The sequence below is a fragment of the Glycine soja genome, chromosome 8 (genome assembly GCF_004193775.1).
Source record: "Glycine soja cultivar W05 chromosome 8, ASM419377v2, whole genome shotgun sequence".
In the NCBI taxonomy this organism is placed as follows: Eukaryota; Viridiplantae; Streptophyta; class Magnoliopsida; order Fabales; family Fabaceae; genus Glycine; species Glycine soja.
Genome location: NC_041009.1, coordinates 22,313,863 through 22,442,047, shown reverse-complemented (window position 1 = coordinate 22,442,047; position 128,185 = coordinate 22,313,863). Strand labels below are relative to the sequence as shown.

Below are 128,185 nucleotides of genomic sequence, written 5' to 3'. Positions count from 1 at the left end.
AAAAAATCAGAATATAATTTTAAATTTATTGTTCAAATCCAAAAGCCAGAAGATGTTATTGTAAGAAGGATTAGGATAGAAGGACCTAAAGTCAGAAATAATTTAGCTATTAAAAGATTAAAAAAATTGTATTGATTTTACTTTTTTATCCAAATTTCCTCATTTCTTATTATTTTTTCACCAACTCTTGTAATTTTGAATGTGTTTTAAAAAAATCACATAATTCTTTTAAATCTTATAAATTTATAAAGTCGTTTTAAATTCTTTAAATTCTTATGATATAAATTCATTAAAATTTAAATTATCATAAAAGTCTTATAAACATAACATTCTTATACTATCTTTAAAATTCACATGACTTTTTTATATTAAAATAGTCTTTTAAAATCCTAATCCAATGTATTCCTTTCTTTTTTCATAATTCATGGTACAAAGACTAATTTAATATTTTTCAAAAACACCAAAAGACTAATTTAATAAAAAAAAATACAGTACATGTTTTAAGTGTAATTTTATTTGTTCATGAAATAATATCATTGAAGTTATTTGTGTGTAAATTGTTTAGACTTCAATATTTTTTTTGGCAAATACAATCTTATCATGAATTTTGAGATTTTTTAATCATTTATGTGACAAGACACAATTTGATATGATAATCACACCTATTTTACAAAGGATCTTGAAAGCCTAATTTGTATCATTCTAAACCTAGATTGACATTTTCTATATTAATTTTAACTTATTTAATGAGTCTCGAACAAAAATATATTACAATAATAATTTTCTTACTTCATCGTTGCAATGATAGTTTAATCGCATTTAAAAACAATAACAATTCTCATCAACATTTACCTTGACTGAACCAGCCTACCCACAAAGACAAGGGAGGGGAGCGTGGTTAGACATATAGCTTTAATTTTTTTTATACCCTTTGTTTTGCTTATCATGCTTACTCCAATTCCTCCTTATAAGTGTTTGGTCTTCACGCTCCAGTGGAACCATCTCATCATATCATCCTCACTTAGCATTAGTTGGTGAGTGAACGGCAAGTCCAAGTTTTTTCTTGATTGGGAATTGATTTTATATTGGGAGGAGTCTACGCCAACCCTTTAGGCAAATTCTATTTTTGTCAATAACAAAAAGGCAACAAATAAAATACTTTACTCACTTATTTTGTTTCATTTACTACTACTATGTTAATAAATTGAAAAATAATAAACAAATTAGTAAATAGATCAAATATCTGTATAAACTACTCAATGATTTAATATATTTGTATTAAACAATTATTCTACTATTCAATAATTTTTAAATAAATAATTATTATATTTCCGTTCTTTTAAAATGATCAATATTCTGATAATCAAAGAATTTTAATTGTTTAAAATATAATTATTCAGTGATAGAAATATTTATTACTTTTTCTACTTTTATTGTTTGAAATTAAATCAAAAAAACAGTTTTAATTTATGTGTAGAATGAGTAAATATTTTATTAAAAAAATTCTTTGATAAAAATTAGAGTTTTAAATAATTGTAAAAGAAAAGAAAGTTAGTCCTTATCTAGTAGATCTGCGGATCTGTCCCTGCCTGTCAAGGTTCCCAAGAAACAAAAATCATAATTTGTATTGTCTAGGATCCACAAAATACATGTGGCACAATACTTAGCACTCAGATGTACACGTCAACCTTCTATATTAGCCTTGGCACATGAGGACAGATGCTCAGCCCTTAACAGTCGGGCTCTCAACGGACAGATTATCTCTAACCACTCAATTATTTGAATATATTATCCTCTCTTTATCTCTTGGTAGGTATTCAATTAACTTCAAAGCTATAGATTATATGTAAAGTACAATTATCTACTAGCAATTATCTCTAAGCTACATGTTATCTGTAACATTATCTATAAGCTACATTTATCTACTAGCTATTATCTACAAGCCGGTAATTATCTGCAATAGTTGTTACATCACTGTAATAGCCCCTATCAACAAGAACTTGCAGCTCCCTCTCCACACTATAAGTATCAATTGCCGTCGCACTTTTTCCATGAACACACACCTACTCACATACACATACATATACATACTCATTCATACTCATACTCTGCTAAATCACAAACTTACTTGAGTGTCAAAATCCTTTGTTTTGTAGGTCCCCCTTTTTTTCCTCCTAACAAAGGTCACTCTCAATCCAACGTGTGAAGTCCAGCAACCCACCATAGCCATGTTCGCCCTAACATGCACCCGCATTAGATTTTGATAAGTACATTTGGTGCCCACCATGGGGTCACAATAAAACATACCCCATAGTCTCTCTCTCTCTCTCTCTCTTTCTCTCTCTCTCTCTCTTTTCCACCCATGGTTAGCACGTAGTCTAGCCTCAAACACAAGATGTAACATCCCATTTTTCATAAACTAATTTAAAAAGAATTGTTATTTATGAATAAATAGAGTTTAAAAAAATGATCATGTTTTTATAAAGAAATAAATAATGAGAAATAATGATTTGAAGAAAAAAATATTTGATTTATTCATTTGATAGAGAATAAAATAGAGTTTCTTTTTATAAAATATTAAAAATAAATAAATAGAGTAATAATAAGTTGTGTTTACCCTAGGTATAAATAGCGATGTTAGGTCAGTTTTAGACTGACGATGTCTCTTCTTTCCCTCATTTTCATTTTCTCTCTTCTCCTCTCCAAACCCCTTTCCTTTTCCCGCAGTCCACAAAACCTGTCTTAGAAAAACAATGATCCCGGACTCATTCACCGTTGGATCGTCGTGAAATTTGAGTACCATGTTCGCAACCCAATTTAGAGCATTCTCAAATTCTCACCGTTGGGAATTGCAAAAACATGTCAGAGCTAAGAGAAATACCCTTCGCACCGTAGTTTTCTCTTTTCCCGCAAAAACCCAAAACGGTCTCAGTAAAACTATGATCCCGATTTCGTTAACCGTTGGATTTTCATGAAATTTGGATATGTTGTTCGAAATTCAATTGCGCACACTTTCACCGTTGGGATTTGCAATATAATATTTGTGGAGGGATAAAAAGGAATCTCATGAAGACAGTACAAGTGTAGGCTTCAATCTCTTCTCCGTCTCTCTGATGTTTGAGAATTCTATCGGAGCAGTCGAAGGAATAACTGGAGGAATCTCAAGGAACCGCTAGAAATGATGCTATCACTGTCGGAAGACACGTGAGTCCGCTTAGAGGTAAGGGATGAGTTTATCGCAATTGGGGGTTAGAATGAACGTGTGTAGGGATCCTTAGAGAACTAAATTTGGGTTTATTTTGGGATGTTTATTGAATTATAATTTTCTTTTTATGATTATAAATACAATATTATTGTGTTATATGTACCAATTGATGTCATGATGAGAATTGATTGATAAACTTGAGTGATCTTGATGTCTTTGTGTTTAACCCATGAATTTGATTAATTGATTTTGATATAATTGTGAGAAACTATTTCAAGGATTTTACACCCCATGTTGTGATAAAATCTTTTGTATAAATTGTTATGTTGAGGTTATGAAATGATGATTCAAACTGTGATTATGTGATAAATTGAACATGTGATGGATGACGAAATACATGTGTATTAAGATGAGATGTGTGTATTGAGTTGTGAACTATGAACTGTGCAATCACACAATTGTAAGACCCTTTAAGGGCGATGAGTATTGTGATGGGATCCATTGTGGGAACCCGACGAGTTAAAATGATTTTGAAAACAATTGAGTAGTTGTGTATATTGCATAGTTCATAAGTAAAGTGAATATGATTCATGAGATGTAATAACATGCTATTTTGAGATTATACCATTGTGATTGACATCGAGTGTATGTGATAAATTATGTATGTATGTGATTGAGATGTTGTGTGCATTGAGTATTAACTATGAATTGTACAATCACTCGACTATAAGTCCCTTTAAGGGCGACGAGTTAATGATAAGTCCCTTTAAGGGCGACGAGTTAATGCTAAGTCCCTTTAAGGGCGACGAGTTAATGTTAAGTTCCTTTTTGGGCGACGAGTTAATATAAAGTCCCTTTAAGGGCGACGAGTTAATGTTAAGTCCCTCTTAGGGAGACGAGTTAAAACTATTTTGAGAACAATTAATGAGTCGTGTGTTTTGTACAATTTATAGATAGAGTCTATATGCTAAAATGTTTTCTAGGTTGGACTTGAATCAGGAGGGAGAGGCCCTGACGGACTCTTCGGAGTGTAGGCCTTGGGGGTCACACGGTTTGAATGCTCCTTTAAGCCTATGTTGATCCCATATGGTTGGAGCATTCTCGCAAAACACTGTGACCCTGACTGGTCTCCCTATGATATTACCTTGTGAGAATGACTTGACTTACTAGTGTGTGGTTTATCTTGTCATGTACTCCTAGGCGCCCGACGAGGTTTTTCACTGACATGGTACCACATTGCATATAGGCTTGAGTCTTAGCATAATTGTTGCATACGCTTGCTAATTGTTTATTATGAAATTGATGTGTTATTATGTCTTGATCGGAGTATGTGATTCTTGTGTATTGTGATTGATGATTGAAAAGTGAATTTTGAATGACAAAGTGATGAAATAATGCGAGATATGCTAAGTAAATTGTATTTGGCTACTATATGTTGTCTTGTTTCTCTCTAGTAGTTAGGAATGTGATAACTCACTCCCGGTTTGTTGTTTGTGTTTGGATCTTGTGATGATCTTGAACTTTGTGTTTGGGGGAGCAGATGAATAGGTGGATGACTATGAAGAACCTCATGCTAGAGGACACGGGAACACAACGCTCTGATAGGATGTGACATTAGGATATAGGTTCTATATTAATTGTATGAAGCTTAGACGGCCTTGTTTGAGCCGAGATGACTTTATTATTTATTTGGACAAGTTTGAATATGATATAGAAGAAAGTGAATGTAAGCCTTTTACTCCTTTGAAAGGCTTGTATTTAAAAATGTTTTAAAAATACTTTTAATTAATATTTAAATTTTTATTCCTTTATTAGTATATATGTGAGGGGTAGAGGGTGTCACACAAGACCCCTTTCGAAGGGTCCAATCCTCCTCCGACAACCATGCTAGATATTGATACCCTCCAACAACTCCAAAACCGCATTGCAGAGATGGAGCGACGCCATAAGGAGGAGCTCAGAAAGCTAAATGCTTACCACGATCAACTCAAAGTTCGTGTGAGACACCCCAAGGGTGAGGAGCACTCTGCTCGCACATTGATTGAGTGCACTCAAGGGGAATCTCATTCCTAATGCACAGTCAACACTCAAGATGATCCAAGTCTCTCCCACATACACCATCCAGCAAGGTGAACTACTCGTCAACACCCATTTGTCGACCGCATCATGGAAGCTAACATACCCCTAGGTTGGAAACTACTTAAACTTGAGTGATATGATGGGACCACTGATCTAGATGAACATCTGGATTCTTTCCTCACCCAAGCAAATACGTACACCAATGACGATGTAATTTTGTCTTGTGTCTTCCCAACGCCCCTTAAAGGGGCAGCATTGACCTTGTACAACGGATTTCCCCCAAGGTCCATTGACAGCTTCAACACTCTTATTGAGTGCTTCAGTGCACAATATGCAACCAACTAGTCACATCGTATGACATCTGTCGCATTGGCTAGTCTGCAACAAACAAATGATGAATCTCTCTGGAAATTCATGGATAGGTTTGGATGCATTGTTGTCCAAATCCACAATCTCAACCCAGAGGTAGCATTACACTCCATGCTCCTCGCTCTAAGACCTGGTAAGTTTGCATACATTCTATGCAAAAAAACCTAGTAGCATGGACGAGTTGCGCAAACAAGTCAAAGGTTACATCTAGATGGAAAAGATGTCCAAGTTCAGGAACAAGGTGCGACAAGCTAGATAAAAGTGCGACAAGCGAGAATGAAGCACCAAGACCGACTCACACAAGTTAGACAAGAGGCACAAGTCGGACAAGCGCTAGCCTCTACCAAAAGGGCCCAGGTACGAGCATTACACACCCTTAACGACCTATCACACTACAATCCTTGATGAGGCTTTCAACTTGGAAGTACCCAGTAGGCTACCTTTGTCGTGTCTTCCTAGGACAGGGTTAGACATGACCAAATACTACAGGTACCATCACAGTATCGATCACAACATAGAAGATTGTTATGCCCAAAAAGACAAAATAGAAGAGCTCATACAAGCTGGGTACCTAACACAATTTGTTAAGAGGCCAAACAACCACCAAGTAGGAGTGAGACCTGAAGGACACCAAGAGGATCAACATAGAAATCAAGACATAGACAGAAGAAGAGACGAAGTAGAAGATCAAGGAAGATAGAGACACCACCAACAAGACACGATCGACAACATTTGCAAGAACGAGAAAAATGAACCCGCCTAGCAAATTAGAGGTGTAATCAACACCATTGCGAATGGATTCTCCTATAGAGGGTAGTCCAACCAGTCTCGCAAGCATCACCTTCATGATATCCAAGACATTGACTATACTGATACACCATCACCACGAAGTCTACCTCCTATCACTTTCACTGATAGAGACTTCAAGGGTATCAAACCCGTCAAGCAAGATGACCCCATGGTTGTCTCCATCATAATCGCCAACTTCATGGTGTCCAAGGTCCTCATTGACCAAGGCAACTCCACTAACATCTTATACTGGAAGAGATTCCAAAGACTTGAAGTTTCACCTGGCACTAGCCAGCCTCACGCTGGTCCACTCCTTGGCTTCACATGAGAATGAGTAGAGATTAGAGGCTACATCGACCTAATGACCACCTTCGGTCAAGGCCAACTCTCGAGGAGCTTTACAATCATTTAATCATTGATGCAAATGCCTCTTACTTTGCTTTGATTGGCAGGAAAACCCTCAATGAGCTCAGAGCCATTGTCTCCACACCGCATCTGAAGATGAAGTTCCCCACCTTGACGGAAGAAATCGTGAATGTCAAGGCTAATCAAAAGCAGGCATGTCAGTGCTACGCGAAAAGCCTGAGAGTGGCACCTTATCCTCGCACTTGGGAGTCTGCCAAGCCTCACCTCATAGCGGATGGTACCACTCAAGTCATGAGCGTGGACGAAGGGTCTCCAATCTGAGCCCTAATTGTTACCAAGCAAGCCTGGACAATGAATTCGATGTAGATCCGTGAGATAACACTCCTGACAGAGGCTCAAAGCCTATTGAAGAGCTCGTCAAGCTGCAGCTCAGACACAAACCTGGATAGTGCACGCAGCTCAGGAGGGACCTCACCAGCCATGAGCACAGACGCATAGTTGATATCCTACACAGGAACACAGACCTGTTCGCTTGGCCAAAAAATTTTAATACTTTTATTGTTGCTTATTATTGCTTTTTAATACTTTTTTTTTTTTGCATAATTATAGTGGTTTATACTTAGCCAAAAAAATGTTTACAACATTTGATATGAAAATTTTGTAATTCTTATATCTTCCTATTTGTCTTTCTTTGGCATTCCTTTTTCTTTTTGAGCTTTTACTGCTTGTCTTCTAAACTTCCAAGATTTTATCTTAGAGTTTTCTTTCTTCTTTGATCTCTTAAGTCAAGTTTGGATTTGTTTCATCTTTCACTTTGGATGCTCATTCAATAGAAATCTTTGGTTGATCTCAAAGGCTGAAGAAGAGTTAGAAAGTGGAAAAGACAAGAGTTCATTATAGAAAAAGTCTTATAAGTGTGAAACACGAGTGTTGAAGAGTGTAAACACTTAGTGAGTGATAAGGTCCAATATTTGTTTTTACTAACCTTTTCTTGCAGCAATGATTTCCAAAAGTGATAGTGATCCACCTTCTCGTTGATCTACTAAGCTAATGACTTCATTGGCTAAGTAAATGGATAAGTTGCAAAGAAATGTTGAGAGGAGGATAGGCAAGAGATTTGATGAGATACAAAGAAGCACTCAAGAGTTGAGTGGGAGAATGGAAGACATAGAGAGGAGGAGGCATCATCAGTCACTTTATTCTTCTCAAGGGAGTGATGATGGCTATGAAGAAGGTAGAAGGCATAGGCATAGGAGGAATAGGGATGGAATGGATGATCTGAAGCTCAAAATTCCCAAGTTCCTTGGTACTTATGATCTGGAGGCTTACTGTGATTGGGAGATGAAAGTGGACCAAATTTTCAATTGCAACAATTTTAGTGAAGAAAAGAAAATGCAATTGGCTAGCTTAGAATTTGAAGGATATGCATTGGTGTGGTGGAATCAAATCCAAGTGGATAGAAAAAGATTGAGAAGACATAGAGTGGACACTTGGGTAGTAATGAAGAGAATCATGAGGGAGAGATTTGTCCCACCTCACTATGTAAGGGAAATGCACAACAAATTACAAAGGCTCTATCAAGGAAGTAAAAGTTGATGATTATTACAAGGAGATGAAGATTTATTTGATAAGAGCAAACACTGAATAGACTAATGAGGCTACAATTGCTAGATTTTTGAATGGCTTGAATAGGGACATTCAAGATGTGTTGGAGCTTCAAAGATACAACAACATGGATGAACTTATACATAGGGTTGTGAAAGTGGAGCAACAATTGAAGAGGAAACAAATCTACAAGAAGACTTCTTACACTTATTCTTCTTGGAAGGATAAAGACACTTCCAAGAAGGAGGGCTCTTCTTCATAACATCTTGAAAGGAAGTCTTCAAGAGGTAATCCTACTTCTCCTACTCAACCCCTCTCAATAAAACTAGTTTCATTAAATGCTTTAAGTGTTTGGGAAAAGGGTCATATTGCATCTCAATGTCCTAACAAAAGGACCATGATTGTGTTGGAGAATGGAAAGGTGGATAGTGAGTCTTCTAGGAGTTCTCCTAGTTCTTTTAATGAAGGGGAGGATGATAGTTTTCTTCCACAAGAAGAGAAAGATCTTTGGATGGTAAGAAGACTTATGGGAGACATACAAAGATCGAGATGATACACATAGAGAAAACATTTTTCGTTCTAGATGTTTGGTGAATGGAAAGGTTTGTTCTCTAATCATTGATGGAAGTTGTACCAATGTGTCAAGGACTAGATTAGTAGAGAAGCTTGGGTTAAAAACCACCCCTCACCCTATGCCTTTTAAGTTGCAATGGTTGAGTGACAATGGTGAATTGGTTGTGGATAAACAAGTATTACTTACATTCTCCATTGGAAAGTATGTTGATGATGTGCTTTGTGATATGGTTCCCATGGAAGATAAACATTTGTTGCTTGGAAGACCTTGGCAATATGATAGAGATGTTGTTCACAATGGGGTCACCAATTGATATTCTTTCTTCCATAAAGGTAAAAAGGTAGTTCTCTCACCTTTGTCTCCAAGTGAGGTGTGTGAGGATCAAATAAAAATGAGATTGAAAAGAGAAAGAGAAAAGAAAATCAAAGAAGGAAAAAGTCCTTTGAGAGAGAAAAGACAAAAAGAAAAAAAAAAGCAAAAAGAGTAACAAGAAATAACAAAAGAAAAGAGAAAAAAAGAGTGAAAAACAATTAGTGATAAAAGAGAGTTTGTTCATCAAACCTAAGGAGGCAAAAAGAGTGGTGCTAGCTAGACAACCAATGTATTTACTCTTTCCAAATTACATGTGTTTGTCTTCTAGTGCCCTTGAGTTGCATCAAGGTTTTCATACACTCTTAAAGGAGTTTGAGGATGTCTTCCCACAACACATTCTACATGGCTTGCCTCCTTTAAGAGGAATTGAACATCAAATAGATCTTGTTCTGGGAGCTTCACTTCCTAATAGGGCCACCTATAGGAGTAATCCAGAAGAGAAAAGGAAATCCAAAAGCAAGTTGAATGTTTAATGCAAAGAGGATAGGTGAAAGAAAGCTTGAGCCCATGTGCAATGTCGGTCATCCTAGTCCCCAAGAAAGATGGCACGTGCAGGATGTGCACTGATTGTAGACCCATCAACAACATCACCGTGAGGTATAGACATCCTATCCCTAGACTTGATGATATGTTGGATGAACTTCATGGTTCTTATGTTTAATCCAAAATAGATTTGAAAAGTGGTTACCATCAAATTAGAATGAAAGAAGGTGATGAATGGAAAATCACTTTCAAAACTAAGTTTAGACTTTATGAGTGGTTGGTCATGCCTTTTGGCTTAACAAATGTAGCAAGCACTTTCATTCGACTCATGAATCATGTTTTGAGGCACTTTATTGGAAAATTTGTGATTGTTTACTTTGATTATATCTTTATTTATAGCTTAACAATGAATGACCACATATACCATGTTAAGAGTGTCTTAGAAGTGCTTAGACATGAAAAGTTGTTTGCTAATAGGGATAAATGCACATTTTGCACTAATTGAGTAGTGTTTCTAGGATTTTTTGTGAGTGTTAAGGGAGTCCAAGTGGATGATGAAAAAATTAAAGCTATTAGAGATTGGCCCATACCAAAAAATGTGAGTGATGTGAGGAGTTTCCATGGGTTGGCTAGTTTCTATAGGAGATTTGTCAGAGATTTTAGCACAATAGCATCTCCATTGAATGACATTATTAAGAAAAATGTGGAATTTAAGTGGGAGAGTGAACAAGAGAAAGCCTTTAAGTACATTAAAGGAAAAGTTGACAAATGCACCATTCTTGCTATACCAAATTTTTCAAAATCTTTTGAAATTGATGTGTTGCATCCAATGTTGGCGTAGGTGTTGTATTGTTACAAGAAGGTCACCCAATTACTTATTTTAGTGAGAAACTTAAGGTTGTCATCTTGAACTATTCCACCTATGACAAGGAACGCTGCACTTATTAAAGCTTTGCAAACTTGACAACACTACCTCCTTCCTAAAGAGTTTGTGATTCATAGTGACCATGAGTCACTCAAACATTTGAAAAGCCAAGGAAAGCTTAATAAGAGGCAAGCCAAATGGGTAGAGTTCTTGGAACAATTTCCTTATGTGATTAAACACAAGCAAGACAAGACTAATGTTGTGGCCGATGCACTTTCAAGGAGATATGCTCTAATTTCTATGCTTGAAACAAAGATGTTTGGATTTGATCACATAAAAGATTTTTATTCTCAAGACCATGACTTATCTAAATTGTTTGAGTTGTGTGAAAAGGGGCCTCATCAAGGTTTCTTTAGTCATAAAGGATACTTGTTTAAAAATAACAGATTGTGTTTGCCTAAATGTTCCTTGTGTGAACTCATGATTTGTGAAGGTCATAAATAAGGGTTAATTAGACATTTTGAAGTTAAAAAAACTTTGAACATTTTGTATGAACATTTCTTTTGGTCTAAAATGTAACATGATGTTATCAAGTTTTGTTCTAGTTGCATTGCGTGTCATAAGGCAAAGTCCAAAGTCATGCATCATGGTTTGTATACTCCATTGCCAATTCCTACCTCCCCTTGGACCGGCATTTCCAGGATTTTGTACGGTCTTCCAAGGTCCAAGAGGGGCAAGGATTCAATTTTTGTTGTCGTTGATAGATTTTCCAAGATGATACACTTCATTCCATGTCACAAAGTGGATGATTCTTGTCATGTGACAGATCTTTTCTTCAAAGAGGTAGTGCATCTTCATGGATTGCCTAGGAGCATTGTGTCAGATAGGGATTCCAAGTTTTTGAGCCATTTTTGGAAAACATTATAGGAAAAACTTGAAACCAAGCTTCTTTTCTCCACCACTTGCCATCCTCAAATCGATGGGCAAATCGAGGTAGTGAATAGAACACTCTCACAACTCCTAAGGTGTTTCATTAAAGGTAATTTGAAAACTTAGGAAGAGTGATTACCTCATGTCGAATTTGCCTATAATTAATAGGGTAACCAACTCTACCACTTCTTTTTCTCCTTTTGTGGTTGCTTATGATTTTAATCCTTTATCACCTCTTGATTTAATTCCTTTATCTAGTGATTCTTCTATTTTTAGTAAGGATGAGCTTTCTAGAGCCACTTTTGTTAAGGATCTTCATGAAAGGGTGAGAAATCAAATTTATAAGAAGATGCAACAATATGCATGTCAAGCAAACAAAGGGAGGAAGTCTATGGTATTCGAACCCGGAGATTGGGTTTGGGTACATCTAAGGAAGGATATGTTTCCTTCACAAAGAAAATCTAAACTCTAACCTAAGGGTGATGGACCTTTCAAGGTCCTTGAGAGGATTAATGACAATGCCTACAAGATTGACTTGCCAAGTACGTATGGGGTGAGTTCTACTTTCAATGTTATTGATCTTTCTTCTTGTGATGTAGGTGTCTTGGATGCACATCTGAGGATAGATTCTTCTCAAGAAGGAGAAGATGATAAAGGGCTATCCCAAGAGCATTATCCAATGACAGTTTCTTTTCAAGAAGGAGAGGATGATAGAGGGATATCCAAAAAGCACAAGAACCTAAAAGCACTTCATGAGTTGAAGGGTCCAATGACAAGGTCCAAATCCAAGCTTCTTTAAGAATAGATGACTAAGAGGATCAAGGATGGACTACTCATTAAAGGCAAAGGAGGAGAAAATCACAAGGAGATGAATTGGACCACATTGAAGATTGTTGAACAACTCGCTTAGCCGCACCAGCTCGCTAAGCATAATTCCAGCAATTGGGCTTAGCACGAATGTCTGGCTTGGTGCAATTCCAACTCGAGGAGGAATTGGGCTTAGCATAAATGTCTGGTTTATCGCAATTCCAACCCGAGGAGAAATTAAGCTTAGCATGAAGTGTCTGGCTTAGCCCAAACCTTCAGTGTGAATTTACAAAAATTCTTAATTTTTGTTTATTTGTGTAATGGGCTTGAACTTGATGTAAATAGGCCTTATTGGGGGCTTAGTTATCTTCTTAAGTCTAGATCTATGAATACTCATAAACTCTTAATTGTAGGTACTTTTTGCATAATTGAAATTAAGCTTGTGCTTAGAGAGAATTTAGCCTTTTCTTTGGTTTTTGACTGAAAACCAAATTCATTCTTATCAAGGAAGTTATTCCTTTATGGCGAATCCTTCTTTGGCTTATCAATTCTCTGCAAATCATAACATTGTTTTATTCATGTTCTCCATCTTCTCCATCTTTTATGTTTTCTATTATTGTTTCTTTGAATGCCAACAATGGTGTTTTTGAATTTGCATCTATAACGATATGAACCAAGTGTCCATGGCTTGGATTGCATCACAAAGGTTCAGGTTTCACAAGACGAACTACCATCAGACTGGTCGGCAAGACCTTCAATCAGGTGAAAATCATACTAACTCCTCACAACCATTAAGGCAGAAGCTCCATAGTTCAAGATGACCTATTACCAGACTAGTCAGCAAGACCTTCAACCAGGTGCAAATCAAACCAACTCCTCACAAGCATTAGGGGAGAAGCTCCACAAAGCAAAAAGAAGCACCACTAGATAAGTGACAAGACCTTTAATCAAATTGAAATCAAGCTTAAGATGATTTCATGTCATCTACTTCTTTATTTCACACAAGACCGTCAAGGCCTTGCTTCCCACACCACCAAGGTCTTGCTTCCTACGGCGTCAAGATTCCACTCATATCAAGGCAGTCTATTCATACTACCATAAGTAATGGAGCATTGCATAGACAAAGGAAACATACAAGACATAAAAACGGTGCAAAATTCGTCAAAGAAGGAAAACAAATGCATTATAAGAAAAATTGTCACAACTACATAGCCTATGTGGCCAAATTCTAAAACTAAAGAAAAACAAAGAAAAGGCAGCCTAAACATTGGCATCATCACCTTGCTCCTTAACATCTTGCTCCTCATCGACATCCTCCTCCTCAGCTGCAATATCTTCCTCGTCAAACAGAACACCATCCTTCACATCCTTGAAAGGGTCAAAATGACCCAAGTCTTCCTTAGAGAAGAACCCGACCTACTTGACGACTTTTTTAAAGCCATTTTCATGCTGCCCCACAGCCTTCTTCTTGTACATCAACAACCCTTCTTCAAGTTCCTTGCTGGCTTCCCTCTCCCTTGTCGCTCGCAACTCGAACTCCTCAATCCTGGACTTCGATTCCTTCAGCCAATCCTCGAGGGCTGCCACCACCTTGGCAAGCTCTTCCTTTTTTGTCGCAATGCCCTCCACCTGGCCAGCCAAGTTTTTTTCTCCTTCTAGAAGTCCTTACAGCATTCGAACAGTTCATCACCACCCAACCTAATGCGCAACAACTTGGCCAAAACACTGCAAATCTTGGAAGACAATTGGTGGTTCGACTTCATAGCTTCAGTGAAGGCAACGGTGGCACTGGCTACCTTAGGGCGCTCCATTCTCCAGACTGTGCGAGCAGTAGTCCTCCATTTGGCAACCTCCGCCTCCAAGGATGCCACTTTACTTAGCACCTCTTGGTGCCTTTGCCCATTTTTGTCAAAGATTTTCAAACTCCGCTGAAGAAATACCTTGGAAGAATTTGTGGCATGCTAGAACCCAGCTGACCGAATGATATTTTTTTCAAAGGCTGACACAAAGCCAACGAGGGTCTTTTGCTCAGGCTTGTACCCCATACCCACAAGGAATTAGCATCGCTCGAGGTGTAGATGTGGTCTAAGGAAAATGGGGGCGAGAAGATGAGGAAGGTAACATCGATGCCAACACGGTCGAGGTAGGAATCCAAGTAGTTGAAGAAGGAGGAGATGACATCTCGGGAGCACCACACTGGCACTCAGCAAGGGTGGACAGAGGAGTCACGACAGGACCAGCCAAAGCAGCTGGTGCATCGAGTTTAGCAATCAGAACAATCTCTTAAATAGGCGCAGCAGTAGGAGGTGGAGGAGCAGGAATAACAATCACAACAGGAGCAGGAGCCTTGACAGTCGATGAAGTCGAAGGCACATCTTACAAACTTGAAGAGCGAATCGAACCAAGCGTCAATCCTGTAGCTTGCCTCAGGGCACGAAGGCTAAAAAAAGCCATTTACTTCTTACGGCCTAACACCCTAGCACCATCATCTTGATTCCTCTTAGCCAAAACAAAGGAAGGATCATCGGGGGCGACCTCAGCAACACCAGCAATAGGGCCAACCTTGACAGCCAGTTGACCCCCTTCTCCAACAGCAGGAGCAACAGCAGACGAAGACATGGTTCCACTAGCAGGTCTGACCTGCTTCACAAGTGGCCTCTAAGGGAAGTCACTCATAATACCTGCAAGACAAGTAACAACAACACAAGAAAGTGTTAGTTCTGGTCGACACCTACCTCAGACACAAAAAAGGACAAGGTAAGGCAATTTACCGTCCAAGGCAGTGATGGGATCACTTGCCAAGGGAAGAGATAGAATGGCACGTGTGTCTAATGAGGTTGTAAGCTACTCCAAGATAGCCTTGTCGACCCTCTCCACAAGGGTCAACAGATCCTTGTCAAACGACTTCAACCTGGTGGGGTCAAACCGCCAATAGAACGGGAAGTGGGGCTCCTTGTCCCAGTTAAACATTAGTGGCAAACCATCAGCCACGACGTCAGTAGCCAGGACCTTGAAGAAATGGTCCTTGAAACGACAAAAGATGTTTGAGTCGAACTCAAACAACTTCTTGTACATGTTGTTCAAGGAGACCCAACCAAGAGTGACACATATGCAAGAGACACCTACAACAGCAGATGAAACATAACATTTATCTTCAATGCACTCTCCAACGTTCAGAAAATAACAGAGTTTCCAAATACATAGACTTCGCTCAATTGACATGTCAAACCTCGTCTACAAAACCAAAAGCATGTCCACCCTAAACAACTTGACAGAAGCAGCCCGGACAACACTTGTCCAGGCTCGGGGGCTTAACAAGCCTGATAGACCTGTAATTCTGATACCTATCCATGTTATCACTCTTGACACCAGATAACTCTTATCCACACTTGGGGGCTTGACCAACTCATCACCCTCCTACTTGCCAAGGCTATTACCCCCGACATCAAACAATATCCCTCGACATAAGACAATCTCCTTCAACACCGACTCAAAGCTTAGGGGGGCTTATGTACTGTTCAAGGTTCACAAAATACACGTGGCACATTATCAACACTTCTCCTGGCTCGGGGGCTTAACAAGCCTGATAGACCTGTAATTTTCACACCTATTGAGATTACCACTCTTGACACTGGACAACTCTTGTCCATAATTGGGGCTTGACCGACTCGTCACCCTTCTACTTGTCGAGGCTACTACCCCTGACATCAAACAATATCCCTCGACACAGGACAATCTCCTTTGACTCCAGCTAAGAGCTTAGGGGGGCTTATGTACTGTTCAGGGTCTACAAAATACACATGACACATTAACTAGTACTCAGATGTACACGTCAACCCTCCATGTCAGCCCTGACACAAGAGCATGGACACTCAACCCTTAGCAGTTGGGCTCTCAACAGATAGGTTATCTCTAACCACTCAATTATTTGAATATATTGTCATCTCTTTGTCTCTTGGCAAGTATTCAATTATCTACAAAGCTACACATTATATGCAAGGTATAGTTATCTACTAGCAATTATCTCTAAGATACATGTTATTTGTAACATTATCTATAAACTACCTTTATCTACTGGCTATTATCTACAAGCCAGTAATTATCTACAAGGGTTGTTACGTCACTATAACAATCCCTATCAACAAGGACCCGTAGCTCCCTCTACACACTATAAGTACTAGGTTCCCTCGTACTCTTTCCATGAACACACACTCGCTCACATATGCATACATATACATACACATTCATACTCTCTTAACTCAAGTACTTACTTGAGCATCAAAATCATTTGTTTTGCATGTTCCCCCTCTTGGCCTCCTAACAAAGGCCACTCTCAGTCTGATGTGCGAAGTCCGAGAGTCCACCTTAACCACATTCATCCTAACGTGCACCAACTCCAGATTTTGGTAAGTACACAATTTTTTTATCACTAAAGAAGATTAAAACTAATAATAAATATATCAACACTCACCTATATTTTATCATACTAGGTATATTGATAAAATTATAAGTAGATCAGCCTTACCATTAGTCCTTCAACTAATAACAATTTCTACAATAATTTTGTGTATTTCGCATTGAAATGTGACTATTCATTAATATCAATATGTTGGATCTAGTATGTGGCATCACTCTAATATCACGTATATTTTTCTCCTAATATATTATTATTACTTTATCAAAATCTCCATTATTAATCATTTTATCTTTTTATAGCTTCATCTTTGAATTTTGTTATTATGTGGTGGAGAAATAGAAGAAAAGATTGTTGTTAATCAGTGCTCTTAGGACACTGGTTAAAGAACTAAAAAAATAAAATATTTATTATAGAGATCATATGAGAGTGTAAACAAAATCATGAATAGTATATTTTTTGCATCTCAATAAAAATATTTATATATTTAGTTTCTTAATCAATGTCCCAAGGACACACTAATTAACATTTGCCAAAAGAAAATATGATCTAAATTTTGTTATCTAAATATTTACCTTTAGAGCATCTATCATGCATGATCGCTTAAATCAATTGGCTATCTTAATTTTGTGAACCTTACAATTTTATATAAATTTAAGCACTCAACACAAAATTTCACTCCAACTAAATGTTATAAAGATCAGACCAATCATTGACTTGGTGAAACTACTTGATTAATGGGTCAATGATTGAATTAATGAGTCACAAGTTATACTGTCTAGTATAAATTATAGGAATTAAAAGTATGGTATATTGCATTCTACCCTAACCCACCAATCACTAGCTCTAATGTTATCTTTAGAGGAACCATTACTAATTAATTTCTCTCTTTATAGCTTCATCTTTTAAATTTGTTAGGTAGTAGTTAAGAGATAAAAAGATATACAAATTGAAATTAGTTATCTAAAGATGGAAGTCAAATCTTCAAAATATTTGAATATTAACTTGCTAAACTTTTAAAATAGATATTCATTTAATTATTTCTTGAATTTACATTTAGAGGAACAATTATTCATGTGTCTAATAATTCTCCAATTTCTAACCCTTGTGATTCAGTTAAAAGGTGTATTGTCCTTCCATGGAAATTAAATGCAAGCAAACCACTCGAACAATTATTCATGTGTCTAATAATTCTCCAATTTCTAACCCTTGTGATTCAGTTAAAAGGTGTATTGTCCTTCCATGGAAATTAAATGCAAGCAAACCACTCGATCAATGAGTGACCACTTTATGTTGTCCTATATATTCTGAGTGACAATGAACATTTCCCTCAATTGAGAAAAAAAATCCAAATACTAGAAGTCTAGCACATCTCAAATGGCCTTCATTTTCAAGCTTCTCTCCTTCATTATCTTCCTTGATTTGATTTTCCAAGATAATAACTCATTTATGTATTCTCTTTTAGAGACAATCTTTTTTGAAAAATAGTTGGTCACTAAACATAAACACCTCTTTTAATAGGATTTCGACTCTTAATTTATCACGTTGTGAGAAGCTAATTTGTGTTGTTAAATCCAACCCGCCTTGATAATTAACATAACATACATATATATGTCACATAACTGATAACACTTTGTGCAAGCAATCAATTTTTTTATTTATTAATATTCATGGGTCATATTGCAGGTTTTGCAGCAGATTTCTCCATTGAGAGAGGATTTAGCATTAGCGAATCACAAACGTTAAACTGGGCACATGGCATGCCACAGTGGAAAGTGAGTGTCACTAACAAATGTGTGTGTGCTCAAACTGCAATGGATTTAAAAAAAAATTGCATCAATTTTGAGCCTTTCTGATAATGTATATGTCTTCTAAAAAATGATCAATTCTTTAGAACCGGTGAAACTATGAAGTTTTTGTATGCATGACTTCCTAAGTTTTCATTTCAACCCATTTTTTCTATAGGAGATTGTAATTAATCAAAGTATGAGGATAGCAATATTGTTTATTTGCTCAGATTTAATCAATAAAAACTACAAATTAAATGATTTTTATTATTTGTAAGTGAATATTTGCTTGCAATATTATTCTGTGAATACTGGGTAAGAAGTATTTCAAATGTAAAATTTATAATTTTTTAAAGTATTTTAAATATTTGAAATTATACACGTCCGAGGGGAACTAATCTTAAAGTGAATGAAACTGTTTGAAAATAAAGAAACTATAAAAACCAATATTTAAATCTTGCGAAGCTGAATAGATCAATCAATTATTTCGAAACACGTATGATGAAAATTAAACGTACTCCCGGCAATAGGCATGCCAAAATAACGTAAAAAGAATTAAGGGGAAGTTAAGTAACATAGCTCAGTTATTTATTAATTATGAATCTTTATTAGCATGTTTGTATATAGACTTAAATAGATAAAACTAAAAATTCTTTTGATTAGAAGTTCTCTGGATATAAAATAAATTACTTAAAAACGATTTCGTTGTCTCAAATCAAAATTCATGGAACAATGCGTATGAATTATGAATCATCAATTTATATATTATAAAAAAGTTTTTTTACGTTTATTTTTAATTCATAAAAATACACAATTATAGCAACTAAGAAAATAACGATAAGTATTTATTAACAACTATAAAATATATATCGTAAAATAGGATTTTGTCACTTATTAGATAGATGTCAAGTGACAACACCACGTTGATTCTTTTCTTGCAAAAATACTGCTAAAATATGTTATTTTATTTTTTGATTCATAAAAATACATAATTATAGTAAAAATAATTACTATGAGTATACATTTGAATTAAGAAAATTATGACCGATATATATTAATTAAGGTAGTTAAGATTATTTTAAATTATGATAATTAGATTAGAAAACCGGCTAGGCGGACATGGAGAGTATTCCCCCGCTCCCTAATCCCAGGGAGATTATTTTCTTCTGTTATTGGCTTCGTAGTTTTTGCAATCCCCAAAATTAAAAAAAAATATTAATTTTAAATTCTAAAACAAGTAAATTTAAAAAAGATTATTGTTCTTTTATTACTTGTTGTGTTTTAACGGTAATTGTGTATGCATTAATTGATCTATATACTATTTATAAAAGAGAATCCTCTGGAAATTCCTAAAATACTCCTGCTTAAAATTGTGACCATTGTCCATTTCTTTGGTTTTTTGGTCTTTTAGCCCTTTAATTTTCCACTCTTCTCCTTCTTACAGGTGTCTCATTTTACAGATTATGGCTTTTACACGTGTTTGATTTTGCATGTTGTGCATGTGCTAGCGTTTGCTTCTTTACGTGGTTTCTTGCATTTCATTCTTCATTCTTCAGTTTGCATTTTTTGCTTTTCATTTTTCCAGATACAGACTAGCTTTGGGTTCTCTTTGGTGTTGTTTTGATGTATGTTTTCTTACATTCGGTGTTAGCTTATGGTTTTTTGGCTTTTCTTTTCTTACATGCATATTACCTTTCCGGGTTTTGACTTTTGTTTCGGTGTTGTTTTCATGTTTGTTTTGTTACATGCATGCTATTTTTTCATTTTGCTCTATTGGACGATGTTTGGTTTGCATGTTTGGTTATTGTGTTTGTCTGTTGGTGGTACTTCTGCTGTTCTGTTTTGGTGCTATTTTCATGTGTGTTTTCTTACATGCATGTTAGCTTCTCATTTTTCTGTGTTGAAGGAGGTTTTGGATTTTTTCTTAGCTTATCGTGTTTCTCTTTTGATGGTGGTTTTGTTGTTTTTTTGCAGTATTATGGCACGTTCTCCAGACAAGATAAAGAGCATCGATGGCTCAAAAGAAACTCTTAAACTTAGTGTGAGGATCGGTGATCTATGGTTTATTGGCACGCCTAACAAATTTGAGCAAGCTGAGATAGTGTTTGTGGACTCCGATGTATGCTTCAATTTTGTGTTTTTTTTTTTGTAGATTTATTACTTATTACTTATTGTTTAGTTCATTGTGTTGTAACTTTAATGCAATCCAGGGTGATGAGATCCACGCTGTTTGTAAACAAGACCAATTAAAGTAAAAAAAGATGGACTTGAAAGAAAATTGTACTTATGTCATGCACAATTTTAGAGTGCTAAAAAACAATGGTCAGTACAGAGTGTGTGATCACCAATTTAAATTGGTGTTTATTGGGGTTACTGTTGTGAGGGAGTGTGTTCTAGAGGACATCCCTTTTAGAAAATACAGGTTTGCTGGATTTGCGAATGTTGTGGCTAGCCAGTTTGAACCTGGACTATTGGTTGGTATGTTAACTTATATTTTTGCAATTGAGTTTATTTTGAAAGTTTTTCTCTTTTTGGAATTAAATAACATTCCTTGATTTTCCTACTTGCTTTAGATGTTATTGGTGTTGTGGAGGAGGCTGTCTTTCGCCAAGTTTCAGGAAAAGGTAGAAGGGTAGTCTTTAAACTAAAGGACTTGAGGTAAAGTTCGATTCTTGGTAACAATTTGTGTCATATGCTTTGTCAAGTTGTGGCTATGATTACATTATTATTAACTGATTGTCTCATAACTATTTGTTTCTGATAGCCAGCAATTGCTATCTTGCACTTTGTGGGATGATTATTGCTTGCAGTTTTTTAAGTTCTTAGATGATTATGAAGGTGATGGCCCGATTACAGTTCTATTGACCCATTGTAGAATAAAGGAAGCGCAGGGTATATCCTTATCTTGAATTTATTGATTCCTCTGTTTATGCTATTGCATGTTATGGTTCTGTTTTTTTAAATGATTTAGGATCTTATCCCCCATCGGTCAGCAATTCTTTCAAGGCTTCAAAGTTAATTATTAACCAACCCGTGATGGAGATTCAAGAATTAAATGAACGGTATTTTTTGTATGTGTTATGTAATATATGTTGATCATTTTTTGTCTTATTTTTGTTGTTGATTCTATATTTGTAGGCTTGCAGAGTTGGGCATTGAGGCCCGGTCAGGTTTTAAATCCCATGATGAAGGGAGTACACAGCTTTCAGGTTCTATCCAATTATCATCAAAGGAATCATTCTTTGGCAAGGCTGAGGCAAAGACTATTGTTGACATTAATACCATCTCTGAAGTAATGATCTTATATAGATTTTAATTCTTTGCCCCGCACTATCTGAAGTTTTTTGATTTGATGTGTATGCTGTTTCACACAGGAAATTGTTTGTGTAACTGTTGGCACAATTACTAGGATTGTTCTGGACAATCATTCATGGTGTTATACAACTTGCATTCAATGCCATAAAAAAAGTGATGCAAAGATGACGCCCTTTACATCTACATGCGGCAAATACAATAAGGAAGTTGTGCTTAGGTCATTGTGATCTTTTAAAATGTTGTGTATTCTTCATACCTTCATCATTTTTTCACTATTGGTGCATATGGTAGCAGGTATAGGCTTAAGGTGATGATTGACCAGGGAAATGAAAGCACAAAATTCCTGCTTTGGGACCATGAATGCAGTGAATTAATTGGTCAATCAGTTGATGCAGTTAATAAGCTTAAAATTGAAGTGTGCTTTTGGATTCAAGAGTAACTCTTTATGTTTAATATGTTATTTTTTGTTTGTGTGATACAATTATTCTCTTTGGACAAGGATGGTGATGTTGATTTGAATGCTTCACCCCAAGCACTTGATAAGCTGCTGGGTTATGAACTTGCTTTCAAGATAAAGGTGCAACCCAAGTTCAGGAATTCTGCTGTTTTGAAGTGTTCAGCTGACTCAAGCTTAATAAATGCTGTGATGGATATGCTAGCTAATGCTAAGGTAATGTTCAATGCAAGTTATTTGACATTAACTATTGTGAAAACTATGTATTCTATTCATATTTATTTGTTTTGCATGAGTTGTGTTATCTTCAATGTATGTCTTATTCAGACATCTTCAAAAATGAATATCCCAGTTTCTGATTCCAATCATTCAGCCCAACATGAATCTGTGAGTTTTGAACACTGCTCTCGTTTTTTAATATGATCTTTCTTGCAATTCTTGCATTTTGACACTTCATGGCTTTCAACTTAGCATTCAACTTATTCATTGCTATTTGTATTATCCAGCAATCTATGTCTGTGACAGCAGACCATGATCCACTGCTTGGACTCCCCTTGACGCCTACAAAGCGACATGCATTTCATGATTGTGATGATGAAGCAAGGACCTCTCAAATTTCACCTGCACAGCTTTCATCCAACAAATTAAAAAAAATATGGCGCAATTTAGTGCATTTGGTTGTTTGCAAGTTATGTTGAACAATTTTTTTTGCCCTGCTATTTGTATATTGTAAATTGGCTCCTACCTTTAATTTTGTTGTGGTGGTGTTCCTTTAGAACTTTGATCACAACTTTTGTTTAAATTTGAATCCTATTTTGTATGCAAGTATTCTGGGATTTTAGTTTTGTGGTTTATCCGATGTCACCTTAACTATTGCACTATATTTCAAAATCCTTATTTGTTCAATTGTTAAAATAAATATCGACAAAGCATGGTTATATTAATGGTTATAAAGGCATGTTTCAAGAAACTCGACCTATGCAAATGTTATGAATTCAAATATATCGTGAGAGATAGAACAAGTAAGATTTGAAAATACAAATCAGAGATTGCTAGACAGAAAGTTCAGAAAACATGTTCTTCACAATCATGATAACTTAAAATTCAATTAAAGTTTTAGCGGGCCATTAAAGCATCTGATTTTAAGGTGTACATCCTTAATTGTCTCAGCACAAAGTATTCACAGGAAACAAATTAAAATATTAGAAATAATGACCACGAAATATTGATTACTAGGACAACTAAACCAGCATTCATATCTGATTAATTTTCTAACAGCAGAATATACACACCAAGACAAAAGTATCAGCTTTCGAGTCTTGAGAAACATGATCTTGGATCATCAATAATATGTAATTAAGTGTTTCTTTATTATCAATCATCGTTTAGCATGATTTGTTATTTTAGATGGCATTTTTTGCTTGATTTTACTTTGGCAAATGTAGAATCGGATATTTTATAAATTTACTCCATCTTTCATCATATGTCTCAATATGATGTACAATTAATAAGACAAGTAAAAAAACAATTTCTCTTTAGGTTGACATCCTAATTCTACCATGCATAACATTTTCCATATCACATTTCTTATAGATGGCGCCAAAGCATAGGTATAATAATGGTTATAAATGCATGTTTAATCATTTTAGTGCATTTAATTAGCTGTCAGCATTCATAATTTTAGTGTTTTTCCTTATGCTTACTGTTTATTACTTACTTTTAAGGTTTTAATGTGGTCATCAAAACCATGGCTATAATCATGGCTATACATGCATGTCTAATCATTTTTATCAAAGTATGATACATTTAACCAGCTGTCAACATTGATCATTTTAGTCAACAAGTCAAGTTATGTCTTGGTCCGAGTGGAATAGCATTTTTTTTCTGCATGTCCATGGACTTTTGCAATTTTAATTTACCATGTATTGTAACATTCAAACAAGAAATCACTAAAAAATTTATAATTCAGTCAAGATTAACAACAATCATCAAGAACATGGATAACCATGAGCATGCAAATCATAGTGATACAACACAAGCCATGACAAAGAAAAAAGGTATCAGGCAACACAAAGTTAATGATCAGGCTCAGAATATTGATTGTAAGCAATTCAAAATATTATCTTCCAAATTACAGTTAATAATTGTAATTAGTTTGTTGATTTACTAATACAATATCCACATTTTTTTCACACAAAGACAAGCAAGTTGTAAGGTGCATTCAATATTATGCGAATCCATTCCACATTAAATAAATTCCACTAAACTTAGATTTAATTCACTTTTTTAGTTAATATTCGTGATTCATCAGAGGATGAGAGTTTTGAATCAACACAAGGTACCAATCAAAATCTACTTTATCAAATTAATTTTCAACATTATAATGCTATAATCTAATCTAAATGCAATTTTCATAGGTTGTGCTTCAGTTTCTTCACCTGAAAATCAAAATTATATGTCCTCAGCTAATAAGCCTGCAATTAATAGAGAAGGTAACAACTAATATTCATAAACACTATGTTATTAGCTTACTGTCGAATATCTTGCACTGTACAAAACTACTTTTGTTTATCGTGTTCCATTTTACATGTTTTCCTAAAACATTTTCAATAACCAACCTCACTTTGCCATATGTCATTAAATTATTTCAGGATATTCTGATCTTGGTGACCAACTCATGCAGTGTAGCCACTGTAATGCAAATATGTGGTATGATGAAAGAGTCTCAAAAGATAAAAGAACTACAAATCCAAGATTCAGTTTATGTTGTGGAAGTGGCAAAGTTGAACTTCCATTGTTACAAAATCCACCTAAATATCTCTGCCAACTTTTGTATGATCATGATACATCTGATAGTAAAAATTACCAACAGCACATAAGGACATATAACATGATGCTTGCTTTGACTTCTGCTGGTATTAAGTTTGACAAATCAATTAATCATTCAAGAGGGCCTCCTACAATAAGAATTCAAGGTCAACAATGTCATAGAATAGGTAGCATGTTACCAATGCCTGGGAAAGAACCAAAATTTGCACAATTGTATATCTTTGACACAGAAAATGAAGTGCAGAATAGGATTAATACAATAAGGTAGTTAGTCTTTCATTGTTATTATTATAAATGCACAACATTGATCAACAATGTTACATTTAAATATAATTCAATTGTTTATTCTGCATTGCTAATCTTGCAATCATCATATATATAATTGTTTGCTTTGCTCAGCAGTTCACATAATCAAATCCAAGAGCACATTGTTTAACAACTTAGTGAGATGCTGGATGAATACAACGTGCATGCAAAAACTTTCAGGATGGCCAGAGATAGATTGCAAGATGCTCAAGTGGATAATATCAAGTTGAAATTGATTGCTAATCGTGAAAAAGATGGTCGTACATATAATGTACCTATTGTTCCTGAAGTTGCAGCACTAATAGTAGGCGATTTTGATGCAAATTCAAAAAGAGATATTATTATTGAAACTCAGCATGGACAACTACAAAAGATCCATGAATTACATTCTAGCTATCTAGCTCTACAATACCCCATCTTATTTCCTTACGGGGAAGATGGATATAGACCTGATATCCTACATAGCAGTCGATCAGATGGTAAGAAAAGGAAAAGAAATCGTCTTACAATGAGGGAGTGGCTTTCTTATAGGCTACAATGCAGATCAAATGAGTCCAAAACTTTGTTGAATTCTAGGAGACTATTCCTACAATTTGTTGTTGAGGGGTATACTATGGTTGAATCAGAAAGGCTTTCTTACATCAGAAATAAATAAAAAAAACTTCGAGTTGACAAGTTTTGTAGCTTACAACAGTCATTGGATGATGAAAGCACGAAAGGCCTAAATAAAGGTAAAAGAGTCATTTTGCCTTCAACTTTTGTTGGCAGTCCGCGCTATATGGATCAACTTTATTTTGATGGTATGGCCAAATGTAGTCATGTGGGCTTCCCAAATCTGTTTATTACTTTAACCTGCAATCCAAACTGGCCTGAAATCCATAGATTGCTGAATCCGTTGAATCTGAAAGCAACAAATAGACCAAACATAATCTCCAGAGTCTTCAAACTAAAGTATGAACAAATGCTTATGGACCTGACAAAGAATCACATGCTAGGGAAAGTTATTGCATGTAAGTTGATTCTAAGTTTGGTGAATTTATATTATGTGTGACATTGTTATTTTACACTGTCAATATTAACCACACTACCATATCTAATAACTTTAATTGATGTTTATTAACAGACTTACTAATAAATTGCAGATATGTATACAATAGAATTTCAAAAATGAGGGCTGCCTCATGTCCATTTGTTGCTTTTTTTTACATCCTGATAACAAATACCCATCCTTAGATGAAATTGATCAAATTATATCAGCAGAGATACCTTCACAGCAAGATGATCCAGAACTGTATTCATTAGTAAAAAACCATATGGTTCATGGTCCATGTGGAACTTTGAATCCTGGATCTCCATGCATGAAAGAAGGCAAGTGTAGTTGTTTCTATCATAAAATGTTCCAGACGCATACTGTTTTAGATGCTGATGGTTTTCCAGTCTATCGTAGAAGAAACAATGGTAATGCAATTGAGAAAAATGGTGTTATAATTGATAACAGGTATATTGTACCTTACAATCCAAGATTGCTTAGAAAATACCAAGCACATATCAATATTGAATGGTGTAACCAAAGCACTTCTATCAAATATATATTTAAGTACATCAACAAGGGATATAATAGAGTAACTGTTGTTTTGATTCATGAAGATAACGATCAAACTCAGAATGGTGGCACTCATAATGATGAGATCAAAGAATATCTATATTGCAGGTATTATTAAAACTTGATCTCTAATTTATCTGATCATCATTGTTATAACAACTACTTCTATCTTCCTAACAGATACATATGTCCCTGTGAATCTACTTGGAGAATCTTTGGATTTCCAATACATGGCAGAAAACCTGCTGTTGAAAGATTACGCTTCCATCTTCCAGGCCAACATAGTGTTCTCTATGAAGACCATGATGATATTGATGATGTATTGTCTAAGCCAAGTATCTCTGATTCAAAGTTTATTTCATGGATGAACACCAACCAAAATTCTGTTGAAGGGAGAAATCTTACTTATGCAGAATTTGTTTCTAAGTTTGTATACAATCAGAAGAAAAGATGTTGGCACCTTAGGAAGAAAGGCTACACCATTGGTAGATTACTATGGATTTCACCAATTACAGGGGAATTATTTTATTTAAGAATGATGCTTACTGTTTGTAAAGGACCTACCTCATTTGAGGATTTAAGAACAGTTGATAATGTTCAGTATCCTACATATAAAGAAGCATGTTTTGCTATGGGAATTTTTCAAGAAGATAAACAATTCATTGAGACAATCAAGGAAGCAAAAGACTGGGGTTCAGCACATTATATAAGAAAGCTATTTGTGTTGTTACTTTTAACTGCAACAATGTGCAAACCTGAACAAGTTTGGGACCAAACTTGGCATTGGATGGCTGATGACATTGTCTATAATTATAAAAAATCATCAACAAGTCCAGGTTAGTGCTAATTTCCCATCACACAAATCAATATTGATACGACACATAATTTAACTTTTTTCCCTTTTGTGTATTAGCATTACAGCTTAATGATAGAACTCTTCAAAATCTGGTCTTGCTTGAAATTGAAGAACTCCTGCAAGCAAATCAAAGATCGCTTAGAGACTATCCTTCAATGCCATATCCAGAGGATGCGAATTGTCCAGCTTATCTAGACAATAGCCTTATATTAGCTGAACTGAATTACAACAATCAAGAACTTAGATCAAAGTTTGAACATCTATTTTCTCACAAGACAGGTACATTAACTACAGAGCAATTTACCCCTCTGAAAATTATTATGTGCATTTCCTTCTTAGCTTTTCTCATCTATAAATTAGTATTTCAACTTCATTCATTTTTGTTTAAATCTAACACCACATATCGATAATTCCAGACGAACAAGCATCAATTTACAACCAGATTGTTGAAGCTGTTAATAAAGATGAAGGTGGTATGTTTTTTCTCTATGGATATGGAGGTACAGGAAAAACATACATTTGGAAAACACTTGCAATTTCACTGAGAGCTGACAATAAAATTGTAATAATGGTAGCCTCTAGCGGGATAGCTTCTCTGTTATTGCCTGGAGGTAGAACTGCACATTCAAAATTTAAAATTCCAATTTCAGTTTTTGAAGACTCAACTTGCAATATCCATCAAGGAACTCAATTAGCTTAACTATTAAATCAGACAAGTCTGATCATTTGGGATGAAGCACCCATGGCTCACAAATTCTATTTTGAGGCACTTGATCACAGTCTTAGAGATATCAAACACAACTCAAAGGACAATAAAATCTTTGGAGGTAAAGTCATGGTCTTTGGTGGAGATTTCCGGCAGATCCTGCCAGTCATTCCAAGAGGCAGCCACTCTGATATTGTTAACACAACAATTAATTCCTCTTATCTATGGGATCATTGTCAGATCTTGAGACTGACAAAAAACATGCGCTTACAAAACAACATGCAAGCAACAAATCAAGAAGAAACTGCAGCTTTTGCACAGTGGATTATAGATATAGGTGATGGTATTATTGGAGATGAAAATGATGGCTATGCTACTATTGAAATTCCACAGGAACTATTAATCACAAAATATAATGATCCTATTCATAGTATAATCAGCTCTACATTCCCAGATCTATCTCATCATTACAATGATCGTGAATACTTCCAAACCAGAGCAATATTAGCTTCTACAAATGAAACAGTACAACAAGTTAATGATTATATGCTTACAATGATACCAGGTGATCATATACTAAATTATCTTATTTTGTTTTTCATCTTTTAGTCAACTTTCCTAGATTTTACATTTTTGGTTGATGAATTTGATTTTTTATGTCTAAAATATTGATAGGTGAACAAATGGAATATCTAAGCTCTGATTCAGTTGACAAATCCGAAACCATTGAAAGTTGTCATTTCCGCTCACTCACAACTGAATTTCTGAATTCATTGACAACATCTGGCTTACCCAATCATTGTCTCAAACTCAAGATTGGAACACCAATAATGTTATTAAGGAACTCAGACCAAACTCAAGGGTTGTGTAACGGTACTAGGTTAATTATCACAAGACTAGCAAAACATGTTATTGCAGCTGACATAATTTCTGGGACAAATATCGGAGATCATGTTTATATCCCACGAATGTCTAGGTCACCTTCACAGTCACCATGACCTTTTAAGCTATTGAGGAGACAATTTCTGATAATGCTTTCTTATGCCATGACAATTAATAAATCCCAAGGACAATCCCTATCTTCAATTGGACTTTACTTGCCAAAACCAGTTTTTTCACATGGCCAATTATATGTTGCATTATCAAGGGTCAAGTCAAAGAAAGGACTTCGAATTTTAATACATGATCAGAAAAAAAAAATTACTTCAACCACCAATGTGGTTTTCAAAGAGGTCTTTACAAATATTAAAAGGTAAATCCAATTTATTTCTGATTGCAAATTTAATTCTAATCACAACTGTATTTGCTTCTTACTCATATGATCTTTGATATACAGTTAAAACATCATCAAATGAGCCAATCTATAATTCATTAATTTAAAAAAAACCAGTCTTCCGTTATGTAGTGCATTTTCTTATATGCTGCATTTTAAATTTTCATTCCTTTTCATGAACTCCAAATTAACCATTTCTTTCATGAATTGCATGAAAGAAAAAAAAATGCTTATCTCAATTTAAATACTACCATTCAACAAATGAATTCTATATGTTACTCTGCCTGTTTTCCTAGGATAATACACTTATTATTATTCTTTTAGTATAACCATTTATCTTTTGTTAGATAATCAATTGCCCTTGGAAAATATTATCTATGCCAAATCATTACCGACTTCAACATTAGACAGGTCATTCATCAGATAATGCAAATTGTATTTATAACAATAGAAAAAATTAACTTCCTTTTTGTTATATTCAACAATAAAAATACCTCTTCACCTGCCTCCACCACCACAGTCCTTCATACTTATCATTCTGTCAATGCTCCACAGTTCCCAAACCACTTAACTTGCCATCACTTACACCCCCCCCCCCCCGAAAAGCAATGACCCTTCCATCACCCACTACTTTACATCATCAAACCACGATTCCTTTCTCTACCACCTTCATTTCAACTCTAACCAAATCATTCTCTCAAAGCAACTAGCACCATGACTTTCACTTCATCGATTGCCTCAAGCAAGGTAAGCCCAAACCCAATACCTCACAGCATGTTCATTCATTTCCTGATTTTTTCCTTGCCTTTGCTTAGATTTTTCATCCATATCCCGAACCAAAATTCAACATCTTGCCATCTATATTTGTGACTTTTCGAATTGCAATTTAGGACAGACATATTGAACAATTTTACGTTTGAATCCACCATTGTCTCACTCAACTTTCTTTCCTGTGGCAAAGCCCTAATTCAATTTTCCCTGCTTCTACTTCATTTATTTGTACCCATTGTCTTAGGTTTCTTGCATACTACGTTATCATCTATCTTACTCTTTAGATATTAGTAACGTTTAAATCATATTTTTGCCCCCCACACTTTTTGCATTCATGTTGTGCTTTTATGGCAATGCATGTTCTATTTGGACATTTTGTTGATACTAATTCAAAAACCTGTTCCAGTGGTTCTGATGTTCTATTGTTAAATAGATAGTAAGAAATTTAAATATTAATTTAGTTTTCTTCATTGCTAACGAAAAAATTATCCAATAATTTTGAATGATGCTATTATATTGTCACTGTCAATGGACCCTAGGTAGCATGCCATCTAGAATAACATTTGAATCATGCATGTAGGAAAAAACAGCATATGCATATCCTGTGCGATTATGCCCCACCCTAAACAAAACAGAAACAAGATTAAGTTAAACCTTTTTAAGTGCCTATTAAATTTCGTAGCATTCTATTACCATTATTTCCAAGTATTGTATTAAGATTCTAAGTTGTTTGGTTATATACATCATCTGTTACATTGTTTTTATAATGCTGACTCTGCCCTTTCAAAGTTTCTTGCTTTTGGTCCTTAATTAGGGTTATGAAGTGTATTTTCTTATTTGTTCTATCGTATCATCTCTGATATACATCATCTGTTATATTCTCTTTATAATCTTGATTCTGCTCTTTCAAACTTTCTTGCTTTTGGCCTTTAATTCGAATCATGAAATGCATTTTCTTATCTGTTCGATCATATGATCTCTGATTAAGAACTTTTGTTGCTGCTATATTTGCTTTTGGTGCATTTTCTTATCTCTGTTTTATTTTCTTCAGCCATGGTTTGATCTTTGACTTTCGTTACTCTGCATGAATTATACATGTTCTGTATTGCTTATTTTCATGTCTTGCATCTAATTTCTTACGTGTTATATTATATGCATCTTCTCTTATCTTATTTTAATTATCCTAATTTAGAACTGTTAAATCCAATTACTACTACATTGTAGCAACACCCCAATTTAGACCTGCAGGCAATTAAATTGGTCGATATACATGTTTTTTAAATGCTAAGTCCACTTTTTTCTCATTGCACTGCAGTTGAGATTGTCTGCTATCAGACAGCCATTGATATTGCAATTTAAAGCTGCCTTCCATTGTGACAAGGTTAAATCAAAACCTTCCTTTCCATATTATATCCTTTGCTGCTTTTGATATTGTTTTTCCTTTTTTAAATACTTTTTTCCCCTTGTAGGACTCCATAGAAATACCAGGCTTTTATCAGCGCCAATGGCTACCAAATTATCCTGAAATTGTTGAATTTAAGTATGATGGGGAAACCTACGAAATTCAAGTCAGGCAACACAAGGGCAAACTTTACTTTGCTGATGGCCTAACAAGATTCAGGACAGAACTACAGATTTATGAATCTGTGATGATAAATTTCCTAGCCTGTGACCACCCCTCAAAATTTGACCTCCACTTCACTCCACCATTACACCAGTAGACATGCAAAAGGCACCGCGCATCAAGAAAACATATCTGGACATATGAAATCACCCAATCAATGCTAGGGGCACCATATCCACTGGTCAAATATTCATATCCATTTAAATCTTCTATACAAATATTAATTTCAATGCCTAACTCTTTTTTTTCCCTACAGCAACTTCCAGCCTCTGTCACACAATGCCTAATCCTCTGTGGAAATCACATGACAATTCTCTGAAGATTCGGACCTCCACTGCAATGGAATGTAGTTGTGCTCGACAAAGACATTGGTGATAAGTATGTCACTCTGCCTTGGTATAAATTCCTTCAAGAATGTGATTTTAGCCATGGAAACGAGCTCTCATTCTACTATAGGCGTGCTGACAAGATCTGGGAAGTTGTCATCAGGCGTGCAATTGATTGGGATGACAGTGATATAGATTAGGAAAACCTATGGTGTTATTTTGCAAAACAATGTTTGTTTATGTTTGTTTCCTACGTGTTTATATTTATCTTCAAACAATTTGACAATTGATCAACTCTACTATTTACAACTATTTAATATGAATGTTGATTCTTTTATTTTTTTACAATCTCTTTCTTTTTATTCTTCCATCGAAAATCATTTAGACAAAAGATCCGTACATGCGCACGACTTACCGACTAGTTAAGTATATTAAAAATATAGAACCAATTTTTAATATTTAAAATATAAGAGTAATTATGTAATTTCCTTGAGTGGGGGTGTGATCAGTCTCTAGGGAATATTTATTCTCACGGCAGTCCCACAGGAAAAAAATCCCCATCTACGGGCCCATATAGGACAATCCCCATGAGAATTCTCATTTACGGGTTCAAATTAACACCACATATATATCCCGCTTTTTCTATATTTTGCTTTTATTCCCTTTACATGTTTTATTCATCTTTTTTTTCCCCATTTATCAATTATCATATCAATCAAAATCAAGTACAATATTATTATTGTTGTAAAGGAAGGTTTTGTCAGATGACATTTGTTTATGACAAAATCTTCTTTTAAATAGTTTATATTAGTTGATTGACGCTTTCAGGGTAAGAAATAAAAGATAAAAATATACAAAAGAGAGAGGAAGTATTAAAAAAAAATAGAGTAAATTACAATCATCATTTTTTGGTTTATTTTTATTATATTAAATATTTTTATTTTTTTAATCCTATAAAAAATATTCTAATTATTAATTTTTTATTTTATTGGTTATCCTTTGATATTTTTCTTAGTTAATTGTAATGATAATTCCTATTGTTTGTTTTTATTACATTCATTACCTTTTTTTTTCATTACTTCTAGAGTAAATGTATGATTTTTTTTTAGTCATTTGAATTTTGACCATCTTTATTACTTTAATCTTTATGTTGTTTACTTATTTGACTTTTTTTATATAAGATTAATTTTATTTTGATGAAAAATAATTTTATGAATTCCAATTATTAAGTTATACTTCCGAGAGGAATTACACTTTAAAATGAATGAAGTTGTTCAAAACAAAGAAATTATAATAACCAATATTTAAATGTTGCAAAAAAAAAGTATAGATCAATTAATTATTTCAAAATACATAAAAAGATAGATTAATTATTTCGGAAACATACGCCAAGGCATGCCAAAATAACGTAAAAAACATTAAGAATTGTTGATGTAGTAGACCTCGATAACTCCAGTATCATATTTTTTATGAATATATAATCAATTATTTATTAATTATGAATTTTTTATTAAGGATATAAAACTTTAAATTTAAATATTTTAAATTATATAGAAATTAAAATAACTTTCCTAATTTCCAAACAAGAATAAGTTATTACTACATTTAATTGTATAAGAAGAGTTTAAAGAAATATTTGTAAATAAAAAAGTTGTGAAAAAAATGTATTATAAATTACATAGTCAAAGGCTTTCTAAATTTGACATCATCATAATATGTAGTAAAAAACTTTCCAAATAAAAACTTTTTATCATAATAGTCATAATTTAAATATTGAGGGTAAAATACTTTAAATTTTAATATTTTAAATTATATACAACTTTAAAAATCTTTCTTAATTTCCAAATAAAAATAAATTATTATTTTCTATGCACATTTATTTTTTTTTTACCAATCTATGCACATTTATTTGTATAAGAAATATTATATAAAAGAAAAGTTGGTATAAAATGTACTATGTATTGAATAGTAAAAAACTTTCAAAAATTGACATCAACATAATATTTACTCAATAATTTTACTGATTCTGCATTAATTTTCTAATACTTAGGGGCATTTGTTTTATGGATAATTTTTTTAGTCCCAATAATCTTATTCTTAAGAATAAAGTATGAAAATATTATTTCAGGTATTTAATAAAAAATGTGTTTGATTAACTATAAAATTAATTGAGAATATTTTTTATACTCTTGGGAATAATTAAGACATATATTTGGTTAAATTATTTTTTTTCCTAAAAATATATATTATAATTAATAAAATATTCATATGTTAAAAATGTTATTTTTTTGGTGAAACAAACCACTTTATTACAAAAGGAATGAATGACAAACAAATTATACTGGAAATGCTCCCAAGACAAAACTCATCTTATTACTCATTTACTTTTCATTAGATCTTAAACCAGTGGCGCACGGATTTTCTTTTCAATTATATATTTTTATATTTTATATTTGGATTTATATTTGTTAATATTTTAAATAAATATTTATAATTAAAATTATGTTAAATATAATTATATTAAAATTGAGAAAGTTGAATAATTATACTTTTAATTGAGAAAATCTTGTTCTCAAAATAATTAAACCTATTAAAATTTATTATAATTTATTACATGCTATTTTAATATGTTATTATTATTTTTCTCATTTTAAATGAATTCAAAAAGGGAACATTATTAATAATAATAAGTACACTGCTATTACCACTCTAGAACTATTTTATATTGATGATATACGATGGGTATGATGATGATTATTATTATTATTATTATTATTATTATTATTATTATTATTATTATTATTATTATTGTGTGATTTTTATATTATTTGTATTATATTCAATTTAATTAATTTTATAGGTGATCAACTATTTAATCTATCAACTTTAAAGGATTCTATTTATGATTATTATGGTGATATTATTATAAACTTAATTTATAAAAAATGTGTACTAATTATTATTAATTCCATCAATTTAATTTTTGTTAAAAGTAATTTTCAAGTATCTTAATATAATCTATTGTAACAATAATAAGGTCTTTTTTTGTCCTATTAAACCAAAAATATATATTATAAATTGAAGATTTAAAATGCAAATTAAATTATTGGATTTTGGTGTTGCTCTAAATGACAAAAACTAAAATGTATACATTATTTATACAATAGCAGTTAAAAGAAAAAAAATATGTGAAAAACTTGTCACAACCATGATAAAGATATAAGATAAAAGAACAATTAAATAACAAACACAGACACAGAAAATACTTAAGTTTTAAGATATTAAGACTAAACTATTTATTATTTTCTTTACACTTGAATCAAAAGTTGTTGAATAAGTAAAGGTCTTTCAATGTGATTAATTATAAATAAATTATCAATATAGACAGATGACATCGCTGTAACTTGAACATCAATATTAAAAAGCTACACTTGTTTAATTATATAGTTTTTTATATGATTTTAAAAAATAATTTACATATATGAGATTATTAAATTTTATTATATTATATAGTTTTGAATTTTAAACCTAGTTAAGTCATTAAATATTTTCCTAGTTAAGTTAATCTAATAACAATAACTAATTAACTAAAAATATAAATGAGATTATTATGCACGACAACCCTTTTCTATAAAACAGATGAAAAAAAGATAAATAAAAGAAATAATAAAGTATGATAAAAATAACAAAGAAGAAAAGATAAAAAAAAATAAATGTAAAGGAAAAAAAAGAGTAAAAAAAAAACAAATAAAATCCTCTGTCATTTAGCTAACGAAATATAGTGGGTATTTCATGCATAAAAAAAATACAGTGAGTATTTCAATTCAACTACATATTTCGTTGGGAGGGCTCATATTGTTTATGACCTTCTCCAAGTCTTGGGTTCTCAAAAATGGTATGAAGAACACGTAAAAAGAAGACATAGTAAAAACTCACTGCTTTCTGAAGGCGCTAAAAATTATGAGAGCCGGAAGTTAAAAATTAAAAATATTACATACATTCAAATAAAAAATCATGATTAAACCTAAAAATCCATTTATTTAAGAGATAAGTGTGGTTAGTTAAATTCATCCAACAAATAAAGAATATTTTTTTTCTTCTAAATTCAACTATGTATTTGCACACGTAAAACAAAAATATGAGATAAATAAGATGCAGATTTATATTAAAAAAAAATTCACCAAGATGAGGCAAAAAGATAAAAATAAGTATCCTTTTGTTTTTACCGAAAAGATGAGGCAAAAGATGATGAAATTCAACGTGTATAGCAATGTAACCTAAACAGCAATATAAACCAACAAAATCAACAAATTAGTGTAAAACTGAGAAACTTTTCTTCCAACCCCGGCATATCCATGTGAATAATATGAATAATAATTGGTGAAAGTGAAAAATCTATGTAGTTTTGAGTGGATGTGCAATCTTGTGAACAATAGTATAAGTTGTGTCACTAATGATGATGCTGAATTTATAAACTTTTATAAACTCATCTCAATCGTTGCTAAATCTCAATCGTTTTAAATTTAAATAAAAATATGTTATAAAATTTGAAGTAATTAAATTAAAAACATTTTGATGCAAAACAAAAACTGACAACTCTATAAAAAAAAACAGAATCTGACTATCCAAACTGACCATTAACACTGTTTTATTGCTAATTAATTACAATTACAAATAATTATCAAATGGAAGTTAAGATGCAAATAATAAACAAAACTTATTAAACCGAAAGACTATATTTTTTAGAGGAACCTAAAGACTATCATGTTGCACGTTTTCATATTTATTGTATATATATGTATATATTCACATTGATGTTTGATATTTTCTAAAAGAATTTGAATTTTATTTTATAGAATATTTTAAATCACTGCATAAATTATTAATAAATGGTATTAGATTTAATATATGTTTATTTTGATTATAAATAAAATTTTACTTGACATAAATACATATAAATTTCTTGATATGTAAATTATGTTGTAAATTTCTTAATATTTGACTTTGATATAACGGATAAAAAAGGAAAATAATATATGTTAATATGAATAGATATTTTAAATATGTATTAATTTATCATATATTTATATTAATAGATATTTTATATATGTTAATACAAACCTGTTTTGACATATATTTTATTTTATTTTTGTAAAAAAAAATATTTATTTTTTTTTAAAAAAAATTGAAAGCAAATTTGTTTTAATCTAATGATATTTTTCCCCTTTACATATAGTATATAGATAAATCTTAATTAATAGTATATATATGTATATTATTGTTGTTATTAGTATATTAAAAAAAATATAACATGAAATCAATGGATGTTGTAAGATTATAAAAAAAAATAAAATCTAACGGTTATAAAATATTCAAGCAGTTTCTCACAAAAAAATTAAATTGAATAAAATAATGGTTGTTGTTAAACTAATGACAAAATTCTAATGGTTCTAAAATGTTCAAGTAATTTTTTTTTTCAATTGTTAAATTAGTAAAATAAATCTAATGATTCCAAAATAGCTTTCTTTTTACAAAAAAAAAAAACATTTAATTAAATCAATGGTTGTTTTCATATTAAAATTTCAATCAAATGACCGATAAATGTTCAAATATCTTATACATCTACTGAATCAAATCAACGGTAGTTGTGAATGGATTATGAACCTATTTATCGAGTGACAATGAACACTTTCATCTATAGGAAAAACAAGGTTAAGTATACTATTACATCTCAAATTAATGGCTTTCAAGGTTCTCTTCCCTGTTATGCTTTTCCAAGCACAACACTTTTTACAAGCATTCAGTGTTTTCTTCTTCTTAACGTTTAATTCATTGCTTAATTTGCGGCTGATGCCGATTGCGTTCCCTTTGAGCCTCAAGGCCTTAGCATTTATCAATAAAAAACAGGAAACATGGTACAAGGCATGCCAGAGTGGAAAGTGATCATCACTAACAAATGTAGATGTTCTCAGTCACAACTCACAAGTCGAGTTTCTCTATGTATGAAATCATCTAACAATGCAGAACTGTAAAGACTTTTTATGAGAGAAGTGCTTGTTCATATAGCAACACAACCCTAGCGAATTGAACTCACTATCTCGGTTAATGCTAGCATGTTAAAAACAGGTTAGATTATCAACCAAAAGAAGATTTAGTAGCACATAATCTACCTTGTTAATTACTTTTTCATCTACTACGTTAGAAAATAAACCGTACACAACTGAACATTTTCCTATCACCCATCAACAAATCAAATAATAAGAATAAAATCTCCACGTGTAAGCTTTTGTCATAGTGTCATCTTTTTGCATGAGTTGCACTGGGCCTGAAACAACCAATATTGCACAATCCAACTGATCTCACCATGTCCCCAAAACTGCAGCAACAATATAGAAAATTTGTCAGAAACAACATTAGCACAACTGACATAAGCACATTGGAAATGGTTTGTAGCTGACCGGTCAATGCTATTTCTAGCTTTCTCAGGAATTTCTGCTCCATTGCATGCTTTCTCAGAGCGATCTACACTCTTTCTTGATTTATCTTTCTTATCTGGGCCAGCTCTTGACTTTTCTTTATGGTCTGTGCTTGTCCTAGGCTTTTCTTTGAAGTCAATACTTCGTCTCAAAGTCTCCCTTAGATCCATGCTGAGTCTAGGTTTCTCTCTAAAATCTGTGCTATTCCTTGGTCTGTCCAGTTGATCAGGAACAGGTCCAGATCCAGTTTTTTTATGCGATGACGTCTCAATAGCTGTGATAAATTTCTTGAGGTGCTTTATGTATTGAGGGTAAAGCTCCAGGTTACAATGATTTCCTCCTTTAATCCATAGGGGTTCATACTTTTGTTTGCAATGTTCCCAAAGTTGCTTCCCGTGGGAGTAATCTACTACATCATCAGCTGTTCCCTAAAAGATACATAAGCCAACACAAAAAAATACCATCTTACTATACGCTGATTGCATTAGGCTACTAGCATAGGCCTTTAACAAAACAGTTGACCAATTAAAAAAGTCTAACCCACCACCAAGTTCCCTGACATCAAATTTAACTATGTCAGCTAAATGTTCATTTAAATAAGGTGTGTCGCCATTTGATAGCCTAATTGAACATTATGTATGGCATATAAACCATGTTGATCCACTTTCCCTCTTATTTTAGTGCACACAACACAGAAAAAAAAATGGGCTTACATAATTTGGGTATTATGTTTCTCAATTGATTAAAAAATTGAATTGGATGTGAAAACTTGAATACATGAGAATGCTGTGTACGAATAATACCACTAATAGTATGGGAATCCCTATAGGCTATATAGATAGTTTATCAGCTTACAAAACAAAGGCTATGGATACTTCCATAGTAGTAGTTCCCACATGAAATATTCAAACTTGTTTCAAGTTATTCAAAATTTCCAATAACAAAATGTTGACAAACCAGTCCAGAATGCTGATAAAGATAGGAAACTTCATTTTATAAGAGAGCTAACCCAGATAATCACAAAATGAGTGAGCTAGAAAGCCTTACAATTTCTCATTGCATGAGGCAATTGGGAAGTTTAAGTTTGTGGATGTGGTTGTCAATGATATATTAAAGAATTACAGAGACATATTATTGCAAGCATGACAAATATGATAGTCAGTAGTCATCCATCTATCACTAAGGTGTATTTTATTAAGAAGGGAAAGGGAAACAGACAATTAGAGGCATGTATGTGTGGGTAATTAGGGGGTTGGTTTGGGAGAGTATTGTAACAACCTGATAGCTGGCAAGGGAGGAACGATCTGCCTCTGCCAGTGAAATGTATTAAACAGAGAGGAGAGAGGAAGGAGAGGGTAAGAAAGTTGAGTGTGCATAATCCTTATTTGATACTGATAATATCACAGCAACATCAGAAGAAGAAGGAACTCAGTCACATTTCATCAATAAAAAGTGTTACAAACTTCCAGTGCCAGTGTTCTGTCAATAGCACTTTGACATACTTGACACAATCACATAAATACTGTTTGAAAATTACAGATAGAAAGGCTCAGATGGACATCCAAAATGACAACAATCAAGAATTTCTAAGCAACTGAGAGAAATTTTAATCAGAATGGCTTCGAATATTTGATAGATCAATACAGCTGAATAAGTTCCATTCAATTTATTATTGATAATGATGAGGGTATGCATAGAAAGCAAAAGCAATATAGGCTAGTGTAAATGGGAGAGGGGATTCAACTCGGATTACAAATGAAAATATTTCTGTTTTGTACAATGGCACTTTTAATTTAATACTATTATATACTTAATAGAAAGAAGTATACTCACATGAATTACCAGAACTGGACAATTGACCAAGGGAATTTTATCAATGTTCTGCACAAAAAGCAGGAAAACATCATTAAATTGAAGCAATGGAAATATATATGTGTGAGACTCAAATTGAAGAATGTGATTGACCAATTTATTTAGCATTGATAGATAGAGATAAAAACCTTATAAATGTCAAACCAGTATGTCTTCTTGACAGGATAAATGACTCGAAGACCAGATAAGATGGGACTGTGGAGAATGACAGCCCTAAGGTTTGGTAAACGAGTAGCCAAATCTGTAGTGGGTCCACTACCGACAGATTGGCCATACAGAATAATGTCTTCCTCTTTCGCCCCATACATTTCTACCAGGCATTTATAAGCAGCTTCTATGTCTGCATACGTGTTCTGCTCACTAGGCTGTCCAAAAAATTTGCACGTTTTTCAACTCAATCTCATAATTATCTATACATCCTAGCTCAAAAAACATTAAAGGAATAATAGAATGATGTGAAAAAGAAATAGAGAACCATAGCATGCTTTATTAAAAAATGACTTTGTTTGTATAAGTTTGTTCAAACTCGTATATATTGAAAAATTAAAGAGTTTAATATGAAAAAAATTTAAGAGGTTAATTTTTATGCATAGTATACTTTTAAAAAATCAATCATATTGGTATTATTTTTAAGGTAGTTGTTGTAAAAATTAACAAACTTAGATGACAGTATAAAAATTCTTTACACGATCAGTGCATATACACAATTTGTTCATAATTAAATCTTTTTGTTCTATCCAAGAATAGCCATTCAACTGAAATCATCTACTTCCATTTTGGCTTTCCTTAAGTGAATCTGGGTTTTTTTCCTGCTAGTCAACAGCTCCTTCACCAAAGCAACAAAGTTTTTTTTCTTCTTCTTCAAACTCAAAAAATCCTTATTAATTGATATATATAGGTCATAGATTCTGCACTGTATAAATGGAGGAAAATTTTGCCATTTTTCCAAATTTTCTACATAAAGAGGATTCAAGCCATTTGATTGATATGACTATTTTATAATGAAAAAAAACTCAAAAAAATTGAAACCATTTCTGTAGTAAGAGTGGTAGAAAGAAGGGTAATTTCGGTATAAAAAAATAGTATTAGTCCCGGTATTTAAAAGTTCAAACATACTATTTTATATATTATCCGTAGAAAGAGTATTTCACTATGTCTAGACTCTAGACTTGAAAGCCGTATGATTAAGGGCCATGTTCTTTCAAAATCAAGTAAATCAAAAAATATAAAAACAGAGAAAAATTGCTTACCTTCCCAGAAGACTGGCCATACCCAGAATAGTCATAACTAGAAGAAGAAGAAAAATGAGAAATTGGAAGGATTAATAAAGAATGTGACATGAAATTAAAAGTAACAAAAAAGGAAGACGTAGTGAGTAGTGACCATAGGAGATTGAGTCGGAGGTGGAGACTGAGTTGGGAGAACAAGTCGTAGAGCTGACCCAGATCGGCGGCGTTGCCGTGGGAATAGAGCATGGTCAACGACGCGGAAGGGTTTCTAATGTACATGGCCACCACGCTGTTCCCTCGTCTCGTGCAAAGCTTCAATACGTCGACGTTTTCCCTAGTGGCCACCCCCGTCATCTTCAGCTTCCCCGTGACGTCATCCGCACCCACTCCGTACGACGGCGGATTGGGGGGGAAGAAAGCGAACTTGGCCGCCATAGACGACGTCACCGCCCCCATTATCAAATAATTGATGTTTATGGAGGCTGAAAGGGATTTGGATTGGCCTAACACGTGTCACTTTAGGGGGTAGTCTTCAGTGGCCACACTCACACACACTGTCTGGATGGACTAGTTTAAGACATGAATTACACAGGACGAAGAGTGATGCCAATATTAGATGGGTTATCCAATTGTAGAAACAAATCATTGATTCTCTTATTTATAGCTGGAATCATTCATATTTCATTCAAAATCTGTTATAATTATGTTTTTTTTTATTTATTTATCATGTAATTCTTCTATTTCAAAATTATTTAAAAAATTATTTCATATTTGACTTTTTAAAGTATATTTGAATAAGATATTTTAGTTCATTTTTTATTTTTTGTACTAGCTGAATTTTTTTTAAGTGTTTGATAAATGAATTCTTTTAATAACTTTTGATGTTTTTTAAAATATTATCTAAAGTCATATTTTTTTTAAACATTAATCTTTACTTTTTAGTTTTTTTATATTTTTTTATCTTTAAATTTTATTAGATTTTATTTTTAATATTTTTTTATCCTTTGTATAATTATACATTTTCTAATAATCTTTTTCAGCTAATTTTGTTAATATAATATTAATTATTTTCCCACTAATATCTCTAATAAGTATCATTTCAGTTTTTGATACAATATTAATAATATTAATACTATTAATATAATTTCTGCATGATAAAAAATATTAATATTAGTTTTATAAAATTACTATTCTTATTTATACATTTATTAATTTTCCCGACCCATGTAAAATAATTTAAAACAACATTTATATTTTGGAACGACGTTAGTATAAATCAATGCAAAATTGAAATTGGAATGGAAGGATATTGATGATATTTTCAAAATGCTACTCTTTTTTTGCTTTTCTTCAAATGTAAGGGTATTTTTGTGGGTCATTCATAGGTGAGTTCATCCCTCCTAATAATAATTTTGTCATGCACATTAGTCAAGATTTGAACCTCTAATATCATATTTAAGAAGTTTAAGTTACAACTACTTAAACCATTGATAAAATGCTTTGTTACTAAAGCCTATGTAATAGATGATCATCACATAGGAGAAATTTTGCTTTGATACTATATCATGCGTGTCTAATGGTTTGAAATATCCCCATTATACAGAAAATTAAATGGATTTCAAAATACACGCAACCAATATTAAAAGAATTTCAAATCAAAGCTTTGAATTGTTTCCCAATAATTGCCTTAAAATTTTATAGGGAAGGAAATGAATTTCGACCGGTTTAAGCTTTATTTTAAAAAATAGGTAAGATAAATTTTAAATATATTATTTATTTGATATAACTTACAATTTTTTCCTAATGATATAAGGAATGATGCTTGAATTAATAACAAAATAAGTTCATTTTCTATTTGCATCATGTGATTAAATGATTCTAATGAAATTTTATGAAACCACTATAATTCTTTATGAAAAGATACGTCTTGACTGACTATGATTCAATATAAAAGAGTATAATATAAAAGAACATAACTTTTTGATGAAGAGAAATGATTCTTAATTTTGAAAGATTATGATTCTTTAAAAGAGTATAGTTTGAAAGAGCACAACTCTTATGAAGATTGAAAATAATTACTCTTGATTGAGATACATAAACAAATGATTATGTCCTTTTATGGCAGAGTAAGCTTCTTCTTTACTTTCTCTATAAATATGATTGGAATGACAATAAACTTATTGATTTTTACATTTATCCATCAAAGTTGAGAAAGAAGAGAAGAACAATTCTATCCTAAAAAGATTCAAGGAAATGAAAAACAATAACTTCCAAAAAAAAAAAAGGCACTATTAACTTTGTCTCATTATTTTGGTGTCCTAATTTATAGTACAACTGTATTGCTATAGTATTTGATAATTTATGATTAAAGAAGTAATTAATAATAATATAAGCTACAATTAATATTTTAACCTAAAGTAATTTGATTTTTTAGGTGACAAAAAATAGTATTGTAATTTTAAGCTTTTGCCCCCACAATTATACGCTCCCATGAAGTCATAAAAAAAGTATATATGTTCAATCATACATTAATATTATGTTGCCAACTACTTGCCAAAATTGGACTCTTGCATCATAATGGTGTAATTTTTTTTTCAAAAATTAACCTAATGGGTATATTTTTTAAAAATTATAAAAATAGGTAAATGGTGATTTGAAATATAATTTTATTATCAAGAAATTTTGCTTCAAAGTATGATTTTGTTTTTCATAAAATTATTATACTAAAATCGTATATGCACCTAAGATATCAATTTTTTATTATTAAAAGTTGAAATCGATTTCAACATGCTTTTTTTTTAATTATTTTAAAAATAATATTTTAACATAATTTTGCTATAAATAAAAAACTAAAATCATATTTTATATTACGATTTGAGTTCTTAAAAACATATTTTCAACAAATAAAAAAAAAATCTTACTTTGATATGTAATTTTTTTATTGTGAAATTGTATATTAAAGTAAGATTTATCTATTTTTATAATTTTCTTAAAATTCTATCAATTTCCCAAATTAACTCCCAAATTTGGTTAAGGCATGGCCCACTTGGAAAGGTTAGCAACACTTTTTTTTTGTCGTGTTTTGTTTCAATCAGCACACAATCAAACAAAAAGTTCTTACATGATTGAGAATTCCAGCATAAACTTTTTCTTTATTTGGCAAGTATTTTACGAATTGTACCTATTTTTTTAAATATAAGAAAACATAATTTTAAAAATTACTAGTAAAATACTAATTAAAATATAAACTTTAAGTATTTTTATAATATTACAATTTTTTGAAAATGAGAATAAACCAAAATTATTCTACTACTCTGTTACAAGTATATTATTGCGTTTAATATGGATTAAAAACAAAACATTAATTAAACAATCAAGGTAATTATTTAAATAATTAAAAAATGAAAGGAAATTTAATTCTATATTAAAATTCGATAATTATGTATTACAGTATATAAAATAAAAATATATGTCTATATAAAAAATAAAAAAAATCTAGGAAAACTAAATCAAGAGCATCAAAGACAAATCTGTGTTTTCAAGGATCATCATGATTTTCAGGAATCTGGTTGGGATTCAACGGTAAGTATAGAGAGCCTTCATTAAAAATTTCCAAAGCAAATTAAATTAATTTGATACACATATACCTAACCAATATTTTGTAGATAATTTATTTGATGTCGTAATGGAGAAGTTATTTAAATTGATTGATTTCAAGGAACTTATTTCAGGGAACTTATTTAAAGGAGAAAACACGTAGAAAAAAAAAGGATAAATTTAACAAATATCTTTAGATCACTGCTTAAAAAAATTACAACTAATTTTATTAATAAGAGAAAAAAAAAGAGAAACATTTTTTAAATTATATTTAAAAAACTAATGCCGTTTTTATATTATTAACTCAATATAGTTTATTAAAATTAAATTTATAATATAATTACTCTATGAAGACTTGGTCAACTGTTACACCCTTAACCGTACTTACTAGTAATTCCTTTTTTTTTTAGAGAAACAAATAGAGTAGTTATAGGTGACCTGTAAAAGAAAGATTTCAAGAAACACTTAAACTAATGATAGTCTGAAATCATTATTTATAATAATCATAATAAGGAAGAGGTTCAGATCAAAGCAGAAACACAGAGAAGAAATCAAGACTAGGTGTTGAACAGATTGAACCTACATAATTTGATGTTTAAACAAATCATTTTAGGTTAATAAAGAGTATGTAGACAGTCATATTCAAGTTGAGCATTTTTTTAAACTACTACTAGTACTAACTAATTACTATTAACACAAAATTGACATAAATAATTTGACATTTAGATTCTTTAACTAAAGTCTAATATGCAGTAAAAAAACTAAAGTCTTAAATTCCATTATCAACTTAAACATGAAATTGTAATTAAAAATATCACTTAATTTCAGTGTGAAACTCACAACCTTAATTGGTACATCCTTTGTCCAATATGATTCTCCAACATTTAAAGATGTGGCAGCCAGGAAGTGTGCTACCATATCCCTCCTATCATTAGAAATTTTCAATACTCGAGAACAGAGAGAGAGAAAAAAAAATTATGATAGTGTAAAAGTCATAAAATAGTGTAAAAGTCATAAACTCTTGATGACTATCAATTTTAGTGAGTTAATTAAGTTTTTTTTAACAAATTTGAGATGTAAAATTGACTTGACCTCAATGGAAAAAAAAGGAAGAGAAACTAACAATTAAGCTGAGGAGGAATAATATGGTTGCGTTACTGCTATTGAATGAGAACATGATATATAATAATATACGCATCAATTGATCGATAAGGTAGTGAAACTAACCTGCTAAGTCTAATTCAAATATACAAATCAGGTGGGATAAAAGAATTTGGTTAACAAAATTGTCTAATACAAACTGGACTATCTGTTTTGCTTAAGTGGGCTTGTAGATCAGAATTCTTATCAGAAACACACCGTATTTAAACGTGGCAAGACCCAACACAATATTTATCAGGGTGTTGCTAGGTGCACTGAGTAGTATTACTGGTGCACCCAGTATTTTTCATTAATGCCTTTGACTTGTTGTTCCTTTTTAAGTTGTTTTTTCTGTTGTTTCTTTTATGCGTTTATGGTTTTGTGCTTCCCTTTCTCCCTTTCGTGTTGGTTTTCCATTGATGAAAGAGTTAACAGTTCGATGGAGGTGAAAGTATTACCGATCGGTGATTGTTGCGGTTGTTGGTTCATTTTCGTCGGAGGTACACCAAGTACGCTTTCTTGGCTGAGTGGTGATCCGTAAGCAGATTTTTCACATATGGATAATACGAATGAAGTTGATCCGTAAGTACGAAGTTCATCCGTATAAAGCATACGGATCAATTTCATCCGTATTGGTTTTTTGGTTTTTTTTAATTCTTTAAAGTTTTATTTTTTTTATTATTAATATGTTAAATTACTTATTTGGTCCCTATAGTTTCATGATTCATATATTTTTAGTCGCTAAAATTTGATAGTGGTTTTCTTAATTCCTATAGTTTACATTTTATTACAAATTATGAATTATTTATTTATTACAAATTATATATAGTATTAGTATATAATTTAATTATTTAGCTACAAATTAGTTATAAATTATCAATTATTTTTTATTACAAATTTTCTTGTGATAGATTAGTTACGAATTACTTGGTAGTGTTTATGAAGTCAATTTTATTGATAATATTAATCATATTTTGATGGTAAGGACTAAAATGGAATTAATTAATCATAGACATATTAATCATATTTTTATTGATAATATTAATCATATTAATCATAGACATTGCCATCTGGTGTGAGACCCCTAGCGATCCTTATGTAGTCTTTGATCACCTTGTGTATTTTTGTGCCTACAGTGACTTTCCTTAGGTTAAGCAGACGCTCCAACCTTTTTGTGATCGCTTGGCAAGCATCCTATCACATTCAAACACAACCCATATACAATTATAGTAACTAAAATAAATTACATTTAATAAAACATTAAAGCACGTCATCTTACCACTGTATGTCTAGACTGCTCTGTTGGACCTTGTGGCCTCAATAATCTTAAGAGGGATAGGCTTAGAATACAGAAGAAGCAACAACAATCAATTTAACAATGTTCTTTAAGCATGCAAGACACAATTGATTGCAACAAAATAAATAAGATAAGGGAAGAGAGAATGCAAACACAGTTTTATACTGGTTCGGCCACAACCCGTGCCTACGTTCAGTACTCAAGCAACCCACTTGAGATTTCCACTATCTTTGTAAAATCATTTACAAAGTCTGAACCACACAGGGACAACCCATCCCTTGTGTTCAGATGCTTTACAACAAGAGACTTACAGTCTCTTAACCAATCTCATTGAATAAGAAGAATAGAAGAAGAATTCTCTCTTCAAGAGAAGAATATTACAATGAAGATCATGCAAGAATCCTTATAGATTTTGCAAATGTTTGGCCAAGGATTTCTTTTGAGAGAGCATTTGACAATGAAGTTCTTTTGGAATCTCTCTCATTGTCTTTTGAGAGGATAAGACATTTTTGCCAAGCAAAACTTTGCATAAAATTCGTGTCCAAGTCACCTATTTATAGGCCTTTGATGGCCATTCACAAATCTAATGAAAAGATGTGATTTTGGCGATATTCCTTGAAAATCCTCTTTGGTAATCGATTACATAATTAGTGTAATCGATTACACAGTTGTTTTTCTTGAACAGTTGTGACCCTTCATTTAAAATTTGAATTTCCAACGTTCAGAGTTTCTGGTAATCGATTACATATGATGTGTAATCGATTACACACTTTCAAACCATTGGTAATCGATTACATGTATTGGTAATCGATTACATGTGCCTTGAATGACTTGAAACCTTTCATTGTGAGGCAAGGCTTGATCTTAAAGAAATCTTGAATCAAGGCTTTGTTTGTTGAAACAATCTTGTATTAATCTTGAAGCAAAATGAGCCTTGTTTGATTCTTCTTTTGACATCATCAAAATCATGTATACATACATTCACATTCTCCCCCTTTTTGATGATGACAAACATGTGATTTCTTCTCGACACCATCAAAGCTTGCATGATTTACATCTCCCCCTTTCTCAAGCAAATTCTTCTTGATATCATCAAAATCTTCATGATTTACATTCTCCCCCTTTTTGATGATGACAACCACCTGTAGGTTAGGAGCAACAACAAAGAAAAAATATCTATTTGCATATAGTTTACTCCCCCTTGGTTTTGCAATGATTGCTTATATGAGACAATTGAAGATTTCATATTTTTCATATATAAAAAGTTGTCTCATAAAACAATAGATAATTTTTTTTACTATTTTATCTTTTATCTTTCTCTCCCCCTTTGGCAACATCAAAAACAAATCATGAATAGAGAGGAAAAAGATGTTACCACTTGTTGCAATATATGAGAATCAAGTGATACCAAAAGGCATTAAAACAATCATTCAATATTAATAAAGCAAAAACAAGTACAATAACACATCAATCAAATTCAATCACAATCATCAAGGACAGTCTAAACTCAAGTAGAAAACAAGCATCAAAAGTAATCAATCAAAGACAAGTGACCTGTTGGTATCATTTGATATTACTTGTTGGGGTTGTTGATCAAGTGGCCTTTGTTTGTTGTCTCCATAAATCGCATATTCACTTTTCTTGGGGAGAAATGTGGCCTTCGTTTGTTGTCTCCATAAATCACATATTCATTTATCTTGGGGAGAAATATGAATAAACTTTGATGCATGTCATGTGTTTGGAGAAATTGCTATCAATGTATCGACTTTGCTCTTCTCCATTTTCATAGTCTTTCATCATGATATCCAAACTTATGATTTTCTTCTCTGAATCACTTGAATAATTTATGACATTATCTTCCCAAGTGATATATCCTTTCTTTTCTTTCTTCTCTTTGAAATTCATCTTGTCGGATTTTTCCATTTTTCTTTTAAACACAGGACAATTGAATCTCATGTGCCCAAGTTGATTGCACTCAGCATTTTGGGGCTAAAGAGGAACTTTCTTCTTTCTTCTTTCATCATCATCTTCTTTCTTCTCTAGTTTTTTTTTATGTAGTTGCATTTCTCTCTACCATTGTAGGAATAAATGAATCAAATTCAATGGCTTCCCATATCTTTAGATTTATGGCTTCTATAAAGATCTGCATTCGGGTTTTCCAATAATGATAACCCTCACCCTTGAACATAAGAGCCTATTCATAGAATTTCCCTCAGGAAATGAAAATTTGGATGAGGCCATATCTATTCTTGAAGTTTTTAAACTTTATACAAGAATCCTGCTCTGATACCACTTGTTGGACCTTGTGGCCTCAATAATCTTAAGAGGGATAGGCTTAGAATACAGAAGAAGCAACAACAATCAATTTAACAATGTTCTTTAAACATGCAAGACACAATTGATTGCAACAAAATAAATAAGATAAGGGAAGAGAGAATGCAAACACAGTTTTATACTGGTTCGGCCACAACCTGTGCCTACGTCCAGTACTCAAGCAACCCACTTGAGATTTCCACTATCTTTGTAAAATCCTTTACAAAGTCTGAACCACACAGGGACAACCCATCCCTTGTGTTCAGATGCTTTACAACAAGAGACTTACAGTCTCTTAACCAATCTCATTGAATAAGAATAATGGAAGAAGAATTCTCTCTTCAAGAGAAGAATATTACAATGAAGATCATGTAAGAATCCTTATAGATTTTGCAAATGTTTGGCCAAGGATTTCTTTTGAGAGAGCATTTGACAATGAAGTTCTTTTGGAATCTCTCTCATTGTCTTTTGAGAGGATAAGACATTTTTGCCAAGCAAAACTCTGCATAAAATTCGTGCCCAAGTCACCTATTTATAGGCCTTTGATGGCCATTCACAAATCTAATGAAAAGATGTGATTTTGGCGATATTCCTTGAAAATCCTCTTTGGTAATCGATTACATAATTAGTGTAATCGATTACACAGTTGTTTTTCTTGAACAGTTGTGACCCTTCATTTAAAATTTGAATTTCCAACGTTCAGAGTTTCTGGTAATCGATTACATATGATGTGTAATCGATTACACACTTTCAAACCATTGGTAATCGATTACATGTATTGGTAATCAATTACATGCGCCTTGAATGACTTGAAACCTTTCATTGTGAGGCAAGGCTTGATCTTGAAGAAATCTTGAATCAAGGCTTTGTTTGTTGAAACAATCTTGTATTAATCTTGAAGCAAAATGAGCCTTGTTTGATTCTTCTTTTGACATCATCAAAATCATGTATACATACATTCACATGCTCCACATCAGAAGGTGCATGTGAAGGTCCTGCTTCTGGTGCCACTAGGACCTCAGGGATATTTGGCTCCACATATATGTCATGTTGTGGCACAGGTGGATGTCTGGGCGGATCAACTGCCTATGTGGGTGTGATGAACGAATGAGAGATCTTGAAGAACCAATCCATGTAATCAGATGCACACTGTCTAGGCACAAGACAAATTTGCCTCCCTGCTGCTAGTTGGTCAGAGTAATGCATCCACCTGTCGTCAATATCTTCAAATGACAACCTGACACCCATAGTCTGTGGAGGAATGGTCTGAGCGTATTCAAATTGTCGCACCACCTTCTCTGGTCGGTGTGTGACCACAATGGGACCCCATCGAAGCTCACTGGAAAAACATGAAATGAGGTCAAATGCTCGAACTCCACGGTGCTCACCATAAGGCATCCTTCATACATCAGGAATCGTCAGTCCATCTATATGTGTCCATTAAGTTGATGCTAGGAATCCCTTCGAATAAGCCTTCATAGTAAGCCACCGACAGGCACGTGGTAATATCTCATCATAGTCTTGACGCACTCAGCAATAGAGGGAAAATGCTCATATATCCAAAACTACACACATTAGATCAAAATAAAACAAATGCCAAATTAACATATTAAAAACATAGTCCAATTTAACATATTAAAAACATAAATATTACCTGTAATAGAGTGATGTAACCAACAAGTTGTCGGTCGCCGCTCTTACAAGCATCATTCAAATGATTATACATATGCACTAGGGAGGCAGCTCCCCATGCATAGCTTCCACTCTGACTGAAGTCTCGGAAAGCGTATAAAAATACAACATGAACATGTGCTGCACTCTTGTTAGCAAAAAGAGTGCAACCTAACAAGTGCAGGAGATAGGCACGAGCTCCAACAGTCCAATGTCCGACCTCACATCTCCTCTAATTAATATCTCTTAGCCACGATAGACGTACGTATGCCCCATGACATTGTATTGTCTCAGCTCTAGCTTCCTCTCCCGAGACTTCAAGCAACTCCACCAACATCAACACTGCTTCGTCCACATGCAGAGGCTCGAAGCTATGGAAGGCGCCTATGATTGGAAGATGAAGCAGAGATGCCACATCATCCAGCGTGATGGTCAGCTCTCCAACAGGAAGATGGAAACTGCTAGTTTCCTTGTGTCACCTCTCCACTAAAGTGGATATAACTCCTCGATCTCCAGTGTCTACTGAACATGCGATCAAAGGACTTAATCCTGTGGCAATGACTAGCCCTTTAATTTCTGAAGTAGGCCTCCCATATTTATCAACCTTCCTTCCATGGAAGGATAAATTCAATTCAGGACATTCCTAAATTGAAGTATAAATGATTCGAAAATTTATAAACATAATAATTTAAATTATGAAAAAATTTAAATAATAAGAAATACTTAACAAATAACTTTACTTAAAAATTTAAAATACCTCTCAATTCCATATGCTTAGTGCAACATGGTCAGCATACTCAATCAGCACTGATGGGTCACGCGGCCCACCTGAGAATCCCTCAGCATCATCAATAGCAAACCCCTCAGCACCATCAATAGCTTTTGCACCATGTGCAGGTACGTCCTCAGTCATATCAGGAGCATCCTCAACAACAGGGGCAGCTTCCTGTTGCTTACGTGCGGATGCTGTAGGCCTTCGGCGCTAGGAAACATCATCTTAATCATGATGATCCTCTCTCCCCATGGCTCTGCCTATAACCCTACCTAGGACACGACCTAACCCTCTAGTTCTAACCATGATCTGCAAATCATGACGCACATGTATTTTTTTTTGTCAAATTCAATATTTACTAAATAACAATACGACTACATAACCCTAAATCCTCAACCCTAATCCAAGCACCCTAAACCCTAACAATTAAGCTCTACGCCCTAAACCCTAGCCATTACCCCTAACCCTAAACCCTAAACATCTACAAATTGTAAAACTACCAATAACATACGACCATATATGACTACCTAATTAAAACACAAAACACATAATTAAATAACATATGACTATTTTCATTCAAATAAATTAAACATAAATAAGAAAATGACTACATAACCCTAAACCCTACACCAAGCCCCCACATCCATAGACCCTAGCCCATGAGCACTAAGACCTAAACCCTAGCCCCTATCCCTAACCCTAAACCCTAAACATATACAAATTGTAAAACTACCAATAACATACAACCATATATGACTACCTAATTAAAATACAAAACACATAATTAAATAACATATGACTATTTTCATTCAAATAAATTAAACATAAATAAGAATACAACATAACCCTAACCCTAAACCCTTGCAGCTAAATCCTACACCAAGCCCCCACATCCCTAAACCCTAGCCTATGAGCACTAAGCCTCAAACCCTAGCCACTAACACTAAGCCCTAAACCCTAAACATCTACAAAATGTAAAACTACCAATAACATACGACCATATATGACTACATAATAAAAACACAAAATGCATAATTAAATAACATATCACTATTTTCATTCAAATATATTAAACATAAAAAACTAAAAAATTCAATTATTTACTATTAAACTTTAAAAGTATTTCATACCACCATGCAATCATACATATTATTTTTATAAACACAAAAGATACCTATTTTTAATACAAAACAAACAAATACAAATCCTGTTTAAAAACATTTTTCAAAACATAAATACAAATTTTTGCAAAAAAATAATTAAAACCTTCATACGGACGTATGACTCATACGGATGAAGTTACACTTACGGATTAACTTCATCCGTATGAATCATACGGATGAACTTCATCCGTATGAACGTTACAGATTAATTAACACTTACGGATGAACTTCATCTGTACCAATACAGAAAAGGAAATGCAAGCAACGCCATTAACGGAGATGTGAAGCTTACCTCGACGGTGGAAGACCAAAGCACAACAAAAGTCCTCAGTGCCTTGAATCACCAAATGCGACGCGAATGACGAACGGAGGAAGAAGAAGCTCGATCGGCGGCGGGAGGAGAAGAAAAACCAGGAGAAGGTGCTGCAGAAGAAAGAAGAAGCGTACGAAAAGAGACCCCTGATGTGCCACTTTTAAATTTTAAGTGAAGGACATTTTTGTCCTTTCACTTACCATGCTAGGTGCACCAACAATACTACTGGGTGCACCTAGCAACATCCTATTTATCATAGACGTGTAGAGCATACCAACCATGATATAATTAAAAAAAAAAAGAAGAGGGAGATGCATGATGTGCTCAATTATATCATTTGAGGCCTTGGCTGCATCCAACTTTGTTTGCTAGGTTGACAAATTAGAATATGATACATTATATTTATTTAGATAAAATTTTAAGAGAGACGGGGAGAGAGAATTTAATTTTATTTAATTCCTTGATGTTCTATTCAATTTACCGTTGAATGCAACTTCTTAGAGTGTCTTGCCTTTTCCGACTGGAAAGCTGGAACTTCACACAAAGGACAAAGCAAAGTAAATTTTGAAACAACTCCATGGCTTCAACCAATTACAGAAAAGGAATTTAAAACTTTCAAGGTTGAGGTTTAATTTCTTATACATATACATAATTTCTTTTACCTAACATCTAATTAACGTGTTTTTTCCATTAATAGATGACAGTTCTTTTAGTCTCTAAAGTTAGAAACATTAAATTTAAATTCATTCACTCTAGTGACTGAAAATTTCATCAAACTTAATAAAACAAAGACAAAATAAATTTAAAAATAAAAATAATGGACAATATAAGGGAGTTTGAAAAAACGAAGGAATAATGGGATTAAGTTTTCAGACTTATTATTTCTTGATTTATTTGGTCTCCTAGTCTTTTTAAGCCCAGCTCTTTGATTTCTGCTAGATCATTTCCATAAATTTTGATATTTACATCAAACTTATGCGTGAAATCCCTTTAAATTTCTACAAGTCGTCTTTAAATTTAATATGTTTTTCTCAAAGATTCAAATTAAACACAAAAATATAAGAGAGTCTAATGTATTCGAATTTAAATAAAATGTAAAATAACTGAAGTTATTTTTTTTGCTGATTTTTGTTGTTGCTGAGTTTTAAAATAACTGAAGTTAATTAACAATATTAATAAATGAAGCAAAAAACAATGTATAATTTATTGCACTTCAGAATCCTTAGTTACTTCCCTCACCCTCACAAGCAATGGAAATGTTTTATTTTTCTGTCACCCTCACAAGCCGAACCTTTCCACCTCTTTGGGCCCATAAAATTTCTCCAGTCTTGACGTTCCAACAATGTTCAATTTCCTTAATTTCCGTTTGTTAATTTTGAATTTTGATTCATAATAATGCATTACTAACAAAAAAACCTACCTAAAAGGTCTAGGTTTGAAAAAGGTTTCAATTTCAGTTGATAAAAACACAAGGGGGGCCATGGTCACAACAAAGAATAGGCAAACTCCATATTGAATTTTTCACCCCAAAAGATGTTGTCATAAATTATTTTCATTACATGAATGTAAACGTCTTGTGAATGGTTCAAATGAAGCTTAGAGTCTCATAAAAGTTTAGAAAAATTCAAATCGTTTGTATTTTATAATAATAAAATAAAATAAAAAATCTGGACGGCTTCTCTAAGTTTAACGTTGAGCAATGAAAAACATCAAGTTATTAGATTATCTATCAGAATGACCACCAACCAACAGTGGACCCCAACAACAACACCAGAACTCTGTATATTTTATAGTGATGTTTTTAGAAAAGGTTATGCTCCCTCTGATCACCAATTGTCCATCATTATAAGCCTCGGTGAATCTATATAAATTGAACCATAAATTGATAATCATAAACTCATCTTACATAAATTTCTGATTAACTTGATTGTCGTTCTAATTACTCGACAATAACTATAATTATGTATACACATTTTCTTCTTCATATTAACGTAAATTAAATTAAGAGCAACTGCATAAACCAATGAAAAAACAATTAATGAAAAATTACAAGTATAAATACCTATTTTGTCTTTTAAAAATAATATGATTTTAATTTCTATATATTTTCAATGTAAAACAAAATTTACATTATTAAACAATTAGAAATCCAGATAGTTATTCTGAAAATTAATAAACTTATTATACATATTAATTTTTTATTGAATGATAATATAAAAAAATAATTTTTTTACACTATTAATACATAAATTATTACTTTTAAATAATATTAGTGATATAGATAAACTATTATTTTTATTCCATGTTTAAATTCATATATAAAACCTATAAATTTTAGTTTCTACGCAATTTTTTGTGAAGATCTATCACTATTAAAAACAATTATATAATTTTTCCACCATAAAAAATGTTCTTTAAGTATTAACAATAGAATCAAACTAAAATATTTTTAATGCACAGAGTAAACCTTACAATTAGGGTCTAAATTCAAAATGAGTACTGTTATAGTTTAACTCCAAAATGATTAACGTAGAGCTGCTGACGTGGCGACAACGTAGGGGATAATATCGTGTATCCGTTCGCACCTAAACACAGCGAGGACTGAGATAAGTACCACATAGTAATCTTGAATTTTGTTGTTCCCTTTGTCAAATAGTGACAAAGTAAATCAAATCCAACCAGAGAGAGAGAAACAGACTCTAACCCGAACCTTGTCAGGCTGTTCCTTCTTCCAATCTTCATTCATATCAGATTCTCAATTCGTCAAGCTCTATCAATGGGAACTGCATGCTTCCAAAATCCGAGGTAATTGTCTGTCTTCACCCCCCCACCATAGCTACACTCTGCCTTTCTATGCTCTCTGCTTTAAAAAAATAATCTTTTTTCATTCGGTGATTTATATGTTCATCCGGGGTTTTGAAATCTTTATCATTTTAGATCTTGATCTAGGTATCAGAATTTTTATCTCTGGGGGTATCGGTGTTTGTAACAATTAGGTCTCTATGTTCTTTGGTTGGTGGGAGTATGGGATAGATGTCTGAATCTGAAATTGTGCTTGATTTGGGGGTTTTAAGGAATTAGAGGACATGGATTGTGTAGGGCATTCTTCTGAATCAAGGTCTGGAGTTTGTGTTGCCCAATCAGTAGAAAATGGAGGTTTTGGTGGAGGTGGGAGGTGCTGTAAGCAAGCTTCCCCTCCAAGGAGTGGTGGGTCTAGAAATACTAGTCCGATGAGCCGGGCCGGGTCCAGGAACACGAGCCCTTCACGGCAGAAGGTTGTTAAGACCAAGCCTAGGGGTTTGGATGAGGAAACACTTGCCACATTTGGTAAGGTAGTGCATGCTGATATTCAGATGGAGGATAATATATGGGCAATGTTGCCTGAGGACTTGTTGCATGAGATCTTAGCTAGAGTTCCCCCGTTTCTGATTTTCCGGCTTCGATTGGTTTGCAAACGGTGGAATTCGCTGCTACAGGATAGCAGTTTTCTCAAATTCCATTCCAGTGTCCCATCACATGGGCCGTGTCTCCTTACGTTTTGGAAGAACATGCAGACCCCCCAGTGTTCAGTCTTCAGCTTGCCACTGAAAGCTTGGTATAGAATACCTTTCACTTTTTTGCCACCGTGGGCATTCTGGTTGGTTGGCTCTTCTGGTGGGCTTGTTTGCTTTTCTGGGCATGATGGGCTAACGTTTAAGACCTTGGTGTGTAATCCCCTAACTCAAACTTGGAGGGCATTGCCTAGTATGCATTACAATCAACAAAGGCAACTGGTATTGGTTGTTGATCGGGTGGATCGGTCGTTTAAAGTGATAGCCACTAGTGATATTTACGGTGACAAGTCATTGCCAACTGAAGTTTATGACTCAAAGATAGACAGCTGGACAGTTCATCAGATTATGCCGGCGGTTAATCTCTGCTCTTCAAAAATGGCATATTGTGACTCCAGATTGTACTTGGAAACCCTTTCACCACTTGGTTTGATGATGTATAGACTAGACACAGGTCATTGGGAACATATTCCGGCTAAGTTCCCTCGATCTTTGTTGGATGGTTATTTGGTTGCTGGTACCCAGAAGCGTCTTTTTCTTGTTGGAAGGATTGGCCTTTATAGTACTCTACAGAGTATGAGAATTTGGGAATTGGATCATAACAAAATTACATGGGTGGAGATCAGTAGGATGCCCCCAAAGTATTTCCGTGCTTTATTGAGATTATCAGCGGAGAGATTTGAATGCTTCGGGCAGGATAATTTAATCTGCTTCACCTCTTGGAACCAAGGGAAGGGCCTTCTATATGACGTGGATAAAAAGATCTGGTCATGGATTGGTGGGTGTGCTCTGCAGTCATACAACAATCAAGTTTGTTTCTATGAGCCAAGGTTTGATGCTTCTATCTACTAAGCTAGAGTCTTATGGCATAATGTCAGTTGTACATCAACATTTACAAAACTGAAGATTACTAGTGATTTTCTTGATGTGTTTTCTTCGCAATGACATTCTCTCTGACCATTCATAATGTTATTTCCTCACAATGGGCTGATTTTGTTTATCAGTAAAATATCTTACTCACAAGCTGTAATGAACAGCATGCCTGACTGTGAATGCTGGTTCAGTTCCGTAGACAGATTTTTGTGAATGGAATTCAAGGTGAAACATAACGCAAGAGGTACTGTGACAGTGTGACAGGGATATGAAGCTGATGTACACTGCTGAAGGAAAGGTTAGAAACTTCTACATAAGGGTTTGAATGCTTAAAAGGGGGTATGCAGCTGATGATGTTTGGGGAACATTTTTTGGAGACATTATCATTTGGAAATGCTTAGGGCATTGAAATTGTGCATCAACTTTCACTGCTTTTCTGATCAATGGCGTACCAGTGTAATGTAACTGTTTTAAATCTTGTCTTGAAACATTGACCATATGTAACTTTCTCATGTAAATGGATTTTCCCAACTTTTTTTTTTGAAAAAGAGAACTCTTGAAGAAAATGGTTAACTTTATAGTTTTGTAATCTTGATCTTGATCATATTATATAAATTGATCTTGTTATTTCTCTGTACTGTTGTTCTAGTCTTGATGCCAATACAAAAACTGTTTCAAGTTGAGATGGGATATTCAAATGAATGCTAGAGCTACTATTTCTATCTGCCGTCCCTGTCTTCTGTTATGTTTTCATATTATGTCCACTCTCTCGCTCTCACCTATGTGCAGGGATTATTCACTCCACTGTTGCCAATCTTGTAGATTGATAGGAAAAGTTTAATGTGATCTAATGATACTGGTTGAAAGATGGAAATATCTATGGCTTATCTGAAGCTTTGTTCAGTTGATTTCCATCAGTAACTTTGTGCAAACAGATTAATGTATACCCATTTTGATTCTTTTATAAATTCATGCTAATAGCCAGGGTTTGTGGTTGTTTGCCCAGACTTTGATGTATGCCTTCCAATCATTAATTGGAAGGAATTAGATCTCAGTGATTTCTGCATTTAAGATAAATTGCTGATAGTTTATTTTAAATATTTTTTTGGCCTATCACCTATGGCTGGGGCTAAGTGCTCCTAACTGAGGTTTCAATAACTCAGCAATGTGGACGATAGTTGTAAACAGTTTTACTTAGAGCTGAGTGCATCACGGCAAATGATAGTTTTTGTGCAAATGGATAGAGTGATAAACTAGCTATTTTCCTGAGTACAATCCAGTTACCTGATAGATGCTTGCTAATCTGTGCCTGCTGCCAGGGACTGCATGTGAACTCCACTCCAACTGTTTTTGGGTTAATACCATAAAGTTTATGTGGTTAGAAAATTTCGTTCATGGCCATGTATAGTAGTTTGATTGATACCTTGAATGACTTCATGGCCATGCATAGTAGTTTGATTGATACCTTGAATGACTAGGTGATTACGAGTCTGATATTTGTTTCTTGCATTTGTAGTTATTAATATCACAGCATTGAGGTAAGTTGATGGTGTCAAATTGGTATCATAGTTTTATTGATACCTTGATGAGTTAGTGATTGCGAGTATGATCTTTTTGTTTCTTCCATTTATAGTTATTATTATTATCAACATGAGGTAAGTTGAGGGTATAAAATTGGTCACCTACATGGATAGATAAGCAGATAGATAATACTTTTTTTTTTTCCTGTACTAATTTTTTTCCATGGTGTAGTTTATATGCGTACGTTCAAGGATGTAAAATTATAATTTTCCTTTTCGTTCCTTATACTCCATCCAATAGGAACTTCAATCCTCTAGCCTTTTGAATGATCTATGTAGAATTTATGACCATTGTTGCAGGCAATCTGGAACTTCATACTCAAACAAAAGACTAGGCACTCAAGACCAATCCCTTAACAAGAGCCATGGCATTAACCACCACGTCCTTTATAATAATTTCGGCTTTTTTATAAATCGATGAGTGATGAAGAAATTCAAAAGGGCAAAGCATAGAAAGCACTTCCACATGTTAAGATTGTTTATATTATCATTTAATTACAAACTATATAATATATGATAAAATTGTTTATTTTTATTATAATTATAATTATAATGTTTTTTCCTCGATGCATTCTCTTCTGCCATCTCCATATCTGATACGATAAAAATAGTGTTGGTGATATTACAGCTGAAAACGAAAGGGGGGGAGGGGCATGGGTCCACTATAGAATGCCCTGGAAGGATCAGAAAACAGTTTTTTTTTTTTTTTTTGTTCTGTTTGCAATTTTATGATGGAACATGCCATTAACAGGAAGTAACTATTTTTAAAATTCGATTTAAATGGTGTAAGTGCACTACCATAATGTCTATGTTAATTAGGAGTATACCATAATGTCTATGTTAATTAGGAGTATATTATATGACGCTCTATTCCCCACCACTTACCAAAAATATCCATTTAAATAGGCTTTAAAGGGATAAGTTAAAGAAAGATAACTAATTCTTCTAAATATACTTATTCTACACTTTTAGAAAGCCTACACATTTGCTTCTCTAGCAAGATCAGGCAGCAAGGTTAAATTATATGCGAAAAAAACAAGTCAGTCAGGTGGCTCAATTGAATTTTAATTTGTAAATGATATATTATTTTTAGCGATCCCAAATTTATTGGACAAATTATGAATCTATTGTGAAATAATATGATCATCATATATGTACTAATATTAGGTTTTATAACAATGCTTTTAAAACTTCAGTAAAAAAAAACAATGCTTTTAAAACTTCAGTAAAAAAACAATGCTTTTATGAATTGAATAAAACATTAGTTCAAAGTTCAATGGTATAATTAAGGTCCAAACCATTTTAATAATAATCTATATTTATATACTATCTATAAAAGAGAACCCTCTGGAAATTTCTAAAATACCCCTGCCTAAGATTGTGATAGCTGTCCATTTCCTAGGTTTTTTGGTCTTTTAGCCCTTAATTTTCCACTATTTTGATGCTTACAGGTGTTTAATTTTGTTGATTGTGGTATTTACACGTGTTTTATTTTGCATGTTGTGCATGTGTTGACCTTTGCTTCTTTACGTGGTTTTTTGCATTTCATTCTTCATTCTTCAGTTTGTGTGTTTTTGCTTTTCATTTTACCAGATACAGACCAGCTTAATTTGGGTTCTGTTTGATGCTGTTTTGATGTATGTTTTGTTACATTCGATGTTAGCTTATGGTTTTCTGGCTTTTCTTTTCTTACATGCATATTACCTTTCGGGTTTTTGGCTTTTGTTTCTGTGCTGTTTTCATGTTTGTTTTGTTACATGCATGTTATTTTTTCATTTTGTTGTGTTGGATGATGTTTGGTTTGCATGTTTGGTTATCGTGTTTGTCTGTTCGTGGTACTTCTGTTGTTTTATTTTGGTGCTGTTTTCATGTGTGTTTTCTTACATGCATGTTAGCTTCTCATTTTTGTGCGTTGAACGAGGTTTTGGATTTTTTCTTAGCTTATCGTGTTTCTGTTTTGATGGTGGTTTTGTTTTTTTTTTTTTTTTGCAGTATTATGGCACGTTCTCCAGACAAGATAAAGAGCATCGATGGCTCAAAAGAAACTCTTAAAATTAGTGTGAGGATCAGTGATCTATGGTTTATTGGCACGCCTAACAAATCTGAGCAAGCTGAAATGATGTTTGTGGACTCCGATGCATGCTTCAATTTTGTGTTTTTCTTTTGTAGGTTTATTACTTATTACTCATTGTTCAGTTCATTGTGTTGTAACCTTAATGCAATCCAGGGTGATGAGATCCACGCTGTTTGTAAATAAGACCAATTGAAGTAAAAAAAAATGGACTTGAAAGAAAATTGTACTTATGTCATGCACAATTTTAAAGTGCTAAAAAACAATGGTCAGTACAGAGTGTGTGATCATCAATTTAAATTGGTGTTTATTGGGGTTACTGTTGTGAGGGAGTGTGTTCTAGGGGACATCCCTTTTAGAAAATACAGGTTTACTGGATTTGCAGATGTTGTGGCTGGCCAGTTTGAACGTGGACTATTGGTTGGTACGTTAACTTATATTTTTGCAATTGAGTTTATTTTGAAAGTTCTGTTCTTTTTGGAATTAAATAACATTCCCTGATTTTCCTACTTGCTTTAGATATTATTGGTGTGGTGGAGGAGGTTGTCTTTCAGCAAGTTTCAGGAAAAGGTAGAAGGGTAGTCTTCAAACTAAAGAACTTGAGGTAAAGTTCGATTCTTGATGACAATTTGTGTGATATGCTTTGTCAAGTTGTGGCTATGATTATATTATTATTAATAACTGATTGTCTCATAACTATTTGTTTCTGATAGCCAGCAATTGCTATCTTGCACTTTGTGGGATGATTATTGCTTGCAGTTTTTGAAGTTCTTAGATGATTATGAAGGTGATGGCCCAATTACAGTTCTATTGAGCCATTGTAGGATCAAGGAAGCGCAGGGTATATCCTCATCTTGAATTTATTGATTTCTCTGTTTATGCTATTGCATGTTATGGTTTTGTTTTTTAAATGATTTAGGATCTTATCCCGCATCGATCAACAATTCTTTCAAGGCTTCAAAGTTAATTATTAACCAGCCCATGATGGAGATTCAAGAATTCAATGAACAATATTTTTTGTATGTGTTATGCAATATATGTTGATCATTTTTTGTCTTATTTTTGTTGTTCATTGTATATTTGTAGGCTTGCAGAGTTGGGCATTGAGGCCCGGTCAGGTTTTAAATCCCATGGTGAAGGGAGTACACAACTTTCAGGTTCTATCCAATTATCATCAAAAGAATCATTCTTTGGCAAGGCTGAGGCAAAGACTATTGCTGACATTAACACCATCTCTGAAATAATGATCTTATATAGATTTTAATTCTTTGTCATGCATTATCTGAAGTTTTTTTATTTGATGTGTATGTTGTTTCACACAGGAAATTGTTTGTGTCACTGTTGGCATAATTACTAGGATTGTTCTGGACAATCATTCATGGTGTTATATAGCTTGCATTCAGTGCCATAAAAAAAGTGATGCAGAGATGGCGCCCTTTACATGTGCATGCGGCAAATACAATAAGGAAGTTGTGCTTAGGTGATTGTGATCTTTTAAAATGTTGTGTATTTTTCATGCCTTCATCATTTTTTTACTATTGGTGCATATGGTGGCAGGTATAGGCTTGAGCTGATGATCAACCAGGGAAATGAAAGCACAAAATTCCTGCTTTGGGACTGTGAATGCAGTGAATTAATTGGTCAATCAGCTGATGCAGTTAATCAGCTTGAAATTGAAGTGTGTTTTTGGATTCAACCGTAACTGTTTATGTTTGATATGTTATTTTTTGTTTGTGTAATACAATTATTCTCTTTGAACAAGGATGGTGATGTTGATTTGAATGCTTCACCCGAAGCACTTGATAAGCTGTTGGGTCATGAACTTGCTTTCAAGATAAAGGTGCAACCCAAGTTCAGGAATTCTGCTGTTTTGAAGTGTTCAACTGACTTGAGCTTAATAAATGCTGTGATGGATATGCTAGCTGATGTTGAGGTAATGTTCAATGCAAGTTATTTGACATTAACTATTGTGAAAAGTATGTATTCTATTCATATTTATTTGTTTTCCATGGGTTGTGTCATCTTCAATATATGTCTTATTTAGACATCTTCAAGAATGGATATCCCGGTTTCTAATTCCAATCATTCTGCTCAACATGAATCAGTGAGTTTTGATGACTGCTCTCATTTTTTAATATGATCTTTCTTGTAATTCTTGCATTTTGACACTTCATGACTTTCAACTTAGCATTCAACTTATTGATTGCCATTTGTTTTATCCAGCAATCCCTCTCTGTGACAGCAGATCATGATCCCCTGCTTGGACTCCCCTTGACGCCTACAAAGCGGCAAACATTTCAAGATTGTGATGATGAAGCAGGGACCTCTCAAATTTCACCTGCACAGCTTTCATCCAACAAATTAAAAAAAACATGGCACAATTTAGTGCATTTGGTTGTTTCCAAGTTGTGTTGAACAAATTTTTTTTCCTTGCTATTTTTATATTGTACATTGGCTCCTACCTTCTTTCTGTTGTGGTGGTGTTGCTTTAGAACTCTAATCAGAACTTTTGTTTAAATTTTAATCTTATTTTGTATGCGAGTATCCTGGCATTTTAGTTCTGTGGCTTATCTGATGTCACCTTAACTATTGCACTATATTTCAAAATCCTTATTTGTTCAATTGTTAAAATAAATATCGATAGACCATGCTTATATTAATGGTTATAAAGCCATCTTTGAAGAAATCGAGCTATGCAAATGTTATGAATTGAAATATATCGTGAGAGATAGAACAAGATTTGAAAATACAAATCAGAGATTGCCAGACAGAAAGTTCAGAAAACATGTTCTTCACAATCATGATAACTTAAAATTCAATTAAAGTTTTAACGGGCCGTTAAAGCATCTGATTTTAAGGTGTGCATCTTTAATTGTCTGAGCACAAAGTATTCACGGGAAACAAATTAAAATATTAGAAATAATGACCACGAAATATTGATCACTAGCACAACTAAATCAACATTCATATCTGATTAATTCATCTGATTTTAAGGTGTGCATCCTTAATTGTCTTAGCACAAAGTATTCACGGGAAACAAATAAAAATATTAGAAATGATGACCACGAAATATTGATCACTAGCACAACTAAATCAAGATTCATATCTGATTAATTTTCTAACAGCATAATATACACACCAAGACAAAAGTATCAGCTTTGGAGTCTTGAGAAACATGATCTTGGATCATCAATGATATGTAATTAAGTGTTTCGTTATTATCAATCATCGTTTAGCATGATTTGTTATTTTAGATACCATTTTTTGCTTGATTTTGCTTTCGAAAATGCAGAATCGGATATTTGATAAATTTACTCCATCTTTCATCATATGTCTCAATATGATGTACAATTAACAAGACAAGTAAAAAAACAATTTCTCTTTAACTTGACATCCTAATTCTGCCATGCATAACATTTTCGATATCACATTTCTTATCGATGGCGCCAAAGCATAGGTATAATAATGGTTATAAATGCAAGTCTAATAATTTTAGTGCATTTAATTAGCTGTCAGCATTCATAATTTTAGTGTTTTTCCTTATGCTTACTTTTGATTACTTACTTTTCAAGTTTTAATGTGGCCGTCAAAACCATCACTATAATCATGGCTATACATGCATGCCTAATCATTTTTATCAAAGTATGATCCATTTAACCAGGTGTCAACATTGATAATTTTAGTCAACAAGTCAAGTTATGTCTTGGTCCGAGTGGAATAGCATTTCTTTTCTGCATGTCCATAGACTTTTGCAATTTTAATTTTGCATGTATTGTAATATATTGAAACAAGAAGTCAGTAAAAATTTTATAACTCAGTCAAGATTAACAACAACCATCAAGAACATGGATAACCATGAGCATGCAAATCATCGTGATACAGCACAAGCCAGGATAAAGAATAAAGGTATCAGGAAGCACAAAGTTAATGATCAGGCTCAAAATATTGATTGTAAGCAATTCAAAATATTATGTTGCAAATTACAATTAATAATTTTAATTAGTTTGTTGATTTAGTAATACAATATCCACAATTTTTTTCACACAAGGACAAGCAAACTGTAAGGTGCATTCAATATTATGTGAATCCATTCCACATTAAATAAATTCCACTAAACTTAGATTTAATTCACTTTTTTTAGTTAATATTCGTGATTCATCAGAGGATGAGAGTTCTGAATCAACACAAGGTACCAATTAAAATTGACTTTATCAAATTAATTTTCAACATTATAATGCTATAATCTAATCTAAATGCAATTTTCATGGGCTGTGTTTTAGTTTCTTCACCTGAGAACCAAAATTATATGTCCTCAGCTAATGACCCCGCAATTAATAGAGAAGGTAACGATTAATATTCATAAACACTATGTTATTAGCTCACTGTCGAATATCTTTCACTGTACAAAACTGCTTTTGTTTATCGTGTTTCAATTTACATGTTTTCCTAAAACATTTTCAATGACCAACCTCACTTTGTCATATGTCATTAAATTATTTCAGGATATTCTGATCTTGGTGATCAGCTCATGCAGTGTAGTCACTGTAATGCAAATATGTGGTATGATGAAAGAGTCTCAAAAGATAAAAGAACTACAAATCCAAGATTCAGTTTATGTTGTGGAAATGGCAAAGTTGAACTTCCATTGTTACAGAATCCACCTAAATATCTCTACCAACTTTTGTATGATCATGGTACATCTGATAGTAAAAATTACCAATAGAACATAAGGACATATAACATGATGTTTGCCTTTACTTCTGCTGGTATTAAGTTTGACAAATCAATTAATCATTCAAGAGGACCTCCTACAATAAGAATTCAAGGTCAACCATGTCATAGAATAGATAGTATGTTACCAATGCCTGGGAAAGAACCAAAATTTGCAAAATTGTATATCTTTGACACAGAAAATGAAGTGCATAATAGGATTAATGCAATAAGGTAGTTAGTCTTTCATTATTATTATTATAAATGCACAACATTGATCAACAATCTTACATTTAAACAGAATTCAATTGTTTATTCTGCATTACTAATCTTGCAATCATCGTATATATAATTGTTTATTTTGGTCAGCAGTCCACATAATCAAATTCAAGAACACATTGTTTCACAACTTAGTGAGATGCTAGATGAATACAACGTGCATGCAAAAACTTTCAGGATGGCCAGAGATAGATTGCAAGATGTTCAAGTGAATAATATCAAGTTGAAATTGATTGCTAATCGTGAGAAAGATGGTCGTACATATAATGTACCTATTGTTCCTGAAGTTGCAGCACTAATAGTAGGCGATTTTGATGCAAATTCAAAAAGAGATATTATTATTGAAACTCAGCATGGACAACTACAAAGGATCCATGAATTACATTCTAGCTATCTAGCTCTACAATACCCTCTCTTATTTCCTTACGGGGAAGATGGATATAGACCTGATATTCTACATAGCAGTCGATCAGATGGTAAGAAAAGGAAAAGAAATCGTCTTACAATGAGAGAGTGGTTTTCTTATAGGCTACAATGCAAATAAAATGAATCTATAACTTTGTTGAATTCTAGGAGACTATTCCAACAATTTTTTGTTGACGGCTATACTATGGTTGAGTCAGAAAGGCTTTCTTACATTAGAAACAACCAAAAAAAACTTCTAGTTGACAAGTTTTGTAGCTTACAATAGTCATTGGATGATGGAAGTAGGAGAGGCCTAAATAAAGGTAAAAGAGTCATTTTGCCTTCAACTTTTGTTGGCAGTCCGCGCTATATGGATCAACTTTATTTTGATGGTATGGCCATATGTAGCCATGTGGGCTTCCCAAATCTGTTTATTACTTTAACCTGCAATCCAAACTAGTCTGAAATCCATAGACTGTTGAATCCGTTGAATCTAAAAGCAGCAGATAGGCCAGACATAATCTCCAGAGTCTTCAAACTAAAGTATGAACAAATGCTTATGGACCTGGCAAAGAATCACATGCTAGGCAAAGTTATTGCATGTAAGTTGATTCTAAGTTTGGTGAATTTATATTATGTGTGACATTGTTATTTTACACTGCCAATATTAATCACACAATCATATCTAATAACTTTTATTATTTTCTATTAACAGAATTACTAATAAACTGCAGATATGTATACAATAGAATTTCAAAAACGAGGGCTACCTCATGTCCATTTGTAGCTTTTTTTACATCCTGATAACAAATATCCATCCTCAGATGAAATTGATCAAATTATATTAGCAGAGATACCTTCACTGCAAGATGATCCAGAACTGTGTCATTAGTAAAAAACCATATGGTTCATGGTCCATGTGGAAGTCTGAATCCTAGATCTCCATGCATGAAAAAATGGCAAGTGTAGTCGTTTCTATCCTAAAATGTTCCAGCCGCATACTGTTTTAGATGCTGATGGTTTTCCAGTCTATCATAGAAGAAACAATGGTAATGCAATTGAGAAAAATGGTGTTATAATTGATAACAGGTATATTGTACCTTACAATCCAAGATTGCTCAGAAAATACCAAGCGCATATCAATATTGAATGGTGTTACCAAAGCACTTCTATCAAATATTTATTTAAGTACATCAACAAGGGATATGAAAGAGTGACTGTTGTTTTGATTGATGAAGATAACGATCAAACTGAGAATGGTGGCACTCATAATGATGAGATCAAAGAATATCTAGATTGCATGTATTGTTAAAACTTGATCTCTAATTTATCTGATCATCATTGTTATAACAACTAATTCTATCTTCCTAACAGATACATATGTCCCTGTGAATCTACTTGGAGAATCTTTGGATTTCCAATACATGGCAGAAAACCTGCTGTTGAAAGATTACACTTCCATCTTCCAGGCCAACATAGTGTTCTCTATGAAGACCATGATGATATTGATGATGTATTGTCTAAGCCAAGTATCTTTGATTCAAAGTTTATTTCATGGATGAACACCAACCAAAATTCTGTTGAAGGGAGAAATCTTACTTATGTAGAATTTGTTTCTAATTTTGTATACAATCAGAAGAAAAGATGTTGGCACCTTAGGAAGAAAGGCTATACCATTGGCAGATTACTATGGGTTCCACCAATTACAGGGGAATTATTTTATTTGAGAATGATGCTTATTGTTTGTAAAGGACCTACCTCATTTGAGGATTTAAGAACAGTTGATAATGTTGAGTATTCTACATATAAAGAAGCATGTTTTGCTATGGGATTTTTACAAGATGATAAAGAATTTATTGAGGCAATCAAGGAAGCAAAAGACTGGGGTTCAGCACATTATATAAGAAAGCTATTTGTGTTGTTACTTTTAACTGCAACAATGAGCAAACCTGAACAAGTTTGGGACCAAACTTGACATTGGATGGCTGATGACATTGTCTATAATTATAAAAAATCATCAACAAGTCCAGGTTAGTGCTAATTTCCCATCAGACAAATCAATATTGATACGGCACATAATTTGACTTTTTTCTCTTTTGTGTATTAGCATTGCAGCTTGATGATAGAACTCTTCAAAATTTGGTCTTGCTTGAAATTGAAGAACTGCTGCAAGCAAATCAAAGATCGCTTAGAGACTATCCTTTAATGTCATATCTAGAGGATGCAAATTGTCCAGCTTATCTAGACAATAGCCTTATATTAGCTGAACTGAACTACAACAATGAAGAACTTAGATCAGAGTTTGAACATCTATTTTCTCACAAGACAGGTACATTAAGTACAGAGCAATTTACCCCTCTGAAAATTATTATGTGCATTTCCTTCTTAGCTTTTCTCATCTATAAATTAGTATTTTAACTTCATTCATTTATCTTTAAATCTAACACCACATATCGATGATTCCAGATGAACAAGCTTCAATTTACAACCAGATTGTTGAAGCTGTTAATAAAGATGAAGGTGGTATGTTTTTTCTCTATGGATATGGAGGTACAGGAAAAACATACATTTGGAAAACACTTGCAAGTTCACTGAGAGCTGACAATAAAATTGTAATAATGGTAGCCTCTAGCGGCATAGCTTCTCTGCTATTGCCTGGAGGTAGAAATGCACGTTCAAAATTTAAAATTCCAGTTCCAATTTTTGAAGACTCAACTTGCAATATCCATCAAGGAACTCAATTAGCTGAACTATTAAATCAGACAAGTCTAATCATTTGGGATGAAGCACCCATGACTCACAAATTATGTTTTGAGGCACTTGATCACAGTCTTAGAGATATCATCAAACACAACTCAAAGGACAATAAAATCTTTGGAGGTAAAGTCATGGTCTTTGGTGGAGATTTCCGGTAGATCCCGCCAGTCATTCCAAGAGGCAGCCGCTCTGATATTGTTAACGCAACAATTAATTCCTCTTATCTATGGGATCACTGTCAGATCTTGAGACTGACAAAAAACATGCGTTTAAAAAACAACATGCAAGCAACAGATCAAGAAGAAACTGCAGCTTTTGCATAGTGGATTATAGATATTGGTGATGGTATTATTGGAGATGAAAATGATGGTTATGCTACTATTGAAATTCCACAGGAACTATTAATCACAGAATATAATGATCCTATTCATAGTATAATTAGCTCTACATTTCCAGATCTATCTCATCATGACAATGATCCTGAATACTTCCAAACCAGAGCAATATTAGCTTCCACAAATGAAGTAGTGCAACAAGTTAATGATTATATGCTTACAATGATACCGGGTAATCATATAGTAAATTATCTTATTCTGTTTTTCATCTTTTAATCAACTTTCCTGAATTTTACATTTTTGGTTTATGAATTTTCTTTTTTATGTCTAAAATATTGATAGGTGAACAAATGGAATATCTAAGCTCTGATTCAGCTGACAAATCCGAAACCATTGAAAGTTGTCATTTCCGCTCACTGACAATTGAATTTCTGAATTCATTGACAACATCTGGCTTACCCAATCACTGTCTCAAACTCAAGATTGGAACACCAATAATGCTATTAAGGAACTTAGACCAAACTCAAGGGTTGTGTAACGGTACTAGGTTAATTATCACAAGACTAGCAAAACATGTTATTGCAGCTGACATAATTTCTGGGACAAATATCGGAGATCATGTTTATATCCCACGAATGTCTATGTCGTCTTCACAGTCACCATGGCCTTTTAAACTATTGAGGAGACAATTTCCGATAATGCTTTCTTATGCCATGACAATTAATAAATCCCAAGGACAATCACTATCTTCAGTTGGACTTTACTTGCCAAAACCAGTTTTTTCACATGGCCAACTATATGTTGCATTATCAAGAGTCAAGTCAAAGAAAGGACTTCGAATTTTAATACATGATCAGGACAAAAAAAATGACTTCAACCACGAATGTGGTTTTCAAAGAGGTCTTTACAAATATTAGAAGGTAAATCCAATTTATTTCCAATTACAAATTTAATTCTAACCACAACTGAATTTGCTTCTTACTCATATGATCTTTGATATACAGTTAAAACATCATCAAATGAGCCAATCTATAATTCATTAATTTAAAAAAAAACCAGTCTTCCTTTATGGAGTGCATTTTCTTATTTGCTGCATTTTAAATTTTCATCCCTTTTCATGAACTCCAAATTAACCATTTCTTTCATGAATTGCACAAAAGAAAATAAAATGCTTATCTCAATTTAAATGCTACCATTCAACAAATGAATTCTATATGTTACTCTGCCTGTTTTCCTAGGATGATACACTTATTATTATTCTTTTAGTATAATCATTTATCTTTTCTTAGATAATCAATTGGCCTTGCAAAATATTATCTATGCCAAATCATTATCGACTTCAGCATTAGACAGGTCATTCATCTGATGATGCAAATTGTATTTATAACAATACAAAAAATTAACTTACTCTTTGTTATATTCAGCAATAAAAATACCTCTTCACCTGCCTCCACCACCACAATCTTTCATACTTATCATTCTGCCAATTCACGTCCAATCTTTGAACGAAACATTCAATGCTCCACAGTTCCCAAACCACTTAACTTGCCGTCACTTACACCCCCCCGAAAAGCAATGACCCTTCCATCACCCACTACTTTACATCATCAGACCACAGTTCATTTCTCTACCACCTTCATTTCAACTCTAACCAAATTATTCTCTCAAAGAGACTACCACCATGTTTCCTGCTTCATCGACTGCCTCAAGCAAGGTAAGCCTAAACCCAAACCTGACTGCATGTTCATTCATTTCCTGATTTTTCTCTTGCATTTGGTTACATTTTTCATCCATATCCCGAACCAAAATTCAACATCTTGCCATCTATGTTTTCTTAAGTTTTCGAATTCCAATTTAGGACAGACATATTGAACAATTCTGCATTTGAATCCATCATTGTCTCGCTCAACTTTCTTTCTTGTGGCAAAGCCCTAATTCAATTTTCCCTGCTTCTGCTTCATTTATTTGTGCCCATTGTGTTAGGTTTCTTGCATACTACGTTATCATCTATCTTACCCTTTAGATATTAGTAACGTTTAAATGTTATTTTTGTCCCTCACACTTTTTGCATTCATGTTGTGCTTTTATCGCAATCCATGTTCAATTTGGACATTTTGTTGATACTAATTCAAAAACCTATTCCAGTGATTCTGATGTTCTATTGTTAAATACATAGTAAGAAATTTAAATATTAATTTACTTTTGTTCATTGGTAACGAATCCAGAAAATTATTCAATAATTTTGAATGATGCTACTATATTGTCACTGTCAATGAACCCTAGGTAGCATGTCATCTAGAATAACATTTGACTCATGCATGTAGGAAAACACAGCCTATGCATATCCTGTGTGATTATACCCCATCCAAAACAAAACAAAAACAATATTAAGTTAAATCTTTTTAAATGCCTATTAAATTTCGTAGCATTCTATTACCATTATTTCCAACTATTGTATTAAGATTCTAAGTAGTTCAGTTATCTACACCATCTATTACATTGTTTTTATGATGCTGACTCTGCCCTTTCAAACTTTCTTGCTTTTGGTCCTTCATTACCATTATGAAGTGTATTTTCTTATTTGTTCGATCATATCATCTCTGATATACATCATCTATTATATTCTTTTTATAATCCTGATTCTGCTCTTTCAAACTTTCTTGCTTTTGGCCTTTAATTCGAATCATGAAATGCATTTTCTTATTTGTTCAATCATATGATCTCTGATTAAGAACTCTTGTTGCTATTGTATTTGCTTTTGCTGCATTTTATGATCTCTGCAATGTTTTGTATTCCTTATTTTCTTGTTTTGCATCTAATTTCCCGCGTCTTATATTATATGCATCTTCTCTTATCTTATTTTAATTATCCTAAATTAGAACTGTTAAATCCAATTACTACTACATTGCAGCAACACCCCAATTTAGACCTGCAGACAATTAAATTAGTCAATATACATGTTTTTTAAATGCTAAGTCCATTTTTTTTCTCATTGCACTGCAGTTGAGATTGCCTGCTATCAGACAACCATTGATATTGCAATTTAAAGCTGCCTTCCATTGTGACAAGGTTAAATCAAAACCTTCCTTTCCCTATTTTATCTTTTGTGCTTCTGATATTGTTTTTCCTTTTTTAAATACTTTTTCCCCATTGCAGGACGCCATAGAAATACCAGGCTTCTATCAACGCCAGTGGCTACCAAATTATCCTTAAATTGTTGAATTTAAGTATGATGGGAAAACCTACGAAATTCAAGTCAGACAACACAAAGGCAAACTTTACTTTGCTGATGGCCTAACAAGATTGAGGACAGAACTGCAGATTTATGAATCTGTCACGATAAATTTCCTGGCCTGCGACCACCCCTCAAAATTTGACCTCCACTTCACTCCACCATTAGACCAGCAGAAATGCAAAAGGCGTCGTGCAACAAGAAAACACATCTGGACATATGAAATCACCCAATCAATGCTAGGCGCACCATATCCACTGGTAAAATATTCATATCCATTTATATCTTCTATACAAATATTAATTTCAATGCCTAACTCTTTTTTTTTCCTACTGCAACTTTCAGCCTCTGTCACACAATGCCTAATCCACTGTGGTGATCATATGACAATTCTCAGAAGATTCGGACCTCCACTGCAATGGAATGTAGTTGTGCTTGACAAAGGCATCGGTGATAAGTATGTCACTCTCCCTTGGTATAAATTCCTTCAAGAAGGTGATTTTAGCCATGGAGACGAGCTCTCATTCTACTATAGGCGTGCTGAGAAGATCTAGGAGGTTGTCATCAGGTGTGCAATTGATTGGGATGATAGTGATATAGATTAGGAAAATCTGCAATGTTATTTTGCAAAACAATGTTTGTTTATGTTTATTTCCAACGTCTTTATATTTATCTTTGAACAATTTGACATTACAACTAATTTATATGAATGTTATTCCTTTTATCTTTTTACAATGTCTTTTTTTTATTTTTCAATCGAAAATCATTTAGACAAAAGACCCGTGCATGCGCACGGGTTATCGACTAGTAATAATAATAAAAGTCATAATAATAAACAAATAAATAAAATATTAAAGAAACATAATATTTTAACTTTATAATACAAAAAACTAAAATAAAAATATAAGTTTATAGGTTCTTAGTACACATAAAAGTTTAAATTAAATTTTATAATACTTAAAACCCTATACTTTTCATTACAAAACCAATAAACCTGAAAAAATGGATTATTTTGTGAAAGAATTTTTGGGTATATAAAAAGTGAGAGTTATACTTGTGAAAATTATCAAGTAATCATAAATAAAAAAATAAAAAGATAATCCAAAATTTTGTGAACAATACATAATAGAATTGGTTGATTCTCGGAAATATATAGATATCAAATGGGCTATATAAAACTAGCATGCCTAATAACTCATGTTGTGTGGTATTTCAAACATCTAAGTTTCAACTCTCTACTTGGTGACACAGGGTAGCAATTACCTTCAGTCGCATACTTCACTCATCAAAATGAGGTTAAATCTCTGAAGGAGAGGCATTAACAGTTTGACACTTAAGTTTGCAACATGTTATGTTTATAGAGAGGGTAATAAATGCGCAGATTGGTTGGCGAGACAGGACTCTACATCAATTACTCCTTTGGATACTTGGACATCTTGTAGACCTTCAACATCTTTTGTTAGCCAATGTGCTTAGGATTTCTATCTTGAGATTGTAATTTCTGTTTATTTTTTATATTCTACTGTTTAAAAAATGTCTAAATTTCAACATTATACATTATTAAATATTAATTATTAATAATAACAAATTTATATTTAAGATTAAAAGGAAAATGACAAATAATTTAAGTTGATTTTTCATTTTTTCAAAGAAAATAAATAAAATATTTTATGAAGCATTTTTCATTGACCTCCTGTAATTTTTTCTCTCTAGCTTTTACCAGTTTTTTTTTATTGATTTTTCAATGAACTAATTCTATAGTTTATCTGAACCAAAAACTTAATCAATTTTACCGTTTTTCCGACCAATTTAGTTATCATATCCAATAGTTGGCATTAGGAGCAGGAAGTGCCTTTTAAGGAAGCTTTTTCTGAAGGAATGCTCGATGAACTTCCAATATCCATTGCAGTAGAGTGAAGCAACTGCTGACAAAGATGACTACTAGTGTTTATTTTTGGAAGCACTGTGTCAGAGTTTGAATCAATATAAGAAGATATTTTCATTCGAGCAGGCCCTATTTTTATACTTTCTAAGAGTTATATATATATATATATATACCGTGGAATTAGTGATCAATATTTTTGACGAGCATTAGTGATCAATATGGGAAATAAGGTCTAGTCTTAGGGGAATCTTTTCTTGGGTTGTTAAATAATCCTCTTGTAGTGCTTCTAAATGCGATTTTGGTGGCATTGCATGTGCCTATGTTCTTTAAGGGTAAACAATTTTTCTTTTCTTTGAAAATTGAACTAATTTTAAACCCCCAGAAACAACAACCTAATTGGTTCACTCTTAAATTACAAGTCCCCAAACCTCAAAAGCTCCCCAAACATATGTAGGTTACAATGACCATGGTTATTCATATACCAGCAGTATAAAAAAATAAAACTTATTTTTTGGTACATAAGTTTCGGTTAATTAGTTTATTTAATTGTCATCACAATCACAATTATAAGTAGGGAAGAAATCTAGTTAAGTTAATTGATTATTGTAAAATTTTCGATATTTATATTCAATTTATACGAATACAAAAATTATAATTTATAGACAAAGCTTAATTTGTAAGATGTTATTTCTCTCTATACACCTGAAGAATTTTAAAGTGTGCACGTGTGTTAATTTCCTTAATCTTAGGTCCTCGATAAAAAAAACAAATAAAAAATAAAGAGGTTAATTATGCCTTATTTTATTGAGAAAATAACAAGTTTGTAAGTCTCACATAAATGTATTATTCGTTAGGAATACTTCTAGACCTCCGATATAGGAAATATGAAAAAAAATCACTTATATTTGAACTTTGAAACTATATAAAAATTAAAATATATATTTTTTGTTTTTGTCCAACATTTTCACAAACATTATTATGAGTTTAATTTTTTAAATTGTTTCAACTGATTAAGAGACTCCATTTGACATGTCATAAACCAACCCATGCGTGTGTATTTTTTTTTAAAATTATATTTGTACAAAGCAAGTATGCATACCACTTTTACATGTACATAATAATACACGCAGTGTATATATCATCATGTATCAATGCATTGCAATATATGTAGACAAGTACAATATTATGATTTGAAAACGTAAATTTTTATAGAAATGTGATATAAATATATTTTCAAATGTTTTAAAAATGGAGTGTCCCCCAATACCAACCGAAAAAGACAATGAACTTCAATGTGATTTCCTCTCGAAATAAGGCTTCCAACGGAAGATATATATAAATTAGAATATGCAACGTGCTTGGTGTCGGTGAATCTATTTTATATATAAACAGTTATTATTTATTTATTTATACTTGAGGATATTCACACTTCACTATTAGTAGCAAAGAAGCTCACGAGAGTTTTCTCCTAAAAAGGGAAATTGAAAAAGATGATAAAGAATAATTTCAACTAGATTCGTTTATTCTAATTTTAAAAATGTTTCTACAATTTTTTTACTAACATTTTATGAAAAAATTAATGAATATAATAAATATATGTAACATCTTAAAAATTAAAAAAAAAACATTTAATATTTTCTTTATAATAATGCGGTAGAAGAATTAGTAACAAGACCACTAGCTTTCAACTTAAAAACATTCAAAACAAACCGACTTTGGTCGTGAGTGGCACGCTGTTCTCAAAAAGAGACCACTAGCTTGAAGTTGGAGGTCACGCCCTCGTGTTCTTAAACTTTACTGTAACACAAGCTTGTTGTTTAATTAATGCATGCATTGGTTGTTAAAAAGGTTTTGTACATATCATATGACTTCGCAATTCCAGGCACATGCAAAATCAATAGCCCATGTTTCATAGGCTCTTAATTTGATGCTATATATCAAGCCATTTTGGGGAGTTATGTCCTTGCAATTCAACACCTTGTTATGTTATAAAATTTGTTTGTGACAATCCTTTTTCTTTTACTTCTTAATTTGCTTGGATTCTCATGGATATTGAGATTAATTTAGAGGACAGTGTTACATTCTTTGGCCTTCTTGTCATGAATAACATTTCAGAATTCTTTTAATTTAGCCAAATAATATATAGTATAATTCATGTAATCGATCTTAATTATTACAAAAGAATATGTGTGCATGACTTTATTTATTGTTGTTAAATTATTGTTATTCAACTGATTTGCAGTACTGGATCAAACTCTAACATTGACCTTCAAATTAATAAATCATTTTGTCTTCTTCTTGCCATGATGAACATTAATTTTGTCTTAAAAACCATCTTTGCAAGGAGCTACGCTACGATATTGTGGTCCTATGTTAATTGAACATTTGAACATATTGAGAAGTAGCTATTTCCTCATTAAATAATTCAAGTTTGGAGACACAGTATACTGGTCCATGACAATTATATAATTAAACTATGTATAGCCAACCGAACATATATTGCCATAGACGCTGAGCTGGCTCGAACATATATAGCCAACCAAGGTCAAGCATAGCCTAAGGCATATTTGACTAGAAAAAAGTGATGATGAGTTCCTCTCTCCAATCTTACAAGTATATATATTTGTGATCATGTATATCATTGTGTAGCAATTTAACGTGAAAAACAAATATAAATTGTCGCTTCCATTTTTTTTTTTGAAAAAATATGGTTCACTTAAGAATTCATTTGAACGACTTTCGTGTATACGGTTGATAGAAGATCGGTAATTTAACCTATGGAATATTTTGACATAAATATTAAATAGGAAATTATTTTAATAAAAAAATATTTGTTTTGTAATTAATATATATTAAGTTATTAACAAATTCATCATAAAAAATGATTTTGTATAAAGTTTTCTTTTAATTTTCAGTATATATTGCTTTTTCTTTACATGCATTTTTTATACATAATAATAATAATAATGTATGTTGCTTACACTTTTCAGTATATGAGGATTAGGCAATATGTAAAGTGAGTAATGTTGTTTACATATTATAATAATTTTTACACTTGTTTTTTAATCACATATCTATTTCATTTCACATTTTTTTCACTTTATATTTGTTTTATATAAAGAGAACATTACTCTGTATGTGAATATTAAAGATCAAATTATGACTGCTTGCTCAGTTTCAATTCGAACCATATAATCACATTCAAACTTGAGATTGAGAAGCACCCTTATTTTAATAATCAATTATTCTTGAGTTAAGAAAAACTTAATTGCATTTCTAAGTGTTAATTTATTAATCTGATATTGAGCTTTCCCAAGTTTTTGGCATACCGAGGAATAATATAACGATTAAAAGAACAGGAATCGGAACCCTAGCTTTGACTTGGTCGAACTTTGAACACTGTATAAAACCCATGCTGTACTAGTTAAGTTTCCTCTCTTTCAGTTGTTAAAGAAAAACACAAACTCATGAAAAGAAGAAACACTGATCAGATGATGAAGATCACGGTGCTCTCAACCCTTTTACTAGGATGTCTCTTGGTCATGACTGTCCAAGGAGATTCATCAGCAGGAGTTGTTCCAGGTAAAATAATATTCCCCATTTATTAATTAGTACCCCAAATTTAAAGATCAATTAAGCTAAAGATTGATTGCATGATCTAATTGCCATAGCGGTAACTGTAGTTGAGGAAGGGAATAAAAACAAGCTTGGAGTGTCATCTCAAAAGGTATATATATGTCACTTTAATTTCTAACTGCATGTCTATATTCATATGCTGTTTCATCTTATTATTAATTGATTTATTTCAGCATATTTAATGATCATGCATTATAATGGGGATGATATATAGGAACCATTTGTGAGAAGTGGAGCTGGTCACGTGAGGAAGCTGGGGCTTGGTGGAAAGAAATTTGGCACAAATGAGGTGACAAGTGTGGACTCTAAGAATGGAAAAGGAGCATATGGAGGAGAGACTTCAAAGATTTCAGGTGCAACCTATTCTGATGGAATATGTGACTTTGATGAAAGGGAGGGAGATCATAAAATAGTAAAATGTAAAGGGAAGAAAAGTATAAAATCAAGAATGCTCAAAATGGATGGTTATGTTGCTTTCACTGATGATTATCATGGGCCCAGGCACCACCTTCCAAAACATAACTGAGTGAAAAGGCATTGAAATCTCTTGTGAGTGTGCTAGTCAGCATTCATCACTAGTCTTGGAGTGGAAAACTTGTTTTTTGATTTCATGTACATATATTTTAATTAATTTGTGTGAATTAATGTGCAGCAATTTCCTAAACTTTGAAGCCCAACATCCTTGTCTTTTTTGTTAAGGAAAATTGTTAATATTTACGCAATATAAAACGAATTAAACCAATTTATTTTTCTGTTCACTCGTTATAGTGTGTTATTTAATTCATCAAAGAAATTATACTCATGGCTAGCTCCCCGTATGTTTTGCTTCTATGGCAGGTAAGGATGATGATGGTTTGAAGAAGTCTTCTGGATCACGAGACCAAAAGAATGATGATCAGGTTCTATTCTCTGATATGCGCATTGCATAAAATTTCTGTCTGTTTTTCATTTCAATAAAGCTTATATATATAGAGTCATCATATATATGGTCCATATATATAACTGAAGAGTTTCACAAAATTAGTTCCTAGTTCATAAATAATTCTTTCTATAAAATAAGTTGAACCTCAGTCGTCTTTACATATTGGAAATAAAGAGAGCATACGATAATGGAACCAAAGCAATATTGATCATGCAAAACTTATAGCTTCCACAGACACACACACATATATACACATTTTATGCAGATCCAGTTTTGACATTGCTAGTTTATATTAATGCAGAAGCTTATGATGATGGGACCAAAGGAATATTTGAAATCCACCAAGTTCTTCGTAGTTCCAAGAAGAATTCCCACCAGCACGTACCCGAAGTCATGTTCACAAGACTGCATTATTGCTGTGCCAGTTAAATCCAGCTTAGGGAGTTCCTCATCAAGTCATGAACATCAAATTTCTGAAGAAACACCTCAGAAAGATGAGACACAAAGATTTGCTGACGCTGCAAAAGAGATTGCAAACATGATGAATAAGGATTATCATGGAAGACCGAGTCACAGGCCACCAATCAATAACAATGAGCCTAGAAATTGAGATTATCAACAGTCATATTAATGACATAGATATATGTATCTGCTAGGCTCACAGTTTTGCACCAAGTTGTTGCGGTACCAACTACATGGTAATGGCCTAGATATATATATGATATAGGTTAATTTGCTTTTTTTTTATTATAGTTTAATATGTGGCACAAAGGCATGCAAAACCATATATAGGACTTAACAAATACTTGTTCGTTTCATTTCATACTAAAAATAGATATATGTAGAACGCATGCCGTTTGAGTGTTGTAATTAAGTGTATCATCGTTACATCTTTAATTATGTGAATTAATTATGCCTAGCTTTGAATAGTTACTTAGAGGTTTCACATCATGGATATATATAGTTCTATATATGATCTGGCTATTTTAATTAACTTTAATTATACAGTGATTGCCACATGAGACACGCAATCGCTTTAGTGAAAGGATTATAACTGTAAGAGGACAGATCATACTTTCTCATATGAGTATATATGGACCTTATCCTCTTAATTATTAGAATAGTACCTTGTGAGAATAGAAAAAAAAAAAAAAAAAAGTAAACAAAGAGACAAATATTGTAGTGCTGATCAGGATGATCGATCATGGCTCATGAATACATGTTAATTGGGATTATACTTATATCTGAGATGCCAATTAAATTAAGTAATATTATAATTTTATTCTAATTAAATTAAGTGAATTAGATACGAAGATACAAAGTAATTCACAAAAAATAATAATAAAGAGTTTCTTTAATAAATGGAGAAAACACTTTTGAGATCAACACCATCTTTCTTCTCTCTCCTTTTGGGCTTTTTCCCTCACGTCACGTCCAAAGTGGAGGAGAATTGTATCTTTAATTTGGTTTTCTTTCTTAATTTTTATTTGTTGCATTTTCTTCATAACCGAACAAGTCCTACCTTGTCACATACTTCATCTATATATTCTTTAAACTCCTAACTTTCGTTTTGTTATCGAAATCGAAGGCAAAGCTAACCAGCAATATACTCCCACCGTTAAAAGCCTTAATTTAATTTCTTCATCAATCACCAGCTTTGGCGTCTAAGGTTGCTCCTTCGCAAAGTCCCCATTATACTACTACTATCAAATGCAAAGTAATTAAGCTGCAGTTTAAAGTAGATTGTAATTTTCTTAATTTCTTCATTTAATGTTTAAACAGAAGTGCTACCAAGAAACCCTTTGTCAAACTCTCTTTACAAATATTTTTTTTCATGAGTTTAAATACGTTATTGTAGAAATCTCACAAACTTATATTTTTTTTTTAAAAGAATAATAGTTCTAAATTCTCCTGCAACATTATTAATTCTTATATATTAATTATCCTACTTCTTCTATATAGTATATAAGGAATATATACAATTTATATTTTTCACATATTAAAGATGTTTATTTTTTATTTAATACATTCTTTACAGAATAATAGAAAAATTTATAGGAAGATTTCTCTAGTCATTCTTCGTTTCAGATCAAAGTAGGTTGAAATGGACGAAACAAACATTTATTAAGACACCAAACAAAACTAGTGGCAATGCAGGCATAAAGTCACAAATAAATCAATAAATACACACCACATTTCGGTCGCGTGAAACGGATCCCACAGCAAATAAATCTAAGATAAGAGGCACGTAATATTACCGGCTTCATCAATTATTGAGAGTGTTGCTAGGTGCACCCAGCATTATTATTGGTGCACCCAGTATTTTATAAAAAATGTTAAAACTATCCTTGTACTTTTTTCGCATTTGTGATGGGTATGCGTAAGAGTGGTTCGTAAATCGTATGGATCAAGTTGATCCGTAAGGTTGATACATATCAAGTTGATCCGTATGTTGATATTAATTATATGGATCAACTTGATCTGTAAAAAAACTTACGAATCAAGTTGATCTGTAAGACTTCTACGGATCAAGTTGATTCGTAAGCCTTTTTACGGATCAAGTTGAAAGACTTACGGATCAAGAGTATTTCAATCTTTTCTCTTAAGTGCTAGGTGCACTCAACAATAATACCGAGTCCACCTAGCAACATCCAATTATAAATCCTCCTACTTGTTTGAAGGGAGAGGAAATGAAAAAAAGAAAAAACTTAATCATCCTAAAATGATAATTTAAAATAAACAAGCATGATATTTTTTTTATCGCCAAATAAGCATGATATTACAGTATATATAAAGCATGATGAGAACATAAATTCATAATAGATTGAATTTTAGTTTTCCGAAGTCTTGTCAAATAATTGAAAATTTTAGCCTTTAAAATATACTGGTGTGTATATGGTGAGAATTTTGATTCTCAAACTAATGTGTACAAAAAAAATAAAATTGTTGGGAAAATTTAATTCTTTAAATAAATTTTCATATTTAAAAAAATTAGTCTTTTAATTTTGATAAATGTTATGCATGTGTTATTTGTATATTAAAATCACATCATAATTATTTAATTTTTTTCTCTTTTATCTTTTCTTTTATGTTAAAACAACAAGAATTTAACTTCTTCTGAGTTTTTATCTAGAAGATATTAAAGTTAATAACAATTTTATAATTATTTTGATTGTATTTTTGTAAAGATATAATAGAGATATGGAATAGGAGTAAAAAACTAAAGTGTCATGCTCAGCACGACATTCTCGCTTTGCGCATCAGGACTCCTCATCCCAAACAAGTTTGTTTAGCGCAAGAAGTCACCTTGAAAGACAGCTATCACGTGCAGTGCGCTAAGCACACATCCTGCGACTTAGCGCGTTGTCACTTAATCTAGTTGGACATGAGCTTAGCACAAGCACACACTAAGTGCATAAATGTGGTTCTGATTGGCCATCAAGTGGGGGAGATATTTTAAAAAGTAAACATTCATTCATTAGCATAGTTCACGACGAAGAAAGGAAGGAATCAAAGAAAAGAAGCCATAGCCAGTGCGACGATGATCAATCTTCAAAGCTTTGGCCGATCCATTTCTCTTCCATTTTCTTTCATTTCATTTCACGTTTTACATTTGTAAGCTTCTCATGACAATGAGAAACTAAAACCCACTGTTGTCAGGAGCTATGCAAACCAAACTTTCTTTGATGTCATGATTTTAAACTATCTATTTAATATGATGTTGATATTATTGTTTTTTTCTATGTTTATTCACATGTTTATGGTTTAATCATTATATTTTCATGTAATGTTTTAGGATTTAGACATTGGGAAATATTTATATACTAAGAACTTGAGAAGAACATCTAGGTGATCTATGTCTAGGGGTAGAGTGATATTGTTTAATCTATTTTATGCATCTCTGTTCGTAATGCAAATTATTTAATATAACTCTTAAGGGATTAAGAGTGATATTAGGTGATTTAGGCTCTCTTACTTGAAGGGTCATAATTAGAATATGTTAATAGATGCGATTAATAATCATATTCATGTTAAATAGAGAAAAATTCATTACGATTGCATCAAGAGTAGTTTTGGTAAGCTGAGCCCCCAATATGTTCCATAACTCATCATCAATGCCATTTTACAACTTCGAGCGTTTCTTACTCTTTCATGTTCTTTGCTTTGTAATTAATTTACATTAATTTATATTTATATTTAATCAATGAACAAGATTCGATTTAAGTCACAAATTATTTAAGCATTAGATACATATAACTTTGACTACAAGCATAATTTCTGTAAACTCGATACTCGGTCTTATTGTTTTATTACTACTTAGAAAATAAATAAATAAAAAGTAAATAAAAATACAGTAGAAGAGCCTTGATTCCAAATGAAAAAAATTCAAACTTGATTGAAAAATTCTTTCTGATTATTGAAGAATGGGATAAAAGGATTGATGGCGAAAAATATTTCTTGTTCTTATTAGAAGATCGTGATTGAATCCACGTATGTTTGGTAAAAAGAAAGAAAAATATTATTCTTTAAGAATAATAAAAAGAAAAGTGTTCAATTAGAACATGAAATCGTGACATAAATTGGTCCTAGTTATTCTTTGGAACATAACAGAAGAAGGGAAGAGATTCTCAAACTGAACTAGAAAACAAATCCAATGACTTCAAAAGAATTAAACGAGGAGTCATATGAAATGAACATACTTTTAATATTGATCTCATACTTTGAAAAATTCAAATTCAAATTTGTTGAGTAATAACTTAATTCTTCCATAAAATACTCTTTTCAAATTATCAATAACTTCCTCATCATTTTCGATTACGAAAAAGAATTATACATGTTCATTTTTTAAATTATGACATGAATTCTATCTCCATAATATGAATGTATGACAAACAAGAAAAGAGGGATAGTTTTTTTTTCTTTCTTATTCTAATCTTTTTTGTGCAAGTAAAATAAAAGGGAATTTCCAATAATTAAAGGATTATTTCATCTTTGATAATTATTTATTTAATCGGTAGATGGAAGTATACTAAGTAAAGTGACATTAAGGATAACTACGCTTGTTAATGAGTCAATAAATTCTCAACTAAAGATATTTTAAGCTCCAAAAAACATATGTAATTAAAACCATTATGAAAAAAAACATTACGAAATAGTCAATAAATTATACCTCATGACTTTGTCATTATTGGTAATTTCTTAATACGTATAGGTATAGACTTGGCCAAATTATTAGAATGATTTTTTTAAGATAAAAAAGGATATTTGATATTTTGAGGGGAAAATAAAAGATAAAAGTGTAAATATAATAAGTGATACCGTGAAAAAAAAATGAAACATGGGTCTTTGTCATAATAAAGTATGAATGATGATATCCATTTTATTACAGTTTACCCTGAGATACTTTTTAGTAAACTGTTAAACATTAATCTCATTTAAAACGAAGAAATTATGGAAATGAGTACACAATTAGGATTAAAACTATTGAAGATGTAATAATTTATGAACAGCAATTAGGCAATTATTGGATTGGCATGCCTTTTTTTCTTTAATCGAAAAATGAAGACGCCGTCGCTGTGTTTGAAGAAAGACCCACCAAATTAATCCTCATTTTTTCCTTTTTATTTCGTTTTCGGCTTCAAAGCATGAATAAGCCTCCAACTCAGACCTCTTCCACTTTTTTTTCAGTTTTCATTTCCCTTTACACTTTCTTTCTCTCTTCTCCATCTGGCTACCTCATTCTTAATAAGCACAATTACCAAAAGTGGGGGCTGTTTTCTGAATCACAAGGTTCTTAATTTCTCGCCTGATTTTGCTGTCTGAGTTGAAAAGAAAAGTTTTTTTTATTGTTGTTTTTGAATTTTGGTTGGTGGGTTTTGAGTTTTATGGATGATGGGGTTTATTTGGTGGACAATTTTATTTCCGTTGTTTATGAGAGTAAAGTGACTTATTATTGGTATGTTAATGATTGTTGAATAATTAGATGTTTCAATATTGTGTATTGATTGGTATTTGTATTTTTTGTTTAGATTCATCTTTGAAGTTGGTGGTGGATGAAATGTTGAATTGGTGTCAGTTCTAGCAGGATAGAGTGTTGAATTAGCTTAAAAAGTTGAAATTTTGTTACTTTTGTGGCAGTGAACCTGTCTAGTGAGAGAGTTATGCAAGATGATTGAGTTGCTTGAATATCAAGAGAGGTCAAGTGATGGTTGATCAAGCTGATTTAGTTATCGTTTGTGTCTCTGTTGGGGTGGCCCTTGGAGTTTTGATTGCTTGCCTCATATATTTTGGCATAAGGTGGTACAAGAAGCGAGCTCATCGTCTTAGCCGATCTGCGAACGAGCCTAGCTTAACAACTATCCCTATACGAACAAATGGATTAGAAACTAGCATTGACTTCAGTGCTTCTCTCACCAGTTCCATAGCCACTTCAAGGTCACCAAATCCTCACAATCCTCACAAAAGCTCACATTCAACTTGGTGGAGTCATCAGAATAAAGATGGGTTTGCTTCGGTATCAGGCATTCTGAAGTACTCATACAAGTAAGTACATTTCTCTTTTGAGCATGAGCCTTGCTCTTTCTTTTTTTCTTTCTTCCAACATGTTTTGTTTTTGGATAACTACTATTAGGATGTAAACCTTATAGTTGCTGCATTAAGAAAGTGTTGATTATTTTTTTTATTTGTGGAAATGGGATGTTTCTAATGTCCTTTTATAATGAAGTTCCATTGTATGTAAGAGCTACCACCTTGCACAATTTTATATACATTGCATGTTAGTTTGGAAGAAAAAAGAGAAAAAAGGACTTGGGATTTCTTAGATAAAAAATGCATCCCGGGACATTAACATTTGCAATGGGCTATCTGACATTTTACATGTTATAGAGAAATTCAAAAGGCCACACAAAACTTCACAAATACATTGGGAGAAGGATCATTTGGCACAGTTTATAAAGCAATGATGCCTACAGGAGAGGTGGTAGCTGTGAAGATGCTTGGACCCAATTCTAAACAAGGGGAGAAAGAATTTCAAACAGAGGTATATGCTAATAACCTTTTTGTTCATTTTTTGGGTTATGAAAAAGATCTTTGCAAATTTAATTACTTTAAATACAAGGTTTGTGGGATTCAGAACTTTTCTTTTCTTTTCTTTTGAAACTTCACTAGTGATTTATATAATATTGGAAAAGGATTTAATAGATAGACTTTTGTTTTCCCTCCTATTTCATTTGTCTTCTTTTGATTGAGAGACTCAAACAGTTTAATTTTGACAGGCATCATTCATACATGGCTTGATGCTTGTTGATTAGGCCTAAATCATAATGTCAAAAATTCAAAGAAACCATGCAATATACATTAGATAGTCTGATGTTCAAAGTTTAACCCAACTTTAGGCATTTCCTATAGTATGCTGTGTGCCAGTTGATTTGAACTCTGTTTTGAAACATTCATTCCTAAAAATGACCTGAAAATTCATTTGAGTTTATATTTGCATTGTGCATATGGTCATCATCATTGGCACATAAAATCCTACTGAGGCATAAATTCCTTTATTTGCCAGATGCTATAGTTAAATAAAACGGTGGGGATGGCCACTTATTTCCACTGGGTTTCACTTAAAGTAATGATATTGGTTCTTATTGGAGCCACTCCAAGTATTACTCCGTGAATTTAACATTAATCACTCTTATCTCCACTGTGTTTTTAATGAGATGTTGATCCAGGTGCTTCTGCTAGGAAGACTGCATCATCGGAATCTTGTAAATTTGTTAGGATACTGCATAGATAAAGGACAGTTTATGCTGGTTTATGAGTTCATGAGTAATGGAAGTTTAGAAAACCTTTTATATGGTAAGCAGAAGATCTTTCACTTTCCTCTTAGGATTTTTCGTGTGTGGTAGTTATATATCAAGACTTACATGATAATCTCACCAAACAGACAGGAAGGTCTTGCTTTCTGTTACATGTTTTTCACAATTATTAGTATATGTAATGTATTTTTTCACCTTTTCCAAGTATGAGACACAGTGGAGGAATTTTTCTTTATATTAGAAGTTTTAACCCTTTAATCTTATAAATAAAACTGTCTTTATATATCTATTGAGAATAGTTGTGTTGTGCATGCATGTAGGTGAAGAAAAGGAATTGAGTTGGGATGAAAGGCTGCAAATTGCTGGTGATATTTCACACGGAATAGAATACCTTCATGAAGGGGTATGTTTAATGTTATATTTTCTCTTATTCTATATAAAAGTGTCCCTGGTTAACATGAATATGCACGGAACAGGCAGTCCCACCCGTCGTACATCGTGATTTGAAATCCGCGAATATATTACTTGATCACTCAATGAGAGCTAAGGTAAGCCTTTTTCTACTATCGCTTTTTGATAGTCAGTTTCTTTTAATCATAATTTCTAAGGTTTTGATAGGATATCAACTCAAACACTATAATCATTTCCAGAATTTCCTTAATTACATGAATGGACAGTTTTCCCTAATTATACCGAATATCTCAATAATATTTCCTAGAATATCTCAACACTCTCCCTCAAAATGAAGGCTGAAGCTTATTAAGCTTTAATCATGTTATAATTAAATCCTTTTTTATGAAAACAAACAAATCGTAAACTTAAGAGGATGGGGTAAAAACAGTCTAGATTTCTATGCACAACCACAAAACAACTAGAGTTGGCACAAGAAACCAAGCATAACCACCAAACAAGAAGATGAGCACGATAACCAAGTAAGCCAAACAAGAAGAGTGATGCAACAAATCAACATAGTCATCAAAGAAGAAGAGGGGTGCAACAAACCAAGTGTGATTTTCAAGTAAGAAGAGGGGCGCAACAAACTAAGCCCGGCTACTGAACTAAAGGAGAGGAAAAGCAAACCAATTGCTGCCAACAAACAAGAAGAGGGGTGCAGCAAACTAAGCACAGTCATCCAACAAGAGGGGCCCAACAAATCAAGTGAAGCTGCCTAACTAGAAGAGGGACACAACAAACCACGTTGAGCCGCCAAACAAGAGGGGTGCAAGCTCAGTTACTAAACTAGAAGAGGAGTGCAATTAACCAAATGCAATTAACAAATAAGAAGGGAAATGCAACAATCCAAGTGCAGCTACCAAACTAGAAGGGGGTTACAGCAAACCGAGCACAACAGCAGTCATGAAACACAACAAACCAAACACAATCATCTAAGGGAAAGAAGGCTAAAACTGTCAAACAGAAACCAAGCAAAACGAAGGATGCGACTAAAAATCCATCATGGAGCAACATAGAGATGAAAACATATTGTTGGAGGAGACACACCAAACAAATAAACCCATATCTGTAGGAACGTAACAACGAAACAATAACCAACTAATCGTAGAGGATGGCACTGCTCTAATACCATGTCGGTACTAATGAATGATGTATTTATTTCATAATAATAGCATCGTATTTGTACACTAGGTGAGAGAATCAATTCCATAAATTTAGGAATTAGAATCAAGGATTAAAATCAATCTACATATAGAAATAATGGAAAGAGATTAGAATTTCCTTAATTACATAAATGAACAATATATCCCTAATTATGTCACATATCTCAACAACATGGAAATGGAATTGAATTGAACAATTTCAATGTTGGAATTCGCCCAACAGCAGCTGAATTCTAAAGCAAAGTTTTCCATCTATCCTGGAGTATTAACATAATGACAAGAGAATTATCTTCCTTTTTCTTGTTTGATATTGATTATCTCCTGAATTACTGAGTATGTAGGTTTCTGATTTTGGGTTCTCAAAGGAAGAGGTCTTTGATGGTCGTAATTCTGGCCTTAAAGGTACATATGGCTACATGGACCCAGCATACATTTCCTCAAGCAAGTTCACAGTGAAGAGTGACATTTACAGTTTTGGTATAATAATTTTCGAACTCATCACTGCCATCCACCCACATCAAAATTTGATGGAATATATCCACCTTGTAAGTTATTTTTGCTTTGGAAAGGAACTACTACATCTTGAGTTCTCAGTGCTAGTGTTATAAATCTTTAGACTGATGATTTCTTCTTCACATCTTTATTGTTCATTTACTGCAAGGCTGCAATGGATTATGATGGTGTAGATGGAATTCTTGACAAACAACTTGTGGGAAAATGCAATCTTGAAGAAGTGAGGCAGCTTGCTAAAATTGCACACAAATGTTTACACAAATCACCTAGGAAACGCCCCTCCATTGGTGAGGTTTCGCTGGGTATATTGAGGATTAAGCAAAAGCGCCTCATGAAAGAAGACTCCATGTCATTTGCAAGCAGTAACTTCTCCCGAAGTGTGAGTCAAATAGAGGAGCAACAGGTTGAATTAACTAAAATAACCACCATAAACCACAGGGAAATGGGGTGAACTCATTCATATGTTTTGGGGTGAATTTTTTTTTTTTGTAGGCCTTTGGGAACCAAGGAAGTTTGTAGAAAAAACCATCGATTGTCGCTAGCTGTAAAATGTGAGTCAATATGTACAGATAACAAGAGCGGATCCCATGCTACTCTGAAACATTTTGATTTGTGAATGATCAGTTCTGCCTTGTGAGTTTTTGTTGCTAAATAACAAATAAGTTCTATATATGACCACCAACAATTTATACCAATGAATGCATGCTTTCTGTGGAACAAATAAAGATAATATGAATGATTGAAGGAAAAGGTTTCCTTTTTACTCAAACGAATAAAGAGGTGAAGATAAAGAAGAAGAAAAATGTAACTTTTTCCTAAAAATGACTCTTCGATTTGAAAAGAAAATAATCCAGAAGATAGTTTTAAAGAAAATGATGAAAATGTCCTTACTTTTATTTTATTAGATTATGTAAGATTTAAATGCCTTTTAATACGATTATATTTTCTCTAACAAGTAAAAAGAAAAGTCAATTTTTCTGTCTCTTAATTTTTATTTCTAATTTCTTTTAATCTAAAGAACCTAAAAACCTCCTTTTCTACTCTTTTTCTCTTCTATCCTACTTTTTTTTCCTATTTCTTTTCACATCCAAACAAAGAATGATTTGGACAACAGATAGATTGCCGATATATACAAGGATTGAATAAAAATTCACCAAAAGATAAAATCAGAAGAATTTAAAGGCGACAAACAAACCACACTACAAATATCCTTTATATCTCCAGGAAAACATAGGTATATACAAATTTATTTTGGCATCTACCCTGAATTATTCAGCATACTAACCAGTGAACATAAAGTGGGAAAAATAAAAAGGAGCAAATCAGGACATAATCTTCACATCTACTATAGTGGATAAGCTCTCCCCTCTATTGTGCTGATGCAAGACATTGCCTACCTGGAAATCTTCATTTGCTTTTACTCCTGGATAATCCATCCTCCTCAGTCCTCAGTGTTGCGAAAATAAAGCCTCTATTTATTTATTTATTTATCTATATATAGTTCCATGTGTACCATATGACACATTGTACAAGTCTAATATTTATTAGTTCACTTCACATTTCATTTATGGTCCCCCTAAAACTGGCATGAAGTTCCAAGTCTCTGTCTCTGCTTCTTGCTCACATTTCCTCGTTTGCAATTAACAAAAGCTGGGATCACCAACCTCTGGAAATTCTCAAGAAACTGATTCCACCTCTCTTCATCCATATCTGTTAGGTTCACGAAACATGAGCTTGCAGGTAACTCATTCACAGTTGTGTTTCCAGATGATGTCCCAGCCAAAAAGCCACTCTTTTGCTTTACACCCATCTGCTGCCTACTTTTCTCACCAGTTCTCGTGTTTTTCACAGACACAGAAAGCCTTGAAACATTAGGCACACCATTTCCCACAGGACCATTGTATTCGTCACCACCAAAGGGCAACTCCCCTTCACTCTCAGCCTCGTCCTCCATCACACTTTCCTCTAGTCTAGAAAGTGTGTTTCTAATGATTCCATTTGTAGCTCCAACTTGAAATGGTGGCATTACAGTCAGTTTCTCTTCTATGTTTGTAGTGAAATCCAAATCCCGATCCTCACAATCTAGCTGAAACTGAATCACATCTTTGTCTTCTGCTTCTGCTTCATAAGAAAATAATTCTTCCTGATCTAAAAGTTTCTTTGCTTCAATACAGATAAGCTCAAGCTCACTTGGCTCTTCATGGAGACCCTGAAATTCCCTACTCATCATGTCACCAATCTCTGCTAGACAAAGACCAAAAGCTGCTGCTTCCTTGAGGAAGATAGTACAGAGAACCAAAACCCGCAAGCATGCTTCTCGAATCATGGGAAGCTCCATTCTAAGCATTTCTGAATCACGAAATGGGTCTAGGTGATATATATAGTCGAGCTCATCATCTGAGAAAGGAATTGATGCCTGAGGCCAATAGATCCATTCAAAATAAGGATCTTCCAAAGTTTCAGGGAGACAAAGACCATGATCAATGGGAAAAAGCTCCACTTGATCAAACCTTCCAAACCCTTCAAGCTTTCTGACCAGAAGATTTCCTGCATGTCTGTCTGTGTTTAAAATTCGTACATCCAAAATCCCAATCCTATGAACAGCAGCAACAGGGAAACTAGAAGTTCCATGATCACTTGCATCAAAATCATGAGGAATAAACTGCTGCAGAGATGCAATCTTGCTTATTTGCTTTTTGTTATGATGCATACTACCATTGACCCTGTCATTAACATTAAAAATAGAATGTGTGACCTTTACAAGGGCAGTAAAGGGTACATTGGCAAAATGATCATGGTCAAGAAGGTAGGCTGCAACTTCTCTGAAACCTGTCTCCCCAACCCTCACTGAACGTTTCAGTCCTGGTTGTCCAAGAGCTTTGCCAACAAAACCTTTAGGATTGTTTGGTGCATAAGGCTCCTCATCAGTTGGTTTCACAATAGCAACATTTTCACCATTGCTGTTCCTAAAATAATATGCACCTCCTAATCCACTCTGAATGGGGATAGGTTCAATGCCAACTTTTATTGCCTTCATAATATCCTTAACCAGCTGTTTGGTTCCTGAAAACATATCTGAGCAACCTATAACCTCAATTGGTCCACTCTGATCCCTCTGCAGAAGATCCCTGCCAGTAGGTGAAAGGCAAGGGGTAGATGAACTCCTATGTAAAAAGGTCCTAGTGAGTAGAAGTGGAGAATCATTTCTAACCACACTTAGGTCATTCTTCAAGACCATGTCCCCACATATAAGTGAGCTTGCCTCAGTTGGGACATTGAAGGCAACCTGCAATTTCCTTTTCACAGTATGGGCATTGTCCCTTCTATCTAATTCCATTCCCAAAACACACCCAGTTTCAGTCTGAACAAACACACGTCTCCTCCCAGAAGGCTTTCTTTCCATTTTCCCATTCCCACAACACTCACTAGGAGGTCCTTTAAAGGTTGCAACCGCCATCTCATCATGTAAACAGGTGTCCAAATCAGGATACATGTAAGGAAAAAGAGAAGAGGCAAACTTGAATGCCAGCAGCGAAGGTGGCAGTGGCAGAGAGTTTCTCTGTCAAGCAAGCACCAATGTCGAATGCCGGCGCTTGATGTCGCAGAGAAGAGTTTTTTCCATAAACAATCATATTAAATTCTGTAAAATCGAAAAAATTCTTAAAAGTTCTCACATGACAACAGCTTACTCTACAACACAGATTTCACTCAACGGAACTGCTGCTACATCGGAGATGTCACCTGATAACACAAGCTGTGATAGAAAATGAAAAATAAAATCACTACACGGATATATTACCAAAGATAAAAACAAATGAAGGAAAATTCATTTTCCAAATATTAATTTTCAGTCAAGCACAAGAAAGGATGTTAAACTTTATTCTAAATGAACGGCCTTATGAATTTAACAATGGATTTTTAATTAGTTATTGAAGGATCAAAGGTATCTAATCAATCATAGCAATCAAAAGAAAAAGATGAAAAGAAGCTGATGGATATCATCTCCATCAGTGCAATATAATGACATCTAAATTTGGCAGATGTATATCACCTCCATCGGTGCAATATAATGACATCTAAATTTGGCTACTCCCAACCAAAGAAATCACTGTTCACCCGTGACAGTAAGCACCAGGTAGTTCGTGCTTGATGAAAAGAAAAAGAGAGGCAATTGATCTTTATATATGAGTAATCACAAGTGGATAACTAAATTAGGACCATTCACTGGAAAGAGGAAGTACGATGCAATTTATGTTTTCAAAGGAGTGTTTTTTTTTTTGCATTTTCCTTGCTTAACCTAATCTCAACAGAATAAAAAATGTAACTTATTCTGGCTTGCATTTCCTCATATGAAGTGGCCCCCAAAAGAAAGGACTATTTGAAACATCTTTGAAAAGCTTAATTAATTAAGAAGTTCTAACTAGCCTAACCACTCACTCAACTAAAGACAAACCGTCCATCATTATATTATATTTAAAACAAACCGGCCATAAACCTGGCACTAAAGACTAAAGTCACTCCATGCATTCTCTAACTCATGACTGAAGTCCACAACCTAAATTGATGTGTAAAACCTGACTATCATGAGAATTGGCATGACCATATGTGAACGCAACTACGACAACAATGGATTTGGATCCTCCTTTTCTTTAGAAACATGACAGTCCCATATTCTAATAGAAAGCACATTTTTTCCTTGCACGGATCTGCCGCTGCACAAATTAGAGGACACAAAGTTTGAACTTGAAGAAAATTATCATCCGATCACAGATTTTTATATATAGTAAATTATTAAGTTTTACAATAATTGGCTTAAAAATCATAAGTAGGATAAGATGATTTCTGATTAATTGGCAATGTAAAAATCTTTTCACCAATAAAGTATTAAAATTATATTATTGTTATTATTATTACACCATAAATCATTAAATTGTGATTTGAAGAAGCATATAGTCAAAGTACTAAAGGGTTAAAATATTCTAACAATCACGTACTTAATAGATTTTAGACATTTAAAAAAAAATCTATTCGTTACACACAGATTTTAAAATTAATGAACAAAAAAATAAAATAGGATAAGATTCTTGCCTTCTTCAACCTCCAGAAAGAGCCAAAGTTTCACAACTCTTTATACCAGAGCCTTCGGCCATGGTTAACGACTTTACCTTCTCAGTATCTACATCAACAACAGCAACAGGAAAATTATATACCAATCTTTAATTTTAATTTCGAAGGAAAAGAAAATGAGAATAAATAAAAAATTCAAACCATTGGATTCATAAAATAAAAACAGAAAGCGATTCGGTTCAGATTTCAGAAACTTGAATAGATCGTATATTCTAGAAACCACGAGAAAAATTATTTAAAAAGAAAAAAAAATGAGAAGAAAATGAAGAATAGTCACCCACGAGAGGGAGATCGAAGTGACGGTGGCACCGCCCTGAGCGTCGGCGGTAAGATCCGAAGAGAGAGGGAATGATGTGCGTCAGTTGGTACTGTCCCGCCGCAGGATTTATCGTTTTCTTGCTAACGAGATAGTACGGTCTATGCTTTAACTGATTCCCATTTAAATCAAAATAATCAATAACTCCTTATTTTATTACTATTTTTTTTGTACAGTTTAATATATTTTTTTATTTAGCCAAATAGTACACTGCATCCACAAAGTTTAGACACGTGGGGTCGAGTGGGCCCACCATGAGGCACGTGGCGGTACTTCAAATGAATATAACATCTCATCTTTAAGAAAGTTTGACATGATAATTGATCATTATAAACTTCATTTTTTTTTTGTCCTTTTTTTGTTGTCCTTTTGAAAATCTAATGTAGATTGCAGTTCGTACTTTGTATCTATCATCTTAATCCATATCTTTATTATTAGAAAAATAGGATAATGTTTAATGGACAAACACGCATTATTAGTATTATTAGAGAGATGAAAAAAATAAATGAGAGAAATGAGAAATATAATGTGATTATCATTAAAATTAGGATAATTTTTTTAAAAAATAATAAATAAATTAGGATAACGTTTAATGGACAATCATGCACATATTATTATTAGTAGAGAAATGAAAAAATAGAAGAGAGAAATGAGAAGTATAATATGATTATTATTAAAAATTAGGATAATGTTTTTTTTAAAAATAAATAAATTAGGATAACGTTTAATGAACATATTACTATCACTAGAGAGATGAAAAAAATAGTAGAGAGAAATGAGAAAAAAAATTAGTAGAGAGAAATGAGAACTATAATGTGATAAAACAAAGTGTTAAATAATGTGTTTAATGTTCACACATTTTTTAATCTTAATATTTATAATAACTAGCTGTCCTCTGCACGGGTTGGAATTTAATATTCATAATATATTAACAAATATAAGTTTAAATAAATTTCTATAATCTTAAATTTTTGTCTATTGTATTTATTTTGGACCTTTTTTTGCTTTATTGGAGGTCAGAAAGGTCATTCTTTTTGTTTAAATATTATTGTATGTTATAATAATATTATAATTAAGTTTAATCATAAACGAAGAACGAATCTACATTATTTGATAAATGGAGTGTTAACTAACATTATACTATCATATATCTTTTTAATTTATATGGGTAGAATTGTAGGAAAACTTTTAGATTCATATGGATGAATTTCCACCAATTTAAAGATGGATTTTTTTTAGTTGTCATACAAACTTGGATTTAATACTACACTTATTGGGACATGGCGAATTAACTCGGTCAAATACACTAATAAGTTTTGCAATAAAATTAAGTAGATGAATAGAGGAAAATAGTAATGTTTGTCGTGATTTTAGGTTTGTAAGTCAAATGAGTTACTTACCTTATCCATATTCTAGAGATACATTAAGGAAAGAATATTAATTTTTTAACTATCAATATTTTAGAGATACATTAATTCTTTTCAAAAGCTTTGACCCATTCCTTGTTTGCAAATCTCTTAAAGCGTTAGCTTTACCATGCATCCACCTTATATTGAAACATATCAATCAATGTGAAAATATTAACATGCTAATAAATATTAGAAAACGTATGAATGGCACGAATGATGTGGTGTCTCATTTAGTCTAACCGTCTAGCGTAATATAATATTTGCTTGTATTTTTTTTTCATCAGCCAAATAAATTTTATTCAATTGGGGTACAAAGGGTACTATTTCATGCTTCTTTCTCATGTCTGATTCTGAAGCTGATAGCAATACGGCCCAGAGCAGATCCAAGAGAACCCACAGGATACCTGCACGATATCGTGACTCTGCGTGAAGGATACTCGCTGATAGCTTGAGGAATACTTGCTGATATGATATTAGGATATTAACAGAAAAGTATATGTTTGTTATTGGTATTTGATAACCAATTATGTTATTACTTAGAAGTTTGTTGGGATAGCTGACCCAATTTCAGCACGTGCTTATAGTCACTTGTTATAAATATATGGAAGATGAATAAAATCAGCAAGAGGAAAATCATTTCTATTACCTGATATCCATAGCTAGCTTAGCTTAGTATACTGTTTCATAGCAAATTGGTCCGACCTGCTACTCGAACCCATGCTTGAGCACACAACCCGCCAAACTTCCCTTGAACGGCTCGAGGACGCCGTGAACAAACTCACCCAGCACCAAGCTTCTCTCGCACAAAACCACCAGACACTTGCTCAGGCTAACGCCGACCTCCATAGCAAACTCGACTCCGTCATTGATAGCCTTGCCAGCCTCACTGCAAATCCACCCTCCCCCAAACCTCCTCCCTCCCCACCTCCGTTCCACAACCCTCATCCTCATATGAAGCTTAAGGTGCCCCGGTTCGACGGACAGGACCCCCTCGGTTGGATTTTTAAAATCCAACAGTTCTTTGACTACCAGGGAATCTCCGATGCGGAGCGTCTCACCGTGGCCTCCTTCTACATGGAGGGCCCGGTGCTGTGCTGGTTTCAGTGGATGTCTAGGAATGGTTTCCTGACATCCTGGCAGTCCATGCTTCAGGCGATGGAAACGCGTTTTGCCCCTTCCTATTACGACGATCCTTACGGTGCTCTGTTCAAACTCCATCAACGCGGCTCCGTTAATGACTACCTGTCCGATTTTGAACATCTCGCTAACATAGTGGTTGGATTGGCCCCTCCAATTTTGCTCAGCTGCTTCATATTTGGTTTGTTGCCGGATCTCCGTCGTGAGGTCCAGGCTCTGCAGCCAATGTGTCTCCCCCAAGCTATGGCCCTGGCGAAGCTTCAGGAGGACAAGCTCGCGGACCGCCGCCGCGGTCACCGCTCCTCCGCCCCTACCGGTGTCCCCTCCCACCACCCCTCTACCCACTCTGCACCTTCTTCCCTTCCCAACAACCCCCCTCCATCCGTTTCCCTGTCCGTCGACTTTCCCCCGAAGAGATGGCCCTTAAACGAGACAAGGGTCTCTGCTATTACTGCGACGACAAATGGGCCACGGGCCACCGCTGTTCGCCCCGAATCCACCTTCTCATCGCCGAGGACGACGTTACACTTCCGCCTTCTCCTGACTCCCCTCACGAGTCCAGCCCTTCCTCCCCACCACCGGACTCCCCTTTCCAATTAAGCCTCAACGCTATGTCAGGCATGCCTGCTCCGAAGACTTTCCGCGTCTACGGCTCCGTGCTCCGCCATCGTTTCTCCATTTTGATTGATGGAGGTAGCACGCACAATTTTGTGCAGCTACGCGTGGCTCGATTCCTCGGCTTACGCGCTGTCCCGATCTCCCCGCTTCCTGTCATGGTGGGTGACGGCGGCATCATCCAGTGCACCCTTCGATACCCTCGGGTCGCCATCTCCATTCAGGGCACCACCTTCCTCACAGACCTTTTCGGGTTGGACCTCCAGGGCGCCGATATTGTACTAGGAGTTCAGTGGTTACGCGAATTGGGCCCGGTAACCACTGATTACACCACTATGTCTATGCAGTTCACCCACATGGGCCTCCCAGTCCGTTTATTGGCGGACGTTCCTGTTACACCACCCACAGCTTCGGCCCATCAATTGAAACGAATGCTTCAGACCCAAGCAGTTTCTGCCCTCTTCCATTTGTCCCTTGCACCCCCCTCTTCCCCCACACCCTCATCCCCTACTTCTTCCTCCCTCGTCCTTCTCGAATCTACCTCCCCCTCCCCAGACCTCACCTCCTTACTCACCAAATTTCAGCACCTCTTTGCCGAACCTACCCAATTACCTCCCCACCGGACCATTTCCCATCATATCCACCTACTCCCGGACTCCAAACCCAGTACCGTCAAACCTTATAGGTACCCCCATAGTCAGAAAACCGAACTCGAAAACCAGGTCCAATCCATGCTTGATTCCGGCTTCATCCGTCTTAGTCACAGCCCGTACTCTTCCCCCGTTCTCCTCGTTAAAAAGAAGGACGGAACTTGGTGCTGCTGCATTGACTATCGCGCCCTCAACACCATCACTGTCAAGCATAAGTTTCTGATGCCGACCATTGATGAGCTCTTGGACGAGCTCGGAGCAGCTTCTTGCTTCTCTAAACTCGATCTCCGCCAGGGATTCCATCAAATCCGTATGGCCGAGGAAGACATACCCAAGACTGCATTTCGTACCCACTCCGGCCACTACGAATATTGCGTCATGTCGTTCGGCCTCTGCAACGCTCCGGCGACTTTCCAGGCAACCATGAACGAACTCCTTCGCCCTTTCCTCCGCAAGTTCGTCGCCGTGTTTTTCGACGACATCCTGGTCTATAGTCCCTCTTGGGATGAGCATCTCCGGCATCTGGAATTTGTGTTTTAGGCACTTACAAACGAATCCTTCTTCCTGCGTGCTTCCAAGTGCGTCTTTGCCAAGACTAAACTCCAATACTTGGGACACGTCATATCCGCCGCGGGGGTCGATCCGGATCCTTCCAAACTTTCGGCCATGCAGGACTGGCCCATCCCAACTACCACCACTGACCTTCGGGGTTTTCTCGGGTTAACGGGCTTCTACCGCCGTTTCATACGCGGTTACGCGCTCTTGGCTGCCCCATTGACTTCCCTGCTTCGCAAGGATAACTTTCATTGGGATGATGATGCTCAATCTGCTTTCCTCAAACTCAAGCAGGTGATGACCACCGCCCCCGTTCTCGTTCCGCCGGATTTCACTATCCCCTTCGACGTCGAGACGGATGCTTCTGGTCTCGCTACGGGAGCTGTGCTTTCTCAAAACGCTCATCCCATTGCGTTTTTCAGTAAGATTTTCTGCCCCAAGCTTCAGTGTTCCTCAACTTATGTGCGTGAGCTTCACGCCATTGCCGCCGCCGTGCATCAATGGCGACATTACCTCCTCGGACACCCCTTTACTATCATTACAGACCATCAAAGCTTGAAAGACCTGATGAACCAAGTCATCCAGACCCCTGAACAGCAACATTATTTGGCCAAACTTCTCGGGTACGAGTACACTATCCGTTATCGACCGGGTTCCGGCAACGGCGCCGCCGACGCTCTCTCGCGTCTTGGCCCACCTGGGCAATGTCTTATTCTTTCGACCCCTCAACTTGATTGCATGACTGAATTTAAAAATTCCATAATCCAATCCCCTGAGTATCGCGCCTTACGTGAGCAAGTGCTCCAAGACCCCACGCTTCACCCTGATTATGATCTCTCTGCTGACTGGCTCCGTTTCCGAGGTAAGATTTGGATTCCGGCGAACAACCCTTTTATTCCTATGCTTTTGTATGAGTACCACTCTACTCCTCTGGGTGGACATATGGGCATCACCAAGACCCTTCGTCGACTTCGCGACACCTTCTATTGGGCAACCATGTCTCGCGACGTGCATCATTTCATCTCGACATGTTCCATATGTCAACAGGTTAAATCCCCTTGTCGCAAGCCAGCTGGCCTCCTTCAACCTTTGCCGATTCCCTCGGGGATATGGGAAGATTTATCCCTTGATTTTATCTCCGATTTGCCGTCCTCGCACAATTTTACCACCATTTTGGTGGTCGTGGATCGGTTTTCCAAAGGCACCCACCTCGGCGCTCTCCCTTCCAAGTATTCAGCGCATAAGGTAGTCCAATTGTTCATCGATACTGTGTGTAAGCTTCACGGCTTCCCTCGGAGTTTGGTCTCCGACAGGGACCCTGTTTTTCTCAGTGCTTTTTGGCGCGAGTTATTTCGCCTCTCCGGCACGAAGCTCCGTTACAGCACCGCGTATCATCCGGAATCCGATGGCCAAACAGAAGTCCTGAACCGCACACTCGAGCAGTATTTACGATCCTTCGTGCATGATCGTCCGGGCACATGGTTCTCTTTTCTCTCCCTAGCTGAATGGAGTTACAACACATCCGCCCTTACCAGTACCGGCATATCCCCATATGAGTTGACTTACGGCAAGCCTCCACCTTCTTTACCCCCTTTCACTCCCGGGTCATCACCCATTGAAGTTGCCGATACTCTCCTGTCCACTAGGCAGGCAATGCATGCTAAGTTTCACCAGCGTCTCCTGAAGGCACAGTCCACCATGAAGCTATATGCTGACCGCAACCGCCGTAACGTCTCCTTTCAGATTAGAGACTGGGTTTACCTGCGGCTCCGCCCTTATCGGCAATTATCTCTCCGCCCACACTACTCTAAGTTGGCCAAGCGTTTCTACGGTCCTTATCAAATCCTCGAAAGGATCGGGCATGTTGCTTACCGCCTTCAATTGCCGGCAGATTCTAAGCTTCACCCTGTCTTCCATGTTTCTTTGTTGAAACTCCATCATGGTCCTCCTCCGGCCGACGGTGACCCCCTACCCCCTAACACCGTGGATCATCATCCCTTTGTGGAGCCTCTCTTGCTCCTCGACTGGAAATGGAACACAGACCACACCCCTCCCTCTCGCATGGTCCTGGTCCAATGGCGCGGCCTCGCCCCCGAAGACACCTCTTGGGAGGACTGGGACTCCCTTCGGACCACATACAACCTCGAGGACGAGGTTGACTTTCCAGGGGAGGGTATTGATAGCAATACGGCCCAGAGCAGACCCAAGAGAACCCACAGGATACCTGCACGATACCGTGACTCTGCGTGAAGGATACTCGCTGATAGCTTGAGAAATACTTGCTATCAATTCTGTTATTACTGAAAAGTATATGTTTGTTATTGGTATTTGATAACCAATTCTGTTATTATTTAGAAGTGTGTTGGGATAGCTGACCCAATTTCAGCACGTGCTTATAGTCACTTGTTATAAATATATGGAAGATGAATAAAATCAGCAAGAGGAAAATCATTTCTATTACCTGATATCCATAGCTAGCTTAGCTTAGTATACTGTTTCATAGCAAAAGCCAAATCAAGTTTCAACATCCTCATATATGACAGCAGCAAATCAAACAGAGTAGGTGGTAACATTAATTCAAGGCTTAATTCTACAATGATCTATTGCTTGCAGCAGGTTATGTTAGCCACTTCTAATGACTTTATAGCACACTGCTCGTTGGGGTTTAGCAATGATGAAGGCCAATGCATATTAAATGTTCTCGTAACACCTGCTGGAGGTATAATAATCAAAGATAATAAGTAACAATTAATAATAATTATTATATAACGGTTCTGTTTATGCCACCTAACAAATGATACGTTCAGCTTTTTTTAAAATTTATTTTAGCTTCTAATGATTCTTACTAATTAAGAATGTGGTCTGACAATTCACTTTGGCTTGTTCTTAGTAGTAGTTTCTATTAGCATAAGGGTAAGATGAAAGGTGTGGAATTGGAGGAGGTTGACACATGATGTGACAAAAAATATAGTATTAACGTATAAGCGGGCATCTCAGAAATTATATATTATAAATAGATATATAAAGGGAGCAGTAACTCTTATCATCCCCATAGTCAAGGTAGATCATCCAGTTTCCTTGACAAATTTCAAGCAAATTAGTCCCTATAATTTCCTCCTCAAGATGGCCTCGAAAGTGCTTGTCCAGAGAATAAGACCCCGCCAAAAAATCATTCATTTTAGCATAATCAGAAGGGCAAAGAAGGGTATATTCTCTTCAAAATTGATTTCCAGAAAACTTGGGATAGAGTTAATTGGGGTTTTCAGAGATTGACTTTGGCACAATTCGGTTTCCCCTCTCCCATTATCTGTTAAGAAATTTTATAATTTTTTATTAATGTGAGTTACATAATATATTATAACATTTATATTAATTATTTATATTTGTTAAAAATTTAAAATATGATTATAGTCCTTAATAAATCAAATCAAGAAACCGTATTATTGTTGATATTTTATAAAAATTTCTTAAAATTTTAAGTGAGACCAAAATCACTGATAGATTATTGAAAATTAAAGTTATTTAGGTAATGTCATGTTATTTTGTTAGGTGAATCCTATTTCATTTGGGAAAATTAATAATTGTTGCTAAATCGTGAAATTGCTTTATATTCACTGTGTCTATTGTGGTTTGCATTGGCGTGATATTTTTGAAAGTTTTTTTCGTTTCCGATAAACAATATATGTATTCGGAAGGTCTTCAATGGATAGCTAATTGTGTTTTGCGTTCACATTTTTTTTCTTTCTTAATATAGAAAAAGAATTATTGTGAACGTTTCTTGATTCTCGAGAATTGCATTTTATCCGATTCATGGTGTCATATATATTTTTTAAAACGTTTTGTTCGAGAATCCAAGACTAAGCAATTAGCGTAAAGTTTTCGATATAAAGTTTTTCATCAAAAGTTTTTTTTTTTTATCACATTGAAGACAAATCCACGTGGTTTATACCTTTGCATAAGGTTGTTATGTGCTATTTGTGTATGTAGGATAATTTTCTTGCCACATATATTGTTTAGATGGATTCTATGTACTGTTGTGTATAACTTCATTGATATACATGAATAAGTAATAAGGATTTTTTTTTAATAATCTTATTACTTTTTTATTTATATAAAATCTTTTAAAGATTTTTTTCAGGAATTAATACATGATTTAATTATTTTTTTTAATTTCTTTCATGAATTTGTAATAGTATTATTTACGGATGTGATATTTACTTATCGTAATTAGTGTTTTAATTTTTTGTTATCATGATTGGATGTAAATTTAGTCGTAAAAGATCCTTTTCATTTATTTGCATGTCTAATAATTATTTTAACTAAATTGATTGACAGAATATATTGTCAAAGTAATCTCTATCGTGAAAATTGACTTGATTAAAATTATATAGATTTTTGTATGAAATTATTTATGCAAATTGTGTTCGGCTCAAAGAATGACACAATTTGACCAAATAATAATATACATGTGATGATAAATATGTGACAATTATAAAGTATTTTTATGTAAATAATAGTCAATCCAAAGAAAGACTATTATTTGACAAAACTAATGGTCAATATTTGATCATTGCATTGAGAGTACTAGTTACAAGTTAATTTCTCTGTCTAAAGACTAAGAATTAATGTTGTGCTAGATATCTTGTGACGGGTCTATTATGCAAATTGTTTTTTTGTGAGCATGTTATTAATTGTGTGGTCTCTATTTAATTTTTGTTGCTAGTGATGCAAATGTATTTGCTCAAGTGAATTATCTCCCATTCTCGATGGTATGGATTTGGCACTGAGAACGGAATGACCCACTTCCACTTCAAAGATCTCTAATGAGTCAAAAATTGAGAAATGGGACCGTTCCGATCAAATGTGCATTACGATCATGAAACACTTCATTCTAGAAGCATTTCAAGGCCCTATTTCCGAGGGTGGAAATGCAAAGAAATTTCTTGAGAAAATTGAACAATACTTTGCCAAAAAATTCGTCAAGCTTCAATTTCTCTTCCAATCCCTCAACTGTATTTCTACAAAACAAAAACCACCAAAATAGTATAAATCTAATAGTTTAGGCATCTACTACACAAAAACTTGGAGGATGTCAAGATTCTAATGATTCATACAAAAAGAGGCAGTAAAAGAAAAGAGAAATTTGATAATTCCTATACATCTTAATTATAGAATAGAATATGCTTATGCACATTAGTTATCAACCTGCAACCTGCTCGTGTATTTAGTTTTGATCTCACTTCCTCTGCACACTCTGGGCAATTCAAAGTGAGCTATATAACACTTAGAAGGACAAATGGTCCCTTAATGAGTTTATATCTCATTGTGTGCAAGAGGAGGAGCGACTGCAGAGAGATGGCTAAAAGTGCTTATTTAAGCTCGACCTCTTAGAATAAAAAAAGAAAAAAAGAAGAAAACTAAAGGTAAATATCTTGCTCTTGTTTGTTTTGAAGTTAATTTAGCTTTTTTAGCTAAAGATACTTGGTGGATGAATTCTGGTGCTACTACTCACATAAGTGTAACCATGCAGGGTTGCCTGTGGAACGACGACAAAAGGGTTGTGGTGGAGGCTATAGGAACTTTTAGATTATAGTTGAAAATTGGATTTTATTTGGAATTATTTTAGACTTTTGTTGTACCGTCTTTTGGACGGAATTTGATTTCAATTTCTAGTTTCGAAAAATTTAGTTTTTCTTGTTCATTTGGAAATAATAAAGTTAGTCCCTGCCAAAATTCAAATTTGATTGGTTCCAATTTTTTAATTGATAATCTATATATGTTAGATGTTATTTGTTCCTATAACCAAATACTGCAAACAAACCACGTAGTACAAAATGAAAATTAAATGAGAATTCAGTCACCTTATAGAACAAACACCCATGTCATATCTCTAAACACAAAATTCAGAGACTTGTGAAGGATGAAATTCTTGAACTTTTAGATTTATCAGACTTTGAAGTATGTGTTGAATGCATAAAAGGAAAACAAACAAACATGAAGAAATTAAGTGCCGAAAGAGCTAAAGACGTCTTGGAACTAGTACATACGGACATTTGTGGTCCTTTTCCAACACGTTCTTGGAATAGGCAACAATATTTTATCTCATTCATAGATGGCTATTCTAAATACGGTTACCTATATTTGATACATGATAAGTCTCAATCCCTAGACTTTTTAAGAGTTTCAAGGCTGAAGTTGAAGTTCAACTTGGAAAGAAAATTAAGGCTGTCAAATCTGACCGTAAGAGTGAGTACTATAGCAAATATGATGGATCAGGAGAACAACATCCATGACATTTTGCATTTTTTTCTCAAAGAGTGTGGAATTGTTCCGCAATACACTATGCAAGCAAACCTAACATGTATGGTGTAGCAGAATGACGAAACCAAACTCTTAAGGATATGATGAGAAGTATGGTTAGTCATTCTTCTTTGCTAGAGTCACTTTGGGGAGAAGCCATAAAGACCGCAACTTACATCCTTAATAGGATGCCAAGTAAAGTAGTTAACAAAACTCCTTATGAACTTTGGACTAGGAAAAAGCCAAGCATTAAACACTTGCATATTTGGGGTTGTTCGGCTGAGGCACGACCTTATAGGCCGCATGAAAGAAAGCTGGATTCAAGAACAATTAGTTGCTATTTTGTTGACTATGTCGAACGCTCTCGGGGCTATAAGTTTTACAATCTCACTTTAAGATCCTTTTTTGAAATGGGAAATGCGAGATTTCTTGAGGAAGTTAAGTTTGGAAAGGAAGAGAACATAAGGAATATTGTCTTTAAGGAAGAACCTGTTATTTATAGTGCTCAAGTCCTCATACCTATTACTGTTCAAGAAACAACTCCAATAATAGAAAACAATGTTCCAATTATTATTGATGACATTGTTCAAGAACAAGACAACAATGAGGTTCTCCCTCAAATACCTATACAACAACCTCAAGAAGTGTCACTTAGGAGATCTATTAGAGAGAAGAGAAGTTCAATCCCAAATGATTATATTATCTTTCTCCAAAAGCATGAGGATGGTATTGGTTTAATAGAGGATGATCCAATCAACTTCTGTCAAGCTATGCGTAGTTCTAACTATCAAAATTAGATCGATGCCATGAAAGATGAGATGAAATCTATGCAAGGCAATGACATTTGGAATCTTGTTGAATTACCTAAAGGTGTGAAACCTATTGGTTGCAAATGAATATTTAAAACCAAAAGGGATTCAAAAGGCAATGTCGAGAGATATAAGTTTCGTCTAGTCGCTAAAGGTTTTACTCAAAAGGAAGGCATTGACTACAAAAAAACTTTTTCTCCAGTATCTTCAAAGGATTCTTTTAGAACAATAATGACACTAGTAGCTCATTATGATTTAGAGCTACATCAGATGGATGTTAAGACTGTGTTTCTAAATGGTGACATTGAAGAAACGATTTATATGATGCAACCAAAAAATTTGTTATCAGGCGACTCAAAGTCTATGGTTTGCAAACTAAATAAATTCATCTATGGTCTGAAACAGGCTTCCCATCAATGGTATTACAAGTTCCATCAAATCATTACCTCGTATGGTTTTGAGGCAAATGCAATTGATGATTGTGTATATCACAAGTTCAGTGGGAGTAAACACTTATTCTTGGTATTATATGTCGATAATATACTGCTTGCTAGCAGTGATGTAGGCTTCTTACAAGAGACTAGAAAATTTTTGATGAAAAATTTTGAAATAAAAAATCTTGGAGAAACCTCTTTTGTGTTAGGTATTAAGATACTAAGAGATTGCTCTCAAGGTATCCTAAGGTTGTCACAAGAAAGTTATATCAATAAGGTCCTAGATAAATTTGGCATGAAAAATAGTAAACCAAGAGATACCCCAATAGCCAAAGGAGACAAATTCAGTCTCAACCAATGCCCCAATAATGACCTTGAAAGAACAGAGATGCAAAAGATTTCTTATGTGTCAGCAGTAGAAAGTCTAATGTATACTCAAGTTTGCACTCATCCCGATGTAGCATTTGTAGTAGGAGTTCTGGGCAGATATTTGAGTAACCTGGAATGCAGCATTGGAAAACAGCAAAACGTGTGATGTGTTACCTAAAGAGAACAAAAGGATACATGCTCACTTATCAGAAGTTTGAGAATTTGGAGATCATTAGGTACTCAGGCTCTGATTTTGTTGGATGTCAAGACAGTAAACGCTCCACATCTTGATATATATTTATGTTGGTTGAAGGAGCTATCTCTTGGAAGTTTGCTAAACAGACTCTTCTAGCTTCTTCGATCATGGTCGCGAAGTTCATTGCTTGTTTTGAGGCATCCAACCATGGGTCATGGGTGAGAAATTTTGTCACTGGTTTGCGTGTGGTCAATGGCATTAAAAGACCATTGAAAATTTATTCTGACAATAAATCAACAATCCTTTACTCCAACAACAATAGGATTAATGATTTGTTAAGGAAAGAGTTCAGAATAAACAAATTTTCATAGAACATTTAAGGGCTAATGATATGCTAGCTGACCCAATTACGAAAGATTTGGTACCTAAAGTTTTTCATAAGCACATTGCTCATATGGGTGTGGTTCCTTATAGTATCTTTGTTTAGTGAAAGTCTCATTTATGTTCTATGTTTTATGTTTTTCAGATATTTGTATAGATTGAATTTTCTATAAAATAAAGTTGAAGTTTACCATTTCATTCTGAGCTTGTTTTGTTTGCAATATTTATGTTGTGTTTGGATTGTTCTCTATAAAGAATAAAATTTGGACTAGTTGGAAATGAACATGAATAAAATCACATTACATGTTATTTTCATGTCGTTTATCCATATTTGATCTATATCATCAAGTATATGTGACATTGGTGATCATTGTAGCTCAATCACGTTGGATAGTGATGAAAAATACAACGATTTTGTGTTACTGTATAAGATGGACCATATTGTTTAAGAAAAGTCTAAAAGTAAATAGCATACGGTTGCGCACCTAAAGACTTTTGTAGTATAAATGACTAAAGTTAATTTGAAGTCCAAGTGGGAGATTGTTAGGAATTTTATAATTCATAATTAATTAATGTGTGTTACATACATTTATATTAGTTATTTATATTTTTTATGGGCTCAATATAAATGATCTAATTTGGTGAGCCTATTAGACATCATCAGAAAATTAATATGAGCTTAATAAGCGGAAATCGGTTTGATATGTTAAAGAATAATGAGAATTCTAACAAGTTAAAAACCCAAAGCACGGTCGTAGTCCCCAGTGGGGCAAACTTTAGAATCAGACTCACAGATAATCCTTCTCAAAAAGCATAACCTAGTTTCCTTCCGTCCTTGGGTGTTGCCCAGTGGCTTGGCCACCGACGGAGTGGGTCTTTGCTCTCTACAAATGTTGGGGTTCCTTCTTCGATCCTAGGGAGTTCTAACTGTCTCGGTCTCTAAAGTTTTTCCTTGCTTTTCCCAATCGCGTGCCCTATCACTTTTTCTCATCTTGGGCTATGAAATAGTTGCCAGTTTGAACTGCTCTTGATGGGGAAGAATAAGGGTCGTCAATCGCACTCAGCTGCAAAGCAAATTATGGTGAAGGGTACTACCTCAGGTTCAGGTAAATCCCAAACATCTGCTACTTCTGGTCTGGCTGGTTGCTTGGATGTTGTCCAAGCAAATCAGAATGCTTATACTGCTTCACAGGATAATCTTGTAGGCAAGGTGCTCGTAAAAAAGGCAGGGACAAGTTCTGCAAAAACTGATGATGTCGCACACCAAGTGTTTGATAATTTGTCGGAATGCGGTGCTGAATCTGAATCTTCCCCAGAGGTTTCTTGCACCTTAGGGGACAATGATTCAACCACTGATAATGATTCATCTCACTCTTGTGGCTCTAAGTCATCACCGCAGCTAGACGATAATAAGGCTCCCACTCCTTGGGTCAATCTATTCAAAGATAACAGAAGCCCTTCCAAAGGTTTTGGAATGAAGTTCTCCCCTCCACCCTCTGATGATGAAGTGTTGTTGGAAGAAACTGATTTGCAACCCCTGGAAGAGGCTTGGGGACATAGCCTTATTGGCTATGTGGCTGGTCGATTCCCAGGAAAGAAAGCTCTGTTGGATTATTGCCAAAAATGGGGAGTCAAGTTTTCATACTCAGCTCATGAAAGTGGTTGGTTGGTGTTTAAATTTGAGTCTGAGGACGATCTGAACCAAGTCTTCTTTGCAGGCCCTTACTTCATATTTCAAAGACCCCTACTACTGAAGGTTATGCCAGCATTCTTTGACTTTGGCAATGAGGAGCTCAGCAAGATCCCTGTCTAGGTTAAACTTAGAAATCTACCTCTGGAGCTTTGGAATCCTCAAGCCTTAGGGAAAATCCTGTCCAAGATTGGTTCGCCCATTCGATCTGACCATCTTACTGCTTCTAAGGGGTCTATTTCTTTTGCTAGAGCTTTAGTTGAGGTTGATGCTTCTTTGGAGCTCATCGATGAAGTGCGATTTAGACTTCCTACAGGGAAGATTTTTGTGCAAAAGATTGAGTATGAAAATAGACCTTCTTTTTGCACTCACTACAAGATGATTGGGCACCGCCTCACTAATTGTAAAATTGTCACTACGAATAAGCCTGTTCTCATCACAGCCTGCCCCACCTTGGATCAGCCACAAGTGGGTGATTCAGCAATGCCCCCACATACCAATACAGCAGGCCCCTCTAATAATCCAAAGAATGTCCAGACTAATCTGTCTGTCCCTCCTCACAGAAAACATGTTCTGGTTGCAAATCATGTTCCTGTCCTCCAAAATTCTTCTGACCTCAAAGAAACAGGGAACACTGAGTTGGATGATCCTATAGAAGAGGGGTTTGTTCAGGTGAAAACAAAACACCAGAAGAAAGGTAAAAAAGTGCAACACATAAAGACAACCCGTATTAAGGATATGCAAGCTGATGTCCAAAGAGGAAGAAATCATAAAGCTATAACTAGGGTCGAGGAGGCTTCCTCCTGTTCGAATCCATGATCATTGCCTCTTGGAACATCAGAGGCTTTAATTTGCCTCTGAAGCATCATGCGATGCAAAGTTTCCTTCGCTGCAAGGAAATTAACGTCATGGCTATATTGGAAACTAAGTTGAATAAGGCTTCAGTTAAGGAAATCATGAGAAGAAAGTTTGGTGACTGGCACTTCACCCATAACTTCGCTTCTCATAATGCTGGCAGAATTCTTATCCTCTAGAAGCAGGATAAGATTCATCTTTCTGTTTTGGAGTCAAATGCCCAATTGATTCACTGTGCTATTGATTGTAAAACCACTGCCAAGCGCTTTCAGGTTTCATTCATCTATGGTCTTCACTCCATTATAGCAAGAAGATCTCTTTGGATAAATCTGAATAGTATCAATGCTAATATGAATTGCCCCTGGCTCCTCATTGGTGACTTCAACTTCATTCTGTCTCCCACCGACCGTTTCAATGGAGCTGAGCCCAATGCTTATGAGTTACAAGATTTTGTTGATTGCTATTCTGACCTGGGGTTGGGGAGCATTAACACTCATGGCCCCTTGTACACGTGGACTAATGACAGGGTGTGCAGCAAATTGGACAGAGCTTTATGTAACCAGGTCTGGTTCAATTCCTTTGGAAATTCTGCTTGTGAAGTTATGGAGTTTATTTCTATTTCAGACCATACTCCTCTAGTTGTCACCACTGAGTTGGTAGTGCCTAGAGGAAATTCTCCATTTAAATTCAACAATGCTATTGTGGATCATCCAAATTTCTTAAGAATTGTTGCAGATGGCTGGAAGCAAAATATTCATGGCTGTAGCATGTTCAAGGTCTTTAAGAAATTGAAAGCTCTTAAAGCTCCCTTGAAGAATCTTTTTAAGTAGGAGTTCAGCAGCATCTCCGACTGAGTGGAGCTAGTTGAGGCTGAATATAACAGTGTGCTTAATTCTCTAAAGCAAAATCCTCGGGATCCTTCCCTTCTTGCTCTGGCAAACCGCACTAGAGGGCAGACCATTATGCTTAGAAAAGCAGAGTCTATGAAATTTGCTCAGCTCATCAAAAACAAATATCTCCTGCAGGCTAATAAATGCTCCAAATTCTTTCATGCTTTAATCAAGCGCAACAGACACAGCCGGTTTATTGCTGCCATAAGGCTAGAGGATGGGCATAATACTTCCTCTCAAGATGAAATTGCCCTTGCTTTTGTGAATCACTTTAGGAATTTGTTTAGTGCTCATGAGCTGACCCAAACTCCTTCCATTTCAATCTACAACAGGGGTCCTAAGGTTCCCACCGATTGCTTTGCGGCCTTACTTTGTCCTACTTCTAAGCAAGAGGTTTGGAACGTTATTTCTGTGATGGATAACAATAAAGCTCCTGGGTCAGATGGTTTCAATGTTTTATTCTTCAAGAAGGCTTGGAATATCATTAGTGATGATATCTTTGCAGCGGTTAATGAATTCTTTACAACTGGAAAAATTCTAAAGCAGCTCAACCATGTTATTATTGCGCTTATTCCTAAGCATGATCAGGCCTCCCAGGTTAACCATTTTAGACCCATATCTTGTTGTAATTTGTTATACAAGATTGTGTCTAAAATTCTGGCCAACCGCATAGCCCCAGTGCTTGAGACTATTATTGGGGAAACTCAAATTGCTTTCATTAAGAACAGAAAGATGATGGACAACATCTTCCTAGTTCAAGAGATTTTGCGCAAATATGCCCGGAAAAGATCCTCTCCGAGATGCCTCTTGAAAATTGACTTGCATAAAGCTTATGATTCCATTTTCTGGGAATTCTTGGATTGGATGCTTAAGTCCATTGGCTTCCCAGCCCAGTTCTGTACTTGGATCATGGAATGTGTTTCTTCCACTTCCTTTAGTGTGGCAGTCAATGGATCCATTTAAGGTCACTTCAAAGGGTAGCGGGGTCTTAGACAAGGGGATCCTCTCTCCCCTTATCTGTTTATGCTCTGTTTGGAGTACTTTTCCAGAGATATGAGCAACCTCAAGGATGATGCCAATTTTAAATTTCATCCCAACTGTGCAGGTATTCAGCTATCTCATTTGGCTTTTGCAGATGATATTATGCTTATATCTAAAGGAGATATCCCTTCTGTGTCAACTATGTTTGTCAAGCTTTAGCAGTTCTGTAGGGTTTCAGGGCTTTCCATCAACTCTGAGAAATCTGACATATACTCAGCCGGTATTAGGCCTCATGAGCTTTCTCATATTCAGCAGCTTACTGGATTTAGCTTGGGTTACTTCCCTTTTAGATACTTGGTGTTCCCCTTTTATCATCTAGCTTAAATGTATGTCATTATGTTCCCTTGCTTTCCAAGATTACTGGCCTGATTCAGGGATAGAGCAAGAAGTCTTTATCTTATGCAGGTAAGTTAGAGTTGATCAGAGCAGTTATTCAAGGAATTGTGAATTTCTGGATGGGGATTTTTCCTTTGCCGCAATCTGTTCTGAACCGGATCAACGCTTCGTGCCGTAATTTTCTGTGGGGCAAAGCGGATATTGGCAAAAACAAGCCCTTGGTTGCTTGGTCGGTAGTTTGTTCTCCGAAAAAAGAATGGGGTTTAGGCCTTTTTAATCTCAAGGACTGGAACCTTGTGCTTCTTTCTCGTATCCTCTGGGACTTTCATTGTAAGAAAGATTCTCTATGGGTTCGGTGGGTTCACCATTACTATTTCAGAGGGAGCGATGTGTGGAATTACAATACTTCTTCATCAGATTCAGTTTTGATAAAGAAAATCATTCAAATAAGGGACTTTATTATCTCCAAAGAGCTAAGTACGGAAGAGGCCAAAAAGAGGATTCAATCTTGGAGCACCAATGAACAATTGCTTGTTGGCAAAGTCTATGAATACATTAGAGGTGTCAAGCCTACTGTTAGTTGGTGTTTTGTTATATGGAACCCAGCAATCCCCCCTTAGATGTCTTTCATTCTGTGGCTTGCTAAAAGGAACCGGCTGCTTACTCTTGACAAAGTTGCTTTTTTGAACAAGGGTTCCCTCTGCCCTTTATGTTCAAATGAGGCTGAGTCAAATGCTCATTTGTTCTTTTCTTGCAGGAAATCTCTCCAAGTTTGGGCTCACATTCATGATTTGGCTCCTTTCCGCAGGCGTTTCACTTCTTTACTGCGCATTACTGACTCTTTAATTAGGGGCAGATCCACATCAGGTGTTCAAGAAAAATTACGTTGTTTGACTATAGTAATTATAGTCTACTGCATCTGGTTGTCTAGGAACAAGCTGATTTTTGAAGATTATCAATTTTCTGTAATAGAGGTTATTAGCAAGATTAAGTTTCTTATGTATAGACAAGCGCACCTGTTGCATTTGTTTTAGCATCTTGATATAGGCCTTTTTATATTAGGGAGGCTTTTGATTTTCTCTAGCTGCGGGGTATGCCCTATTTATTATTGTATCATTTTGGGTTTAATATAATTTATATTTTTTCCAAAAAAAGAAACCATATTCTCTTCTCTCCATTTGACAATAAAACAAAAGTCCCAACAAAGGAAAATGATGATTTGGTCGAGGAGGATCATCAAACCAATTGCTCCTTATAATTGTTAATTTCGTTGCGTATTATAAATCCAGGTATTCTTCATAATTCCTCTTAATAATCTAACATGTGTTTCTAGTGATTATTGATACTTTATAAGATTTTGCTAAAATTCTAACATTATCAACCTCATCATAAATTTAGATTCCGTGTTGGTAAGGGGGACATCTCTCTCTAGTTTGATCGATGGTCCTCTCATGGCCATTTCTGTGACAAGGTTGACTATGTTAACATTCATGATGCTCACCTAACTCTTTGTGACATCAATGTTGAGGAGCTTGGCGGTGGAACAAAATAGCTGCCTATGCCGAGCTCCGTGGCATTTATCATGGCCTCAACCTTGCTTGGCTGAAAGGTTTGAGAAGGATTATCTGTGAGTCTGATTCTAAAGTTGTGCTTCAGTGGTTACACAAGTTGTTCTCCAAATTCATCCTTATGGCTCCATTGGTTGATAAAATTCGCAAGCTCGCATCTTATGCGGGACCTCTCCTTCTGCCATACTCTCATAGAAGGCAACAATGTTTCCTCCTGCCTTTTGTTTTTTTATTACTTCTGAAGCCTAATAAAAAAACGAAGACATAAACCAATTGTTAATCCATCGCAATTTTGTCATTGTTTAAAACTATTTTTATGCTCTGTGAGAATTATCAATAAAATGTAAAAGTTAAATTGGGCTGATTTGTTTAAACTTCTTTCATAATTGTTTTTCTTTTAGGTTTAAACAAACTGTCTCATTATCACTTGAACTAGATGAGTATTTATACAATACTGGATACACAAAAGAGGGAATGTGAAATACACGGTAATTAGTTGTGTATCAGAAAGCTAATCAGTTTTTTTTTCACGGATGTTGCCCCAAATTTACGAAGACATTGTGAATTTTGCCCCAACAAAAATAGCCACAATTAAGATAATTTTGTGACATTTTTATATATTAATTGTGACAGTTTTATCAAACAAAATTTGCAATGTTTTCTAAGTTGGAGTGCATTTGTTTGGGATACTGTGAAAAAATGGGACAATTAATGCAATTAAATCTGTCCATTAATAACAAAATAAGGGAGATAATAGATATAATAAGTAAGGAATAATTTGATTTGGATTATGCAGCTTCACATGCAAAATATAGCTATTGCAATATAAATTTTCATGTCATTTTATCTAGTATCTAAGTGTATTACCTCGTATATTCATGCTCAAAATTTAAATGAAATGATATAATCCTACATTGCATATAAAAAAGTTAACAATGCAAGTCAATTTAGAGTTCCACTGCCTACTAGCGTACTTGAAAGCGTATAAAGATTTCGGAAATTTACAGACTTAGCTGGGCCGGTTATATTTGGGCGGATTAATTATGTTTTTACCTTATGAACTTTTTTAATTTTTCATTTTTAAATCTTAAATTAAATTTTAATCTCTGCTGTTAATTTTTTTAACATGATAACGTGACGTTAATTTATTATATTTATTTTCTGGCGGTTTTAAACAGGTAGAAAATGTATGCATAAATTGTTTGAGAGGTGTTAAATGATTTCTGGCGGTTAAATTTCCCAGAAGTAAAAAAAAAAATAAAAAAATCTTCATCTCCTAAACTCAAACCGAGAAATAAAAAAATACAGAAACCGGTTATTCAAATAAACTAAAATCAAATCAAAGAAACATATTTCAATATCAAATTATTCCAAAATCAAACCCAACCCCGGTCTAAACAACCAATCAACCTCCCTCTCTGGTCTTTCCCTTTTTGCTGCTCCAAAATTGATTTTGTTGTGATGTGAATCAATTGGGTCCAATGACCTTCCAGATCTAATTTTCAAACAGTCGCACAAGAGAGGGTTTAAATTTATGCCCCTTTGATTTAATGGTTTTATGACAACGCATGCCCAAAGCAATACGAGTATACGACACCTTCCTCTTTCTTCACTTTTACAGTTTTACCTTTTACTAATTTACTCATGTCACATAATCATCTAATAGTAATAGTGGTAGCTGACGGTACAGAACAAAAATTCTGGAACTTACAAAGATCAAAGTTTAGTTATTTAAAAAAAAATAAAAATTTAAAAGCATAGTTAATCCTATTTGAGCTTTTGTGGAAGATGGACATGTATACCTCTTCAAATAAACCATAAAGGGCACTAGTTACATCTAATTCTCGATGGACTGATATATAGCAAAGTGGGCAAAATCAGGTCCTGAAATTATTTTTTTATTTAATTAAACAAGTGAAGAAACTATTTAACTTTTTATTTTATTTTCTTTCTCACCTTTTCAATTTAAATTTTAAACAATCTAAATTTTTATGTATTATTATTTCTCTCATTTTTCTTTTTCTTTATTCCTTTTAACATCTAATCATATAGTAAAAAAAACAACCAAAAATCAGAAAACCATTTGCTTATATATCTACGCTTTTTGCAAAATGTTAATTCTACGTCTAATCATTCTATTGCCTACGTTCCTACTTTACTTTTTTTTCAAATTGTTTGCCGGTGCCTTCATGGTCTAATCTGCAGACAAGATATTTTCTAGGCGTGACAAAAACAAATTCAGTAACGCAAATGAATACTAAAAAACTACAAAAATGAAAAGAATTGTTTCGCTGAAGATCAGGAAAAAAAAAACGCAGCATTATTTTGCACGAATTATTAAAATATTCTATCAGTATGAAAAGTGTTAACCTGCAAAGCATCGATACTTCAATTTTCTTTAGATATTTGTATTCAATACGTATTCCATATCGATATTTTTGGATATTTCTTTTATATGTATATCAGTGAAGTATCAGTCTATATTTCTTTTTTTATAAAAATTCAATATAGCTACATGAAACATATAAATATATATAATATAGAAACATGCAAGCATTGTCGGTATATTGAATAAAAAGTAGAAATTGTCCACTTTATAGATGATTCCAAGACATGAAATAATTCTATTGCTAGTGCTATTTATAAATAATAGGAAGTAGGGGTGCAAGTAAGTTCCCTTAATTCTGCCTAATTTACGAATTATTTCTAGTGCTATTTATAAATAATAGGAAGTAGGGGTGTAAGTAAGTTCACTGAATTCTGCCTAATTTACATTTTTGCGGGTATTTTTTAGTGTACCTAATTAAAATTTAGTTAAATAACGTGTTCATTAGTTTTAAACTAGATGAATTTTTTCTTTCCTATTAATACCAAAAAAAAAATTAGATGAATCCGGCCCAACCTTCCTATATAGTAAATATACAATAAAAGCTCATTGTCTAATTCTTTTAATGTGTTATCATTGTGATATGTGAGAAATTGAGATTAATAAAAAAGTAAAAAAAAAAGCCTTAAACTTGGGATTTCAGACTTTTTTTAACTGCTTTTCTTGGACAAAGTTTACTTGGGATTTTGTTTTATTTTAAATTTAGAAATTGAATAAATCTAATAATTATGAGTTATAAAACAGTTTTAATTATTTGATTAAATAAATATTAATTGTGACTTGTAAAACAATGAAGGAACCTTGAGTCCTTAGAAACTTATGTACGTGTAGCCTTTAGAAGGGGTTTGACATCAGTATATGTTGTTTTTTCTGGTGGTAGGTGTATCTAGCAGGGTTATTTAGGTTATGTTTAGCAAATTATTTTGGTTAGTTATTAGTTTTTTTTCACTAGTGGTAAAACTTGTTTTATTATTAAGTAAATAAATTTTTTTAAGTAGTTTATAATATTTTTTGAAATGCTACTTGAAGTAATATTTTAAAAATATTAGTTTTTAACTTTTTACCTTAAAATATTTATTCAAATTTCTTATTATTCTTTTTAAATATGTCATTTTATATTTTTTATTTACTTCAACAACTAATTTTATCAAACACTTATGATTTAATAAATTAACTTAAAATTTTTTAGTTATCAACTAATTTTTTTAACTTCTAATTAACTTTTCATTTTCTAGTTAATTTTGTCAATCATAGCCTTAGTATTTATATTATATTGAGATACAAATATTTCTTAACCTTCGGCTACATGCTTTTAGCTACCAACTAATTTTTATACTTTTGATTAATTTTTCAGCTTTTAGTTAATTTTGTCAAATATAACATAATATTTATATTGTATTGAAATATAAATATCTCTTAACCTTGTTATTTCATCTCCCTTTTTCTGTTTTATGTACTTTTATGTTGACACTTCTGATACCAACTTTATATTATAGTATACTATATAGAAAGACAAGGAATTTACTTATTCGAATAACCATTAGATCTTAAGAAAATAAATGATGATGAATAATTCTAAAAGAATTATTCTTAGATTAAGTGGATTTCCTCCCATATACTTCCGTGAGAACATTTTCTTACGTGGGAATATGATGACAATTAATAACTGTCATTGGATTATGATTAAAAGATAATAGACAGTTGAGATTAAAATATTTAAAAATCAAAGTTAAAATATAATATAATCATTAAATCTCTAAAAAAAATTAGTCAAACAAATCATGTTATAAAATATCTTAATTATTGTTAACTCATTATCATCACCATGATTGTCATTATATTAATTGGCATGACCATTGTCACCATCGCTGCTCACGACAATGGTGGTGGCAGCAACGACGATGATAAAGGTGGTGACATTTGATGACAACTGGTGACAATGATAATCATGGTGGTGATAACGACGACGACAAATGTGGTAGTGATTGACGATGGTGACAATTATGATAATGGGCGTAGCCGTAATCATGGTGGTAATAACAACAATCGTAATGGTAATGAGTGAGATATTTTAGAAAATAATAATTAAAATCTTTATAAATTTATTTGTTGTTTAATTAATTTTTTAGAGATTTGATGATATATTAAATTTTAATGAAATTTTAAATATTTTAATCTAATGATTATTTTTAATTGTTTTTGGATAAAATAATATTCTCCCATGATTATATATATATATATATATATATATATATATATATATATATATATATTGCATTATTAATGGTTTTTTTATGACTTTGATTGTGATTGATTATAATTTATAAGGGAGTCATTGTTATACAGTTTGTGCATTATTAGTGGCTTTTTATACGACTTTGATTGTGATTGATTAAAATTTATAAGGGAATCTTGGTGAAACTAAAGTGGGAAAAAACTAAACACAAGGTTTTAAGAATAGGAAAAAAATTGGATGAGATGAGTACTATTTCAGTGCACATATCTGGTGCATGGGACTTACTGAAGAATAATGGAAGCAAGTTGCTAACGAGTGACTACAAAAGAAAAATGCAAGGTTAGATTTGAAAAAGAAAAGAAAGAAGAAAAGCCTTAGTATTGGACTTGTACGTATAGTTGTTGTATACATAATAATAATAATAACCTTTAATTATTCATTTGCTTCCTAAAGTTTAATTACTCATTTATTTTGTATAATTTTAACATTTGTATTTTTTAATTCTTATAATTTTAAAATAATTTTTTTAGTTCCTATAATTTATATTTTAATTTTTTTAGTTCATATAGTTTGAAAGTGATTTTTTTAGTCCTTATTATTTATATTTTAATTTCATTTTAATTCCTAAAGTGGTTTTTTTAGTTTTTATACTTTATATTTTAATTTCCTTTTAATTCTTATCATCAAATATATGAGTAATATTATTAATTATAATTAACTACAAAAATATTAGCAAGTAATTTGTAATTAATTTATCTCAAGATAATTTATAATAAAAAAATAATTGATAATTTATAATTAATTTATAGCTAGTTATTTTTATATATTTTTTATAATAAGAACTAAAAGGTAATTAAAATATAAATTATCGGGACTAAAATATCACTTTTAAACTATAGGGACTAAAAGAGAATTAAAATACATATTATAAAAAGTAAAAAATTACTTTTAAATTATAGGGACTAAAAGATAATTAAAATGTAAATTATGGAAACTAAAAATTACTTTCAAACTATAGAAACTAAAATATACAAATCCTGAAACTATAGGGATCAAATGAATAATTTAACTAGGAGAAGAGAAAGAAAAGAAAAAGAAAAAGTTATTTTCGGATCACCTTCATTTAAATTTAGAATAAATTATGAGTATCAATAAAATTTAACTTAAATAATTGATAAATACCTGTGAATGTTATAAATTTTTTGATATCATATTTAATTTTTATGGATAAAAATAATAATAAATTTTAAGGTGTGATACAAATATGGATCAATACATGATTTTTTTTTACAGATGTAAATACATGAAGTTAACATTAGTTTTCATGTTTTATCTTTTCCTAAAATGAAAAGAATAATGTATTAAAAAGTTGCTTTCATTTGACATCTTATTTGGCATTGATTTAATTACACAGGTACATTCAATTGAATCTCACCCTGTAGTGTACACTGTAGAGTTGTACCCAAAATAACCTCTGCTTGTTGCATAAAATACCAAACCATTCAAAATCAGCAATAAATAACATCTTTATCAACCCTTACCCATCGTCACAAAATATTTTGGGTACAGACTCCCCACCCACCTAAGAAACAGATTGAAAATAGAAAGATGCATCATATATCTATGGCAATTTTCAACACTTAATGCTCAACATCTGTATCCACTTCCCCCGTTGTAAAAAGTTCCTCCCATTTTTTTCTTCTTATAATTAAATATAAAATTCCTCTCATTTGACACATGTACAGTTTCAACTTCCCCACTTTCTTTAAACTTTTCTTTCTTTAATGTGCGTTTGATTCATCTCACGAATTTATCATACGTCGGTCCATTTGTAGAAGGCCCCACAAACAGAGCCAATCCCGCGTCCTCACGTGACTCTGCTCACAGAATTTCTTTTTTAGACTTTAATTTCTATTTATTGCGAAAATATACTATCAATTAATTCCTTTTAACGGATTTATTTTAATGATTTACCTCATTTAAAGTGAAAAAACATAGTTTAGAGAATAAAGTGTACTTATAATTGTTGATTGAATAATAATAATTAAAAACTGTGACAAAATTATATATAATAATAAATTTAAAATTATATATATATTCTAAAGTACATTTTCCATATACTTTAGAATAATCATATTATAATTTTAAAAGTTAACATATTTACTATACACAATAATTTATCATTAAACAACAATATAAAAACCTTCTGTGTTGTTGCTGCATACATTATTTACTTTTTTTCTTCAATTGTTTTGTTTTTGTTTGAATTCTAAATTATCTTACTTGACATTGTTATTCAGGACCTATTTATTTTTAAATTAATTTTGATAAGGTTTATTTTAAGTTACTAAACATAAATGAATTATGTGTTTAATTATCCTTAACTATAAGTTTATATTTTTCTCGAAAAGAAAAAACCATCAGTTTACATTAAAAACACACATTTTTTGTTAAAAAGGCAAACAATATATTTTTAATATCAAAAGCAAGACTTGCCAATAAGAGTTAGGTACTTGACTACTTGTTGGGTAGGGTCAACAACAAAAAAATTCTCTTCATGTTAACTATGTAAGGTAGTTTTGATATTAAAATAAGGCTCAAATACATTTTTTTTTCTTGTAATTTAGCATTTTAGTTTTTATAAGATGTGTTTGTTTTATTTTTCATTCTTAAAGTGCTTTAGATAACACTTTAAACATTAATATATTTTTATATATAGTATTTTAAATAAAAAAAATAAAACAAACACGTTTTATAAGGATTAAAATAATTTTTTATAGAAGCAAAAATAAAAAACACACTAAATTATAAATATCAAAAATATATTTAAGTCTTAACAGAATTAATAAAAATATGTTTTGAAATAAAAAAATTGAAATTCTTCCATCGCATATTCTTAATAATTCTATTAATTAACATATGCTTTTTTAATAATTTTATATAATATTAAAAATTATTATAAAAGAAATAACTTTATCCTTTTAAAATTACATTAAAAATTAATATAAATTATTAAAATAAAACTCTAATTCTAATAAAAAAAAATCATAGGTAATAAGTTTTTGTCCTTTTTCCCTTGGTCTCACTGCCATATATTGGGAATTTTATGCCGCATATTACAGATTTTTTTTATAATTTTTTTAAAATGTTTTACAAATTAATCACTCATGCACGATTTAAACATGTGACTTTCATATCATTAGCATAATGCTCTAATCAACTAAGGTAATAGGTCAATTATATTATAAAATAATTAATGTTATTATATATAATACTAAAATTTTAGTGTATATTTAACGCACATTAAATTTATATAATAAATTTTGTAATAATTAATTTTGATCTAATAATTAATTTATTTACATATATAAAGCCACATATTCGAATCCTGCATGAATCATTAATTTTAAATTAATTTGTAAAATATTTTTTAGAAAAAAAAATTTAAAAATTTCTAATCCATACATACGGATACGGATTGTGAATCCATATAAATATATGAGAATTGTTAATCCGTATAACAAGTAAGCCTCTTAAATCCATTTATTAACCAGAGTAATTTTGGAAAAAATGAAAAAGTGTTGGATATAAAAATAAACGCCGGGTACACAAAGAATTTTCCCCATATACTACATCTCTTCCGAGAATTCCACATGGCCCATCTCAATAATGGACCACCTCAGTAAAACTAAGATTTAACAGTATGAGTTTAGCTGTAAAAAAGAAAAGAAACAGTATGAGTTTAAATATGTTAGTGAAAAAAGTTACATTTTCAATCACTCAGAAATGTTAATATTGTTTTAAATTAACGTAATTATTATAAAAATATATATTATAAGTATAGACAAAATTTTGTTAAAATTAATAAATTTATAATACATAATAATTTGTGAATGAATAAGAATATAATTATTTTTATGTTCTCTAAAACAATTACGTTGGTTAATAAAAACGTTTTTTACTATTAATAATATTCCACCTCATTTCTTAGACCCACACTTAGAAAACCTAAGTTAAATTTTCTCAAGAATTTTTTTTAACATACATCTTTTTTTTCTTCATTTCTTTTTATCTTATTTTTTTATCTCTTTTTTTTTTCTTCTTGTGATTGCATAAATTATACTAACATTTATTATCTTGAATGAAATTATTAAATGGTCATTTGTATTATAATTTCAATTAATTTTCACCTGACACCGTAGTTGAAAAACCCAGTTCAACCCCGCAAGTTGGATCAGTCGAATTGAGATCTAGTGATATAACATACTGATTTGGTTATTGGACCGACCATACATTTGGTCTAGGATGATTTGGTCAAATTTGGATAGTTTTTGAAACCCTGATTGGGTTTTTTGCGTTAAAAAACACTAAAAAACAACATCATTTAGAATAACCCTAAAAAACCTCACTCAGTCACTTCTCTTCACAGCTCACGCTTTTCACACCACCACGCTCTTCCCTTCTCTTCATCTTCATGCTCATCGTTGGTCATTGCACCACCGCATTGCAAGCTTGTCGCCTGTTGCATGAAGATTGTCGCACCACCGCACCAGGTTTGCGACTTGTCGGCTGCCGTCGCACTTGGGGCCCATTTCCTGGTGAGTTTTCTTACCCTGACGTGGTGTGCATAAGGCAACTAAAGGTCTTTTGTAGGGATTCAATCAATCAACCTAATTTTATTCTAACAGACAATCATCAATCCTAACCACATGTTTTCTATCCATGTAGAGAGAAATTATTGCATAAAGATGAATAAAACCCTATTGTGTTTCCATACTCAAAATCATGCATACCTGGATTAGCCATAATGGAATTATGAAAGGTTGATGAGGATCAAGATTGGTTTTATGATCTTCCAAATGTAGAGAGTCCTTTTTTTCTCTTAATTTTTCTTTTCTGATGGGCATAAAAAGAAAACAAGAGCGAAATTGTACGTCTGTCACTCCTTTCCATAACCTCTTGTATTGGTAATTGTCATCAGTTAACCCAAATTTGATAATTATAATTTGACCCTCATCAAATTATAATATCAGTGATGGTATCTACACAATTAGTCTTTCATGATATATATGCCCTTAGCCATAATTTTATATTGATTAGATCATTTTAATATTTTGTCTAATAAAATAATGGCCTTAACTCATTCAATTATGTGATATATATATATATATATATATATATATATATATATATATATATATATATATATATATATATCCTCTCCTCTTCAATATGGTGGCAGAGGCACTCAGCGGAATGATGTCCCAAGCGATTGAGAAGGGGTTGTTTAAGGGATTTCTATATGGAAAAAATAAGTTGGAAATTAGCCTACTTCAATATGCGGATGACACAATCTTTTTTGGGGAGGCATCAATGGAAAATGTTAGAGCAATCAAAGCAATGCTGAGGGCTTTTGAACTTGTGTCAGACCTCAAAATCAACCTTTCTAAAAGTGGGTTTGGTGCTTTTGGAGTGTCAGATGGGTGGAAAAATGTTGCAGCTGAATACCTTAATTGTAGCTTGTTGACACTCCCTTTCACATACTTTGGTGTTCCTATTGGAGCAAATCCGAGATCATCTCAGACATGGGACCCTATCATATCTAAGTGTGAGAGAAAGTTAGCAAAATGGAAGCAGAGACACTTGTCTTTTGGGGGGAGAGTGACTCTCATAAAGTCAGTGCTAACGTCCATTCCTATTTACTTTTTCTCTTTTTTCAGGGTGCCTAAGAAGGTGGTGAACAAGCTAGGGAGGCTACAGAGAAGGTTCCTATGGGGTGGGGATCATGAGCAAAGTAAAATAGCTTGGGTAAAATGGGAAACAGTTTGCTTGCCAAAAGAAGCTGGGGGGCTGGGAGTCAAAGACATTAATTCGTTTAACCTGTCACTATTGGGCAAATGGAGATGAAGCTTATTTCAGAGCCAAGGGGAGCTGTGGGCTAAGGTATTGATCTTAAAATATGAGGGTTGGAGGGGTTTAAGCAAAGTAACTTCAGGAAGGGGTGAATCGACATGGTGGAGGGATTTAAAGCTTATGTTTAATCACCCACAATATGAACACATAATGAATTCTACAACATCATGGAGGGTTGGAAGTGGGGACAAGTTTAAATTTTGGGAGGATAGATGGATGGGTGGAGAGGACACATTACTTGCAAGATACCATAGGTTGTATAGTATCTCTACACAGCAAAACCAAAGTATACAGCACATGGGGGCCTTCAAAGATGTAGGGTGGGAATGGGATTTTAGGTGGAGAAGACCACTATTTGATAATGAAATAGAGATGACAGTTTCATTCCTATCGGAGGTTGCACGTCACCCAATTCAGCCTCACATAGGTGATCAGTGGGAGTGGAAGGCATAACTGAGTGGGCAATACACGGCAAAATCTGCTTATTATGTGATGAGAGGGGAAATAGCTGAACAACAATAGGATGAAGCATTTAAGGAGCTATGAAAGCTTAAGCTGCCGCCTAAGATTGTTATATTTGCGTGGAGGCTAATTAGAGATAGACTACCAACTAGAGCAAACTTGAGGACTCAACAGATTGAGGTTGAAGATGCAACATGCCCATTCTGCAGAGAGGTGGAGGAAAGCACATGTCATCTATTCTTTCATTGTCACAAGATAACTCCAGTATGGTGGGAATCCTTGTCTTGGGTAGATCTGTCCGGTGCCTTCCCAAATCACCCAAGGCAACACTTTCTCCAATACATACACAGAGTAACAGAGGAAATGAGGTCTACCAGATGGAAATGGTGGTGGTTGGCACTGACATGGACCATTTGGAAGCAAACAAATAACATTATCTTCTCCAATGGTACATTCAATGCCAACAAAATCCTAGATGATGCAGTTTTCTTACTATGGATGTGGCTTACAAACTTGGAAAAGGATTTCAACACTCACTATAACTTCTGGTCTTCCAACTTCGGAGTAGGATTTCTCAATAGAGTAGGATAGAATATTAGAGCAATTTTCTGTAATACTCTAATTTATAGTTCACATTCTTGGTCTAATGAATATGCCAATTGTCATGGGACCAAATATGGACTGTAATATGTATTCCTAGTACCCTTGGTACTCAATTAATACACTATATTATTTTTGCTGAGCAAAAATTAAAAATGTATATCACACCATTCATGCTAGTTGCAACCATATCCTTAAGAGTTTTGTTTTGTCTTTCAGTCACACCATTCATGCTAGGTGACCCCGACATGGTGTACTGTGGGACGATTCCACATTCCTCTAGGTACCTAGCAAAAGGTCCCGGACATTGTTCACCTGAACCGTCATATCTGTCATAGTATTCACCACCATAATCAGATCTGCCACTCTTGATTCTTTTGTTGAGTTGATTTTTAACTTCAACTTTAAATGTTTTGAACACATCCAGAGATTGTGACTTTTCATGTATAAGAAATAAGTATGCATATCTGGAGTAATCGTCTATGAATGATATAAAATATTGTTGACCATTCCATGAAGGTGTATGAAATGTCCCACAAATGTCCGTATGTATCAATTCCAAGACGTTTGTAGCTCTATATGCACTTAATTTCTTGCTTTTGGTCAGTTTACCTTTAATGCATTCAACACAAACATCAAAGCTTGTGAAATCAATGGAATCCAAGATTCTGTTTGACACAAGTCATTCAATTCTGTTCTTAGAAATGTGACCTAAGCAGTTATGCCATAATGCTCCTGAGTTTGTATTATGAATTCTACGCTTAGTACCACACAATTCCTCATTGAAGGATTCACCATAGGAAGCTACAATATCAATTAAATATAGATTATCATAAGCCAAGAGTGAATTAGTTCTAACAATATCTGAATTAAAAGACAACCTAAACACATTGTTTCCACATGAACACAAATAACCCAATTTGTCCAAATAAGAAACTAAAACCAAATTTTGTCTAAATAACGATACAACAAAAGTGTCTTTCAAATCCAAATAAAACCAGTACATAATAATAATCTAAAATGCCTTATAGCTTCCACCTCCATCGATTTACCATCTCCAACATATATCCATCTTTCAGAATCAATTGGCTTCCGGTAGCTTAGGAAACCCTTTATTGAAACACTGATGTTAGTAGTGGCACCAGAATCTAACCACTAAGTGTTTCTAGGTACTGAAGTTAAA

At 33.6% G+C, this 128,185-nt stretch overlaps 7 protein-coding genes and 1 pseudogene across 14 annotated transcripts; 6 read left to right on the top strand and 2 right to left on the bottom strand.

Moving 5' to 3' along the window:
• The first annotated feature begins 18,613 nt into the window (after positions 1-18,613).
• LOC114424034 lies at positions 18,614-29,970 on the top strand (annotated as a pseudogene).
• An 8,668-nt stretch (positions 29,971-38,638) lies between these two features.
• LOC114422768 (alpha/beta hydrolase domain-containing protein 17C-like) lies at positions 38,639-42,922 on the bottom strand. Its single transcript, XM_028389292.1, has 6 exons — positions 42,440-42,922; positions 42,307-42,343; positions 41,185-41,421; positions 41,018-41,065; positions 39,167-39,612; positions 38,639-39,084 (listed from the first exon to the last, which is right to left on the bottom strand). Exons 1-6 carry the CDS (start codon positions 42,739-42,741, stop codon positions 39,006-39,008), a joined length of 1,149 nt encoding a protein of 382 aa, XP_028245093.1. The 5' UTR covers positions 42,742-42,922; the 3' UTR covers positions 38,639-39,005.
• Positions 42,923-57,172: 14,250 nt separating this feature from the next.
• LOC114422767 (F-box/kelch-repeat protein At5g15710-like) lies at positions 57,173-59,658 on the top strand. Of its 4 annotated transcripts, none has more exons than XM_028389288.1 (3): positions 57,173-57,356; positions 57,626-58,932; positions 59,107-59,658. In XM_028389288.1, the coding sequence occupies exons 1-3, from the start codon at positions 57,339-57,341 to the stop codon at positions 59,186-59,188; spliced, it is 1,407 nt and encodes a 468-aa protein (XP_028245089.1). In that variant the 5' UTR covers positions 57,173-57,338; the 3' UTR covers positions 59,189-59,658. The 4 variants fall into 4 exon arrangements, with proteins under 4 accessions (XP_028245089.1, XP_028245092.1, XP_028245090.1 ...); XM_028389291.1 differs by having other exon boundaries at positions 57,174-57,356; positions 57,651-58,932; XM_028389289.1 differs by having other exon boundaries at positions 57,174-57,356; positions 57,489-58,932.
• A 967-nt stretch (positions 59,659-60,625) lies between these two features.
• On the top strand, positions 60,626-63,890 carry LOC114424033. The gene is made up of 8 exons (XM_028390903.1): positions 60,626-60,630; positions 62,548-62,634; positions 62,725-62,800; positions 62,900-63,050; positions 63,146-63,230; positions 63,340-63,467; positions 63,546-63,588; positions 63,713-63,890. Exons 1-8 carry the CDS (start codon positions 60,626-60,628, stop codon positions 63,888-63,890), a joined length of 753 nt encoding a protein of 250 aa, XP_028246704.1.
• Positions 63,891-79,680: 15,790 nt separating this feature from the next.
• Positions 79,681-81,720, top strand: LOC114424453. Of its 2 annotated transcripts, none has more exons than XM_028391304.1 (5): positions 79,681-79,811; positions 79,913-79,956; positions 80,080-80,218; positions 80,703-80,764; positions 81,089-81,720. In XM_028391304.1, the coding sequence occupies exons 1-5, from the start codon at positions 79,697-79,699 to the stop codon at positions 81,395-81,397; spliced, it is 669 nt and encodes a 222-aa protein (XP_028247105.1). In that variant the 5' UTR covers positions 79,681-79,696; the 3' UTR covers positions 81,398-81,720. The 2 variants fall into 2 exon arrangements, with proteins under 2 accessions (XP_028247105.1, XP_028247104.1); XM_028391303.1 differs by having other exon boundaries at positions 79,901-79,956.
• A 4,592-nt stretch (positions 81,721-86,312) lies between these two features.
• Positions 86,313-91,409, top strand: LOC114422764 (calcium/calmodulin-regulated receptor-like kinase 2). Of its 2 annotated transcripts, none has more exons than XM_028389286.1 (8): positions 86,313-86,577; positions 86,926-87,330; positions 87,673-87,826; positions 88,512-88,638; positions 88,919-89,001; positions 89,075-89,146; positions 90,556-90,759; positions 90,876-91,409. In XM_028389286.1, exons 2-8 carry the CDS (start codon positions 86,993-86,995, stop codon positions 91,176-91,178), a joined length of 1,281 nt encoding a protein of 426 aa, XP_028245087.1. In that variant the 5' UTR covers positions 86,313-86,577; positions 86,926-86,992; the 3' UTR covers positions 91,179-91,409. The 2 variants fall into 2 exon arrangements, with proteins under 2 accessions (XP_028245087.1, XP_028245086.1); XM_028389285.1 differs by having other exon boundaries at positions 86,817-87,330.
• A 467-nt stretch (positions 91,410-91,876) lies between these two features.
• On the bottom strand, positions 91,877-96,281 carry LOC114422763 (phosphatidylinositol 4-kinase gamma 7-like). Of its 3 annotated transcripts, XM_028389282.1 has the most exons (3): positions 96,132-96,281; positions 95,816-95,903; positions 91,877-94,481 (listed from the first exon to the last, which is right to left on the bottom strand). In XM_028389282.1, the coding sequence occupies exon 3, from the start codon at positions 94,218-94,220 to the stop codon at positions 92,304-92,306; it is 1,917 nt and encodes a 638-aa protein (XP_028245083.1). In that variant the 5' UTR covers positions 94,221-94,481; positions 95,816-95,903; positions 96,132-96,281; the 3' UTR covers positions 91,877-92,303. The 3 variants fall into 3 exon arrangements, with proteins under 3 accessions (XP_028245083.1, XP_028245085.1, XP_028245084.1); XM_028389284.1 differs by lacking the exons at positions 95,816-95,903; positions 96,132-96,281 and adding an exon at positions 95,302-95,422; XM_028389283.1 differs by lacking the exons at positions 95,816-95,903; positions 96,132-96,281 and adding an exon at positions 94,779-95,006.
• Positions 96,282-125,259: 28,978 nt separating this feature from the next.
• LOC114424032 lies at positions 125,260-125,934 on the top strand. The gene is made up of 2 exons (XM_028390902.1): positions 125,260-125,645; positions 125,748-125,934. Exons 1-2 carry the CDS (start codon positions 125,260-125,262, stop codon positions 125,932-125,934), a joined length of 573 nt encoding a protein of 190 aa, XP_028246703.1.
• Positions 125,935-128,185: the final 2,251 nt, after the last annotated feature.

Bases quoted from the DNA above. Each gene is read 5' to 3' on its own strand.
- LOC114422768 (XM_028389292.1), bottom strand. From the start codon at position 42,741: ATGGGGGCGGTGACGTCGTCTATGGCGGCCAAGTTCGCTTTCTTCCCC. The intron at 39,613-41,017 runs GTGAGTATACTT...TGTATCTTTTAG, and splicing joins GTCCAGTTCTGGTAATTCAT to GGAACAGCTGATGATGTAGT. The intron at 39,085-39,166 runs GTCAGCTACAAA...TTGTTGCTGCAG, and splicing joins GCTAGAAATAGCATTGACCG to TTTTGGGGACATGGTGAGAT.
- LOC114422767 (XM_028389288.1), top strand. The intron at 58,933-59,106 runs GTTTGATGCTTC...TTTGTTTATCAG, and splicing joins GTTTGTTTCTATGAGCCAAG to TAAAATATCTTACTCACAAG.
- LOC114424453 (XM_028391303.1), top strand. From the start codon at position 79,697: ATGAAAAGAAGAAACACTGATCAGATGATGAAGATCACGGTGCTCTCA. The intron at 79,812-79,900 runs GTAAAATAATAT...TAATTGCCATAG, and splicing joins ATCAGCAGGAGTTGTTCCAG to CGGTAACTGTAGTTGAGGAA. The intron at 80,219-80,702 runs GTGCAACCTATT...CTTCTATGGCAG, and splicing joins AGAGACTTCAAAGATTTCAG to GTAAGGATGATGATGGTTTG.
- LOC114424033 (XM_028390903.1), top strand. The intron at 62,635-62,724 runs GTTTATTGGCAC...TTTCTTTTGTAG, and splicing joins GTGAGGATCAGTGATCTATG to GTTTATTACTTATTACTCAT. The intron at 63,051-63,145 runs GTACGTTAACTT...TACTTGCTTTAG, and splicing joins TGAACGTGGACTATTGGTTG to ATATTATTGGTGTGGTGGAG.
- LOC114424032 (XM_028390902.1), top strand. From the start codon at position 125,260: ATGGTGGCAGAGGCACTCAGCGGAATGATGTCCCAAGCGATTGAGAAG. The intron at 125,646-125,747 runs GTTAGCAAAATG...CTCTTTTTTCAG, and splicing joins ATATCTAAGTGTGAGAGAAA to GGTGCCTAAGAAGGTGGTGA.
- LOC114422763 (XM_028389282.1), bottom strand. From the start codon at position 94,220: ATGTATCCTGATTTGGACACCTGTTTACATGATGAGATGGCGGTTGCA.
- LOC114422764 (XM_028389286.1), top strand. From the start codon at position 86,993: ATGGTTGATCAAGCTGATTTAGTTATCGTTTGTGTCTCTGTTGGGGTG. The intron at 89,002-89,074 runs GTATGTTTAATG...TGCACGGAACAG, and splicing joins TAGAATACCTTCATGAAGGG to GCAGTCCCACCCGTCGTACA. The intron at 89,147-90,555 runs GTAAGCCTTTTT...CTGAGTATGTAG, and splicing joins ATCACTCAATGAGAGCTAAG to GTTTCTGATTTTGGGTTCTC.